Source organism: Somniosus microcephalus, unplaced genomic scaffold (assembly GCF_052327205.1).
Source record: "Somniosus microcephalus isolate GS21.2 unplaced genomic scaffold, FLI_Smic_1.0 unresolved_chr8, whole genome shotgun sequence".
In the NCBI taxonomy this organism is placed as follows: domain Eukaryota; kingdom Metazoa; phylum Chordata; class Chondrichthyes; order Squaliformes; family Somniosidae; genus Somniosus; species Somniosus microcephalus.
In genome coordinates, this window is record NW_028225186.1 from 28,168,242 (window position 1) to 28,312,420 (window position 144,179).

A 144,179-nucleotide genomic window follows, 5' to 3' on the forward strand; every position below is an offset into this window, starting at 1 on the left:
CGGTAAGGCGGCCGAATACATTCCCATCCCGAATTCCGTCCCCAATGTGAATGACAAGTATGCAGTTACTCAGTTGCCTGCCTGGTTAATCATTTGTCGCTTTGACCTCGAAAACTCTTTAACCAGTGTTTCAGAAACTGCAGAAAGGCCATTTGACCACACCAACTCGGTTCCCCAAGCGGGAATGGAGCAACCCAAGCCCCGGTAAGGCGGCCGAATACACTCCCATCCAGAATTACGCCCCAATGTGTATGACAAGTATTCAGTTAATCAGCTGCCTGCTTGCTTAATCATTTGTCGCTCTGACCTCGACAACTCAATAACCAATGTTTCAGAAACTGCACAAAGTCCATTTGACGACCCCAACTCGGTTCCCCAAGCGGGAATGGATCACCCCATGCCCCGGTAAGGCAGCCGAATACATTCCCATCCAGAATTCCGTCCCCAATGTGAATGACAAGTATTCAGTTGATCACTTGCCTGCTTGGTAAATCATTTGTCGCTCTGACCTCGACAACCCATGAACCAGTGCTTCAGAAACTGCACAAAGGCCATTTGACCACCCCAACTCGGTTCCCCAAGCGGGAAAGAAGCACCCCAAGCCCCGGTAAGGCGGCCGAATACATTCCCATCCAGAATTCCGTCCCCAATGTGAATGACAATTATTCAGTTGATCAGTTGCCTCCTTGGTTAATCATTTGTCGCTCTGACCTCGACAACTCATTAACCAGTGTTTCAGAAACTGCACATTGGCCATTTGACCACCCCAACTCGGTTCCTCAAGCGGGAATGGAGCACCCCAAGCCCCGGTAAGGTGGCCGAACACATTCCCATCCAGAATTCCGTCCCCAATGTGAATGACAAGTATTCAGTTAATCGCTTGCCTCCTTGGTTAATCATTGTCGCTCTGACCTCGACAACTCATTAACCATTGTTTCAGAAACTGCACAAAGGCCATTTGACCACCCCAACTCGGTTCCCCATGCGGGAATGGAGCACCCCAAGCCCCGGTAAGGCGGCCGAATACATTCCCATCCAGAATTCCGTCCCGAATGTGAATGACAAGTATTCAGTTAATCAGTTGCCTGCTTGGTTAATCATTTGTCGCTATGACCTCGACAACTCAATAACCAGTGTTTCAGAAACTGCACAAAGGCCATTTGACGACCCCAACTCGGTTCCCCAAGCGGGAATGGAGCACCCCAACCCCCGGTAAGGCGGCCGAATACTTTCCCATCCAGAACTCCGTCCCCAATGTGAATGACAAGTATTCAGTTATTCAGTTGCCTGCTTGGTTAAACATTTGTCGCTCTGACCTCGACAACTGATTAACCAGTGTTTCAGAAACTGCACAGAGGCCATTTGACGACCCCAACTCGGTTCCCCAAGCAGGAATGGAGCACCCCAAGCCCCGGTAAGGCGGCCGAATACATTCCCATCCAGAATTCCGTCCCCAATGTGAATGATAAGTATTCAGTTAATCAGTTGCCTGCTTGGTTGATCATTTGTCGCTCTGACCTCGACAACTCATTAACCAATGTTTCAGAAAATGCACAAAGGCCATTTGACGACCACAACTCGGTTCTCCAAGCAGGAATGGAGCACCCCAAGCCCCGGTAATGCGGCCGAATACATTCCCATCCAGAATTCCGTCCCCAATGTGAATGTCAAGTATTCAGTTAATCAGTTGCCTGCTTGGTTATTCATTTGTCGCTCTGACCTCGACAACCCATTAACCAGTGTTTCAGAAACTGCACAAAGGCCATTTGACCACGCCAACTCGGTTCCCCAAGCGGGAATCGAGCACCCCAAGCCCCGGTAAGGCGGCCGAATACATTCCCATCCAGAATTCCGTCCCCAAAGTGAATGACAAGTTTTCAGTAAATCAGTTGCCTGCTTGGTTAATCATTTGTCGCTCTGACCTCGAGAACTCAATAACCAGTATGTCAGAAACTGTACAAAGGCCATTTGGCGACCCCAACTCGGTTCCCCAAGCGTGAATGGAGCACCACAAGCCCCGGTAAGGCGGCCGAATACTTTCCCATCCAGAATTCCGTCCCCAATGTGAATGACAAGTATTCAGTTATTCAGTTGCCTGCTTGGTTAACCATTTGTCGCTCTGACCTCGACAACTCATTTACCAGTGTTTCAGAAACTGCCCAAAGGCCATTTGACGACCCCAACTCGGTTCCCCAAGCGGGAATGGAGCACCCCAAGCCCCGGTAAGGCGGCCGTAAACATTCCAATCCAGAATTCTGTCCCCAATGTGAATGACAAGTATTCAGTTAATCAGATGCCTCCTTGGTTAATCATTTGTCGCTCTGACCTCGACGACTCATGAACCAGTGTTTCAGAAATTGCACACAGGCCATTTGACCACCCCAACTCGGTTCCGCACGCGGGAATGGAGCACCCCAAGCCCCGGTAAGGCGGCCGAATACATTCCCATCCAGAATTCCGTCCCCAATGTGAATGACAAGTATTCAGTTTATCAGTTGCCTCCTTGGTTAATCATTTGTCGCTCTGACCTCGACAACTCAGTAACCAGTGTTTCAGAAACTGCACAAAGGCCATTTGACCACCCCAACTCGGTTCCCCAAGCGGGAATGGAGCACCCCAAGCCCCGGTAAGGCGGCCGAATACATTCCCATCCAGAATTCCGTCCCCAATGTGAATGAAAAGTTTTCAGTTCATCAGTTGCCTGCTTGGTTAATCATTTGTCGCTCTGACCTCGACACCTCATTAACCAGTGTTTCAGAAACTGCACAAAGGCCATTTGACGACCCCAACTCGGTTCCCCAAGCGGGAATGGATCACCCCAAGCCCCGGTAAGGCGGCCGAATACATCCCCATCCAGAATTCCGTCCCCAATGTGAATGACAAATATTCAGTTAATCAGTTGCCTGCTTGGTTACTCATTTGTCGCTCTGACCTCGACAACTCATTAACCAGTGTTTCAGAAACTGCACAAAGGCCATTTGATCACCCCAACACGGTTCCCCAAGCGGGAATGGAGGACCCCAAGCCCCGGTAAGGCGGCCGAATACATTCCCATCCAGAATTCCGTCCCCAATGTGAATGACAAATTTTCAGTTAATCAGTTGCCTGCTTGGTTAATCATTTGTCGCTCTGACCTCGACAACTCATGAACCAGTTTTTCATAAACTGCACAAAGGCCATTTGACGACCACAACTCGGTTCCCCAAGCGGGAATGGAGCACCCCAAACACCCGGTAAGTCGTCCGAATGCATTCCCATCCAGAATTCCGTCCCCAATGTGAATGACAAGTATTCAGTTCATCAGTTGCCTCCTTGGTGAATCATTTGTCGCTCTGAACTCGACAACTCATTAACCAGTGTTTCAGAAACTGCACAAAGGCCATTTGACGACCACAACTCGGTTCCCCAAGCGGGAATGGAGCACCCCAAGCCCCGGTAAGGTGGCCGAATACATTCCCATCCAGAATTCCGTCCCCAATGTGAATGACAAGTATTAAGTAAATCAGTTTCTTCCTTGGTTATTCATTTGTCGCTCTGACCTCGACAACTCATTCACCAGTGTTTCAGAAACTGCACAAAGGCCATTTGACGACCCCAACTCGGTTCCCCAAGCGGGAATGGAGCACCCCAAGCCCCGGTAAGGCGGCCGAATACATTCCCATCCAGAATTCCGTCCCCAATGTGAATGACAAATATTCAGTTGATCAGTTGCCTGCTTGGTTATTCATTTGTCGCTCTGGCCTCGACAACTCATTAACCAGTGTTTCAGAAACTGCACAAAGGCCATTTGACGACCCGAACTCGGTTCCCCAAGCGGGAATGAAGCACCCCAAGCCCCGGTAAGGCGGCCGTAAACATTCCAATCCAGAATTCTGTCCCCAATGTGAATGACAAGTATTCAGTTAATCAGGTGCCTCCTTGGTTAATCATTTGTCGCTCTGACCTCGACAACTCATGAACCAGTGTTTCAGAAATTGCACACAGGCCATTTGACCACCCCAACTCGGTTCCGCACGCGGGAATGGAGCACCCCAAGCCCCGGTAAGGCGGCCGAATACATTCCCATCCAGAATTCCGTCCCCAATGTGAATGACAAGTATTCAGTTTATCAGTTGCCTTCTTGGTTAATCATTTGTCGCTCTGACCTCGACAACTCAGTAACCAGTGTTTCAGAAACTGCACAAAGGCCATTTGACCACCCCAACTCGGTTCCCCAAGCGGGAATGGAGCACCCCAAGCCGCGGTAAGGCGGCCGAATACATTCCCATCCAGAATTCCGTCCCCAAAGTGTATGACAAGTATTCAGTTAATCAGTTGCCTGCTTGATTAATCATTTGTCGCTGTGATCTCGACAACTCATTAACCAGTGTTTCAGAAACTGCACAAAGGCCATTTGACCACCCCAACTCGGTTCCCCAAGCGGGAATGGAGCACCCCAAGCCCCGGTAAGGCGGCCGAATACATTCCCATCCAGAATTCCGTCCCCAATGTGAATGACAAGTATTCAGTTGATCAGTTGCCTCCTTGGTTAATCATTTGTCGCTCTAACCTCGACAACTCATTAACTAGTGTTGCAGAAACTGCACAAAGGCCATTTGACCACCACAACTCGGTTCCCCAAGCGTGAATGGAGCACCCCAAGCCCCGGTTAGGCGGCCGAATACATTCCCATCCAGAAATCCGTCCCCAATGTGTATGACAAGTATTCAGTTAATCAGTTGCCTCCTTGGTTGATCATTTGTCGCTCTGACCTCGACAACTCATTAACCAGTGTTTCAGAAACTGCCCAAAGGCCATTTGACCACCCCAACTCGGTTCCCCAAGCGGGAATGGGGCACCCCAAGCACCGGTATGGCGGCCGAATACGTTCCCATCCAGAATTCCATCCCCAATGTGAATGACAAGTATTCAGTGAATCAGTTGCCTGCTTGGTTTATTATTTGACGCTCTGACCTCGACAACTCATTAACCAGTGTTTCAGAAACTGCGCAAAGGCCATTTGACAACCACAACTCGGTTCCCCAAGCGGGAACGGAGCTCCCCAAGCCCCGGCAAGGTGGCCGAATACATTCCCATCCAGAATTCCGTCCCCAATGTGAATGACAAGTATTAAGTAAATCAGTTTCTTCCTTGGTTATTCATTTGTCGCTCTGACCTCGACAACTCATTCACCAGTGTTTCAGAAACTGCACAAAGGCCATTTGACGACCCCAACTCGGTTCAGCAAGCGGGAATGGAGCACCCCAAGCCCCGGTAAGGCGGCCGGAAACATTCCCATCCAGAATTCCGTCCCCAATGTGAATGACAAATATTCAGTTATTCAGTTGCCTGCTTGGTTATTCATTTGTCGCTCTGGCCTCGACAGCTCATTAACCAGTGTTTCAGAAACTGCACAAAGGCCATTTGACGACCCCAACTCGGTTCCCCAGGCGGGAATGAAGCACCCCAAGCCCCGGTAAGGCGGCCGTAAACATTCCAATCCAGAATTCTGTCCCCAATGTGAATGACAAGTATTCAGTTAATCAGGTGCCTCCTTGGTTAATCATTTGTCGCTCTGACCTCGACAACTCATGAACCAGTGTTTCAGAAATTGCACACAGGCCATTTGAACACCCCAACTCGGTTCCGCACGCGGGAATGGAGAACCCCAAGCCCCGGTAAGGCGGCCGAATACATTCCCATCCAGAATTCCGTCTCCAATGTGAATGACAAGTATTCAGTTTATCAGTTGCCTCCTTGGTTCATCATTTGTCGCTCTGACCTCGACAACTCAGTAACCAGTGTTTCAGAAACTGCACAAAGGCCATTTGACCACCCCAACTCGGTTCCCCAAGCGGGAATGGAGCACCCCAAGCCCCGGTAAGGCGGCCGAATACATTCCCATCCAGAATTCCGTCCCCAATGTGAATGAAAAGTTTTCAGTTCATCAGTTGCCTGCTTGGTTAATCATTTGTCGCTCTGACCTCGACAACTCATTAACCAGTGTTTCAGAAACTGCACAAAGGCCATTTGACGACCACAACTCGGTTCCCCAAGCGGGAATGGATCACCCCAAGCCCCGGTAAGGCGGCCGAATACATCCCCATCCAGAATTCCGTCCCCAATGTGAATGACAAATATTCAGTTAATCAGTTGCCTGCTAGGTTACTCATTTGTCGCTCTGACCTCGACAACTCATTAACCAGTGTTTCAGAAACTGCACAAAGGCCATTTGATCACCCCAACTCGGTTCCCCAAGCGGGAATGGAGCACCCCAAGCCCTGGTAAGGCGGCCGAATACATTCCCATCCAGAATTCCGTCCCCAATGTGAATGACAAATTTTCAGTGAATCAGTTGCCTGCTTGGTTTATCATTTGTAGCTCTGACCTCGACAACTCATGAACCAGTTTTTCATAAACTGCACAAAGGCCATTTGACGACCACAACTCGGTTCCCCAAGCGGGAATGGAGCACCCCAAACACCCGGTAAGTCGTCCGAATGCATTCCCATCCAGAATTCCGTCCCCAATGTGAATGACAAGTATTCAGTTAATCAGTTGCCTCCTTGGTGAATCATTTGTCGCTCTGAACTCGACAACTCATTAACCAGTGTTTCAGAAACTGCACAAAGGCCATTTGACCACCCCAACTCGGTTCCCCAAGCGGGAATGGAGCACCCCAAGCCCCGGTAAGGCGGCCGAATACAGTCCCATCCAGAATTCCGTCCACAATGTGAATGGCAAGATTTCAGTTACTCAGTTGCATGCTTGGTTCATCATTTGTCGCTCTGACCTCGACAACTCATTAACTCGTGTTTCAGAAACTGCACAAAGGCCATTTGACGACCACAACTCGGTTCCCCAAGCGGGAATGGAGCACCCCAAGCCCCGGTAAGGTGGCCGAATACATTCCCATCCAGAATTCCGTCCCCAATGTGAATGACAAGTATTAAGTAAATCAGTTTCTTCCTTGGTTATTCATTTGTCGCTCTGACCTCGACAACTCATTCACCAGTGTTTCAGAAACTGCACAAAGGCCATTTGACGACCCGAACTCGGTTCCCCAAGCGGGAATGAAGCACCCCAAGCCCCGGTAAGGCGGCCGTAAACATTCCAATCCAGAATTCTGTCCCCAATGTGAATGACAAGTATTCAGTTAATCAGGTGCCTCCTTGGTTAATCATTTGTCGCTCTGACCTCGACAGCTCATGAACCAGTGTTTCAGAAATTGCACACAGGCCATTTGACCACCCCAACTCGGTTCCGCACGCGGGAATGGAGCACCCCAAGCCCCGGTAAGGCGGCCGAATACATTCCCATCCAGAATTCCGTCCCCAATGTGAATGACAAGTATTCAGTTTATCTGTTGCCTCCTTGGTTAATCATTTGTCGCTCTGACCTCGACAACTCAGTAACCAGTGTTTCAGAAACTGCACAAAGGCCATTTGACCACCCCAACTCGGTTCCCCAAGCGGGAATGGAGCACCCCAAGCCCCGGTAAGGCGGCCGAATACATTCCCATCCAGAATTCCGTCCCCAAAGTGTATGACAAGTATTCAGTTAATCAGTTGCCTGCTTGATTAATCATTTGTCGCTCTGACCTCGACAACTCATTAACCAGTGTTTCAGAAACTGCACAAAGGCCATTTGACCACCCCAACTCGGTTCCCCAAGCGTGAATGGAGCACCCCAAGCCCCGGTTAGGCGGCCGAATACATTCCCATCCAGAAATCCGTCCCCAATGTGTATGACAAGTATTCAGTTAATCAGTTGCCTCCTTGGTTAATCATTTGTCGCTCTGACCTCGACAACTCATTAACCAGTGTTTCAGAAACTGCCCAAAGGCCATTTGACCACCCCAACTCGGTTCCCCCAGCGGGAATGGGGCACCCCAAGCACCGGTATGGCGGCCGAATACGTTCCCATCCAGAATTCCATCCCCAATGTGAATGACAAGTATTCAGTGAATCAGTTGCCTGCTTGGTTTATTATTTGACGCTCTGATCTCGACAACTCATTAACCAGTGTTTCAGAAACTGCGCAAAGGCCATTTGACAACCACAACTCGGTTCCCCAAGCAGGAACGGAGCTCCCCAAGCCCCGGCAAGGTGGCCGAATACATTCCCATCCAGAATTCCGTCCCCAATGTGAATGACAAGTATTAAGTAAATCAGTTTCTTCCTTGGTTATTCATTTGTCGCTCTGACCTCGACAACTCATTCACCAGTGTTTCAGAAACTGCACAAAGGCCATTTGACGACCCCAACTCGGTTCAGCAAGCGGGAATGTAGCACCCCAAGCCCCGGTAAGGCGGCCGAATACATTCCCATCCAGAATTCCGTCCCCAATGTGAATGACAAATATTCAGTTATTCAGTTGCCTGCTTGGTTATTCATTTGTCGCTCTGGACTCGACAGCTCATTAACCAGTGTTTCAGAAACTGCACAAAGGCCATTTGACGACCCCAACTCGGTTCCCCAGGCGGGAATGAAGCACCCCAAGCCCCGGTAAGGCGGCCGTAAACATTCCAATCCAGAATTCTGTCCCCAATGTGAATGACAAGTATTCAGTTAATCAGGTGCCTCCTTGGTTAATCATTTGTCGCTCTGACCTCGACAACTCATGAACCAGTGTTTCAGAAATTGCACACAGGCCATTTGAACACCCCAACTCGGTTCCGCACGCGGGAATGGAGCACCCCAAGCCCCGGTAAGGCGGCCGAATACATTCCCATCCAGAATTCCGTCCCCAATGTGAATGACAAGTATTCAGTTTATCAGTTGCCTCCTTGGTTAATCATTTGTCGCTCTGACCTCGACAACTCATTAACCAGTGTTTCAGAAACTGCACAAAGGCCATTTGACGACCACAACTCGGTTCCCCAAGCGGGAATGGATCACCCCAAGCCCCGGTAAGGCGGCCGAATACATCCCCATCCAGAATTCCGTCCCCAATGTGAATGACAAATATTCAGTTAATCAGTTGCCTGCTTGGTTACTCATTTGTCGCTCTGACCTCGACAACTCATTAACCAGTGTTTCAGAAACTGCCCAAAGGCCATTTGATCACCCCAACTCGGTTCCCCAAGCGGGAATGGAGCACCCCAAGCCCTGGTAAGGCGGCCGAATACATTCCCATCCAGAATTCCGTCCCCAATGTGAATGACAAATTTTCAGTTAATCAGTTGCCTGCTTGGTTAATCATTTGTCGCTCTGACCTCGACAACTCATGAACCAGTTTTTCATAAACTGCACAAAGGCCATTTGACGACCACAACTCGGTTCCCCAAGCGGGAATGGAGCACCCCAAACACCCGGTAAGTTGTCCGAATGCATTCCCATCCAGAATTCCGTCCCCAATGTGAATGACAAGTATTCAGTTAATCAGTTGCCTCCTTGGTGAATCATTTGTCGCTCTGAACTCGACAACTCATTAACCAGTGTTTCAGAAACTGCACAAAGGCCATTTGACCACCCCAACTCGGTTCCCCAAGCGGGAATGGAGCACCCCAAGCCCCGGTAAGGCGGCCGAATACAGTCCCATCCAGAATTCCGTCCACAATGTGAATGGCAAGATTTCAGTTACTCAGTTGCATGCTTGGTTCATCATTTGTCGCTCTGACCTCGACAACTCATTAACTCGTGTTTCAGAAACTGCACAAAGGCCATTTGACGAACACAACTCGGTTCCCCAAGCGGGAATGGAGCACCCCAAGCCCCGGTAAGGCGGCCGAATACATTCCCATCCAGAATTCCGTCCCCAATGTGAATGACAAGTATTCAGTTAATCAGTTGCCTCCTTGGTTAGTCATTTGTCGCTCTGACCTCGACAACTCATTAACCAGTGTTTCAGAAACTGCACAAAGGCCATTTGACCAACCCAACTCGGTTCCCCAAGCGGGAATGGAGCACCCCAAGCCCCGGTAAGGCGGCCGAATACATTCCCATCCAGAATTCCGTCCCCAATGTGAATGACAAGTATTCAGTTACTCAGTTGCCTGCTTGGTTAATCATTTGTCGCTCTGACCTCGACAACTCATTAACCAGTGTTTCAGAAACTGCACAAAGGCCATTTGACCAACCCAACTCGGTTCCCCAAGCGGGAATGGAGCACCCCAAGCCCCGGTAAGGCGGCCGAATACATTCCCATCCAGAATTCCGTCCCCAATGTGAATGACAAGTATTCAGTTACTCAGTTGCCTGCTTGGTTAATCATTTGTCGCTCTGACCTCGACAACCCATTAACCAATGTTTCAGAAACTGCACAAAGGCCATTTGACCACCCTAACTCGGTTCCCCAAGCGGGAATGGAGCACCCCAAGCCCCGGTAAGGCGGCCGAATACATTCCCATCCAGAATTCCGTTCCCAATGTGAATGACAAATATTCAGTTCATCAGTTGCCTGCTTGGTTAATCATTAGTCGCTATGACCTCGACAACTCATTAACCAGTGTTTCAGAAACTGCACAAAGGCCATTTGACGAACCCAACTCGGTTCCCCAAGCGGGAATGGAGCACCCCAAGCCCCGGTAAGGCGGTCGAATACATTCCCATCCAGAATTCTGTCCCCAATGTGAATGACAAGTATTCAGTTGATCAGTTGCCTCCTTGGTTATTCATTTGTCGCTCTGACCTCGACAACTCAACAACCAGTGTTTCAGAAACTGCACAAAGGCCATTTGACCACCACAACTCGGTTCCCCAAGCGGGAATAGAGCACCCCAAGCCCCGGTAAGGCGGCCGAATACATCCCCATCCAGAATTCCATCCCCAATGTGAATGACAAGTATTCAGTGAATCAGTTGCCTGCTTGGTTAATCATTTGTCGCTCTGACCTCGACAACTCATTAACCAATGTTTCGAAACTGCACAAAGGCCATTTGACGACCCCAACTCGGTTCCCCAAGCGGGAATGAAGCACCCCAAGCCCCGGTAAGGCGGCCGTAAACATTCCCATCCAGAATTCTGTCCCCAATGTGAATGACAACTATTCAGTTAATCAGGTGCCTCCTTGGTTAATCATTTGTCGCTCTGACCTCGACAACTCATGAACCAGTGTTTCAGAAATTGCACACAGGCCATTTGACCACCCCAACTCGGTTCCGCACGCGGGAATGGAGCACCCCAAGCCCCGGTAAGACGGCCGAATACATTCCGCTCCAGAATTCCGTCCCCAATGTGAATGACAAGTATTCAGTTAATCAGTTGCCTGCTTGGTTAATCATTTGTCGCTCTGAACTCGACAACTCATTAACCAGTGTTTCAGAAACTGCACAAAGGCCATTTGACCACCCCAACTCGGTTCCCCAAGCGGGAATGGAGCACCCCAAGCCCCGGTAAGGCGGCCGAATACAGTCCCATCCAGAATTCCGTCCACAATGTGAATGGCAAGATTTCAGTTACTCAGTTGCATGCTTGGTTCATCATTTGTCGCTCTGACCTCGACAACTCATTAACTCGTGTTTCAGAAACTGCACAAAGGCCATTTGACGAACACAACTCGGTTCCCCAAGCGGGAATGGAGCACCCCAAGCCCCGGTAAGGCGGCCGAATACATTCCCATCCAGAATTCCGTCCCCAATGTGAATGACAAGTATTCAGTTAATCAGTTGCCTCCTTGGTTAGTCATTTGTCGCTCTGACCTCGACAACTCATTAACCAGTGTTTCAGAAACTGCACAAAGGCCATTTGACCAACCCAACTCGGTTCCCCAAGCGGGAATGGAGCACCCCAAGCCCCGGTAAGGCGGCCGAATACATTCCCATCCAGAATTCCGTCCCCAATGTGAATGACAAGTATTCAGTTACTCAGTTGCCTGCTTGGTTAATCATTTGTCGCTCTGACCTCGACAACTCATTAACCAGTGTTTCAGAAACTGCACAAAGGCCATTTGACCAACCCAACTCGGTTCCCCAAGCGGGAATGGAGCACCCCAAGCCCCGGTAAGGCGGCCGAATACATTCCCATCCAGAATTCCGTCCCCAATGTGAATGACAAGTATTCAGTTACTCAGTTGCCTGCTTGGTTAATCATTTGTCGCTCTGACCTCGACAACCCATTAACCAATGTTTCAGAAACTGCACAAAGGCCATTTGACCACCCTAACTCGGTTCCCCAAGCGGGAATGGAGCACCCCAAGCCCCGGTAAGGCGGCCGAATACATTCCCATCCAGAATTCCGTCCCCAATGTGAATGACAAATATTCAGTTCATCAGTTGCCTGCTTGGTTAATCATTAGTCGCTATGACCTCGACAACTCATTAACCACTGTTTCAGAAACTGCACAAAGGCCATTTCACGAACCCAACTCGGTTCCCCAAGCGGGAATGGAGCACCCCAAGCCCCGGTAAGGCGGTCGAATACATTCCCATCCAGAATTCTGTCCCCAATGTGAATGACAAGTATTCAGTTGATCAGTTGCCTCCTTGGTTATTCATTTGTCGCTCTGACCTCGACAACTCAACAACCAGTGTTTCAGAAACTGCACAAAGGCCATTTGACCACCACAACTCGGTTCCCCAAGCGGGAATAGAGCACCCCAAGCCCCGGTAAGGCGGCCGAATACATCCCCATCCAGAATTCCATCCCCAATGTGAATGACAAGTATTCAGTGAATCAGTTGCCTGCTTGGTTAATCATTTGTCGCTCTGACCTCGACAACTCATTAACCAATGTTTCGAAACTGCACAAAGGCCATTTGACGACCCCAACTCGGTTCCCCAAGCGGGAATGAAGCACCCCAAGCCCCGGTAAGGCGGCCGTAAACATTCCCATCCAGAATTCTGTCCCCAATGTGAATGACAACTATTCAGTTAATCAGGTGCCTCCTTGGTTAATCATTTGTCGCTCTGACCTCGACAACTCATGAACCAGTGTTTCAGAAATTGCACACAGGCCATTTGACCACCCCAACTCGGTTCCGCACGCGGGAATGGAGCACCCCAAGCCCCGGTAAGACGGCCGAATACATTCCGCTCCAGAATTCCGTCCCCAATGTGAATGACAAGTATTCAGTTAATCAGTTGCCTGCTTGGTTAATCATTTGTCGCTCTGACCTCGACAACTCATTAACCAGTGTTTCAGAAACTGCACAAAGGCCATTTGACCACCCCACCTCGGTTCCCCAAGCGGGAATGGAGTACCCCAAGCCCCGGAAAGGCGGCCGAATACATTCCCATCCAGAATTCCGTCCCCAATGTGAACGACAAATTTTCAGTTCATCAGTTGCCTGCTTGGTTCGTCATTTGTCGCTCTGACCTCGACAGCTCATTAACCAGTGTTTCAGAAACTGCACAAAGGCCATTTGACGACCCCAACTCGGTTCCCCAAGCGGGAATGGATCACCCCAAGCCCGGTAAGGCGGCCGAATACATCCCCATCCAGAATTCCGTCCCCAATGTGAATGACAAATATTCAGTTAATCAGTTGCCTGCTTGGTTACTCATTTGTCGCTCTGACCTCGACAACTCATGAACCAGTTTTTTAGAAACTGCACAAAGGCCATTTGACGACCGCAACTCGGTTCCCCAAGCGGGAATGGAGCACCCCAAGCCCCGGAAAGGCGGCCGAATACATTCCCATCCAGAATTCCGTCCCCAAAGTGAATCACAAGTATTCAGTTAATCAGTTGCCTGCTTGGTTACTCATTTGTCGCTATGACCTCGACAACTCAGTAACCAGTGTTTCAGAAACTGCACAAAGGCCATTTGACGATCCCAACTCGGTTCCCCAAGCGGGAATGGAGCACCCCAAGCCCCGGTAAGGCAGCCGAATACATTCCCATCCAGGATTCTGTCCCCAATGTGAATGACAAGTATTCAGTTAATCAGTTGCCTCCTTGGTTAATCATTTGTCGCTCTGACCTCGACAACTCATTAACCAGTGTTTCAGAAACTGCACAAAGGCCATTTGACCACCCCAACTCGGTTCCCCAAGCGCGAATGGAGCACCCCAAGCACCGGTAAGGCGGCCGAATACAGTCCCATCCAAAATTCCGTCCCCAATGTGAATGACAAGTTTTCAGTTACTCAGTTGCCTGCTTGGTTAAACATTTGTCGCTCTGACCTCGACAACTCATTAACCAGTGTTTCAGAAACTGCACAAAGGCCATTTGACCACCACAACTCGGTTCCCCAAGCGGGAATGGAGCACCCCAAGCCCCGGTAAGGCGGCCGTATACATTCCCATCCAGAATTCCGTCCCCAATGTGTATGACAAGTATTCAGTTAATCAGTTGCCTGCTTGATTCATCATTTGTCGCTCTGACCTCGACAACTCATTAACCAGTGTTTCAGAAACTGCACAAAGGCCATTTGACCACCCCAACTCGGTTCCCCAAGCGGGAATGGAGCACCCCAAGCCCCGGTAAGGCGGCCGAATACATTCCCATCCAGAATTCCGTCCCCAATGTGAATGACAAATATTCAGTTCATCAGTTGCCTGCTTGGTTAATCATTAGTCGCTATGACCTCGACAACTCATTAACCAGTGTTTCAGAAACTGCACAAAGGCCATTTGACGAACCCAACTCGGTTCCCCAAGCGGGAATGGAGCACCCCAAGCCCCGGTAAGGCGGTCGAATACATTCCCATCCAGAATTCTGTCCCCAATGTGAATGACAAGTATTCAGTTGATCAGTTGCCTCCTTGGTTATTCATTTGTCGCTCTGACCTCGACAACTCAACAACCAGTGTTTCAGAAACTGCACAAAGGCCATTTGACCACCACAACTCGGTTCCCCAAGCGGGAATAGAGCACCCCAAGCCCCGGTAAGGCGGCCGAATACATCTTCATCCAGAATTCCATCCCCAATGTGAATGACAAGTATTCAGTGAATCAGTTGCCTGCTTGGTTAATCATTTGTCGCTCTGACCTCGACAACTCATTAACCAATGTTTCGAAACTGCACAAAGGCCATTTGACGACCCCAACTCGGTTCCCCAAGCGGGAATGAAGCACCCCAAGCCCCGGTAAGGCGGCCGTAAACATTCCCATCCAGAATTCTGTCCCCAATGTGAATGACAACTATTCAGTTAATCAGGTGCCTCCTTGGTTAATCATTTGTCGCTCTGACCTCGACAACTCATGAACCAGTGTTTCAGAAATTGCACACAGGCCATTTGACCACCCCAACTCGGTTCCGCACGCGGGAATGGAGCACCCCAAGCCCCGGTAAGACGGCCGAATACATTCCGCTCCAGAATTCCGTCCCCAATGTGAATGACAAGTATTCAGTTAATCAGTTGCCTGCTTGGTTAATCATTTGTCGCTCTGACCTCGACAACTCATTAACCAGTGTTTCAGAAACTGCACAAAGGCCATTTGACCACCCCACCTCGGTTCCCCAAGCGGGAATGGAGTACCCCAAGCCCCGGAAAGGAGGCCGAATACATTCCCATCCAGAATTCCGTCCCCAATGTGAACGACAAATTTTCAGTTCATCAGTTGCCTGCTTGGTTAGTCATTTGTCGCTCTGACCTCGACAGCTCATTAACCAGTGTTTCAGAAACTGCACAAAGGCCATTTGACGACCCCAACTCGGTTCCCCAAGCGGGAATGGATCACCCCAAGCCCGGTAAGGCGGCCGAATACATTCCCATCCAGAATTCCGTCCCCAATGTGAATGACAAATATTCAGTTGATCAGTTGCCTGCTTGGTTACTCATTTGTCGCTCTGACCTCGACAACTCATGAACCAGTTTTTTAGAAACTGCACAAAGGCCATTTGACGACCGCAACTCGGTTCCCCAAGCGGGAATGGAGCACCCCAAGCCCCGGAAAGGCGGCCGAATACATTCCCATCCAGAATTCCGTCCCCGAAGTGAATCACAAGTATTCAGTTAATCAGTTGCCTGCTTGGTTACTCATTTGTCGCTATGACCTCGACAACTCATTAACCAGTGTTTCAGAAACTGCACAAAGGCCATTTGACGATCCCAACTCGGTTCCCCAAGCGGGAATGGAGCACCCCAAGCCCCGGTAAGGCAGCCGAATACATTCCCATCCAGGATTCTGTCCCCAATGTGAATGACAAGTATTCAGTTAATCAGTTGCCTCCTTGGTTAATCATTTGTCGCTCTGACCTCGACAACTCATTAACCAGTGTTTCAGAAACTGCACAAAGGCCATTTGACCACCCCAACTCGGTTCCCCAAGCGGGAATGGAGCACCCCAAGCCCCGGTAAGGCGGCCGAATACAGTCCCATCCAAAATTCCGTCCCCAATGTGAATGACAAGTTTTCAGTTACTCAGTTGCCTGCTTGGTTAAACATTTGTCGCTCTGACCTCGACAACTCATTAACCAGTTTTTCAAAAACTGCACAAAGGCCATTTTACCACCCCAACTCGGTTCCCCAAGCGGGAATGGAGCACCCCAAGCCCCGGTAAGGCGGCCGAATACATTCACATCCAGAATTCCGTCCCCAATGTGAATGACAAGTATTCAGTTGATTAGTTGCCTTTTTGGTTATTCATTTGTCACTCTGACCTCGACAACTCATTAACCAGTGTTTCAGAAACTGCACAAAGGCCATTTGACCACCACAACTCGGTTCCCCAAGCGGGAATGGAGCACCCCAAGCCCCGGTAAGGCGGCCGTATACATTCCCATCCAGAATTCCGTCCCCAATGTGTATGACAAGTATTCAGTTAATCAGTTGCCTGCTTGATTCATCATTTGTCGCTCTGACCTCGACAACTCATTAACCAGTGTTTCAGAAACTGCACAAAGGCCATTTGACCACCCCAACTCGGTTCCCCAAGCGCGAATAGAGCACCCCAAGCCCCGGTAAGGCGGCCGAATACATTCCCATCCAGAATTCCGTCCCGAATGTGAATGACAAGTATTCAGTTACTCAGTTGACTGCTTGGTTAATCATTTGTCGCTCTGACCTCGACAACTCATTAACCAATGTTTCAGAAACTGCACAAAGGCCATTTGACCACCCCAACTCGGTTCCCCAAGCGGGAATGGAGCACCCCAAGCCCCGGTAAGGCGGCCGAATACATTCCCATCCAGAATTCCGTCCCCAATGTGAATCACAAGTATTCAGTTAATCAGTTGCCTGCTTGGTTAATCATTTGTCGCTATGACCTCGACAACTCATCAACCAGTGTTTCAGAAACTGCACAAAGGCCATTTGACGATCCCAACTCGGTTCCCCAAGCGGGAATGGAGCACCCCAAGCCCCGGTAAGGCGGCCGAATACATTCCCATCCAGGATTCTGTCCCCAATGTGAATGACAAGTATTCAGTTGATCAGTTGCCTCCTTGGTTATTCATTTGTCGCAGTGACCTCGACAACTCATTAACCAGTGTTTCAGAAACTGCACAAAGGCCATTTGACCACCCCAACTCGGTTCCCCAAGCGGGAATGGAGCACCCCAAGCCCCGGTAAGGCGGCCGAATACATTCCCATCCAGAATTCCATCCCCAATGTGAATGACAAGTATTCAGTTAATCAGTTGCCTGCTTGGTCATTCATTAGTCGCTATGACCTCGCCAACTCATTAAACAGTGTTTCAGAAACTGCACAAAGGCCATTTGAAGATCCCAACTCGGTTCCCCAAGCGGGAATGGAGCACCAGAAGCCCCGGTAAGGCGGCCGAATACATTCCCATCCAGAATTCCGTCCCCAATGTGAATGACAAGTATTCAGTTGATCAGTTGCCTCCTTGGTTAATCATTTGTCGCTCTGACCTCGACAACTCATTAACCAGTGTTTCAGAAACAGCATAAAAGCCATTTGACCACCACAACTCGGTTCCCCAAGCGGGAATGGAGCACCCCAAGCCCCGGTAAGGCGGCCGAATACATTCCCATCCAGAATTCCGTCCCCAATGTGTATGACAAGTATTCAGTTCATCAGTTGCCTCCTTGGTTAATCATTTGTCGCTCTGACCTCGACAACTCATTAACCAGTGTTTCAGAAACTGCCCAAAGGCCATTTGACCACACCAACTCGGTTCCCCAAGCGGGAATGGAGCACCCCAAGCCCCGGTAAGGCGGCCGAATACATTCCCATCCAGAATTCCATCCCCAATGTGAATGACAAGTTTTCAGTTGCTCAGTTGCCTGCTTGGTTAATCATTTGTCGCTCTGACCTCGACAACTCATTAACCAGTGTTTCAGAAACTGCACAAAGGCCATTTTACCACCCCAACTCGGTTCCCCAAGCGGGAATGGAGCACCCCAAGCCCCGGTACGGCGGCCGAATACATTCCCATCCAGAATTCCGTCCCCAATGTGAATGACAAGTATTCAGTTGATGAGTTGCCTCCTTGGTTATTCATTTGTCGCTCTGACCTCGACAACTCATTAACCAGTGTTTCAGAAACTGCACAAAGGCCATTTGACCACCACAACTCGGTTCCCCAAGCGGAAATGGAGCACCCCAAGCCCCGGTAAGGCGGCCGAATACATTCCCATCCAGAATTCCGTCCCCAATGTGTATGACAAGTATTCAGTTAATCAGTTGCCTGCTTGATTAATCATTTGTCGCTCTGACCTCGACAACTCATTAACCAGTGTTTCAGAAACTGCACAAAGGCCATTTGACCACCCCAACTCGGTTCCCCAAGCGCGAATGGAGCACCCCAAGCCCCGGTAAGACGGCCGAATACATTCCGCTCCAGAATTCCGTCCCCAATGTGAATGACAAGTATTCAGTTAATCAGTTGCCTGCTTGGTTAATCATTTGTCGCTCTGACCTCGACAACTCATTAACCAGTGTTTCAGAAACTGCACAAAGGCCATTTGACCACCCCACCTCGGTTCCCCAAGCGGGAATGGAGTACCCCAAGCCCCGGAAAGGCGGCCGAATACATTCCCATCCAGAATTCCGTCCCCAATGTGAACGACAAATTTTCAGTTCATCAGTTGCCTGCTTGGTTAGTCATTTGTCGCTCTGACCTCGACAGCTCATTAACCAGTGTTTCAGAAACTGCACAAAGGCCATTTGACGACCCCAACTCGGTTCCCCAAGCGGGAATGGATCACCCCAAGCCCGGTAAGGCGGCCGAATACATTCCCATCCAGAATTCCGTCCCCAATGTGAATGACAAATATTCAGTTAATCAGTTGCCTGCTTGGTTACTCATTTGTCGCTCTGACCTCGACAACTCATGAACCAGTTTTTTAGAAACTGCACAAAGGCCATTTGACGACCGCAACTCGGTTCCCCAAGCGGGAATGGAGCACCCCAAGCCCCGGTAAGGCGGCCGAATACATTCCCATCCAGGATTCTGTCCCCAATGTGAATGACAAGTATTCAGTTAATCAGTTGCCTCCTTGGTTAATCATTTGTCGCTCTGACCTCGACAACTCATTAACCAGTGTTTCAGAAACTGCACAAAGGCCATTTGACCACCCCAACTCGGTTCCCCAAGCGGGAATGGAGCACCCCAAGCCCCGGTAAGGCGGCCGAATACAGTCCCATCCAAAATTCCGTCCCCAATGTGAATGACAAGTTTTCAGTTACTCAGTTGCCTGCTTGGTTAAACATTTGTCGCTCTGACCTCGACAACTCATTAACCAGTTTTTCAAAAACTGCACAAAGGCCATTTTACCACCCCAACTCGGTTCCCCAAGCGGGAATGGAGCACCCCAAGCCCCGGTAAGGCGGCCGAATACATTCACATCCAGAATTCCGTCCCCAATGTGAATGACAAGTATTCAGTTGATTAGTTGCCTCCTGGGTTATTCATTTGTCGCTCTGACCTCGACAACTCATTAACCAGTGTTTCAGAAACTGCACAAAGGCCATTTGACCACCACAACTCGGTTCCCCAAGCGGGAATGGAGCACCGCAAGCCCCGGTAAGGCGGCCGTATACATTCCCATCCAGAATTCCGTCCCCAATGTGTATGACAAGTATTCAGTTAATCAGTTGCCTGCTTGATTCATCATTTGTCGCTCTGACCTCGACAACTCATTAACCAGTGTTTCAGAAACTGCACAAAGGCCATTTGACCACCCCAACTCGGTTCCCCAAGCGCGAATAGAGCACCCCAAGCCCCGGTAAGGCGGCCGAATACATTCCCATCCAGAATTCCGTCCCGAATGTGTATGACAAGTATTCAGTTACTCAGTTGCCTGCTTGGTTAATCATTTGTCGCTCTGACCTCGACAACCCATTAACCAGTGTTTCAGAAACAGCACAAAGGCCATTTGACCACCCCAACTCGGTTCCCCAAGCGGGAATGGAGCACCCCAAGCCCCGGTAAGGCGGCCGAATACATTCCCATCCAGAATTACGTCCCCAATGTGAATCACAAGTATTCAGTTAATCAGTTGCCTGCTTGGTTAATCATTTGTCGCTATGACCTCGACAACTCATCAACCAGTGTTTCAGAAACTGCACAAAGGCCATTTGACGATCCCAACTCGGTTCCCCAAGCGGGAATGGAGCACCCCAAGCCCCGGTAAGGCGGCCGAATACATTCCCATCCAGGATTCTGTCCCAATGTGAATGACAAGTATTCAGTTGATCAGTTGCCTCCTTGGTTATTCATTTGTCGCAGTGACCTCGACAACTCATTAACCAGTGTTTCAGAAACTGCACAAAGGCCATTTGACCACCACAACTCGGTTCCCCAAGCGGGAATGGAGCACCCCAAGCCCCGGAAAGGCGGCCGAATACATTCCCATCCAGAATTCCGTCCCCAATGTGTATGACAAGTATTCAGTTAATCAGTTGCCTGCTTGATTCATCATTTGTCGCTCTGACCTCGACAACTCATTAACCAGTGTTTCAGAAACTGCACAAAGGCCATTTGACCACCCCAACTCGGTTCCCCAAGCGGGAATGGAGCACCCCAAGCCCCGGTAAGGCGGCCGAATACATTCCCATCCAGAATTCCATCCCCAATGTGAATGACAAGTATTCAGTTAATCAGTTGCCTGCTTGGTTATTCATTAGTCGCTATGACCTCGCCAACTCATTAAACAGTGTTTCAGAAACTGCACAAAGGCCATTTGAAGATCCCAACTCGGTTCCCCAAGCGGGAATGGAGCACCAGAAGCCCCGGTAAGGCGGCCGAAAACATTCCCATCCAGAATTCCGTCCCCAATGTGAATGACAAGTATTCAGTTGATCAGTTGCCTCCTTGGTTAATCATTTGTCGCTCTGACCTCGACAACTCATTAACCAGTGTTTCAGAAACAGCATTAAAACCATTTGACCACCACAACTCGGTTCCCCAAGCGGGAATGGAGCACCCCAAGCCCCGGTAAGGCGGCCGAATACATTCCCAACCAGAATTCCGTCCCCAATGTGTATGACAAGTATTCAGTTCATCAGTTGCCTCCTTGGTTAATCATTTGTCGCTCTGACCTCGACAACTCATTAACCAGTGTTTCAGAAACTGCCCAAAGGCCATTTGACCACACCAACTCGGTTCCCCAAGCGGGAATGGAGCACCCCAAGCCCCGGTAAGGCGGCCGAATACATTCCCATCCAGAATTCCATCCCCAATGTGAATGACAAGTTTTCAGTTACTCAGTTGCCTGCTTGGTTAATCATTTGTCGCTCTGACCTCGACAACTCATTAACCAGTGTTTCAGAAACTGCACAAAGGCCATTTTACCACCCCAACTCGGTTCCCCAAGCGGGAATGGAGCACCCCAAGCCCCGGTAAGGCGGCCGAAAACATTCCCATCCAGAATTCCGTCCCCAATGTGAATGACAAGTATTCAGTTGATGAGTTGCCTCCTTGGTTATTCATTTGTCGCTCTGTCCTCGACAACTCATTAACCAGTGTTTCAGAAACTGCACAAAGGCCATTTGACCACCACAACTCGGTTCCCCAAGCGGAAATGGAGCACCCCAAGCCCCGGTAAGGCGGCCGAATACATTCCCATCCAGAATTCCGTCCCCAATGTGTATGACAAGTATTCAGTTAATCAGTTGCCTGCTTGATTAATCATTTGTCGCTCTGACCTCGACAACTCATTAACCAGTGTTTCAGAAACTGCACAAAGGCCATTTGACCACCCCAACTCGGTTCCCCAAGCGCGAATGGAGCACCCCAAGCCCCGGTAAGGCGGCCGAATACATTCCCATCCAGAATTCCGTCCCGAATGTGAATGACAAGTATTCAGTTACTCAGTTGCCTGCTTGTTTAATCATTTGTCGCTGTGACCTCGACAACTCATTAACCAGTGTTTCAGAAACTGCACAAAGGCCATTTGACCACCCCAACTCGGTTCCCCAAGCGGGAATGGAGCACCCCAAGCCCCGGAAAGGCGGCCGAATACATTCCCATCCAGAATTCCGTCCCCAATGTGAACGACAAATTTTCAGTTCATCAGTTGCCTGCTTGGTTAGTCATTTGTCGCTCTGACCTCGACAGCTCATTAACCAGTGTTTCAGAAACTGCACAAAGGCCATTTGACGACCCCAACTCGGTTCCCCAAACGGGAATGGATCACCCCAAGCCCGGTAAGGCGGCCGAATACATTCCCATCCAGAATTCCGTCCCCAATGTGAATGACAAATATTCAGTTAATCAGTTGCCTTCTTGCTTACTCATTTGTCGCTCTGACCTCGACAACTCATTAACCAGTGTTTCAGAAACTGCACAAAGGCCATTTGACCACCACAACTCGGTTCCCCAAGCGGGAATGGAGCACCCCAAGCCCCGGTAAGGCGGCCGTATACATTCCCATCCAGAATTCCGTCCCCAATGTGTATGACAAGTATTCAGTTAATCAGTTGCCTGCTTGATTCATCATTTGTCGCTCTGACCTCGACAACTCATGAACCAGTGTTTCAGAAACTGCACAAAGGCCATTTGACCACCCCAACTCGGTTCCCCAAGCGCGAATAGAGCACCCCAAGCCCCGGTAAGGCGGCCGAATACATTCCCATCCAGAATTCCGTCCCGAATGTGAATGACAAGTATTCAGTTACTCAGTTGCCTGCTTGGTTAATCATTTGTCGCTCTGACCTCGACAACTCATTAACCAGTGTTTCAGAAACTGCACAAAGGCCATTTGACCACCCCAACTCGGTTCCCCAAGCGGGAATGGAGCACCCCAAGCCCCGGTAAGGCGGCCGAATACATTCCCATCCAGAATTCCGTCCCCAATGTGAATCACAAGTATTCAGTTAATCAGTTGCCTGCTTGGTTAATCATTTGTCGCTATGACCTCGACAACTCATGAACCAGTGTTTCAGAAACTGCACAAAGGCCATTTGACGATCCCAACTCGGTTCCCCAAGCGGGAATGGAGCACCCCAAGCCCCGGTAAGGCGGCCGAAAACATTCCCATCCAGGATTCTGTCCCCAATGTGAATGACAAGTATTCAGTTGATCAGTTGCCTCCTTGGTTATTCATTTGTCGCAGTGACCTCGACAACTCATTAACCAATGTTCAGAAACTGCACAAAGGCCATTTGACCACCACAACTCGGTTCCCCAAGCGGGAATGGAGCACCCCAAGCCCCGGTAAGGCGGCCTAATACATTCCCATCCAGAATTCCGTCCCCAATGTGTATGACAAGTATTCAGTTAATCAGTTGCCTGCTTGATTCATCATTTGTCGCTCTGACCTCGACAACTCATTAACCAGTGTTTCAGAAACTGCACAAAGGCCATTTGACCACCCCAACTCGGTTCCCCAAGCGGGAATGGAGCACCCCAAGCCCCGGTAAGGCGGCCGAATACATTCCCATCCAGAATTCCATCCCCAATGTGAATGACAAGTATTCAGTTAATCAGTTGCCTGCTTGGTTATTCATTAGTCGCTATGACCTCGCCAACTCATTAAACAGTGTTTCAGAAACTGCACAAAGGCCATTTGAAGATCCCAACTCGGTTCCCCAAGCGGGAATGGAGCACCAGAAGCCCCGGTAAGGCGGCCGAAAACATTCCCATCCAGAATTCCGTCCCCAATGTGAATGACAAGTATTCAGTTGATCAGTTGCCTCCTTGGTTAATCATTTGTCGCTCTGACCTCGACAACTCATTAACCAGTGTTTCAGAAACAGCATAAAAGCCATTTGACCACCACAACTCGGTTCCCCAAGCGGGAATGGAGCACCCCAAGCCCCAGTAAGGCGGCCGAATACATTCCCATCCAGAATTCCGTCCCCAATGTGTATGACAAGTATTCAGTTCATCAGTTGCCTCCTTGGTTAATCATTTGTCGCTCTGACCTCGACAACTCATTAACCAGTGTTTCAGAAACTGCCCAAAGGCCATTTGACCACACCAACTCGGTTCCCCAAGCGGGAATGGAGCACCCCAAGCCCCGGTAAGGCGGCCGAATACATTCCCATCCAGAATTCCATCCCCAATGTGAATGACAAGTTTTCAGTTACTCAGTTGCCTGCTTGGTTAATCATTTGTCGCTCTGACCTCGACAACTCATTAACCAGTGTTTCAGAAACTGCACAAAGGCCATTTTACCACCCCAACTCGGTTCCCCAAGCGGGAATGGAGCACCCCAAGCCCCGGTAAGGCGGCCGAATACATTCCCATCCAGAATTCCGTCCCCAATGTGAATGACAAGTATTCAGTTGATGAGTTGCCTCCTTGGTTATTCATTTGTCGCTCTGACCTCGACAACTCATTAACCAGTGTTTCAGAAACTGGACAAAGGCCATTTGACCACCACAACTCGGTTCCCCAAGCGGAAATGGAGCAGCCCAAGCCCCGGTAAGGCGGCCGAATACATTCCCATCCAGAATTCCGTCCCCAATGTGTATGACAAGTATTCAGTTAATCAGTTGCCTGCTTGATTAATCATTTGTCGCTCTGACCTCGACAACTCATTAACCAGTGTTTCAGAAACTGCACAAAGGCCATTTGACCACCCCAACTCGGTTCCCCAAGCGCGAATGGAGCACCCCAAGCCCCGGTAAGGCGGCCGAATACATTCCCATCCAGAATTCCATCCCGAATGTGAATGACAAGTATTCAGTTACTCAGTTGCCTGCTTGTTTAATCATTTGTCGCTGTGACCTCGACAACTCATTAACCAGTGTTTCAGAAACTGCACAAAGGCCATTTGACCACCCCAACTCGGTTCCCCAAGCGGGAATGGAGCACCCCAAGCCCCGGAAAGGCGGCCGAATACATTCCCATCCAGAATTCCGTCCCCAATGTGAATCACAAGTATTCAGTTAATCAGTTGCCTGCTTGGTTACTCATTTGTCGCTCTGACCTCGACAACTCATTAACCAGTGTTTCAGAAACTGCACAAAGGCCATTTGACGATCCCAACTCGGTTCCCCAAGCGGGAATGGAGCACCCCAAGCCCCGGTAAGGCGGCCGAATACATTCCCATCCAGAATTCTGTCCCCAATGTGAATGACAAGTATTCAGTTAATCAGTTGCCTCCTTGGTTAATCATTTGTCGCTCTGACCTCGACAACTCATTAACCAGTGTTTCAGAAACTGCACAAAGGCCATTTGACCACCCCAACTCGGTTCCCCAAGCGGGAATGGAGCACCCCAAGCCCCGGTAAGGCGGCCGAATACAGTCCCATCCAAAATTCCGTCCCCAATGTGAATGACAAGTTTTCAGTTACTCAGTTGCCTGCTTGGTTAAACATTTGTCGCTCTGACCTCGACAACTCACTAACCAGTTTTTCAAAAACTGCACAAAGGCCATTTTACCACCCCAACTCGGTTCCCCAAGCGGGAATGGAGCACCCCAAGCCCCGGTAAGGCGGCCGAATACATTACCATCCAGAATTCCGTCCCCAATGTGAATGACAAGTATTCAGTTGATTAGTTGCCTCCTTGGTTATTCATTTGTCGCTCTGACCTCGACAACTCATGAACCAGTGTTTCAGAAACTGCACAAAGGCCATTTGACCAACACAACTCGGTTCCCCAAGCGGGAATGGAGCACCCCAAGCCCCGGTAAGGCGGCCGAATACATTCCCATCCAGAATTCCGTCCCCAATGTGTATGACAAGTATTCAGTTAATCAGTTGCCTGCTTGATTAATCATTTGTCGCACTGACCTCGACAACTCATTAACCAGTGTTTCAGAAACTGCACAAAGGCCATTTGACCACCCCAACTCGGTTCCCCAAGCGCGAATAGAGCACCCCAAGCCCCGGTAAGGCGGCCGAATACATTCCCATCCAGAATTCCGTCCCGAATGTGAATGACAAGTATTCAGTTACTCAGTTGCCTGCTTGGTTAATCATTTGTCGCTCTGACCTCGACAACTCATTAACCAGTCTTTCAGAAACTGCACAAAGGCCATTTGACCACACCAACTCGGTTCCCCAAGCGGGAATGGAGCACCCCAAGCCCCGGTAAGGCGGCCGAATACATTCCCATCCAGAATTCCATCCCCAATGTGAATGACAAGTTTTCAGTTACTCAGTTGCCTGCTTGGTTAATCATTTGTCGCTCTGACCTCGACAACTCATTAACCAGTGTTTCAGAAACTGCACAAAGGCCATTTTACCACCCCAACTCGGTTCCCCAAGCGGGAATGGAGCACCCCAAGCCCCGGTAAGGCGGCCGAATACATTCCCATCCAGAATTCCGTCCCCAATGTGAATGACAAGTATTCAGTTGATGAGTTGCCTCCTTGGTTATTCATTTGTCGCTCTGACCTCGACAACTCATTAACCAGTGTTTCAGAAACTGCACAAAGGCCATTTGACCACCACAACTCGGTTCCCCAATCGGAAATGGAGCACCCCAAGCCCCGGTAAGGCGGCCGAATACATTCCCATCCAGAATTCCGTCCCCAATGTGTATGACAAGTATTCAGTTAATCAGTTGCCTGCTTGATTAATCATTTGTCGCTCTGACCTCGACAACTCATTAACCAGTGTTTCAGAAACTGCACAAAGGCCATTTGACCACCCCAACTCGGTTCCCCAAGCGCGAATGGAGCACCCCAAGCCCCGGTAAGGCGGCCGAATACATTCCCATCCAGAATTCCGTCCCGAATGTGAATGACAAGTATTCAGTTACTCAGTTGCCTGCTTGTTTAATCATTTGTCGCTGTGACCTCGACAACTCATTAACCAGTGTTTCAGAAACTGCACAAAGGCCATTTGACCACCCCAACTCGGTTCCCCAAGCGTGAATGGAGCACCCCAAGCCCCGGTAAGGCGGCCGAATACATCCCCATCCAGAATTCCATCCCCAATGTGAATGACAAGTATTCAGTGAATCAGTTGCCTGCTTGGTTAATCATTTGTCGCTCTGACCTCGACAAATCATTAACCAATGTTTCGAAACTGCACAAAGGCCATTTGACGACCCCAACTCGGTTCCCCAAGCGGGAATGAAGCACCCCAAGCCCCGGTAAGGCGGCCGTAAACATTCCCATCCAGAATTCTGTCCCCAATGTGAATGACAACTATTCAGTTAATCAGGTGCCTCCTTGGTTAATCATTTGTCGCTCTGACCTCGACAACTCATTAACCAGTGTTTCAGAAACTGCACAAAGGCCATTTGACCACCCCACCTCGGTTCCCCAAGCGGGAATGGAGTACCCCAAGCCCCGGAAAGGCGGCCGAATACATTCCCATCCAGAATTCCGTCCCCAATGTGAACGACAAATTTTCAGTTCATCAGTTGCCTGCTTGGTTAGTCATTTGTCGCTCTGACCTCGACAGCTCATTAACCAGTGTTTCAGAAACTGCACAAAGGCCATTTGACGACCCCAACTCGGTTCCCCAAACGGGAATGGATCACCCCAAGCCCGGTAAGGCGGCCGAATACATTCCCATCCAGAATTCCGTCCCCAATGTGAATGACAAATATTCAGTTAATCAGTTGCCTGCTTGGTTACTCATTTGTCGCTCTGACCTCGACAACTCATGAACCAGTTTTTTAGAAACTGCACAAAGGCCATTTGACGACCGCAACTCGGTTCCCCAAGCGGGAATGGAGCACCCCAAGCCCCGGAAAGGCGGCCGAATACATTCCCATCCAGAATTCCGTCCCCAAAGTGAATCACAAGTATTCAGTTAATCAGTTGCCTGCTTGGTTACTCATTTGTCGCTATGACCTCGACAACTCATTAACCAGTGTTTCAGAAACTGCACAAAGGCCATTTGACGATCCCAACTCGGTTCCCCAAGCGGGAATGGAGCACCCCAAGCCCCGGTAACGCGGCCGAATACAGTCCCATCCAGGATTCTATCCCCAATGTGAATGACAAGTATTCAGTTAATCAGTTGCCTCCTTGGTTAATCATTTGTCGCTCTGACCTCGACAACTCATTAACCAGTGTTTCAGAAACTGCACAAAGGCCATTTGACCACCCCAACTCGGTTCCCCAAGCGGGAATGGAGCACCCCAGCCCCGGTAAGGCGGCCGAATACAGTCCCATCCAAAATTCCGTCCCCAATGTGAATGACAAGTTTTCAGTTACTCAGTTGCCTGCTTGGTTAAACATTTGTCGCTCTGACCTCGACAACTCATTAACCAGTTTTTCAAAAACTGCACAAAGGCCATTTTACCACCCCAACTCGGTTCCCCAAGCGGGAATGGAGCACCCCAAGCCCCGGTAAGGCGGCCGAATACATTCACATCCAGAATTCCGTCCCCAATGTGAATGACAAGTATTCAGTTGATTAGTTGCCTCCCTGGTTATTCATTTGTCGCTCTGACCTCGACAACTCATTAACCAGTGTTTCAGAAACTGCACAAAGGCCATTTGACCACCACAACTCGGTTCCCCAAGCGGGAATGGAGCACCCCAAGCCCCGGTAAAGCGGCCGTATACATTCCCATCCAGAATTCCGTCCCCAATGTGTATGACAAGTATTCAGTTAATCAGTTGCCTGCTTGATTCATCATTTGTCGCTCTGACCTCGACAACTCATTAACCAGTGTTTCAGAAACTGCACAAAGGCCATTTGACCACCCCAACTCGGTTCCCCAAGCGCGAATAGAGCACCCCAAGCCCCGGTAAGGCGGCCGAATACATTCCCATCCAGAATTCCGTCCCGAATGTGAATGACAAGTATTCAGTTACTCAGTTGCCTGCTTGGTTAATCATTTGTCGCTCTGACCTCGACAACTCATTAACCAGTGTGTCAGAAACTGCACAAAGGCCATTTGACCACCCCAACTCGGTTCCCCAAGCGGGAATGGAGCACCCCAAGCCCCGGTAAGGCGGCCGAATACATTCCCATCCAGAATTCCGTCCCCAATGTGAATCACAAGTATTCAGTTAATCAGTTGCCTGCTTCGTTAATCATTTGTCGCTATGACCTCGACAACTCATCAACCAGTGTTTCAGAAACTGCACAAAGGCCATTTGACGATCCCAACTCGGTTCCCCAAGCGGGAATGGAGCACCCCAAGCCCCGGTAAGGCGGCCGAATACATTCCCATCCAGGATTCTGTCCCCAATGTGAATGACAAGTATTCAGTTGATCAGTTGCCTCCTTGGTTATTCATTTGTCGCAGTGACCTCGACAACTCATTAACCAGTGTTTCAGAAACTGCACAAAGGCCATTTGACCACCACAACTCGGTTCCCCAAGCGGGAATGGAGCACCCCAAGCCCCGGTAAGGCGGCCGAATACACTCCCATCCAGAATTCCATCCCCAATGTGTATGACAAGTATTCAGTTAATCAGTTGCCTGCTTGATTCATCATTTGTCGCTCTGACCTCGACAACTCATTAACCAGTGTTTCAGAAACGGCACAAAGGCCATTTGACCACCCCAACTCGGTTCCCCAAGCGGGAATGGAGCACCCCAAGCCCCGGTAAGGCGGCCGAATACATTCCCATCCAGAATTCCATCCCCAATGTGAATGACAAGTATTCAGTTAATCAGTTGCCTGCTTGGTTATTCATTAGTCGCTATGACCTCGCCAACTCATTAAACAGTGTTTCAGAAACTGCACAAAGGCCATTTGAAGATCCCAACTCGGTTCCCCAAGCGGGAATGGAGCACCAGAAGCCCCGGTAAGGCGGCCGAAAACTTTCCCATCCAGAATTCCGTCCCCAATGTGAATGACAAGTATTCAGTTGATCAGTTGCCTCCTTGGTTAATCATTTGTCGCTCTGACCTCGACAACTCATTAACCAGTGTTTCAGAAACTGCCCAAAGGCCATTTGACCACACCAACTCGGTTCCCCAAGCGGGAATGGAGCACCCCAAGCCCCGGTAAGGCGGCCGAATACATTCCCATCCAGAATTCCGTCCCCAATGTGTATGACAAGTATTCAGTTCATCAGTTGCCTCCTTGGTTAATCATTTGTCGCTCTGACCTCGACAACTCATTAACCAGTGTTTCAGAAACTGCCCAAAGGCCATTTGACCACACCAACTCGGTTCCCCAAGCGGGAATGGAGCACCCCAAGCCCCGGTAAGGCGGCCGAATACATTCCCATCCAGAATTCCATCCCCAATGTGAATGACAAGTTTTCAGTTACTCAGTTGCCTGCTTGGTTAATCATTTGTCGCTCTGACCTCGACAACTCATTAACCAGTGTTTCAGAAACTGCACAAAGGCCATTTTAACACCCCAACTCGTTTCCCCCAGCGGGAATGGAGCACCCCAAGCCCCGGTAAGGTGGCCGAATACATTCCCATCCAGAATTCCGTCCCCAATGTGAATGACAAGTATTCAGTTGATGAGTTGCCTCCTTGGTTATTCATTTGTCGCTCTGACCTCGACAACTCATTAACCAGTGTTTCAGAAACTGCACAAAGGCCATTTGACCACCACAACTCGGTTCCCCAAGCGGAAATGGAGCACACCAAGCCCCGGTAAGGTGGCCGAATACATTCCCATTCAGAATTCCGTCCTAATGTGAATGACAAGTATTAAGTTAATCAGTTTCCTCCTTGGTTTTTCATTTGTCGCTCTGACCTCGACAACTCATTCACCAGTGTTTCAGAAACTGCACAAAGGCCATTTGACGACCCCAACTCGGTTCCCCAAGCGGGAATGGAGCACCCCAAGCCCCGGTAAGGCGGCCGAATACATTCCCATCCAGAATTCCGTCCCCAATGTGAATGACAAATATTCAGTTAATCAGTTGCCTGCTTGGTTATTCATTTGTCGCTCTGACCTCGACAACTCATTAACCAGTGTTTCAGAAACTGCACAAAGGCCATTTGACGACCCCAACTCGGTTCCCCAAGCGGGAATGAAGCACCCCAAGCCCCGGTAAGGCGGCCGTAATCATTCCCATCCAGAATTCTGTCCCCAATGTGAATGACAAGTATTCAGTTAATCAGGTGCCTCCTTGGTTAGTCATTTTTCGATCTGACCTCGACAACTCATTAACCAGTGTTTCAGAAACTGCACACAGGCCATTTGACCACCCCAACTCGGTTCCGCACGCGGGAATGGAGCACCCCAAGCCCCGGTAAGGCGGCCAAAAACATTCCCATCCAGAATTCCGTCCCCAATGTGAATGACAAGTATTCATTTTATCAGTTGCCTCCTTGGTTAATCATTTGTCGCTCTGACCTCGACAACTCATAAACCAGTGTTTCAGAAATTGCACAAAGGCCATTTGACCACCCCAACTCGGTTCCCCAAGCGGGAATGAAGCACCCCAAGCCCCGGTAAGGCGGCCGAATACATTCCCATCCAGAATTCCGTCCCCAATGTGAATGACAAGTTTTCAGTTAATCAGTTGCCTGCTTGGTTATTCATTTGTCGCTCTGACCTCGACAACTCATTAACCAGTGTTTCAGAAACTGCACAAAGGCCATTTGACGACCCCAACTCGGTTCCCCAAGCGGGGATGGATCACCGCAAGCCCCGGTAAGGCGGCCGAATACATTGCCATCCAGAATTCCGTCCCCAATGTGAATGACAAATATTCAGTTATTCAGTTGCCTGCTTGGTTACTCATTTGTCGCTCTGACCTCGGCAACTCATTAACCAGTTTTTCAGAAACTGCACAAAGGCCATTTGACGACCACCACTCGGTTCCCCAAGCGGGAATGGAGCACCCCAAGCCCCGGTAAGGCGGCCGAATACATTCCCATCCAGAAATCCGTCCCGAATGTGAATGACAAGTATTCAGTTATTCAGTTGCCTCCTTGGTTATTCATTTGTCGCTCTGACCTCGACAACTCATTAACCAGTGTTTCAGAAACTGCACAAAGGCCATTTGACCACCCCAACTCGGTTCCCCAAGCGGGAATGGATCACCCCAAGCCCCGGTAAGGCGGCCGAATACATTCCCATCCAGAATTCCGTCCCCAATGTGAATGACAAGTATTCAGTTAATCAGTTGCCTGGTTGGTTTATCATTTGTCGCTCTGACCTTGACAACTCAATAACCAGTGGTTCAGAAACTGCACAAAGGCCATTTCACGACCACAGCTCGATTCCCCAAGCGGGAATGGAGCACCCCAAGCCCTGGTAAGTCGACCGAATACATTCCCATCCAGAATTCCTTCCCCAATGTTAATGGCACGTGTTCAGTTGCTCAGTTGCCTCCTTGGTTAATCATTTGTCGATCTGACCTCGACAACTCATTAACCAGTGTTTCAGAAACTGCACAAAGGCCATTTGACCACCCCAACTCGGTTCCCCAAGCGGGAATGGAGCACCCCAAGCCCCGGTAAGGCGGCCGAATACAGTCCCATCCAGAATTCCGTCCCCAATGTGAATGACATATTTTCAGTTAATCAGTTGCCTGCTTGGTTACTCATTTGTCGCTCTGACCTCGACAACTCATTAACCAGTGTTTCAGAACCGCACAAAGGCCTTTTGACGACCACAACTCGGTTCCCCATGCGGGAATGGAGCACCCCAAGCCCCGGTAAGGCGGCCGAATACATTCCCATCCCGAATTTCGTCCCCATTGTGAATGACAAGTATTCAGTTACTCAGTTGCCTGCTTGGTTAATCATTTGTCGCTCTGACCTCGACAACTCACTAACCAGTGTTTCAGAAACTGCACAAAGGCCATTTGACGACCCCAACTCGGTTCCCCAAGCGGGAATGGATCACCCCAAGCACCGGTAAGGCGGCCGAATACATTCCCATCCAGAATTCCGTCCCCAATGTGAATGACAAATATTCAGTTAATCAGTTGCCTGCTTGGTTACTCATTTGTCGCTCTGACCTCGACAACTCATTAACCAGTTTTTCAGAAACTGCACAAAGGCCATTTGCCGACCACAACTCGGTTCCCCAAGCGGGAATGGAGCACCCCAAGCCCCGGTAAGGCGGCTGAATACATTCCCATCCAGAAATCCGTCCCCAATGTGAATGACAAGTATTCAGTTAATCAGTTGCCACCTTGGTTAATCATTTGTCGCTCTGACCTCGACAACTCATTAACCAGTGTTTCAGAATCTGCACAAAGGCAATTTGACCATCCCAACTCGGTTCCCCTAGCGGGAATGGAGCACCCCAAGCCCCGGTAAGGCGGCCGAATACATTCCCATCCAGAATTCCATCCCCAATGTGAATGATAAGTATTCAGTTAATCAGTTGCCTGCTTGGTTTATCATTTGTCGCTCTGACCTCGACAACTCAGTAACCAGTGTTTCAGAAACTGCACAAAGGCCATTTCACGACCACAACTCGGTTCCCCAAGCGGGAATGGAGCACCCCAAGCCCCGGGAAGTCGACCGAATACATTGCCATCCAGAATTCCGTCCCCAATGTGAATGACAAGTATTCAGTTACTCAGTTGCCTCCTTGGTTAATCATTTGTCGCTCTGAGCTCGGCAACACATTAACCAGTGTTTCAGAAACTGCACAAAGTCCATTTGACCACCCCAACTCGGTTCCACAAGCGGAAATGGAGCACCCCAAGCCCCGGTAAGGCGGCCGAATACAGTCCCATCCAGAATTCCGTCCGCAATGTGAATGACAAATTTTCAGTTAATCAGTTGCCTGCTTGATTACTCATTTGTCGCTCTGACCTCGACAACTCATGAACCAGTGTTTCAGAAACTGCACAAAGGCCATTTGACCACCACAACTCGGTTCCCCAAGCGGGAATGGAGCACCCCAAGCCCCGGTAAGGCGGCCGAATACATTCCCATCCCGAATTCCGTCCCCAATGTGAATGACAAGTATGCAGTTACTCAGTTGCCTGCTTGGTTATTCATTTGTCGCTTTGACCTCGAAAACTCTTTAACCAGTGTTTCAGAAACTGCACAAAGGCCATTTGACCACACCAACTCGGTTCCCCAAGCGGGAATGGAGCAACCCAAGCCCCGGTAAGGCGGCCGAATACACTCCCATCCAGAATTCCGCCCCAATGTGAATGACAAGTATTCAGTTAATCAGCTGCCTGCTTGCTTAATCATTTGTCGCTCTGACCTCGACAACTCAATAACCAATGTTTCAGAAACTGCAAAAAGTCCATTTGACGACCCCAACTCGGTTCCCCAAGCGGGAATGGATCACCCCATGCCCCGGTAAGGCGGCCGAATACATTCCCATCCAGAATTCCGCCCCCTATGTGAATGACAAGTATTCAGTTGATCACTTGCCTGCTTGGTAAATCATTTGTCGCTCTGACCTCGAAAACCCATTAACCAGTGCTTCAGAAACTGCACAAAGGCCATTTGACCACCCCAACTCGGTTCCCCAAGCGGGAATGGAGCACCCCAAGCCCCGGTAAGGCGGCCGAATACATTCCCATCCAGAATTCCGTCCCCAATGTGAATGACAATTATTCAGTTAATCAGTTGCCTCCTTGGTTAATCATTTGTCGCTCTGACCTCGACAACTCATTAACCAGTGTTTCAGAAACTGCACAAAGGCCATTTGACCACCCCAACTCGGTTCCTCAAGCGGGAATGGAGCACCCCAAGCCCCGGTAAGGCGGCCGAACACATTCCCATCCAGAATTCCGTCCCCAATGTGAATGACAAGTATTCAGTTAATCGCTTGCCTCCTTGGTTAATCATTGTCGCTCTGACCTCGACAACTCATTAACCATTGTTTCAGAAACTGCACAAAGGCCATTTGACCACCCCAACTCGGTTCCCCATGCGGGAATGGAGCACCCCAAGCCCCGGTAAGGCGGCCGAATACATTCCCATCCAGAATTCCGTCCCGAATGTGAATGACAAGTATTCAGTTAGTCAGTTGCCTGCTTGGTTCATCATTTGTCGCTATGACCTCGACAACTCAATAACCAGTGTTTCAGAAACTGCACAAAGGCCATTTGACCACCCCAACTCGGTTCCCCAAGCGGGAATCGAGCACCCCAAGCCCCGGTAAGGCGGCCGAATACATTCCCATCCAGAATTCCGTCCCCAATGTGAATGACAAGTTTTCAGTAAATCAGTTGCCTGCTTGGTTAATCATTTGTCGCTCTGACCTCGAGAGCTCAATAACCAGTATTTCAGAAACTGCACAAAGGCCATTTGGCGACCCCAACTCGGTTCCCCAAGCGTGAATGGAGCACCCCAAGCCCCGGTAAGGCAGCCGAATACTTTCCCATCCAGATTTCCGTCCCCAATGTGAATGACAAGTATTCAGTTATTCAGTTGCCTGCTTGGTTAATCATTTGTCGCTCTGACCTCGACAACTCATTAACCAGTGTTTCAGAAACTGCACAAAGGCCATTTGACGACCCCAACTCGGTTCCCCAAGCGGGAATGGAGCACCCCAAGCCCCGGTAAGGCGGCCGAATACATTCCCATCCAGAATTCCGTCCCCAATGTGAAAGACAAGTTTTCAGTTAATCAGTTGCCTGCTTGGTTCATCATTTGTCGCTCTGACCTCGACAACTCATTAACCAATGTTTCAGAAACTGCACAAAGGCCATTTGACGACCCCAACTCGGTTCCCCAAGCGGGAATGGATCACCCCAAGCCCCGGTAAGGCGGCCGAATACATTCCCATCCAGAATTCCGTCCCCAATGTGAATGACAAGTATTCAATTAATCAGTTGCCTGCTTGGTTAATCATTTGTCGCTCTGACCATGACAACTCATTAACCAGTGTTTCAGAAACTGCACAAAGGCCATTTGACCACCCCAACTCGGTTCCCCAAGCGGTAATGGAGCACCCCAAGCCCCGGTAAGGCGGCCGAATACATTCCCATCCAGAATTCCGTCCGCAATGTGAATGACAAGTGCTCAATTAATCAGTTGCCTGCTTGGTTCATCATTTGTCGCTATGACCTCGACAACTCATTTACCAGTGTTTCAGAAACTGCACAAAGGCCATTTGACGATCCCAACTCGGTTCCCCAAGTGGGAATGGAGCACCCCAAGCCCCGGTAAGGCAGCCGAATACATACCCATCCAGAATTCCGTCCCCAATGTGAATGACAATTATTCAGTTGATCAGTTGCCTCCTTGGTTTATCATTTGTCGCTCTGACCTCGACAACCCATTAACCAGTGCTTCAGAAACTGCACAAAGGCCATTTGACCACCCCAACTCGGTTCCCCAAGCGGGAATGGATCACCCCAAGCCCCGGTAAGGCGGCCGAATACATTCCCATCCAGAATTCCGTCCCCAATGTGAATGACAAGTATTCAATTAATCAGTTGCCTGCTTGGTTATTCATTTGTCGCTCTGACCTCGACAACTCATTAACCAGTGTTTCAGAAACTGCACAAAGGCCATTTGACCACCCCAACTCGGTTCCCCAAGCGGTAATGGAGCACCCCAAGCCCCGGTAAGGCGGCCGAATACATTCCCATCCAGAATTCCGTCCCCAATGTGAATGACAAGTGCTCAATTAATCAGTTGCCTGCTTGGTAAATCATTTGTCGCTATGACCTCGACAACTCATTAACCAGTGTTTCAGAAACTGCACAAAGGCCATTTGACGATCCCAACTCGGTTCCCCAAGCAGGAATGGAGCACCCCAAGCCCCGGTAAGGCAGCCGAATACATACCCATCCAGAATTCCGTCCCCAATGTGAATGACAATTATTCAGTTGATCAGTTGCCTCCTTGGTTTATCATTTGTCGCTCTGACCTCGACAACCCATTAACCACTGCTTCAGAAACTGCACAAAGGCCATTTGACCACCCCAACTCGGTTCCCCAAGCGGGAATGGAGCACCCCAAGCCCCGGTAAGGCGGCCGAATACATTCCCATCCAGAATTCCATCCCCAATGTGAATGGCAATTATTCAGTTAATCAGTTGCCTCCTTGGTTAATCATTTGTCGCTCTGACCTCGACAACTCATTAACCAGTGTTTCAGAAACTGCACAAAGGCCATTTGACCACCCCAACTCGGTTCCCCAAGCGGGACTGCAGCACCCCAAGCTCCGGTAAGGCGGCCGAACACATTCCCATCCAGAATTCCGTCCCCAATGTGAATGACAAGTATTCAGTTAATCGCTTGCCTCCTTGGTTAATCATTGTCGCTCTGAACTCGACAACTCATTAACCATTGTTTCAGAAACTGCACAAAGGCCATTTGACCACCCCAACTCGGTTCCCCATGCGGGAATGGAGCACCCCAAGCCCCGGTAAGGCGGCCGAATACATTCCCATCCAGAATTACGTCCCCAATGTGAATGACAAGTATTCAGTTAATCAGTTGCCTGCGTGGTTAATCATTTGTCGCTCTGACCTCGACAACTCATTAACCAATGTTTCAGAAACTGAACAAAGGCCATTTGACGACCACAACTCGATTCCCCAAGCAGGAATGGAGCACCCCAAGCCCCGGTAAGGCGGCCGAATACATTCCCATCCAGAATTCCGTCCCCAATGTGAATGACAAATATTCAGTTTATCATTTGCCTGCTTGGTTAAACATTTGTCGCTCTGACCTCGACAACTCAATAACCACTGTTTCAGAAACTGCACAAAGGCCATTTGACGACCCCAACTCGGTTCCCCAAGCGGGAACGGATCACCCCAAGCCCCGGTAAGGCGGCCGAATACATTCCCATCCAGAATTCCGTCCCCAATGTGAATGACAAGTATTCAATTAATCAGTTGCCTGCTTGGTTAATCATTTGTCGCTCTGACCTCGACAACTCATTAACCAGTGTTTCAGAAACTGCACAAAGGCCATTTGACCACCCCAACTCGGTTCCCCAAGCGGTAATGGAGCACCCCAAGCCCCGGTAAGGCGGCCGAATACATTCCCATCCAGAATTCCATCCCCAATGTGAATGGCAATTATTCAGTTAATCAGTTGCCTCCTTGGTTAATCATTGTCGCTCTGAACTCGACAACTCATTAACCATTGTTTCAGAAACTGCACAAAGGCCATTTGACCACCCCAACTCGGTTCCCCATGCGGGAATGGAGCACCCCAAGCCCCGGTAAGGCGGCCGAATGCATTCCCATCCAGAATTACGTCCCCAATGTGAATGACAAGTATTCAGTTAATCAGTTGCCTGCGTGGTTAATCATTTGTCGCTCTGACCTCGACAACTCATTAACCAATGTTTCAGAAACTGAACAAAGGCCATTTGACGACCACAACTCGATTCCCCAAGCAGGAATGGAGCACCCCAAGCCCCGGTAAGGCGGCCGAATACATTCCCATCCAGAATTCCGTCCCCAATGTGAATGACAAATATTCAGTTTATCATTTGCCTGCTTGGTTAAACATTTGTCGCTCTGACCTCGACAACTCATTAACCAGTGTTTCAGAAACTGCACAAAGGCCATTTGACGACCCCAACTCGGTTCCCCAAGCGGGAACGGATCACCCCAAGCCCCGGTAAGGCGGCCGAATACATTCCCATCCAGAATTCCGTCCCCAATGTGAATGACAAGTATTCAATTAATCAGTTGCCTGCTTGGTTAATCATTTGTCGCTCTGACCTCGACAACTCATTAACCAGTGTTTCAGAAACTGCACAAAGGCCATTTGACCACCCCAACTCGGTTCCCCAAGCGGTAATGGAGCACCCCAAGCCCCGGTAAGGCGGCCGAATACATTCCCATCCAGAATTCCGTCCGCAATGTGAATGACAAGTGCTCAATTAATCAGTTGCCTGCTTGGTTAATCATTTGTCGCTGTGACCTTGACAACTCATTTACCAGTGTTTCAGAAACTGCACAAAGGCCATTTGACGATCCCAACTCGTTTCCCCAAGCGGGAATGGAGCACCCCAAGCCCCGGTAAGGCAGCCGAATACATACCCATCCAGAATTCCGCCCCAATGTGAATGACAATTATTCAGTTGATCAGTTGCCTCCTTGGTTTATCATTTGTCGCTCTGACCTCGACAACCCATTAACCAGTGCTTCAGAAACTGCAAAAAGGCCATTTGACCACCCCAACTCGGTTCCCCAAGCGGGAATGGATCACCCCAAGCCCCGGTAAGGCGGCCGAATACATTCCCATCCAGAATTCCGTCCCCAATGTCAATGACAAGTATTCAATTAATCAGTTGCCTGCTTGGTTAATCATTTGTCGCTCTGACCTCGACAACTCATTAACCAGTGTTTCAGAAACTGCACAAAGGCCATTTGACCACCCCAACTCGGTTCCCCAAGCGGTAATGGAGCACCCCAAGCCCCGGTAAGGAGGCCGAATACATTCCCATCCAGAATTCCGTCCCCAATGTGAATGACAAGTGCTCAATTAATCAGTTGCCTGCTTGGTTAATCATTTGTCGCTATGACCTCGACAACTCATTAACCAGTGTTTCAGAAACTGCACAAAGGCCATTTGACGATCCCAACTCGGTTCCCCAAGCGGGAATGGACCACCCCAAGCCCCGGTAAGGCAGCCGAATACATACCCATCCAGAATTCCGTCCCCAATGTGAATGACAATTATTCAGTTGATCAGTTGCCTCCTTGGTTTATCATTTGTCGCTCTGACCTCGACAACCCATTAACCAGTGCTTCAGAAACTGCACAAAGGCCATTTGACCACCCCAACTCGGTTCCCCAAGCGGGAATGGAGCACCCCAAGCCCCGGTAAGGCGGCCGAATACATTCCCATCCAGAATTCCATCCCCAATGTGAAAGGCAATTATTCAGTTAATCAGTTGCCTCCTTGGTTAATCATTTGTCGCTCTGACCTCGACAACTCATTAACCAGTGTTTCAGAAACTGCACTAAGGCCATTTGATCACCCCAACTCGGTTCCCCAAGCGGGACTGCAGCACCCCAAGCTCCGGTAAGGCGGCCGAACACATTCCCATCCAGAATTCCGTCCCCAATGTGAATGACAAGTATTCAGTTAATCGCTTGCCTCCTTGGTTAATCATTGTCGCTCTGACCTCGACAACTCATTAACCATTGTTTCAGAAACTGCTCAAAGGCCATTTGACCACCCCAACTCGGTTCCCCATGCGGGAATGGAGCACCCCAAGCCCCGGTAAGGCGGCCGATTACATTCCCATCCAGAATTCCGTCCCCAATGTGAATGACAAGTATTCAGTTAATCAGTTGCCTGCGTGGTTAATCATTTGTCGCTCTGACCTCGACAACTCATTAACCAATGTTTCAGAAACTGAACAAAGGCCATTTGACGACCACAACTCGATTCCCGAAGCAGGAATGGAGCACCCCAAGCCCCGGTAAGGCGGCCGAATACATTCCCATCCAGAATTCCGTCCCCAATGTGAATGACAAATATTCAGTTTATCATTTGCCTGCTTGTTTAAACATTTGTCGCTCTGACCTCGACAACTCATTAACCACTGTTTCAGAAACTGCACAAAGGCCATTTGACCACCCCAACTCAGTTCCCCAAGCGGGAATCGAGCACCCCAAGCCCCGGTAAGGCGGCCGAATACATTCCCATCCAGAATTCCGTCCCCAATGTGAATGACAAGTTTTCAGTTAATCAGTTGCCTGCTTGGTTAAACATTTGTCGCTCTGACCTCGACAACTCATTAACCAGTGATTCAGAAACTGCATAAAGGCCATTTGACGATGCCAACTTGGTTCCCCAAGCGGGAATGGATCACCCCAAGCCCCGGTAAGGCGGCCGAATACATTCCCATCCAGAATTCCGTCCCCAATGTGAATGACAAGTATTCAGTTACTCAGTTGCCTGCTTGGTTAATCATTTGTCGCTCTGACCTCGACAACTCATTAACCACTGTTTCAGAAACTGCACATAGGCCATTTGACCACCCCAACTCGGTTCCCCAAGCGGGAATGGAGCACCCCAAGCCCCGGTAAGGCGGCCGAATACATTCCCATCCAGAATTCCGTCTCCAATGTGAATGACAAGTATTCAATTAATCAGTTGCCTGCTTGGTTAATCATTTGTCGCTTTGACCTCGACAACTCATTAACCAGTGTTTCAGAAAATGCACAAAGGCCATTTGACGACCACAACTCGGGTCCCCAAGCAGGAATGGAGCACCACAAGCCCCGGTAAGGCAGCCGAATACATACACATCCAGAAATCCGTCCCCAATGTGAATGACAATTAATCAGTTGATCAGTTGCCTCCTTGGTTAATCATTTGTCGCTCTGACCTCGACAACTCCTTAACCAGTGCTTCAGAAACTGCACAAAGGCCATTTGACCACCCCAACACGGTTCCCCAAGCGGGAATGGAGCACCCCAAGCCCCGGTAAGGCGGCCGAATACATTCCCATCCAGAATTCCGTCCCCAATGTGAATGACAGGTATTCAGTTAATCAGTTGCCTCCTTGGTGAATCATTTGTCGCTCTGACCTCGACAACTCATTAAACAATGTTTCAGAAACTGAACAAAGTCCTTTTGACCACCCCAACTCGGTTCCCCAAGCGGGAATGGAGCACCCCAAGACCCGGTGAGGCGGCCGAACACATTCCCATCCAGAATTCCGTCCCCAATGTGAATGACAAGTATTCAGTTAATCGGTTGCCTCCTTGGTTAATCATTGTCGCTCTGACCTCGACAACTCATTAACCCGTGTTTCAGAAAGTGCACAAAGGCCATTTGACCAACCCAACTCGGTTCCCCAAGCGGGAATGGAGCACCCCAAGCCCCAGTAAGGCGGCCGAATGCATTCCCATCCAGAATTCCGTCCCCAATGTGAATGACAAGTATTCAGTTACTCAGTTGCCTGCTTGGTTAATCATTTGTCGCTCTGACCTCGACAACTCATCAACCAGTGTTTCAGAAACTGCACAAAGGCCATTTGACCATCCAACTCGGTTCCCCAAGCGGGAATGGAGCACCCCAAGCCCCGGTAAGGCGGCCGAATACATTCCCATCCTGAATTCCGTCCCCAATGTGAATGACAAGTATTCAGTTACTCAGTTGCATGCTTGATTAATCATTTGTCGCTATGACCTCGACAACTCATTAACCAATGTTTCAGAAACTGCACAAAGGCCATTTGACGATCCCAACTCGATTCCCCAAGCGGGAATGGAGCACCCCAACCCCGGTAAGGCGGCCGAATACATTCCCATCCAGAATTCCATCCCCAATGTGAATGACAAGTATTCAGTTGATCAGTTGCCTCCTTGGTTAATCATTTGTCGCTCTGACCTCGACAACTCATTAACCAGTGTTTCAGAAACTGCACAAAGGCCATTTGACTACCCCAACACGGTTCCTCAAGCGGGAATGGAGCACCCCAAGCCCCGGTAAGGCGGCCGAATGCATTCCCATCCAGAATTCCGTCCCCAATGTGAATGACAAGTATTCAGTTAATCGGTTGCCTCCTTGGTGAATCATTGTCGCTCTGACCTCGACAACTCATTAACCACTGTTTCAGAAACTGCACAAAGGCCATTTGACCACCCCAACTCGGTTCCCCAAGCGGGAATGGAGCACCCCAAGCCCCGGTAAGGCGGCCGAATACATTCCCATCCAGAATTCCGTCCCCAATGTGAATGACAGGTATTCAGTTAATCAGTTGCCTCCTTGGTGAATCATTTGTCGCTCTGACCTCGACAACTCATTAAACAATGTTTCAGAAACTGAACAAAGTCCTTTTGACCACCCCAACTCGGTTCCCCAAGCGGGAATGGAGCACCCCAAGACCCGGTGAGGCGGCCGAACACATTCCCATCCAGAATTCCGTCCCCAATGTGAATGACAAGTATTCAGTTAATCGGTTGCCTCCTTGGTTAATCATTGTCGCTCTGACCTCGACAACTCATTAACCCGTGTTTCAGAAAGTGCACAAAGGCCATTTGACCAACCCAACTCGGTTCCCCAAGCGGGAATGGAGCACCCCAAGCCCCAGTAAGGCGGCCGAATGCATTCCCATCCAGAATTCCGTCCCCAATGTGAATGACAAGTATTCAGTTACTCAGTTGCCTGCTTGGTTAATCATTTGTCGCTCTGACCTCGACAACTCATCAACCAGTGTTTCAGAAACTGCACAAAGGCCATTTGACCATCCAACTCGGTTCCCCAAGCGGGAATGGAGCACCCCAACCCCGGTAAGGCGGCCGAATACATTCCCATCCAGAATTCCATCCCCAATTTGAATGACAAGTATTCAGTTGATCAGTTGCCTCCTTGGTTAATCATTTGTCGCTCTGACCTCGACAACTCATTAACCAGTGTTTCAGAAACTGCACAAAGGCCATTTGACTACCCCAACACGGTTCCTCAAGCGGGAATGGAGCACCCCAAGCCCCGGTAAGGCGGCCGAATGCATTCCCATCCAGAATTCCGTCCCCAATGTGAATGACAAGTATTCAGTTAATCGGTTGCCTCCTTGGTGAATCATTGTCGCTCTGACCTCGACAACTCATTAACCACTGTTTCAGAAACTGCACAAAGGCCATTTGACCACCCCAACTCGGTTCCCCAAGCGGGAATGGAGCACCCCAAGCCCCGGTAAGGCGGCCGAATACATTCCCATCCAGAATTCCGTCCCCAATGTTAGTGACAAGTATTCAGTTTATCAGTTGCCTCCTTGGTTAATCATTTGTCGCTCTGACCTCGACAACTCATTAACCAATGTTTCAGAAACTGCACAAAGGCCATTTGACTACCCCAACTCGGTTCCTCAAGCGGGAATGGAGCACCCCAAGCCCCGGTAAGGCGGCCGAATACATTCCCATCCAGAATTCCGTCCCCAATATGAATGACAAGTATTCAGTTAATCGGTTGCCTCCTTGGTTAATCATTGTCGCTCTGACTTCGACAACTCATTAACCAGTGTTTCAAAAACAGCACAAAGGCCATTTGACCACCCCAACTCGGTTCCCCAAGCGGGAATGGAGCACCCCAAGCCACGGTAAGGCGGCCGAATACATTCCCATCCAGAATTCCGTCCCCAATGTGAATGACAAGTTTTCAGTTCGCCAGTTGCCTGCTTGGTTTTTCATTTGTCGCTCTGACCTCGACAACTCAGGAACCAGTGTTTCAGAAACTGCACAAAGGCCATTTGACGACCCCAACTCGGTTCCCCAAGCGGGAATGAATCACCCCAAGCCCCGGTAAGGCGGCCGAATACATTCCCATCCAGAATTCCGTCCCCAATGTGAATGACAACTTTTCAGTTAGCCAGTTGCCTGCTTGGTTAATCATTTGTCGCTCTGACCTCGACAAATCAGGAACCAATGTTTCAGAAACTGCACAAAGGCCATTTGACGACCACAACTCGGTTCCCCAAGCGGGAATGGAGCACCCCAAGCCCCGGTAAGGCGGCCGAATACATTCCCATCCAGAATTCCGTCCCCAATGTTAATGACAAGTATTCAGTTAATCAGTTGCCTCCTTGGTGAATCATTTGTCGCTCTGACCTCGACAACTCATTAAACAATGTTTCAGAAACTGAACAAAGTCCTTTTGACCACCCCAACTCGGTTCCCCAAGCGGGAATGGAGCACCCCAAGACCCGGTGAGGCGGCCGAACACATTCCCATCCAGAATTCCGTCCCCAATGTGAATGACAAGTATTCAGTTAATCGGTTGCCTCCTTGGTTAATCATTGTCGCTCTGACCTCGACAACTCATTAACCCGTGTTTCAGAAAGTGCACAAAGGCCATTTGACCAACCCAACTCGGTTCCCCAAGCGGGAATGGAGCACCCCAAGCCCCAGTAAGGCGGCCGAATGCATTCCCATCCAGAATTCCGTCCCCAATGTGAATGACAAGTATTCAGTTACTCAGTTGCCTGCTTGGTTAATCATTTGTCGCTCTGACCTCGACAACTCATCAACCAGTGTTTCAGAAACTGCACAAAGGCCATTTGACCATCCAACTCGGTTCCCCAAGCGGGAATGGAGCACCCCAAGCCCCGGTAAGGCGGCCGAATACATTCCCATCCTGAATTCCGTCCCCAATGTGAATGACAAGTATTCAGTTACTCAGTTGCATGCTTGATTAATCATTTGTCGCTATGACCTCGACAACTCATTAACCAATGTTTCAGAAACTGCACAAAGGCCATTTGACGATCCCAACTCGATTCCCCAAGCGGGAATGGAGCACCCCAACCCCGGTAAGGCGGCCGAATACATTCCCATCCAGAATTCCATCCCCAATTTGAATGACAAGTATTCAGTTGATCAGTTGCCTCCTTGGTTAATCATTTGTCGCTCTGACCTCGACAACTCATTAACCAGTGTTTCAGAAACTGCACAAAGGCCATTTGACTACCCCAACACGGTTCCTCAAGCGGGAATGGAGCACCCCAAGCCCCGGTAAGGCGGCCGAATGCATTCCCATCCAGAATTCCGTCCCCAATGTGAATGACAAGTATTCAGTTAATCGGTTGCCTCCTTGGTGAATCATTGTCGCTCTGACCTCGACAACTCATTAACCACTGTTTCAGAAACTGCACAAAGGCCATTTGACCACCCCAACTCGGTTCCCCAAGCGGGAATGGAGCACCCCAAGCCCCGGTAAGGCGGCCGAATACATTCCCATCCAGAATTCCGTCCCCAATGTTAATGACAAGTATTCAGTTTATCAGTTGCCTCCTTGGTTAATCATTTGTCGCTCTGACCTCGACAACTCATTAACCAATGTTTCAGAAACTGCACAAAGGCCATTTGACTACCCCAACTCGGTTCCTCAAGCGGGAATGGAGCACCCCAAGCCCCGGTAAGGCGGCCGAATACATTCCCATCCAGAATTCCGTCCCCAATATGAATGACAAGTATTCAGTTAATCGGTTGCCTCCTTGGTTAATCATTGTCGCTCTGACTTCGACAACTCATTAACCAGTGTTTCAAAAACAGCACAAAGGCCATTTGACCACCCCAACTCGGTTCCCCAAGCGGGAATGGAGCACCCCAAGCCACGGTAAGGCGGCCGAATACATTCCCATCCAGAATTCCGTCCCCAATGTGAATGACAAGTTTTCAGTTCGCCAGTTGCCTGCTTGGTTTTTCATTTGTCGCTCTGACCTCGACAACTCAGGAACCAGTGTTTCAGAAACTGCACAAAGGCCATTTGACGACCCCAACTCGGTTCCCCAAGCGGGAATGAATCACCCCAAGCCCCGGTAAGGCGGCCGAATACATTCCCATCCAGAATTCCGTCCCCAATGTGAATGACAACTTTTCAGTTAGCCAGTTGCCTGCTTGGTTAATCATTTGTCGCTCTGACCTCGACAACTCAGGAACCAATGTTTCAGAAACTGCACAAAGGCCATTTGACGACCACAACTCGGTTCCCCAAGCGGGAATGGAGCACCCCAAGCCCCGGTAAGGCGGCCGAATACATTCCCATCCAGAATTCCGTCCCCAATGTTAATGACAAGTATTCAGTTAATCAGTTGCCTCCTTGGTTAATCATTTGTCGCTCTGACTTCGACAACACATTAACCAGTGTTTCAGAAACAGCACAAAGGCCATTTGACCACCCCAACTCGGTTCCCCAAGCGGGAATGGAGCACCCCAAGCCACGGTAAGGCGGCCGAATACATTCCCATCCAGAATTCCGTCCCCAATGTGAATGACAAGTTTTCAGTTCGCCAGTTGCCTGCTTGGTTTTTCATTTGTCGCTCTGACCTCGACAACTCAGGAACCAGTGTTTCAGAAACTGCACAAAGGCCATTTGACGACCCCAACTCGGTTCCCCAAGCGGGAATGGATCACCCCAAGCCCCGGTAAGGCGGCCGAATACATTCCCATCCAGAATTCCGTCCCCAATGTCAATGACAAGTATTCAATTAATCAGTTGCCTGCTTGGTTAATCATTTGTCGCTCTGACCTCGACAACTCATTAACCAGTGTTTCAGAAACTGCACAAAGGCCATTTGACCACCCCAACTCGGTTCCCCAAGCGGTAATGGAGCACCCCAAGCCCCTATAAGGCGGCCGAATACATTCCCATCCAGAATTCCGTCCCCAATGTGAATGACAAGTGCTCAATTAATCAGTTGCCTGCTTGGTTAATCATTTGTCGCTATGACCTCGACAACTCATTAACCAGTGTTTCAGAAACTGCACAAAGGCCATTTGACGATCCCAACTCGTTTCCCCAAGCGGGAATGGAGCACCCCAAGCCCCGGTAAGGCAGCCGAATACATACCCATCCAGAATTCCGTTCCCAATGTGAAAGACAATTATTCAGTTGATCAGTTGCCTCCTTGGTTTATCATTTGTCGCTCTGACCTCGACAACCCATTAACCAGTGCTTCAGAAACTGCACAAAGGCCATTTGACCACCCCAACTCGGTTCCCCAAGCGGGAATGGAGCACCCCAAGCCCCGGTAAGGCGGCCGAATACATTCCCATCCAGAATTCCATCCCCAATGTGAATGACAAGTGTTCAGTTGATCAGTTGCCTCCTTGGTTAATCATTTGTCGCTCTGACCTCGACAACTCATTAACCAGTGTTTCAGAAACTGCACAAAGGCCATTTGACTACCCCAACTCGGTTCCTCAAGCGGGAATGGAGCACCCCAAGCCCCGGTAAGGCGGCCGAATACATTCCCATCCAGAATTCCGTCCCCAATGTGAATGACAACTATTCAGTAAATCGGTTGCCTCCTTGGTTAATCATTGTCGCTCTGACCTCGACAACTCATTAACCACTGTTTCAGAAACTGCACAAAGGCCATTTGACCACCCCAACTCGGTTCCCCAAGCGGGAATGGAGCACCCCAAGCCACGGTAAGGCGGCCGAATGCATTCCCATCCAGAATTCCGTCCCCAATGTGAATGACAAGTTTTCAGTTAGCCAGTTGCCTGCTTGGTTAATCATTTGTCGCTCTGACCTCGACAACCCATTAACCAGTGCTTCAGCAACTGCACAAAGGCCATTTGACCACCCCAACTCGGTTCCCCAAGCGGGAATGGAGCACCCCAAGACCCGGTAAGGCGGCCGAATACATTCCCATCCAGAATTCCATCCCCAATATGAATGACAAGTATTCAGTTGATCAGTTGCCTCCTTGGTTAATCATTTGTCGCTCTGACCTCGACAACTCAGTAACCAATGTTTCAGAAACTGCACAAAGGCCATTTGACTACCCCAACTCGGTTCCTCAAGCGGGAATGGAGCACCCCAAGCCCCGGTAAGGCGGTCGAATACATTCCCATCCAGAATTCCGTCCCCAATGTGAATGACAAGTATTCAGTTAATCGGTTGCCTCCTTGGTTAATCATTGTCGCTCTGACTTCGACAACTCATTAACCAGTGTTTCAGAAACTGCACAAAGGCCATTTGACCACCCCAACACGATTCCCCAAGCGGGAATGGAGCACCCCAAGCCACGGTAAGGCGGCCGAATACATTCCCATCCAGAATTCCGTCCCCAATGTGAATGACAAGTTTTCAGTTCGCCAGTTGCCTGCTTGGTTTTTCATTTGTCGCTCTGACCTCGACAACTCAGGAACCAGTGTTTCAGAAACTGCACAAAGGCCATTTGACGACCCCAACTCGGTTCCCCAAGCGGGAATGGAGCACCCCAAGCCCCGGGAAGTCGACCGAATACATTCCCATCCAGAATTCCGTCCCCAATGTGAATGACAAGTATTCAGTTACTCAGTTGCCTCCTTGGTTAATCATTTGTCGCTCTGTCCTCGACAACTCATTAACCAGTGTTTCAGAAACTGCACAAAGGCCATTTGACCACCCCAACTCGGTTCCCCAAGCGGAAATGGAGAACCCCAAGCCCCGGTAAGGCGGCCGAATACAGTCCCATCCAGAATTCCGTCCGCAATGTGAATGACAAATTTTCAGTTAATCAGTTGCCTGCTTGATAACTCATTTGTCGCTCTGACCTCGACAACTCATGAACCAGTGTTTCAGAAACTGCACAAAGGCCATTTGACGACCACAACTCGGTTCCCCAAGCGGGAATGGAGCACCCCAAGCCCCGGTAAGGCGGCCGAATACATTCCCATCCCGAATTCCGTCCCCAATGTGAATGACAAGTATGCAGTTACTCAGTTGCCTGCTTGGTTAATCATTTGTCGCTTTGACCTCGAAAACTCTTTAACCAGTGTTTCAGAAACTGCAGAAAGGCCATTTGACCACACCAACTCGGTTCCCCAAGCGGGAATGGAGCAACCCAAGCCCCGGTAAGGCGGCCGAATACACTTCCATCCAGAATTACGCCCCAATGTGTATGACAAGTATTCAGTTAATCAGCTGCCTGCTTGCTTAATCATTTGTCGCTCTGACCTCGACAACTCAATAACCAATGTTTCAGAAACTGCACAAAGTCCATTTGACGACCCCAACTCGGTTCCCCAAGCGGGAATGGATCACCCCATGCCCCGGTAAGGCGGCCGAATACATTCCCATCCAGAATTCCGTCCCCAATGTGAATGACAAGTATTCAGTTGATCACTTGCCTGCTTGGTAAATCATTTGTCGCTCTGACCTCGACAACCCATGAACCAGTGCTTCAGAAACTGCACAAAGGCCATTTGACCACCCCAACTCGGTTCCCCAAGCGGGAATGGAGCACCCCAAGCCCCGGTAAGGCGGCCGAATACATTCCCATCCAGAATTCCGTCCCCAATGTGAATGACAAGTATTCATTTATTCAGTTGCCTGCTTGGTCAATCAATTGTCGCTCAGACCTCGACAACTCATTAACCAGTGTTTCAGAAACTGCACAAAGGCCATTTGACGACCCCAACTCGGTTCCCCAAGCGGGAATGGAGCACCCCAAGCCCCGGTAAGGCGGCCGAATACATTCCCATCCATAATTCCGTCCCCAATGTGAATGACAAGTATTCAGTTCATCAGTTGCCTGCTTGGTTTATCATTTGTCGCTCTGACCTCGCCAACTCATTAACCACTGTTTCAGAAAATGCACAAAGGCCATTTGACGACCACAACTCGGTTCCCCAAGCAGGAATGGAGCACCCAAGCCCCGGTAAGGCGGCCGAATACATTCCCATCCAGAATTCCGTCCCCAATGTGAATGACAATTATTCAGTTGCTCAGTTGCCTCCTTGGTTAATCATTTGTCGCTCTGACCACGACAACTCATTAAGCACTGTTTCAGAAACTGCACAAAGGCCATTTGACCACCCCAACTCGGTTCCCCAAGCGGGAATCGAGCACCCCAAGCCCCGGTAAGGCGGCCGAATACATTCCCATCCAGAATTCCGTCCCCAATGTGAATGACAAGTATTCAATTAATCAGTTGCCTGCTTGGTTAATCATTTGTCGCTCTGACATCGACAACTCATGAACCAGTGTTTCAGAAACTGCACAAAGGCCATTTGACGATCCCAACTCGGTTCCCCAAGCGGGAATGGACCACCCCAAGCCCCGGTAAGGCAGCCGAATACATACCCATCCAGAATTCCGTCCCCAATGTGAATGACAATTATTCAGTTGATCAGTTGCCTCCTTGGTTTATCATTTGTCGCTCTGACCTCGACAACCCATTAACCAGTGCTTCAGAAACTGCACAAAGGCCATTTGACCACCCCAACTCGGTTCTCCAAGCGGGAATGGAGCACCCCAAGCCCTGGTAAGGCGGCCGAATACATTCCCATCCAGAATTCCATCCCCAATGTGAAAGGCAATTATTCAGTTAATCAGTTGCCTCCTTGGTTAATCATTTGTCGCTCTGACCTCGACAACTCATTAACCAGTGTTTCAGAAACTGCACAAAGGCCATTTGACCACCCCAACTCGGTTCCCCAAGCGGGACTGCAGCACCCCAAGCTCCGGTAAGGCGGCCGAACACATTCCCATCCAGAATTCCGTCCCCAATGTGAATGACAAGTATTCAGTTAATCGCTTGCCTCCTTGGTTAATCATTGTCGCTCTGACCTCGACAACTCATTAACCATTGTTTCAGAAACTGCTCAAAGGCCATTTGACCACCCCAACTCGGTTCCCCATGCGGGAATGGAGCACCCCAAGCCCCGGTAAGGCGGCCGATTACATTCCCATCCAGAATTCCGTCCCCAATGTGAATGACAAGTATTCAGTTAATCAGTTGCCTGCGTGGTTAATCATTTGTCGCTCTGACCTCGACAACTCATTAACCAATGTTTCAGAAACTGAACAAAGGCCATTTGACGACCACAACTCGATTCCCCAAGCAGGAATGGAGCACCCCAAGCCCCGGTAAGGCGGCCGAATACTTTCCCATCCAGAATTCCGTCCCCAATGTGAATGACAAATATTCAGTTTATCATTTGCCTGCTTGTTTAAACATTTGTCGCTCTGACCTCGACAACTCATTAACCACTGTTTCAGAAACTGCACAAAGGCCATTTGACCACCCCAACTCAGTTCCCCAAGCGGGAATCGAGCACCCCAAGCCCCGGTAAGGCGGCCGAATACATTCCCATCCAGAATTCCGACCCCAATGTGAATGACAAGTTTTCAGTTAATCAGTTGCCTGCTTGGTTAATCATTTGTCGCTCTGACCTCGACAACTCATTAACCAGTGATTCAGAAACTGCATAAAGGCCATTTGACGATGCCAACTCGGTTCCCCAAGCGGGAATGGATCACCCCAAGCCCCGGTAAGGCGGCCGAATACATTCCCATCCAGAATTCCGTCCCCAATGTGAATGACAAGTATTCAGTTACTCAGTTGCCTGCTTGGTTAATCATTTGTCGCTCTGACCTCGACAACTCATTAACCACTGTTTCAGAAACTGCACATAGGCCATTTGACCACCCCAACTCGGTTCCCCAAGCGGGAATGGAGCACCCCAAGCCCCGGTAAGGCGGCCGAATACATTCCCATCCAGAATTCCGTCTCCAATGTGAATGACAAGTATTCAATTAATCAGTTGCCTGCTTGGTTAATCATTTGTCGCTTTGACCTCGACAACTCATTAACCAGTGTTTCAGAAAATGCACAAAGGCCATTTGACGACCACAACTCGGGTCCCCAAGCAGGAATGGAGCACCCCAAGCCCCGGTAAGGCAGCCGAATACATACACATCCAGAAATCCGTCCCCAATGTGAATGACAATTAATCAGTTGATCAGTTGCCTCCTTGGTTAATCATTGTCGCTCTGACCTCGACAACTCATTAACCAGTGTTTCAGAAAATGCACAAAGGCCATTTGACGACCACAACTCGGGTCCCCAAGCAGGAATGGAGCACCCCAAGCCCCGGTAAGGCGGCCGAATACATTCCCATCCAGAATTCCGTCCCCAATATGAATGACAAGTATTCAGTTAATCGGTTGCCTCCTTGGTTAATCATTGTCGCTCTGACTTCGACAACTCATTAACCAGTGTTTCAGAAACAGCACAAAGGCCATTTGACCACCCCAACTCGGTTCCCCAAGCGGGAATGGAGCACCCCAAGCCACGGTAAGGCGGCCGAATACATTCCCATCCAGAATTCCGTCCCCAATGTGAATGACAAGTTTTCAGTTCGCCAGTTGCCTGCTTGGTTTTTCATTTGTCGCTCTGACCTCGACAACTCAGGAACCAGTGTTTCAGAAACTGCACAAAGGCCATTTGACGACCCCAACTCGGTTCCCCAAGCGGGAATGAATCACCCCAAGCCCCGGTAAGGCGGCCGAATACATTCCCATCCAGAATTCCGTCCCCAATGTGAATGACAACTTTTCAGTTAGCCAGTTGCCTGCTTGGTTAATCATTTGTCGCTCTGACCTCGACAACTCAGGAACCAATTTTTCAGAAACTGCACAAAGGCCATTTGACGGCCACAACTCGGTTCCCCAAGCGGGAATGGAGCACCCCAAGCCCCGGTAAGGCGGCCGAATACATTCCCATCCAGAATTCCGTCCCCAATGTTAATGACAAGTATTCAGTTAATCAGTTGCCTCCTTGGTTAATCATTTGTCGCTCTGACCTCGACAACTCATTAACCAATGTTTCAGAAACTGCACAAAGGCCATTTGACTACCCCAACTCGGTTCCTCAAGCGGGAATGGAGCACCCCAAGCCCCGGTAAGGCGGCCGAATACATTCCCATCCAGAATTCCGTCCCCAATGTGAATGACAAGTATTCAGTTAATCGGTTGCCTCCTTGGTTAATCATTGTCGCTCTGACTTCGACAACTCATTAACCAGTGTTTCAGAAACAGCACAAAGGCCATTTGACCACCCCAACTCGGTTCCCCAAGCGGGAATGGAGCACCCCAAGCCACGGTAAGGCGGCCGAATACATTCCCATCCAGAATTCCGTCCCCAATGTGAATGACAAGTTTTCAGTTCGCCAGTTGCCTGCTTGGTTTTTCATTTGTCGCTCTGACCTCGACAACTCAGGAACCAGTGTTTCAGAAACTGCACAAAGGCCATTTGACGACCCCAACTCGGTTCCCCAAGCGGGAATGGATCACCCCAAGCCCCGGTAAGGCGGCCGAATACATTCCCATCCAGAATTCCGTCCCCAATGTCAATGACAAGTATTCAATTAATCAGTTGCCTGCTTGGTTAATCATTTGTCGCTCTGACCTCGACAACTCATTAACCAGTGTTTCAGAAACTGCACAAAGGCCATTTGACCACCCCAACTCGGTTCCCCAAGCGGTAATGGAGCACCCCAAGCCCCTATAAGGCGGCCGAATACATTCCCATCCAGAATTCCGTCCCCAATGTGAATGACAAGTGCTCAATTAATCAGTTGCCTGCTTGGTTAATCATTTGTCGCTATGACCTCGACAACTCATTAACCAGTGTTTCAGAAACTGCACAAAGGCCATTTGACGATCCCAACTCGTTTCCCCAAGCGGGAATGGAGCACCCCAAGCCCCGGTAAGGCAGCCGAATACATACCCATCCAGAATTCCGTTCCCAATGTGAAAGACAATTATTCAGTTGATCAGTTGCCTCCTTGGTTTATCATTTGTCGCTCTGACCTCGACAACCCATTAACCAGTGCTTCAGAAACTGCACAAAGGCCATTTGACCACCACAACTCGGTTCTCCAAGCGGGAATGGAGCACCCCAAGCCCCGGTAAGGCGGCCGAATACATTCCCATCCAGAATTCCATCCCCAATGTGAATGACAAGTGTTCAGTTGATCAGTTGCCTCCTTGGTTAATCATTTGTCGCTCTGACCTCGACAACTCATTAACCAGTGTTTCAGAAACTGCACAAAGGCCATTTGACTACTCCAACTCGGTTCCTCAAGCGGGAATGGAGCACCCCAAGCCCCGGTAAGGCGGCCGAATACATTCCCATCCAGAATTCCGTCCCCAATGTGAATGACAACTATTCAGTAAATCGGTTGCCTCCTTGGTTAATCATTGTCGCTCTGACCTCGACAACTCATTAACCACTGTTTCAGAAACTGCACAAAGGCCATTTGACCACCCCAACTCGGTTCCCCAAGCGGGAATGGAGCACCCCAAGCCACGGTAAGGCGGCCGAATGCATTCCCATCCAGAATTCCGTCCCCAATGTGAATGACAAGTTTTCAGTTTGCCAGTTGCCTGCTTGGTTAATCATTTGTCGCTCTGACCTCGACAACCCATTAACCAGTGCTTCAGCAACTGCACAAAGGCCATTTGACCACCCCAACTCGGTTCCCCAAGCGGGAATGGAGCACCCCAAGACCCGGTAAGGCGGCCGAATACATTCCCATCCAGAATTCCATCCCCAATGTGAATGACAAGTATTCAGTTGATCAGTTGCCTCCTTGGTTAATCATTTGTCGCTCTGACCTCGACAACTCAGTAACCAATGTTTCAGAAACTGCACAAAGGCCATTTGACTACCCCAACTCGGTTCCTCAAGCGGGAATGGAGCACCCCAATCCCCGGTAAGGCGGTCGAATACATTCCCATCCAGAATTCCGTCCGCAATGTGAATGACAAATTTTCAGTTAATCAGTTGCCTGCTTGATAACTCATTTGTCGCTCTGACCTCGACAACTCATGAACCAGTGTTTCAGAAACTGCACAAAGGCCATTTGACGACCACAACTCGGTTCCCCAAGCGGGAATGGAGCACCCCAAGCCCCGGTAAGGCGGCCGAATACATTCCCATCCCGAATTCCGTCCCCAATGTGAATGACAAGTATGCAGTTACTCAGTTGCCTGCTTGGTTAATCATTTGTCGCTTTGACCTCGAAAACTCTTTAACCAGTGTTTCAGAAACTGCAGAAAGGCCATTTGACCACACCAACTCGGTTCCCCAAGCGGGAATGGAGCAACCCAAGCCCCGGTAAGGCGGCCGAATACACTTCCATCCAGAATTACGCCCCAATGTGTATGACAAGTATTCAGTTAATCAGCTGCCTGCTTGCTTAATCATTTGTCGCTCTGACCTCGACAACTCAATAACCAATGTTTCAGAAACTGCACAAAGTCCATTTGACGACCCCAACTCGGTTCCCCAAGCGGGAATGGATCACCCCATGCCCCGGTAAGGCGGCCGAATACATTCCCATCCAGAATTCCGTCCCCAATGTGAATGACAAGTATTCAGTTGATCACTTGCCTGCTTGGTAAATCATTTGTCGCTCTGACCTCGACAACCCATGAACCAGTGCTTCAGAAACTGCACAAAGGCCATTTGACCACCCCAACTCGGTTCCCCAAGCGGGAATGGAGCACCCCAAGCCCCGGTAAGGCGGCCGAATACATTCCCATCCAGAATTCCGTCCCCAATGTGAATGACAATTATTCAGTTGATCAGTTGCCTCCTTGGTTAATCATTTGTCGCTCTGACCTCGACAACTCAGTAACCAATGTTTCAGAAACTGCGCAAAGGCCATTTGACTACCCCAACTCGGTTCCTCAAGCGGGAATGGAGCACCCCAAGCCCCGGTAAGGCGGTCGAATACATTCCCATCCAGAATTCCGTCCCCAATGTGAAGGACAAGTATTCAGTTAATCGGTTGCCTCCTTGGTTAATCATTGTCGCTCTGACTTCGACAACTCATTAACCAGTGTTTCAGAAACTGCACAAAGGCCATTTGACCACCCCAACTCGATTCCCCAAGCGGGAATGGAGCACCCCAAGCCACGGTAAGGCGGCCGAATACATTCCCATCCAGAATTCCGTCCCCAATGTGAATGACAAGTTTTCAGTTCGCCAGTTGCCTGCTTGGTTTTTCATTTGTCGCTCTGACCTCGACAACTCAGGAACCAGTGTTTCAGAAACTGCACAAAGGCCATTTGACGACCCCAACTCGGTTCCCCAAGCGGGAATGGAGCACCCCAAGCCCCGGGAAGTCGACCGAATACATTCCCATCCAGAATTCCGTCCCCAATGTGAATGACAGGTATTCAGTTACTCAGTTGCCTCCTTGGTTAATCATTTGTCGCTCTGTCCTCGACAACTCATTAACCAGTGTTTCAGAAACTGCACAAAGGCCATTTGACCACCCCAACTCGGTTCCCCAAGCGGAAATGGAGCACCCCAAGCCCCGGTAAGGCGGCCGAATACAGTCCCATCCAGAATTCCGTCCGCAATGTGAATGACAAATTTTCAGTTAATCAGTTGCCTGCTTGATAACTCATTTGTCGCTCTGACCTCGACAACTCATGAACCAGTGTTTCAGAAACTGCACAAAGGCCATTTGACGACCACAACTCGGTTCCCCAAGCGGGAATGGAGCACCCCAAGCCCCGGTAAGGCGGCCGAATACATTCCCATCCCGAATTCCGTCCCCAATGTGAATGACAAGTATGCAGTTACTCAGTTGCCTGCTTGGTTAATCATTTGTCGCTTTGACCTCGAAAACTCTTTAACCAGTGTTTCAGAAACTGCAGAAAGGCCATTTGACCACACCAACTCGGTTCCCCAAGCGGGAATGGAGCAACCCAAGCCCCGGTAAGGCGGCCGAATACACTCCCATCCAGAATTACGCCCCAATGTGTATGACAAGTATTCAGTTAATCAGCTGCCTGCTTGCTTAATCATTTGTCGCTCTGACCTCGACAATTCAATAACCAATGTTTCAGAAACTGCACAAAGTCCATTTGACGACCCCAACTCGGTTCCCCAAGCGGGAATGGATCACCCCATGCCCCGGTAAGGCGGCCGAATACATTCCCATCCAGAATTCCGTCCCCAATGTGAATGACAAGTATTCAGTTGATCACTTGCCTGCTTGGTAAATCATTTGTCGCTCTGACCTCGACAACCCATGAACCAGTGCTTCAGAAACTGCACAAAGGCCATTTGACCACCCCAACTCGGTTCCCCAAGCGGGAATGGAGCACCCCAAGCCCCGGTAAGGCGGCCGAATACATTCCCATCCAGAATTCCGTCCCCAATGTGAATGACAATTATTCAGTTGATCAGTTGCCTCCTTGGTTAATCATTTGTCGCTCTGACCTCGACAACTCATTAACCAGTGTTTCAGAAACTGCACATTGGCCATTTGACCACCCCAACTCGGTTCCTCAAGCGGGAATGGAGCACCCCAAGCCCCGGTAAGGTGGCCGAACACATTCCCATCCAGAATTCCGTCCCCAATGTGAATGACAAGTATTCAGTTAATCGCTTGCCTCCTTGGTTAATCATTGTCGCTCTGACCTCGACAACTCATTAACCATTGTTTCAGAAACTGCACAAAGGCCATTTGACCACCCCAACTCGGTTCCCCATGCGGGAATGGAGCACCCCAAGCCCCGGTAAGGCGGCCGAATACATTCCCATCCAGAATTCCGTCCCGAATGTGAATGACAAGTATTCAGTTAATCAGTTGCCTGCTTGGTTAATCATTTGTCGCTATGACCTCGACAACTCAATAACCAGTGTTTCAGAAACTGCACAAAGGCCATTTGACGACCCCAACTCGGTTCCCCAAGCGGGAATGGAGCACCCCAACCCCCGGTAAGGCGGCCGAATACTTTCCCATCCAGAACTCCGTCCCCAATGTGAATGACAAGTATTCAGTTATTCAGTTGCCTGCTTGGTTAAACATTTGTCGCTCTGACCTCGACAACTGATTAACCAGTGTTTCAGAAACTGCACAGAGGCCATTTGACGACCCCAACTCGGTTCCCCAAGCAGGAATGGAGCACCCCAAGCCCCGGTAAGGCGGCCGAATACATTCCCATCCAGAATTCCGTCCCCAATGTGAATGATAAGTATTCAGTTAATCAGTTGCCTGCTTGGTTGATCATTTGTCGCTCTGACCTCGACAACTCATTAACCAATGTTTCAGAAAATGCACAAAGGCCATTTGACGACCACAACTCGGTTCCCCAAGCGTGAATGGAGCACCACAAGCCCCGGTAAGGCGGCCGAATACTTTCCCATCCAGAATTCCGTCCCCAATGTGAATGACAAGTATTCAGTTATTCAGTTGCCTGCTTGGTTAACCATTTGTCGCTCTGACCTCGACAACTCATTTACCAGTGTTTCAGAAACTGCACAAAGGCCATTTGACGACCCCAACTCGGTTCCCCAAGCGGGAATGGAGCACCCCAAGCCCCGGTAAGGCGGCCGAATACATTCCCATCCAGAATTCCGTCCCCAATGTGAATGACAAGTTTTCAGTTAATCAGTTGCCTGTTTGGTTAATCATTTGTCGCTCTGACCTCGACAACTCAGTAACCAATGATTCAGAAACTGCACAAAGGCCATTTGACGACCCCAACTCGGTTCCCCAAGCGGGAATGGATCACCCCAAGCCCCGGTCAGGCGGCCGAATACATTCCCATCCAGAATTCCGTCCCCAATGTGAATGACAAGTATTCAATTAATCAGTTGCCTGCTTGGTTAATCATTTGTCGCTCTGACCTCGACAACTCATTAATCAGTGTTTCAGAAACTGCACAAAGGCCATTTGACCACACCAACTCGGTTCCCCAAGCGGTAATGGAGCACCACAAGCCCCGGTAAGGCGGCCGAATACATTCCCATCCAGAATTCCGTCCCCAATGAGAATGACAAGTGCTCAATTAATCAGTTGCCTGCTTGGTTACTCATTTGTCGCTATGACCTCGACAACTCATTAACCAGTGTTTCAGAAACTGCACAAAGGCCATTTGACGATCACAACTCGGTTCCCCAAGCGGGAATGGAGCACCCCAAGCCCCGGTAAGGCAGCCGAATACATACCCATCCAGAATTCCGTCCCCAATGTGAATGACAATTATTCAGTTGATCAGTTGCCTCCTTGGTTTATCATTTGTCGCTCTGACCTCGACAACCCATTAACCAGTGCTTCAGAAACTGCACAAAGGCCATTTGACCACCCCAACTCGGTTCCCCAAGCGGGAATCGAGCACCCCAAGCCCCGGTAAGGCGGCCGAATACATTCCCATCCAGAATTCCATCCCCAATGTGAATGGCAAATATTCAGTTGATCAGTTGCCTCCTTGGTTTATCATTTGTCGCTCTGAACTCGACAACCCATTAACCAGTGCTTCAGAAACTGCACAAAGGCCATTTTATCACCCCAACTCGGTTCCCCAAGCGGGAATGGAGCACCCCAAGCCCCGGTAAGGCGGCCGAATACATTCCCATCCAGAATTCCGTCCCCAATGTGAATGACAAGTATTCAGTTCATCAGTTGCCTGCGTGGTTAATCATTTGTCGCTCTGACCTCGACAACTCATTAACCAATGTTTCAGAAACTGAACAAAGGCCATTTGACGACCACAACTCGATTCCCCAAGCAGGAATGGAGCACCCCAAGCCCCGGTAAGGCGGCCGAATACATTCCCATCCAGAATTCCGTCCCCAATGTGAATGACAAGTTTTCAGTTAATCAGTTGCCTCCTTGGTTTATCATTTGTCGCTCTGACCTCGACAACCCATTAACCAGTGCTTCAGAAACTGCACAAAGGCCATTTGAACACCCCAACTCGGTTCCCCAAGCGGGAATGGAGCACCCCAAGCCCCGGTAAGGCGGCCGAATACATTCCCATCCAGAATTCCATCCCCAATGTGAATGGCAAATATTCAGTTAATCAGTTGCCTCCTTGGTTAATCATTTGTCGCTCTGACCTCGACAACTCATTAACCAGTGTTTCAGAAACTGCAGAAAGGCCATTTGACCACCCCAACTCGGTTCCCCAAGCGGGACTGCAACACCCCAAGCTCCGGTAAGGCGGCCGAATACATTCCCATCCAGAATTCCGTCCCAATGTGAATGACAAGTATTCAGTTCATCAGTTGCCTGCGTGGTTAATCATTTGTCGCTCTGACCACGACAACTCATTAACCAGTGTTTCAGAAACTGCACAAAGGCCATTTGACCACCCCAACTCGGTTCCCCATGCGGGAATGGAGCACCCCAAGCCCCGGTAAGGCGGCCGAATACATTCCCATCCAGAATTCCGTCCCCAATGTGAATGACAAATATTCAGTTAATCAGTTGCCTGCGTGGTTATTCATTTGTCGCTCTGACCTCGACAACTCATTAACCAGTGTTTCAGAAAATGAACAAAGGCCATTTGACGACCACAACTCGATTCCCCAAGCAGGAATGGAGCACCCTAAGCCCCGGTAAGGCGGCCGAATACATTCCCATCCAGAATTCCGTCCCCAATGTGAATGACAATTATTCAGTTGCCTCCTTGCTTAATCATTTGTCGCTCTGACCTCGACAACTCATTAACCAGTGTTTCAGAAACTGCACAAAGGCCATTTGACAACCCCAACTCGGTTCCCCAAGCGGGAATGGAGCACCCCAAGCCCCGGTAAGGCGGCCGAATACATTCACATCCAGAATTCCGTCCCCAATGTGAATGACAAATATTCAGATTATGATTTGCTTGCTTGGTTAAACATTTGTCGCTCTGACCTCGACAACTCATTAACCAGTGTTTCAGAAACTGCACAAAGGCCATTTGACCACCCCAACTCGGTTCTCCAAGCGGGAATGGAGCACCCCAAGCCCCGGTAAGGCGGCCGAATACATTCCCATTCAGAATTCCGTCCCCAATGTGAATGACAGGTATTCAGTTAATCAGTTGCCTCCTTGGTGAATCATTTGTCGCTCTGACCTCGACAACTCATTAACCAATGTTTCAGAAACTGAAAAAAGGCCTTTTGACCACCCCAACACGGTTCCCCAAGCGGGAATGGAGCACCCCAAGCCCCGGTAAGGCGGCCGAACACATTCCCATCCAGAATTCCGTCCCCAATGTGAATGACAAGTATTCAGTTAATCGGTTGCCTCCTTGGTTAATCATTGTCGCTCTGACCTCGACAACTCATTAACCAGTGTTTCAGAAACTGCACAAAGGCCATTTGACCAACCCAACTCGGTTCCCCAAGCGGGAATGGAGCACCCCAAGCCCCAGTAAGGCGGCCGAATGCATTCCCATCCAGAATTCCGTCCCCAATGTGAATGACATGTATTCAGTTACTCAGTTGCCTGCTTGGTTAATCATTTGTCGCTCTGACCTCGACAACTCATTAACCAGTGTTTCAGAAACTGCACAAAGGCCATTTGACCATCCAACTCGGTTCCCCAAGCGGGAATGGAGCACCCCAAGCCCCGGTAAGGCGGCCGAATACATTCCCATCCTGAATTCCGTCCCCAATGTGAATGACAAGTATTCAGTTACTCAGTTGCATGCTTGATTAATCATTTGTCGCTATGACCTCGACAACTCATTAACCAATGTTTCAGAAACTGCACAAAGGCCATTTGACTATCCCAACTCGTTTCCCCAAGCGGGAATGGAGCACCCCAAGCCCCGGTAAGGCGGCCGAATACATTCCCATCCAGAATTCCGTCCCCAATGTTAATGACAAGTATTCAGTTCATCAGTTGCCTCCTTGGTTCATCATTTGTCGCTCTGACCTCGACAACTCATTAACCAATGTTTCAGAAACTGCACAAAGGCCATTTGACTACCCCAACTCGGTTCCTCAAGCGGGAATGGAGCACCCCAAGCCCCGGTAAGGCGGCCGAATACATTCCCATCCAGAATTCCGTGCCCAATGTGAATGACAAGTATTCAGTTAATCGGTTGCCTCCTTGGTTAATCATTGTCGCTCTGACCTCGACAACTCATTTACCAGTGTTTCAGAAACTGCACAAAGGCCATTTGACCACCCCAACTCGGTTCCCCAAGCGGGAATGGAGCACCCCAAGCCACGGTAAGGCGGCCGAATACATTCCCATCCAGAATTCCGTCCCCAATGTGAATGACAAGTTTTCAGTTCGCCTGTTGCCTGCTTGGTTTTTCATTTGTCGCTCGGACCTCGACAACTCAGGAACCAGTGTTTCAGAAACTGCACAAAGGCCATTTGACGACCACAACTCGGTTCCCCAAGCGGGAATGGAGCACCCCAATCCCCGGTAAGGCGGCCGAATACATTCCCATCCAGAATTCCGTCCCCAATTTGAATGACAAGTCTTCAGTTAATCAGTTGCCTCCTTGATTAATCATTTGTCGCTCTGACCTCGACAACTCATTAACCAGTGTTTCAGAAACTGCACAAAGGCCATTAGACCACCCCAACTCGGTTCCCCAAGCGGGAATGGAGCAGCCCAAGCCCCGGCAAGGCGGCCGAATACATTCCCATCCAGAATTCCGTCCCCAATGTGAATGACAAATATTCAGTTTATCAGTTGCCTGCCTGGTTACTCATTTGTCGCTCTGACCTCGACAACTCAGTAACCAGTGTTTCAGAAACTGCACAAAGGCCATTTGACGACCCCAACTCGGTTCCCCAAGCGGAAATGGAGAACCCCAAGCCCCGGTAAGGCGGCCGAATACATTCCCATCCAGAATTCCGTCCCCAATGTGAATGACAAGTATTCAGTGAATCAGTTGCCTCCTTGCTTAATCATTTGTCGCTCTGACCTCGACAACTCAATAACCAATGTTTCAGAAACTGCACAAAGTCCATTTGACGACCCCAACTCGGTTCCCCAAGCGGGAATGGATCACCCCATGCCCCGGTAAGGCGGCCGAATACATTCCCATCCAGAATTCCGTCCCCAATGTGAATGACAAGTATTCAGTTGATCACTTGCCTGCTTGGTAAATCATTTGTCGCTCTGACCTCGACAACTCATTAACCAGTGTTTCAGAAACTGCACAAAGGCCATTTGACAACCACAACTCGGTTCCCCAAGCGGTAACTGAGCACCGCAAGCCCCGGTAAGGCGGCCGAATACATTCCCATCCAGAATTCTGTCCCCAATGTGAATGACAAGTATTCAGTTAATCAGTTGCCTGCTTGGTTAACCATTTGTCGCTCTGACCTCGACAACTCATTAACCAGTGTTTCAGAAACTGCACAAAGGCCATTTGACGACCCCAACTCGGTTCCCCAAGCGGGAATGGAGCACCCCAAGCCCCGGTAAGGCGGCCGAATACATTCCCATCCAGAATTCCGTCCCCAATGTGAATGACAAGTTTTCAGTTAATCAGTTGCCTGCTTGGTTAATCATTTGTCGCTCTGACCTCGACAACTCATTAACCAATGTTTCAGAAACTGCACAAAGGCCATTTGACCAAGCCCCAGTAAGGCGGCCGAATGCATTCCCATCCAGAATTCCGTCCCCAATGTGAATGACAAGTATTCAGTGACTCAGTTGCCTGCTTGGTTAATCATTTGTCGCTCTGACCTCGACAACTCATTAACCAGTGTTTCAGAAACTGCACAAAGGCCATTTGACCATCCAACTCGGTTCCCCAAGCGGGAATGGAGCACCCCAAGCCCCGGTAAGGCGGCCGAATACATTCCCATCCTGAATTCCGTCCCCAATGTGAATGACAAGTATTCAGTTACTCAGTTGCATGCTTGATTAATCATTTGTCGCTATGACCTCGACAACTCATTAACCAATGTTTCAGAAACTGCACAAAGGCCATTTGACGACCCCAACTCGGTTCCCCAAGCGGGAATGGAGCACCCCAAGCCCCGGTAAGGCGGCCGAATACATTCCCATCCAGAATTCCGTCCCCAATGTGAATGACAAGTATTCATTTATTCAGTTGCCTGCTTGGTCAATCAATTGTCGCTCAGACCTCGACAACTCATTAACCAGTGTTTCAGAAACTGCACAAAGGCCATTTGACGACCCCAACTCGGTTCCCCAAGCGGGAATGGAGCACCCCAAGCCCCGGTAAGGCGGCCGAATACATTCCCATCCATAATTCCGTCCCCAATGTGAATGACAAGTATTCAGTTCATCAGTTGCCTGCTTGGTTTATCATTTGTCGCTCTGACCTCGACAACTCATTAACCACTGTTTCAGAAAATGCACAAAGGCCATTTGACCACCCCAACTCAGTTCCCCAAGCGGGAATCGAGCACCCCAAGCCCCGGTAAGGCGGCCGAATACATTCCCATCCAGAATTCCGTCCCCAATGTGAATGACAAGTTTTCAGTTAATCAGTTGCCTCCTTGGTTAATCATTTGTCGCTCTGACCTCGACAACTCATTAACCAGTGATTCAGAAACTGCATAAAGGCCATTTGACGATGCCAACTCGGATCCCCAAGCGGGAATGGATCACCCCAAGCTCCGGTAAGGCGGCCGAATACATTCCCATCCAGAATTCCGTCCCCAATGTGAATGACAAGTATTCAGTTACTCAGTTGCCTGCTTGGTTAATCATTTGTCGCTCTGACCTCGACAACTCATTAACCACTGTTTCAGAAACTGCACATAGGCCATTTGACCACACCAACTCGGTTCCCCAAGCGGGAATGGAGCACCCCAAGCCCCGGTAAGGTGGCCGAATACATTCCCATCCAGAATTCCGTCTCCAATGTGAATGACAAGTATTCAATTAATCAGTTGCCTGCTTGGTTAATCATTTGTCGCTTTGACCTCGACAACTCATTAACCAGTGTTTCAGAAAATGCACAAAGGCCATTTGACGACCACAACTCGGGTCCCCAAGCAGGAATGGAGCACCACAAGCCCCGGTAAGGCAGCCGAATACATACACATCCAGAAATCCGTCCCCAATGTGAATGACAATTAATCAGTTGATCAGTTGCCTCCTTGGTTAATCATTTGTCGCTCTGACCTCGACAACTCCTTAACCAGTGCTTCAGAAACTGCACAAAGGCCATTTGACCACCCCAACTCGGTTCCCCAAGCGGGAATGGAGCACCCCAAGCCCCGGTAAGGCGGCCGAATACATTCCCATCCAGAATTCCGTCCCCAATGTGAATGACAGGTATTCAGTTAATCAGTTGCCTCCTTGGTGAATCATTTGTCGCTCTGACCTCGACAACTCATGAAACAATGTTTCAGAAACTGAACAAAGTCCTTTTGACCACCCCAACTCGGTTCCCCAAGCGGGAATGGAGCACCCCAAGACCCGGTGAGGCGGCCGAACACATTACCATCCAGAATTCCGTCCCCAATGTGAATGACAAGTATTCAGTTAATCGGTTGCCTCCTTGGTTAATCATTGTCGCTCTGACCTCGACAACTCATTAACCCGTGTTTCAGAAACTGCACAAAGGCCATTTGACCAACCCAACTCGGTTCCCCAAGCGGGAATGGAGCACCCCAAGCCCCAGTAAGGCGGCCGAATGCATTCCCATCCAGAATTCCGTCCCCAATGTGAATGACAAGTATTCAGTTACTCAGTTGCCTGCTTGGTTAATCATTTGTCGCTCTGACCTCGACAACTCATCAACCAGTGTTTCAGAAACTGCACAAAGGCCATTTGACCATCCAACTCGGTTCCCCAAGCGGGAATGGAGCACCCCAAGCCCCGGTAAGGCGGCCGAATACATTCCCATCCTGAATTCCGTCCCCAATGTGAATGACAAGTATTCAGTTACTCAGTTGCATGCTTGATTAATCATTTGTCGCTATGACCTCGACAACTCATTAACCAATGTTTCAGAAACTGCACAAAGGCCATTTGACGATCCCAACTCGATTCCCCAAGCGGGAATGGAGCACCCCAACCCCGGTAAGGCGGCCGAATACATTCCCATCCAGAATTCCATCCCCAATGTGAATGACAAGTATTCAGTTGATCAGTTGCCTCCTTGGTTAATCATTTGTCGCTCTGACCTCGACAACTCATTAACCAGTGTTTCAGAAACTGCACAAAGGCCATTTGACTACCCCAACACGGTTCCTCAAGCGGGAATGGAGCACCCCAAGCCCCGGTAAGGCGGCCGAATGCATTCCCATCCAGAATTCCGTCCCCAATGTGAATGACAAGTATTCAGTTAATCGGTTGCCTCCTTGGTGAATCATTGTCGCTCTGACCTCGACAACTCATTAACCACTGTTTCAGAAACTGCACAAAGGCCATTTGACCACCCCAACTCGGTTCCCCAAGCGGGAATGGAGCACCCCAAGCCACGGTAAGGCGGCCGAATGCATTCCCATCCAGAATTCCGTCCCCAATGTGAATGACAAGTTTTCAGTTAGCCAGTTGCCTGCTTGGTTAATCATTTGTCGCTCTGACCTCGACAACTCAGGAACCAATGTTTCAGAAACTGCACAAAGGCCATTTGACGACCACAACTCGGTTCCCCAAGCGGGAATGGAGCACCCCAAGCCCCGGTAAGGCGGCCGAATACATTCCCATCCAGAATTCCGTCCCCAATGTTAATGACAAGTATTCAGTTTATCAGTTGCCTCCTTGGTTAATCATTTGTCGCTCTGACCTCGACAACTCATTAACCAATGTTTCAGAAACTGCACAAAGGCCATTTGACTACCCCAACTCGGTTCCTCAAGCGGGAATGGAGCACCCCAAGCCCCGGTAAGGCGGCCGAATACATTCCCATCCAGAATTCCGTCCCCAATATGAATGACAAGTATTCAGTTAATCGGTTGCCTCCTTGGTTAATCATTGTCGCTCTGACTTCGACAACTCAGTAACCAGTGTTTCAGAAACAGCACAAAGGCCATTTGACCACCCCAACTCGGTTCCCCAAGCGGGAATGGAGCACCCCAAGCCACGGTAAGGCGGCCGAATACATTCCCATCCAGAATTCCGTCCCCAATGTGAATGACAAGTTTTCAGTTCGCCAGTTGCCTGCTTGGTTTTTCATTTGTCGCTCTGACCTCGACAACTCAGGAACCAGTGTTTCAGAAACTGCACAAAGGCCATTTGACGACCCCAACTCGGTTCCCCAAGCGGGAATGAATCACCCCAAGCCCCGGTAAGGCGGCCGAATACATTCCCATCCAGAATTCCGTCCCCAATGTGAATGACAACTTTTCAGTTAGCCAGTTGCCTGCTTGGTTAATCATTTGTCGCTCTGACCTCGACAACTCAGGAACCAATGTTTCAGAAACTGCACAAAGGCCATTTGACGACCACAACTCGGTTCCCCAAGCGGGAATGGAGCACCCCAAGCCCCGGTAAGGCGGCCGAATACATTCCCATCCAGAATTCCGTCCCCAATGTTAATGACAAGTATTCAGTTAATCAGTTGCCTCCTTGGTTAATCATTTGTCGCTCTGACCTCGACAACTCATTAACCAATGTTTCAGAAACTGCACAAAGGCCATTTGACTACCCCAACTCGATTCCTCAAGCGGGAATGGAGCACCCCAAGCCCCGGTAAGGCGGCCGAATACATTCCCATCCAGAATTCCGTCCCCAATGTGAATGACAAGTATTCAGTTAATCGGTTGCCTCCTTGGTTAATCATTGTCGCTCTGACTTCGACAACTCATTAACCAGTGTTTCAGAAACAGCACAAAGGCCATTTGACCACCCCAACTCGGTTCCCCAAGCGGGAATGGAGCACCCCAAGCCACGGTAAGGCGGCCGAATACATTCCCATCCAGAATTCCGTCCCCAATGTGAATGACAAGTTTTCAGTTCGCCAGTTGCCTGCTTGGTTTTTCATTTGTCGCTCTGACCTCGACAACTCAGGAACCAGTGTTTCAGAAACTGCACAAAGGCCATTTGACGACCCCAACTCGGTTCCCCAAGCGGGAATGGATCACCCCAAGCCCCGGTAAGGCGGCCGAATACATTCCCATCCAGAATTCCGTCCCCAATGTCAATGACAAGTATTCAATTAATCAGTTGCCTGCTTGGTTAATCATTTGTCGCTCTGACCTCGACAACTCATTAACCAGTGTTTCAGAAACCGCACAAAGGCCATTTGACGACCCCAACTCGGTTCCCCAAGCGGGAATGGATCACCCCAAGCCCCGGTAAGGCGGCCGAATACATTCCCATCCAGAATTCCGTCCCCAATGTGAATGACAAGTGCTCAATTAATCAGTTGCCTGCTTGGTTAATCATTTGTCGCTATGACCTCGACAACTCATTAACCAGTGTTTCAGAAACTGCACAAAGGCCATTTGACGATCCCAACTCGTTTCCCCAAGCGGGAATGGAGCACCCCAAGCCCCGGTAAGGCAGCCGAATACATACCCATCCAGAATTCCGTTCCCAATGTGAAAGACAATTATTCAGTTGATCAGTTGCCTCCTTGGTTTATCATTTGTCGCTCTGACCTCGACAACCCATTAACCAGTGCTTCAGAAACTGCACAAAGGCCATTTGACCACCCCAACTCGGTTCCCCAAGCGGGAATGGAGCGCCCCAAGCCCCGGTAAGGCGGCCGAATACATTCCCATCCAGAATTCCATCCCCAATGTGAATGACAAGTGTTCAGTTGATCAGTTGCCTCCTTGGTTAATCATTTGTCGCTCTGACCTCGACAACTCATTAACCAGTGTTTCAGAAACTGCACAAAGGCCATTTGACTACCCCAACTCGGTTCCTCAAGCGGGAATGGAGCACCCCAAGCCCCGGTAAGGCGGCCGAATACATTCCCATCCAGAATTCCGTCCCCAATGTGAATGACAACTATTCAGTAAATCGGTTGCCTCCTTGGTTAATCATTGTCGCTCTGACCTCGACAACTCATTAACCACTGTTTCAGAAAATGCACAAAGGCCATTTGACCACCCCAACTCGGTTCCCCAAGCGGGAATGGAGCACCCCAAGCCCCGGTAAGGCGGCCGAATGCATTCCCATCCAGAATTCCGTCCCCAATGTGAATGACAAGTTTTCAGTTAGCCAGTTGCCTGCTTGGTTAATCATTTGTCGCTCTGACCTCGACAACCCATTAACCAGTGCTTCAGCAACTGCACAAAAGCCATTTGACCACCCCAACTCGGTTCCCCAAGCGGGAATGGAGCACCCCAAGACCCGGTAAGGCGGCCGAATACATTCCCATCCAGAATTCCATCCCCAATGTGAATGACAAGTATTCAGTTGATCAGTTGCCTCCTTGGTTAATCATTTGTCGCTCTGACCTCGACAACTCAGTAACCAATGTTTCAGAAACTGCACAAAGGCCATTTGACTACCCCAACTCGGTTCCTCAAGCGGGAATGGAGCACCCCAAGCCCCGGTAAGGCGGTCGAATACATTCCCATCCAGAATTCCGTCCCCAATGTGAATGACAAGTATTCAGTTAATCGGTTGCCTCCTTGGTTAATCATTGTCGCTCTGACTTCGACAACTCATTAACCAGTGTTTCAGAAACTGCACAAAGGCCATTTGACCACCCCAACTCGATTCCCCAAGCGGGAATGGAGCACCCCAAGCCACGGTAAGGCGGCCGAATACATTCCCATCCAGAATTCCGTCCCCAATGTGAATGACAAGTTTTCAGTTCGCCAGTTGCCTGCTTGGTTTTTCATTTGTCGCTCTGACCTCGACAACTCAGGAACCAGTGTTTCAGAAACTGCACAAAGGCCATTTGACGACCCCAACTCGGTTCCCCAAGCGGGAATGGAGCACCCCAAGCCCCGGGAAGTCGACCGAATACAGTCCCATCCAGAATTCCGTCCGCAATGTGAATGACAAATTTTCAGTTAATCAGTTGCCTGCTTGATAACTCATTTGTCGCTCTGACCTCGACAACTCATGAACCAGTGTTTCAGAAACTGCACAAAGGCCATTTGACGACCACAACTCGGTTCCCCAAGCGGGAATGGAGCACCCCAAGCCCCGGTAAGGCGGCCGAATACATTCCCATCCCGAATTCCGTCCCCAATGTGAATGACAAGTATGCAGTTACTCAGTTGCCTGCTTGGTTAATCATTTGTCGCTTTGACCTCGAATACTCTTTAACCAGTGTTTCAGAAACTGCAGAAAGGCCATTTGACCACACCAACTCTGTTCCCCAAGCGGGAATGGAGCAACCCAAGCCCCGGTAAGGCGGCCGAATACACTCCCATCCAGAATTACGCCCCAATGTGTATGACAAGTATTCAGTTAATCAGCTGCCTGCTTGCTTAATCATTTGTCGCTCTGACCTCGACAACTCAATAACCAATGTTTCAGAAACTGCACAAAGTCCATTTGACGACCCCAACTCGGTTCCCCAAGCGGGAATGGATCACCCCATGCCCCGGTAAGGCGGCCGAATACATTCCCATCCAGAATTCCGTCCCCAATGTGAATGACAAGTATTCAGTTGATCACTTGCCTGCTTGGTAAATCATTTGTCGCTCTGACCTCGACAACCCATGAACCAGTGCTTCAGAAACTGCACAAAGGCCATTTGACCACCCCAACTCGGTTCCCCAAGCGGGAATGGAGCACCCCAAGCCCCGGTAAGGCGGCCGAATACATTCCCATCCAGAATTCCGTCCCCAATGTGAATGACAAGTATTCAGTTAATCGCTTGCCTCCTTGGTTAATCATTGTCGCTCTGACCTCGACAACTCATTAACCATTGTTTCAGAAACTGCACAAAGGCCATTTGACCACCCCAACTCGGTTCCCCATGCGGGAATGGAGCACCCCAAGCCCCGGTAAGGCGGCCGAATACATTCCCATCCAGAATTCCGTCCCGAATGTGAATGACAAGTATTCAGTTAATCAGTTGCCTGCTTGGTTAATCATTTGTCGCTATGACCTCGACAACTCAATAACCAGTGTTTCAGAAACTGCACAAAGGCCATTTGACGACCCCAACTCGGTTCCCCAAGCGGGAATGGAGCACCCCAACCCCCGGTAAGGCGGCCGAATACTTTCCCATCCAGAACTCCGTCCCCAATGTGAATGACAAGTATTCAGTTATTCAGTTGCCTGCTTGGTTAAACATTTGTCGCTCTGACCTCGACAACTGATTAACCAGTGTTTCAGAAACTGCACAGAGGCCATTTGACGACCCCAACTCGGTTCCCCAAGCAGGAATGGAGCACCCCAAGCCCCGGTAAGGCGGCCGAATACATTCCCATCCAGAATTCCGTCCCCAATGTGAATGATAAGTATTCAGTTAATCAGTTGCCTGCTTGGTTGATCATTTGTCGCTCTGACCTCGACAACTCATTAACCAATGTTTCAGAAAATGCACAAAGGCCATTTGACGACCACAACTCGGTTCCCCAAGCAGGAATGGAGCACCCCAAGCCCCGGTAATGCGGCCGAATACATTCCCATCCAGAATTCCGTCCCCAATGTGAATGTCAAGTATTCAGTTAATCAGTTGCCTGCTTGGTTATTCATTTGTCGCTCTGACCTCGACAACCCATTAACCAGTGTTTCAGAAACTGCACAAAGGCCATTTGACCACCCCAACTCGATTCCCCAAGCGGGAATCGAGCACCCCAAGCCCCGGTAAGGCGGCCGAATACATTCCCATCCTGAATTCCGTCCCCAAAGTGAATGACAAGTTTTCAGTAAATCAGTTGCCTGCTTGGTTAATCATTTGTCGCTCTGACCTCGAGAACTCAATAACCAGTATTTCAGAAACTGCACAAAGGCCATTTGGCGACCCCAACTCGGTTCCCCAAGCGTGAATGGAGCACCACAAGCCCCGGTAAGGCGGCCGAATACTTTCCCATCCAGAATTCCGTCCCCAATGTGAATGACAAGTATTCAGTTATTCAGTTGCCTGCTTGGTTAACCATTTGTCGCTCTGACCTCGACAACTCATTTACCAGTGTTTCAGAAACTGCACAAAGGCCATTTGACGACCCCAACTCGGTTCCCCAAGCGGGAATGGAGCACCCCAAGCCCCGGTAAGGCGGCCGAATACATTCCCATCCAGAATTCCGTCCCCAATGTGAATGACAAGTTTTCAGTTAATCAGTTGCCTGTTTGGTTAATCATTTGTCGCTCTGACCTCGACAACTCATTAACCAATGTTTCAGAAACTGCACAAAGGCCATTTGACGACCCCAACTCGGTTCCCCAAGCGGGAATGGATCACCCCAAGCCCCGGTAAGGCGGCCGAATACATTCCCATCCAGAATTCCGTCCCCAATGTGAATGACAAGTATTCAATTAATCATTTGCCTGCTTGGTTAATCATTTGTCGCTCTGACCTCGACAACTCATTAACCAGTGTTTCAGAAACTGCACAAAGGCCATTTGACCACCCCAACTCGGTTCCCCAAGCGGTAATGGAGCACCCCAAGCCCCGGTAAGGCGGCCGAATACATTCCCATCCAGAATTCCGTCCCCAATGTGAATGACAAGTGCTCAATTAATCAGTTGCCTGCTTGGTTACTCATTTGTCGCTATGACCTCGACAACTCATTAACCAGTGTTTCAGAAACTGCACAAAGGCCATTTGACGATCCCAACTCGGTTCCCCAAGCGGGAATGGAGCACCCCAAGCCCCGGTAAGGCAGCCGAATACATACCCATCCAGAATTCCGTCCCCAATGTGAATGACAATTATTCAGTTGATCAGTTGCCTCCTTGGTTTATCATTTGTCGCTCTGACCTCGACAACCCATTAACCAGTGCTTCAGAAACTGCACAAAGGCCATTTGACCACCCCAACTCGGTTCCCCAAGCGGGAATGGATCACCCCAAGCCCCGGTAAGGCGGCCGAATACATTCCCATCCAGAATTCCGTCCCCAATGTGAATGACAAGTCTTCAATTAATCAGTTGCCTGCTTGGTTAATCATTTGTCGCTCTGACCTCGACAACTCATTAACCAGTGTTTCAGAAACTGCACAAAGGCCATTTGACCACCCCAACTCGGTTCCCCAAGCGGTAATGGAGCACCCCAAGCCCCGGTAAGGCGGCCGAATACATTCCCATCCAGAATGCCGTCCCCAATGTGAATGACAAGTGCTCAATTAATCAGTTGCCTGCTTGGTTAATCATTTGTCGCTATGACCTCGACAACTCATTAACCAGTGTTTCAGAAACTGCACAAAGGCCATTTGACGATCCCAACTCGGTTCCCCAAGTGGGAATGGAGCACCCCAAGCCCCGGTAAGGCAGCCGAATACATACCCATCCAGAATTCAGTCCCCAATGTGAATGACAATTATTCAGTTGATCAGTTGCCTCCTTGGTTTATCATTTGTCGCTCTGAACTCGACAACCCATTAACCAGTGCTTCAGAAACTGCACAAAGGCCATTTGACCACCCCAACTCGGTTCCCCAAGCGGGAATGGAGCACCCCAAGCCCCGGTAAGGCGGCCGAATACATTCCCATCCAGAATTCCGTCCCCAATGTGAATGACAAGTATTCAGTTCATCAGTTGCCTGCGTGGTTAATCATTTGTCGCTCTGACCTCGACAACTCATTAACCAATGTTTCAGAAACTGAACAAAGGCCATTTGACGACCACAACTCGATTCCCCAAGCAGGAATGGAGCACCCCAAGCCCCGGTAAGGCGGCCGAATACATTCCCATCCAGAATTCCGTCCCCAATGGGAATGACAAATATTCAGTTTATCATTTGCCTGCTTGGTTAAACATTTGTCGCTCTGACCTCGACAACTCATTCACCACTTTTTCAGAAACTGCACAAAGGCCATTTGACCACCCCAACTCGGTTCCCCAAGCGGGAATCGAGCACCCCAAGCTCCGGTAAGGCGGCCGAATACATTGCCATCCAGAATTCCGTCCCCAATGTGAATGACAAGTTTTCAGTTAATCAGTTGCCTCCTTGGTTTATCATTTGTCGCTCTGACCTCGACAACCCATTAACCAGTGCTTCAGAAACTGCACAAAGGCCATTTGAACACCCCAACTCGGTTCCCCAAGCGGGAATGGAGCACCCCAAGCCCCGGTAAGGCGGCCGAATACATTCCCATCCAGAATTCCATCCCCAATGTGAATGGCAAATATTCAGTTAATCAGTTGCCTCCTTGGTTAATCATTTGTCGCTCTGACCTCGACAACTCATTAACCAGTGTTTCAGAAACTGCACAAAGGCCATTTTATCACCCCAACTCGGTTCCCCAAGCGGGACTGCAGCACCCCAAGCTCCGGTAAGGCGGCCGAACACATTCCCATCCAGAATTCCGTCCCCAATGTGAATGACAAGTATTCAGTTCATCAGTTGCCTGCGTGGTTAATCATTTGTCGCTCTGACCTCGACAACTCATTAACCAGTGTTTCAGAAACTGCACAAAGGCCATTTGACCACCCGAACTCGGTTCCCCATGCGGGAATGGAGCACCCCAAGCCCCGGTAAGGCGGCCGAATACATTCCCATCCAGAATTCCGTCCCCAATGTGAATGACAAATATTCAGTTAATCAGTTGCCTGCGTGGTTAATCATTTGTCGCTCTGACCTCGACAACTCATTAACCAGTGTTTCAGAAAATGAACAAAGGCCATTTGACGACCACAACTCGATTCCCCAAGCAGGAATGGAGCACCCTAAGCCCCGGTAAGGCGGCCGAATACATTCCCATCCAGAATTCCGTCCCCAATGTGAATGACAATTATTCAGTTGCCTCCTTGGTTAATCATTTGTCGCTCTGACCTCGACAACTCATTAACCAGTGTTTCAGAAACTGCACAAAGGCCATTTGACAACCCCAACTCGGTTCCCCAAGCGGGAATGGAGCACCCCAAGCCCCGGTAAGGCGGCCGAATACATTCACATCCAGAATTCCGTCCCCAATGTGAATGGCAAATATTCAGATTATGATTTGCTTGCTTGGTTAAACATTTGTCGCTCTGACCTCGACAACTCATTAACCAGTGTTTCAGAAACTGCACAAAGGCCATTTGACCACCCCAACTCGGTTCTCCAAGCGGGAATGGAGCACCCCAAGCCCCGGTAAGGCGGCCGAATACATTCCCATTCAGAATTCCGTCCCCAATGTGAATGACAGGTATTCAGTTAATCAGTTGCCTCCTTGGTGAATCATTTGTCGCTCTGACCTCGACAACTCATTAACCAATGTTTCAGAAACTGAAAAAAGGCCTTTTGACCACCCCAACACGGTTCCCCAAGCGGGAATGGAGCACCCCAAGCCCCGGTAAGGCGGCCGAACACATTCCCATCCAGAATTCCGTCCCCAATGTGAATGACAAGTATTCAGTTAATCGGTTGCCTCCTTGGTTAATCATTGTCGCTCTGACCTCGACAACTCATTAACCAGTGTTTCAGAAACTGCACAAAGGCCATTTGACCAACCCAACTCGGTTCCCCAAGCGGGAATGGAGCACCCCAAGCCCCAGTAAGGCGGCCGAATGCATTCCCATCCAGAATTCCGTCCCCAATGTGAATGACATGTATTCAGTTACTCAGTTGCCTGCTTGGTTAATCATTTGTCGCTCTGACCTCGACAACTCATTAACCAGTGTTTCAGAAACTGCACAAAGGCCATTTGACCATCCAACTCGGTTCCCCAAGCGGGAATGGAGCACCCCAAGCCCCGGTAAGGCGGCCGAATACATTCCCATCCTGAATTCCGTCCCCAATGTGAATGACAAGTATTCAGTTACTCAGTTGCATGCTTGATTAATCATTTGTCGCTATGACCTCGACAACTCATTAACCAATGTTTCAGAAACTGCACAAAGGCCATTTGACTATCCCAACTCGTTTCCCCAAGCGGGAATGGAGCACCCCAAGCCCCGGTAAGGCGGCCGAATACATTCCCATCCAGAATTCCGTCCCCAATGTTAATGACAAGTATTCAGTTCATCAGTTGCCTCCTTGGTTCATCATTTGTCGCTCTGACCTCGACAACTCATTAACCAATGTTTCAGAAACTGCACAAAGGCCATTTGACTACCCCAACTCGGTTCCCCAAGCGGGAATGGAGCACCCCAAGCCCCGGTAAGGCAGCCGAATACATACCCATCCAGAATTCCGTCCCCAATGTGAATGACAATTATCAGTTGATCAGTTGCCTCCTTGGTTTATCATTTGTCGCTCTGACCTCGACAACCCATTAACCAGTGCTTCAGAAACTGCACAAAGGCCATTTGACCACCCCAACTCGGTTCCCCAAGCGGGAATGGATCACCCCAAGCCCCGGTAAGGCGGCCGAATACATTCCCATCCAGAATTCCGTCCCCAATGTGAATGACAAGTCTTCAATTAATCAGTTGCCTGCTTGGTTAATCATTTGTCGCTCTGACCTCGACAACTCATTAACCAGTGTTTCAGAAACTGCACAAAGGCCATTTGACCACCCCAACTCGGTTCCCCAAGCGGTAATGGAGCACCCCAAGCCCCGGTAAGGCGGCCGAATACATTCCCATCCAGAATGCCGTCCCCAATGTGAATGACAAGTGCTCAATTAATCAGTTGCCTGCTTGGTTAATCATTTGTCGCTATGACCTCGACAACTCATTAACCAGTGTTTCAGAAACTGCACAAAGGCCATTTGACGATCCCAACTCGGTTCCCCAAGTGGGAATGGAGCACCCCAAGCCCCGGTAAGGCAGCCGAATACATACCCATCCAGAATTCAGTCCCCAATGTGAATGACAATTATTCAGTTGATCAGTTGCCTCCTTGGTTTATCATTTGTCGCTCTGAACTCGACAACCCATTAACCAGTGCTTCAGAAACTGCACAAAGGCCATTTGACCACCCCAACTCGGTTCCCCAAGCGGGAATGGAGCACCCCAAGCCCCGGTAAGGCGGCCGAATACATTCCCATCCAGAATTCCGTCCCCAATGTGAATGACAAGTATTCAGTTCATCAGTTGCCTGCGTGGTTAATCATTTGTCGCTCTGACCTCGACAACTCATTAACCAATGTTTCAGAAACTGAACAAAGGCCATTTGACGACCACAACTCGATTCCCCAAGCAGGAATGGAGCACCCCAAGCCCCGGTAAGGCGGCCGAATACATTCCCATCCAGAATTCCGTCCCCAATGGGAATGACAAATATTCAGTTTATCATTTGCCTGCTTGGTTAAACATTTGTCGCTCTGACCTCGACAACTCATTCACCACTGTTTCAGAAACTGCACAAAGGCCATTTGACCACCCCAACTCGGTTCCCCAAGCGGGAATCGAGCACCCCAAGCTCCGGTAAGGCGGCCGAATACATTGCCATCCAGAATTCCGTCCCCAATGTGAATGACAAGTTTTCAGTTAATCAGTTGCCTCCTTGGTTTATCATTTGTCGCTCTGACCTCGACAACCCATTAACCAGTGCTTCAGAAACTGCACAAAGGCCATTTGAACACCCCAACTCGGTTCCCCAAGCGGGAATGGAGCACCCCAAGCTCCGGTAAGGCGGCCGAATACATTCCCATCCAGAATTCCATCCCCAATGTGAATGGCAAATATTCAGTTAATCAGTTGCCTCCTTGGTTAATCATTTGTCGCTCTGACCTCGACAACTCATTAACCAGTGTTTCAGAAACTGCACAAAGGCCATTTTATCACCCCAACTCGGTTCCCCAAGCGGGACTGCAGCACCCCAAGCCCCGGCAAGGCGGCCGAATACATTCCCATCCAGAATTCCGTCCCCAATGTGAATGACAAATATTCAGTTTATCAGTTGCCTGCTTGGTTAATCATTTGTCGCTCTGACCTCGACAACTCAGTAACCAGTGTTTCAGAAACTGCACAAAGGCCATTTGACGACCCCAACTCGGTTCCCCAAGCGGAAATGGAGAACCCCAAGCCCCGGTAAGGCGGCCGAATACATTCCCATCCAGAATTCCGTCCCCAATGTGAATGACAAGTATTCAGTGAATCAGTTGCCTCCTTGCTTAATCATTTGTCGCTCTGACCTCGACAACTCAATAACCAATGTTTCAGAAACTGCACAAAGTCCATTTGACGACACCAACTCGGTTCCCCAAGCGGGAATGGATCACCCCATGCCCCGGTAAGGCGGCCGAATACATTCCCATCCAGAATTCCGTCCCCAATGTGAATGACAAGTATTCAGTTGATCACTTGCCTGCTTGGTAAATCATTTGTCGCTCTGACCTCGACAACTCATTAACCAGTGTTTCAGAAACTGCACAAAGGCCATTTGACAACCACAACTCGGTTCCCCAAGCGGTAATGGAGCACCGCAAGCCCCGGTAAGGCGGCCGAATATATTCCCATCCAGAATTCCGTCCCCAATGTGAATGACAAGTTTTCCGTTAATCAGTTGCCTGCTTGGTTAATCATTTGTCGCTCTGACCTCGACAACTCATTAACCAATGTTTCAGAAACTGCACAAAGGCCATTTGACCAAGCCCCAGTAAGGCGGCCGAATGCATTCCCATCCAGAATTCCGTCCCCAATGTGAATGACAAGTATTCAGTGACTCAGTTGCCTGCTTGGTTAATCATTTGTCGCTCTGACCTCGACAACTCATTAACCAGTGTTTCAGAAACTGCACAAAGGCCATTTGACCATCCAACTCGGTTCCCCAAGCGGGAATGGAGCACCCCAAGCCCCGGTAAGGCGGCCGAATACATTCCCATCCTGAATTCCGTCCCCAATGTGAATGACAAGTATTCAGTTACTCAGTTGCATGCTTGATTAATCATTTGTCGCTATGACCTCGACAACTCATTAACCAATGTTTCAGAAACTGCACAAAGGCCATTTGACGACCCCAACTCGGTTCCCCAAGCGGGAATGGAGCACCCCAAGCCCCGGTAAGGCGGCCGAATACATTCCCATCCAGAATTCCGTCCCCAATGTGAATGACAAGTATTCATTTATTCAGTTGCCTGCTTGGTCAATCAATTGTCGCTCAGACCTCGACAACTCATTAACCAGTGTTTCAGAAACTGCACAAAGGCCATTTGACGACCCCAACTCGGTTCCCCAAGCGGGAATGGAGCACCCCAAGCCCCGGTAAGGCGGCCGAATACATTCCCATCCATAATTCCGTCCCCAATGTGAATGACAAGTATTCAGTTCATCAGTTGCCTGCTTGGTTTATCATTTGTCGCTCTGACCTCGACAACTCATTAACCACTGTTTCAGAAAATGCACAAAGGCCATTTGACGACCACAACTCGGTTCCCCAAGCAGGAATGGAGCACCCAAGCCCCGGTAAGGCGGCCGAATACATTCCCATCCAGAATTCCGTCCCCAATGTGAATGACAATTATTCAGTTGCTCAGTTGCCTCCTTGGTTAATCATTTGTCGCTCTGACCACGACAACTCATTAAGCACTGTTTCAGAAACTGCACAAAGGCCATTTGACCACCCCAACTCGGTTCCCCAAGCGGGAATCGAGCACCCCAAGCCCCGGTAAGGCGGCCGAATACATTCCCATCCAGAATTCCGTCCCCAATGTGAATGACAAGTATTCAATTAATCAGTTGCCTGCTTGGTTAATCATTTGTCGCTCTGACATCGACAACTCATGAACCAGTGTTTCAGAAACTGCACAAAGGCCATTTGACCACCCCAACTCGGTTCCCCAAGCGGGAATGGAGCACCCCAAGCCCCGGTAAGGCGGCCGAATACATTCCCATCCAGAATTCCGTCCCCAATGTGAATGACAGGTATTCAGTTAATCAGTTGCCTCCTTGGTGAATCATTTGTCGCTCTGACCTCGACAACTCATTAATCAGTGTTTCAGAAACTGAACAAAGGCCTTTTGACCACCCCAACTCGGTTCCCCAAGCGGGAATGGAGCACCCCAAGCCACGGTAAGGCGGCCGAATACATTCCCATCCAGAATTCCGTCCCCAATGTGAATGACAAGTTTTCAGTTCGCCAGTTGCCTGCTTGGTTTTTCATTTGTCGCTCGGACCTCGACAACTCAGGAACCAGTGTTTCAGAAACTGCACAAAGGCCATTTGACGACCACAACTCGGTTCCCCAAGCGGGAATGGAGCACCCCAAGCCCCGGTAAGGCGGCCGAATACATTCCCATCCTGAATTCCGTCCCCAATGTGAATGACAAGTATTCAGTTGCTCAGTTGCATGCTTGATTAATCATTTGTCGCTATGACCTCGACAACTCATTAACCAATGTTTCAGAAACTGCACAAAGGCCATTTGACTATCCCAACTCGTTTCCCCAAGCGGGAATGGAGCACCCCAAGCCCCGGTAAGGCGGTCGAATACATTCCCATCCAGAATTCCGTCCCCAATGTTAATGACAAGTATTCAGTTCATCAGTTGCCTCCTTGGTTCATCATTTGTCGCTCTGACCTCGACAACTCATTAACCAATGTTTCAGAAACTGCACAAAGGCCATTTGACTACCCCAACTCGGTTCCTCAAGCGGGAATGGAGCACCCCAAGCCCCGGTAAGGCGGCCGAATACATTCCCATCCAGAATTCCGTGCCCAATGTGAATGACAAGTATTCAGTTAATCGGTTGCCTCCTTGGTTAATCATTGTCGCTCTGACCTCGACAACTCATTTACCAGTGTTTCAGAAACTGCACAAAGGCCATTTGACCACCCCAACTCGGTTCCCCAAGCGGGAATGGAGCACCCCAAGCCACGGTAAGGCGGCCGAATACATTCCCATCCAGAATTCCGTCCCCAATGTGAATGACAAGTTTTCAGTTCGCCAGTTGCCTGCTTGGTTTTTCATTTGTCGCTCGGACCTCGACAACTCAGGAACCAGTGTTTAAAAACTGCACAAAGGCCATTTGACGACCACAACTCGGTTCCCCAAGCGGGAATGGAGCACCCCAAGCCCCGGTAAGGCTAACGAATACATTCCCATCCAGAATTCCGTCCCCAATTTGAATGACAAGTCTTCAGTTAATCAGTTGCCTCCTTGATTAATCATTTGTCGCTCTGACCTCGACAACTCATTAACCAGTGTTTCAGAAACTGCACAAAGGCCATTAGACCACCCCAACTCGGTTCCCCAAGCGGGAATGGAGCACCCCAAGCCCCGGCAAGGCGGCCGAATACATTCCCATCCAGAATTCCGTCCCCAATGTGAATGACAAATATTCAGTTTATCAGTTGCCTGCTTGGTTAATCATTTGTCGCTCTGACCTCGACAACTCAGTAACCAATGTTTCAGAAACTGCACAAAGGCCATTTGACGACCCCAACTCGGTTCCCCAAGCGGAAATGAAGAACCCCAAGCCCCGGTAAGGCGGCCGAATACATTCCCATCCAGAATTCCGTCCCCAATGTGAATGACAAGTATTCAGTGAATCAGTTGCCTCCTTGCTTAATCATTTGTCGCTCTGACCTCGACAACTCAATAACCAATGTTTCAGAAACTGCACAAAGTCCATTTGACGACCCCAACTCGGTTCCCCAAGCGGGAATGGATCACCCCATGCCCCGGTAAGGCGGCCGAATACATTCCCATCCAGAATTCCGTCCCCAATGTGAATGACAAGTATTCAGTTGATCACTTGCCTGCTTGGTAAATCATTTGTCGCTCTGACCTCGACAACTCATTAACCAGTGTTTCAGAAACTGCACAAAGGCCATTTGACAACCACAACTCGGTTCCCCAAGCGGTAATGGAGCACCGCAAGCCCCGGTAAGGCGGCCGAATACATTCCCATCCAGAATTCCGTCCCCAATGTGAATGACAAGTTTTCAGTTAATCAGTTGCCTGCTTGGTTAATCATTTGTCGCTCTGACCTCGACAACTCATTAAACAATGTTTCAGAAACTGCACAAAGGCCATTTGACCAAGCCCCAGTAAGGCGGCCGAATGCATTCCCATCCAGAATTCCGTCCCCAATGTGAATGACAAGTATTCAGTGACTCAGTTGCCTGCTTGGTTAATCATTTGTCGCTCTGACATCGACAACTCATTAACCAGTGTTTCAGAAACTGCACAAAGGCCATTTGACCATCCAACTCGGTTCCCCAAGCGGGAATGGAGCACCCCAAGCCCCGGTAAGGCGGCCGAATACATTCCCATCCTGAATTCCGTCCCCAATGTGAATGACAAGTATTCAGTTACTCAGTTGCATGCTTGATTAATCATTTGTCGCTATGACCTCGACAACTCATTAACCAATGTTTCAGAAACTGCACAAAGGCCATTTGACGACCCCAACTCGGTTCCCCAAGCGGGAATGGAGCACCCCAAGCCCCGGTAAGGCGGCCGAATACATTCCCATCCAGAATTCCGTCCCCAATGTGAATGACAAGTATTCATTTATTCAGTTGCCTGCTTGGTCAATCAATTGTCGCTCAGACCTCGACAACTCATTAACCAGTGTTTCAGAAACTGCACAAAGGCCATTTGACGACCCCAACTCGGTTCCCCAAGCGGGAATGGAGCACCCCAAGCCCCGGTAAGGCGGCCGAATACATTCCCATCCATAATTCCGTCCCCAATGTGAATGACAAGTATTCAGTTCATCAGTTGCCTGCTTGGTTTATCATTTGTCGCTCTGATCTCGACAACTCATTAACCACTGTTTCAGAAAATGCACAAAGGCCATTTGACGACCACAACTCGGTTCCCCAAGCAGGAATGGAGCACCCAAGCCCCGGTAAGGCGGCCGAATACATTCCCATCCAGAATTCCGTCCCCAATGTGAATGACAATTATTCAGTTGCTCAGTTGCCTCCTTGGTTAATCATTTGTCGCTCTGACCACGACAACTCATTAAGCACTGTTTCAGAAACTGCACAAAGGCCATTTGACCACCCCAACTCGGTTCCCCAAGCGGGAATCGAGCACCCCAAGCCCCGGTAAGGCGGCCGAATACATTCCCATCCAGAATTCCGTCCCCAATGTGAATGACAAGTATTCAATTAATCAGTTGCCTGCTTGGTTAATCATTTGTCGCTCTGACATCGACAACTCATGAACCAGTGTTTCAGAAACTGCACAAAGGCCATTTGACCACCCCAACTCGGTTCCCCAAGCGGGAATGGAGCACCCCAAGCCCCGGTAAGGCGGCCGAATACATTCCCATCCAGAATTCCGTCCCCAATGTGAATGACAGGTATTCAGTTAATCAGTTGCCTCCTTGGTGAATCATTTGTCGCTCTGACCTCGACAACTCATTAATCAGTGTTTCAGAAACTGAACAAAGGCCTTTTGACCACCCCAACTCGGTTCCCCAAGCGGGAATGGAGCACCCCAAGCCACGGTAAGGCGGCCGAATACATTCCCATCCAGAATTCCGTCCCCAATGTGAATGACAAGTTTTCAGTTCGCCAGTTGCCTGCTTGGTTTTTCATTTGTCGCTCGGACCTCGACAACTCAGGAACCAGTGTTTCAGAAACTGCACAAAGGCCATTTGACGACCACAACTCGGTTCCCCAAGCGGGAATGGAGCACCCCAAGCCAAGGTAAGGCGGCCGAATACATTCCCATCCTGAATTCCGTCCCCAATGTGAATGACAAGTATTCAGTTACTCAGTTGCATGCTTGATTAATCATTTGTCGCTATGACCTCGACAACTCATTAACCAATGTTTCAGAAACTGCACAAAGGCCATTTGACTATCCCAACTCGTTTCCCCAAGCGGGAATGGAGCACCCCAAGCCCCGGTAAGGCGGCCGAATACATTCCCATCCAGAATTCCGTCCCCAATGTTAATGACAAGTATTCAGTTCATCAGTTGCCTCCTTGGTTCATCATTTGTCGCTCTGACCTCGACAACTCATTAACCAATGTTTCAGAAACTGCACAAAGGCCATTTGACTACCCCAACTCGGTTCCTCAAGCGGGAATGGAGCACCCCAAGCCCCGGTAAGGCGGCCGAATACATTCCCATCCAGAATTCCGTGCCCAATGTGAATGACAAGTATTCAGTTAATCGGTTGCCTCCTTGGTTAATCATTGTCGCTCTGACCTCGACAACTCATTTACCAGTGTTTCAGAAACTGCACAAAGGCCATTTGACCACCCCAACTCGGTTCCCCAAGCGGGAATGGAGCACCCCAAGCCACGGTAAGGCGGCCGAATACATTCCCATCCAGAATTCCGTCCCCAATGTGAATGACAAGTTTTCAGTTCGCCAGTTGCCTGCTTGGTTTTTCATTTGTCGCTCGGACCTCGACAACTCAGGAACCAGTGTTTCAGAAACTGCACAAAGGCCATTTGACGACCACAACTCGGTACCCCAAGCGGGAATGGAGCACCCCAAGCCCCGGTAAGGCGGCCGAATACATTCCCATCCAGAATTCCGTCCCCAATTTGAATGACAAGTCTTCAGTTAATCAGTTGCCTCCTTGATTAATCATTTGTCGCTCTGACCTCGACAACTCATTAACCAGTGTTTCAGAAACTGCACAAAGGCCATTAGACCACCCCAACTCGGTTCCCCAAGCGGGAATGGAGCACCCCAAGCCCCGGCAAGGCGGCCGAATACATTCCCATCCAGAATTCCGTCCCCAATGTGAATGACAAATATTCAGTTTATCAGTTGCCTGCTTGGTTAATCATTTGTCGCTCTGACCTCGACAACTCAGTAACCAGTGTTTCAGAAACTGCACAAAGGCCATTTGACGACCCCAACTCGGTTCCCCAAGCGGAAATGGAGAACCCCAAGCCCCGGTAAGGCGGCCGAATACATTCTCATCCAGAATTCCGTCCCCAATGTGAATGACAAGTATTCAGTGAATCAGTTGCCTCCTTGCTTAATCATTTGTCGCTCTGACCTCGACAACTCAATAACCAATGTTTCAGAAACTGCACAAAGTCCATTTGACGACCCCAACTCGGTTCCCCAAGCGGTAATGGAGCACCGCAAGCCCCGGTAAGGCGGCCGAATACATTCCCATCCAGAATTCCGTCCCCAATGTGAATGACAAGTTTTCAGTTAATCAGTTGCCTGCTTGGTTAATCATTTGTCGCTCTGACCTCGACAACTCATTAACCAATGTTTCAGAAACTGCACAAAGGCCATTTGACCAAGCCCCAGTAAGGCGGCCGAATGCATTCCCATCCAGAATTCCGTCCCCAATGAGAATGACAAGTATTCAGTTGATCACTTGCCTGCTTGGTAAATCATTTGTCGCTCTGACCTCGACAACTCATTAACCAGTGTTTCAGAAACTGCACAAAGGCCATTTGACAACCACAACTCGGTTCCCCAAGCGGTAATGGAGCACCCCAAGCCCCGGTAAGGCGGCCGAATACATTCCCATCCAGAATTCTGTCCCCAATGTGAATGACAAGTATTCAGTTAATCAGTTGCCTGCTTGGTTAACCATTTGTCGCTCTGACCTCGACAACTCATTAACCAGTGTTTCAGAAACTGCACAAAGGCCATTTGACGACGCCAACTCGGTTCCCCAAGCGGGAATGGAGCACCCCAAGCCCCGGTAAGGCGGCCGAATACATTCCCATCCAGAATTCCGTCCCCAATGTGAATGACAAGTTTTCAGTTAATCAGTTGCCTGCTTGGTTAATCATTTGTCGCTCTGACCTCGACAACTCATTAACCAATGTTTCAGAAACTGCACAAAGGCCATTTGACCAAGCCCCAGTAAGGCGGCCGAATGCATTCCCATCCAGAATTCCGTCCCCAATGTGAATGACAAGTATTCAGTGACTCAGTTGCCTGCTTGGTTAATCATTTGTCGCTCTGACCTCGACAACTCATTAACCAGTGTTTCAGAAACTGCACAAAGGCCATTTGACGACCCCAACTCGGTTCCCCAAGCGGGAATGGAGCACCCCAAGCCCCGGTAAGGCGGCCGAATACATTCCCATCCAGAATTCCGTCCCCAATGTGAATGACAAGTATTCATTTATTCAGTTGCCTGCTTGGTCAATCAATTGTCGCTCAGACCTCGACAACTCATTAACCAGTGTTTCAGAAACTGCACAAAGGCCATTTGACGACCGCAACTCGGTTCCCCAAGCGGTAATGGAGCACCCCAAGCCCCGATAAGGCGGCCGAATACATTCCCATCCATAATTCCGTCCCCAATGTGAATGACAAGTATTCAGTTCATCAGTTGCCTGCTTGGTTTATCATTTGTCGCTCTGACCTCGACAACTCATTAACCACTGTTTCAGAAAATGCACAAAGGCCATTTGACGACCACAACTCGGTTCCCCAAGCAGGAATGGAGCACCCAAGCCCCGGTAAGGCGGCCGAATACATTCCCATCCAGAATTCCGTCCCCAATGTGAATGACAATTATTCAGTTGCTCAGTTGCCTCCTTGGTTAATCATTTGTCGCTCTGACCACGACAACTCATTAAGCACTGTTTCAGAAACTGCACAAAGGCCATTTGACCACCCCAACCCGGTTCCCCAAGCGGGAATCGAGCACCCCAAGCCCCGGTAAGGCGGCCGAATACATTCCCATCCAGAATTCCGTCCCCAATGTGAATGACAAGTATTCAATTAATCAGTTGCCTGCTTGGTTAATCATTTGTCGCTCTGACATCGACAACTCATGAACCAGTGTTTCAGAAACAGCACAAAGGCCATTTGACCACCCCAACTCGGTTCCCCAAGCGGGAATGGAGCACCCCAAGCCCCGGTAAGGCGGCCGAATACATTACCATCCAGAATTCCGTCCCCAATGTGAATGACAGGTATTCAGTTAATCAGTTGCCTCCTTGGTGAATCATTTGTCGCTCTGACCTCGACAACTCATTAATCAGTGTTTCAGAAACTGAACAAAGGCCTTTTGACCACCCCAACTCGGTTCCCCAAGCGGGAATGGAGCACCCCAAGCCCCGGTAAGGCGGCCGAACACATTCCCATCCAGAATTCCGTCCCCAATGTGAATGACAAGTATTCAGTTAATCGGTTGCCTCCTTGGTTTATCATTGTCGCTCTGACCTCGACAACTCATTAACCAGTGTTTCAGAAACTGCACAAAGGCCATTTGACCATCCAACTCGGTTCCCCAAGCGGGAATGGAGCACCCCAAGCCCCGGTAAGGCGGCCGAATACATTCCCATCCTGAATTCCGTCCCCAATGTGAATGACAAGTATTCAGTTACTCAGTTGCATGCTTGATTAATCATTTGTCGCTATGACCTCGACAACTCATTAACCAATGTTTCAGAAACTGCACAAAGGCCATTTGACGATCCCAACTCGTTTCCCCAAGCGGGAATGGAGCACCCCAAGCCCCGGTAAGGCGGCCGAATACATTCCCATCCAGAATTCCATCCCCAATGTGAATGACAAGTATTCAGTTGATCAGTTGCCTCCTTGGTTAATCATTTGTCGCTCTGACCTCGACAACTCAGTAACCAGTGTTTCAGAAACTGCACAAAGGCCATTTGACTACCCCAACTCGGTTCCTCAAGCGGGAATGGAGCACCCCAAGCCCCGGTAAGGCGGCCGAATACATTCCCATCCAGAATTCCGTCCCCAATGTGAATGACAAGTATTCAGTTAATCGGTTGCCTCCTTGGTTAATCATTGTCGCTCTGACCTCGACAACTCATTAACCACTGTTTCAGAAACTGCACAAAGGCCATTTGACCACCCCAACTCGGTTCCCCAAGCAGGAATGGAGCACCCCAAGCCACGGAAAGGAGGCCGAATACATTCCCATCCAGAATTCCGTCCCCAATGTGAATGACAAGTTTTCAGTTAGCCAGTTGCCTGCTTGGTTAATCATTTGTCGCTCTGACCTCGACAACTCAGGAACCAATGTTTCAGAAACTGCACAAATGCCATTTGACGACCACAACTCGGTTCCCCAAGCGGGAATGGAGCACCCCAAGCCCCGGTAAGGCGGCCGAATACATTCCCATCCAGAATTCCGTCCCCAATGTTAATGACAAGTATTCATTTAATCAGTTGCCTCCTTGGTTAATCATTTGTCGCTCTGACCTCGACAACTCATTCACCAATGTTTCAGAAACTGCACAAAGGCCATTTGACTACTCCAACTCGGTTCCTCAAGCGGGAATGGAGCACCCCAAGCCCCGGTAAGGCGGCCGAATACATTCCCATTCAGAATTCCGTCCCCAATGTGAATGACAAGTATTCAGTTAATCGGTTGCCTCCTTGGTTAATCATTGTCGCTCTGACCTCGACAACTCATTAACCAGTGTTTCAGAAACTGCACAAAGGCCATTTGACCACCCCAACTCGGTTCCCCAAGCGGTAATGGAGCACCCCAAGCCCCGGTAAGGCGGCCGAATACATTCCCATCCAGAATTCCGTCCCCAATGTGAATGACAAGTGCTCAATTAATCAGTTGCCTGCTTGGTTAATCATTTGTCGCTATGACCTCGACAACTCATTAACCAGTGTTTCAGAAACTGCACAAAGGCCATTTGACGATCCCAACTCGGTTCCCCAAGCGGGAATGGAGCACCCCAAGCCCCGGTAAGGCAGCCGAATACATACCCATCCAGAATTCAGTCCCCAATGTGAATGACAATTATTCAGTTGATCAGTTGCCTCCTTGGTTTATCATTTGTCGCTCTGAACTCGACAACCCATTAACCAGTGCTTCAGAAACTGCACAAAGGCCATTTGACCACCCCAACTCGGTTCCCCAAGCGGGAATGGAGCACCCCAAGCCCCGGTAAGGCGGCCGAATACATTCCCATCCAGAATTCCGTCCCCAATGTGAATGACAAGTATTCAGTTCATCAGTTGCCTGCGTGGTTAATCATTTGTCGCTCTGACCTCGACAACTCATTAACCAATGTTTCAGAAACTGAACAAAGGCCATTTGACGACCACAACTCGATTCCCCAAGCAGGAATGGAGCACCCCAAGCCCCGGTAAGGCGGCCGAATACATTCCCATCCAGAATTCCGTCCCCAATGGGAATGACAAATATTCAGTTTATCATTTGCCTGCTTGGTTAAACATTTGTCGCTCTGACCTCGACAACTCATTCACCACTGTTTCAGAAACTGCACAAAGGCCATTTGACCACCCCAACTCGGTTCCCCAAGCGGGAATCGAGCACCCCAAGCCCCGGTAAGGCGGCCGAATACATTGCCATCCAGAATTCCGTCCCCAATGTGAATGACAAGTTTTCAGTTAATCAGTTGCCTCCTTGGTTTATCATTTGTCGCTCTGACCTCGACAACCCATTAACCAGTGCTTCAGAAACTGCACAAAGGCCATTTGAACACCCCAACTCGGTTCCCCAAGCGGGAATGGAGCACCCCAAGCCCCGGTAAGGCGGCCGAATACATTCCCATCCAGAATTCCATCCCCAATGTGAATGGCAAATATTCAGTTAATCAGTTGCCTCCTTGGTTAATCATTTGTCGCTCTGACCTCGACAACTCATTAACCAGTGTTTCAGAAACTGCACAAAGGCCATTTGACCACCCCAACTCGGTTCCCCATGCGGGAATGGAGCACCCCAAGCCCCGGTAAGGCGGCCGAATACATTCCCATCCAGAATTCCGTCCCCAATGTGAATGACAAATATTCAGTTAATCAGTTGCCTGCGTGGTTAATCATTTGTCGCTCTGACCTCGACAACTCATTAACCAGTGTTTCAGAAAATGAACAAAGGCCATTTGACGACCACAACTCAATTCCCCAAGCAGGAATGGAGCACCCTAAGCCCCGGTAAGGCGGCCGAATACATTCCCATCCAGAATTCCGTCCCCAATGTGAATGACAATTATTCAGTTGCCTCCTTGGTTAATCATTTGTCGCTCTGACCTCGACAACTCATTAACCAGTGTTTCAGAAACTGCACAAAGGCCATTTGACAACCCCAACTCGGTTCCCCAAGCGGGAATGGAGCACCCCAAGCCCCGGTAAGGCGGCCGAATACATTCACATCCAGAATTCCGTCCCCAATGTGAATGACAAATATTCAGATTATGATTTGCTTGCTTGGTTAAACATTTGTCGCTCTGACCTCGACAACTCATTAACCAGTGTTTCAGAAACTGCACAAAGGCCATTTGACCACCCCAACTCGGTTCTCCAAGCGGGAATGGAGCACCCCAAGCCCCGGTAAGGCGGCCGAATACATTCCCATTCAGAATTCCGTCCCCAATGTGAATGACAAGTATTCAGTTAATCAGTTGCCTCCTTGGTGAATCATTTGTCGCTCTGACCTCGACAACTCATTAACCAATGTTTCAGAAACTGAAAAAAGGCCTTTTGACCACCCCAACACGGTTCCCCAAGCGGGAATGGAGCACCCCAAGCCCCGGTAAGGCGGCCGAACACATTCCCATCCAGAATTCCGTCCCCAATGTGAATGACAAGTATTCAGTTAATCGGTTGCCTCCTTGGTTAATCATTGTCGCTCTGACCTCGACAACTCATGAACCAGTGTTTCAGAAACTGCACAAAGGCCATTTGACCAACCCAACTCGGTTCCCCAAGCGGGAATGGAGCACCCCAAGCCCTAGTATGGCGGCCGAATGCATTCCCATCCAGAATTCCGTCCCCAATGTGAATGACATGTATTCAGTTACTCAGTTGCCTGCTTGGTTAATCATTTGTCGCTCTGACCTCGACAACTCATTAACCAGTGTTTCAGAAACTGCACAAAGGCCATTTGACCATCCAACTCGGTTCTCCAAGCGGGAATGGAGCACCCCAAGCCCCGGTAAGGCGGCCGAATACATTCCCATCCTGAATTCCGTCCCCAATGTGAATGACAAGTATTCAGTTACTCAGTTGCATGCTTGATTAATCATTTGTCGCTATGACCTCGACAACTCATTAACCAATGTTTCAGAAACTGCACAAAGGCCATTTGACTATCCCAACTCGTTTCCCCAAGCGGGAATGGAGCACCCCAAGCCCCGGTAAGGCGGCCGAATACATTCCCATCCAGAATTCCGTCCCCAATGTTAATGACAAGTATTCAGTTCATCAGTTGCCTCCTTGGTTCATCATTTGTCGCTCTGACCTCGACAACTTATTAACCAATGTTTCAGAAACTGCACAAAGGCCATTTGACTACCCCAACTCGGTTCCTCAAGCGGGAATGGAGCACCCCAAGCCCCGGTAAGGCGGCCGAATACATTCCCATCCAGAATTCCGTGCCCAATGTGAATGACAAGTATTCAGTTAATCGGTTGCCTCCTTGGTTAATCATTGTCGCTCTGACCTCGACAACTCATTTACCAGTGTTTCAGAAACTGCACAAAGGCCATTTGACCACCCCAACTCGGTTCCCCAAGCGGGAATGGAGCACCCCAAGCCACGGTAAGGCGGCCGAATACATTCCCATCCAGAATTCCGTCCCCAATGTGAATGACAAGTTTTCAGTTCGCCAGTTGCCTGCTTGGTTTTTCATTTGTCGCTCGGACCTCGACAACTCAGGAACCAATGTTTCAGAAACTGCACAAAGGCCATTTGACGACCACAACTCGGTTCCCCAAGCGGGAATGGAGCACCCCAAGCCCCGGTAAGGCGGCCGAATACATTCCCATCCAGAATTCCGTCCCCAATTTGAATGACAAGTCTTCAGTTAATCAGTTGCCTCCTTGATTAATCATTTGTCGCTCTGACCTCGACAACTCATTAACCAGTGTTTCAGAAACTGCACAAAGGCCATTAGACCACCCCAACTCGGTTCCCCAAGCGGGAATGGAGCACCCCAAGCCCCGGCAAGGCGGCCGAATACATTCCCATCCAGAATTCCGTCCCCAATGTGAATGACAAATATTCAGTTAATCAGTTGCCTGCTTGGTTAATCATTTGTCGCTCTGACCTCGACAACTCAGTAACCAGTGTTTCAGAAACTGCACAAAGGCCATTTGACGACCCCAACTCGGTTCCCCAAGCGGAAATGGAGAACCCCAAGCCCCGGTAAGGCGGCCGAATACATTCCCATCCAGAATTCCGTCCCCAATGTGAATGACAAGTATTCAGTGAATCAGTTGCCTCCTTGCTTAATCATTTGTCGCTCTGACCTCGACAACTCAATAACCAATGTTTCAGAAACTGCACAAAGTCCATTTGACGACCCCAACTCGGTTCCCCAAGCGGGAATGGATCACCCCATGCCCCGGTAAGGCGGCCGAATACATTCCCATCCAGAATTCCGTCCCCAATGTGAATGACAAGTATTCAGTTGATCACTTGCCTGCTTGGTAAATCATTTGTCGCTCTGACCTCGACAACTCATTAACCAGTGTTTCAGAAACTGCACAAAGGCCATTTGACAACCACAACTCGGTTCCCCAAGCGGTAATGGAGCACCGCAAGCCCCGTTAAGGCGGCCGAATACATTCCCATCCAGAATTCTGTCCCCAATGTGAATGACAAGTATTCAGTTAATCAGTTGCCTGCTTGGTTAACCATTTGTCGCTCTGACCTCGACAACTCATTAACCAGTGTTTCAGAAACTGCACAAAGGCCATTTGACGACCCCAACTCGGTTCCCCAAGCGGGAATGGAGCACCCCAAGCCCCGGTAAGGCGGCCGAATACATTCCCATCCAGAATTCCGTCCCCAATGTGAATGACAAGTTTTCAGTTAATCAGTTGCCTCCTTGGTTAATCATTTGTCGCTCTGACCTCGACAACTCATTAACCAGTGTTTCAGAAACTGCACAAAGGCCATTTGACCACCCCAACTCGGTTCCCCATGCGGGAATGGAGCACCCCAAGCCCCGGTAAGGCGGCCGAATACATTCCCATCCAGAATTCCGTCCCCAATGTGAATGACAAATATTCAGTTAATCAGTTGCCTGCGTGGTTAATCATTTGTCGCTCTGACCTCGACAACTCATTAACCAGTGTTTCAGAAAATGAACAAAGGCCATTTGACGACCACAACTCAATTCCCCAAGCAGGAATGGAGCACCCTAAGCCCCGGTAAGGCGGCCGAATACATTGCCATCCAGAATTCCGTCCCCAATGTGAATGACAAGTTTTCAGTTAATCAGTTGCCTCCTTGGTTTATCATTTGTCGCTCTGACCTCGACAACCCATTAACCAGTGCTTCAGAAACTGCACAAAGGCCATTTGAACACCCCAACTCGGTTCCCCAAGCGGGAATGGAGCACCCCAAGCCCCGGTAAGGCGGCCGAATACATTCCCATCCAGAATTCCATCCCCAATGTGAATGGCAAATATTCAGTTAATCAGTTGCCTCCTTGGTTAATCATTTGTCGCTCTGACCTCGACAACTCATTAACCAGTGTTTCAGAAACTGCACAAAGGCCATTTGACCACCCCAACTCGGTTCCCCATGCGGGAATGGAGCACCCCAAGCCCCGGTAAGGCGGCCGAATACATTCCCATCCAGAATTCCGTCCCCAATGTGAATGACAAATATTCAGTTAATCAGTTGCCTGCGTGGTTAATCATTTGTCGCTCTGACCTCGACAACTCATTAACCAGTGTTTCAGAAAATGAACAAAGGCCATTTGACGACCACAACTCAATTCCCCAAGCAGGAATGGAGCACCCTAAGCCCCGGTAAGGCGGCCGAATACATTCCCATCCAGAATTCCGTCCCCAATGTGAATGACAATTATTCAGTTGCCTCCTTGGTTAATCATTTGTCGCTCTGACCTCGACAACTCATTAACCAGTGTTTCAGAAACTGCACAAAGGCCATTTGACAACCCCAACTCGGTTCCCCAAGCGGGAATGGAGCACCCCAAGCCCCGGTAAGGCGGCCGAATACATTCACATCCAGAATTCCGTCCCCAATGTGAATGACAAATATTCAGATTATGATTTGCTTGCTTGGTTAAACATTTGTCGCTCTGACCTCGACAACTCATTAACCAGTGTTTCAGAAACTGCACAAAGGCCATTTGACCACCCCAACTCGGTTCTCCAAGCGGGAATGGAGCACCCCAAGCCCCGGTAAGGCGGCCGAATACATTCCCATTCAGAATTCCGTCCCCAATGTGAATGACAAGTATTCAGTTAATCAGTTGCCTCCTTGGTGAATCATTTGTCGCTCTGACCTCGACAACTCATTAACCAATGTTTCAGAAACTGAAAAAAGGCCTTTTGACCACCCCAACACGGTTCCCCAAGCGGGAATGGAGCACCCCAAGCCCCGGTAAGGCGGCCGAACACATTCCCATCCAGAATTCCGTCCCCAATGTGAATGACAAGTATTCAGTTAATCGGTTGCCTCCTTGGTTAATCATTGTCGCTCTGACCTCGACAACTCATGAACCAGTGTTTCAGAAACTGCACAAAGGCCATTTGACCAACCCAACTCGGTTCCCCAAGCGGGAATGGAGCACCCCAAGCCCTAGTATGGCGGCCGAATGCATTCCCATCCAGAATTCCGTCCCCAATGTGAATGACATGTATTCAGTTACTCAGTTGCCTGCTTGGTTAATCATTTGTCGCTCTGACCTCGACAACTCATTAACCAGTGTTTCAGAAACTGCACAAAGGCCATTTGACCATCCAACTCGGTTCTCCAAGCGGGAATGGAGCACCCCAAGCCCCGGTAAGGCGGCCGAATACATTCCCATCCTGAATTCCGTCCCCAATGTGAATGACAAGTATTCAGTTACTCAGTTGCATGCTTGATTAATCATTTGTCGCTATGACCTCGACAACTCATTAACCAATGTTTCAGAAACTGCACAAAGGCCATTTGACTATCCCAACTCGTTTCCCCAAGCGGGAATGGAGCACCCCAAGCCCCGGTAAGGCGGCCGAATACATTCCCATCCAGAATTCCGTCCCCAATGTTAATGACAAGTATTCAGTTCATCAGTTGCCTCCTTGGTTCATCATTTGTCGCTCTGACCTCGACAACTTATTAACCAATGTTTCAGAAACTGCACAAAGGCCATTTGACTACCCCAACTCGGTTCCTCAAGCGGGAATGGAGCACCCCAAGCCCCGGTAAGGCGGCCGAATACATTCCCATCCAGAATTCCGTGCCCAATGTGAATGACAAGTATTCAGTTAATCGGTTGCCTCCTTGGTTAATCATTGTCGCTCTGACCTCGACAACTCATTTACCAGTGTTTCAGAAACTGCACAAAGGCCATTTGACCACCCCAACTCGGTTCCCCAAGCGGGAATGGAGCACCCCAAGCCACGGTAAGGCGGCCGAATACATTCCCATCCAGAATTCCGTCCCCAATGTGAATGACAAGTTTTCAGTTCGCCAGTTGCCTGCTTGGTTTTTCATTTGTCGCTCGGACCTCGACAACTCAGGAACCAATGTTTCAGAAACTGCACAAAGGCCATTTGACGACCACAACTCGGTTCCCCAAGCGGGAATGGAGCACCCCAAGCCCCGGTAAGGCGGCCGAATACATTCCCATCCAGAATTCCGTCCCCAATTTGAATGACAAGTCTTCAGTTAATCAGTTGCCTCCTTGATTAATCATTTGTCGCTCTGACCTCGACAACTCATTAACCAGTGTTTCAGAAACTGCACAAAGGCCATTAGACCACCCCAACTCGGTTCCCCAAGCGGGAATGGAGCACCCCAAGCCCCGGCAAGGCGGCCGAATACATTCCCATCCAGAATTCCGTCCCCAATGTGAATGACAAATATTCAGTTAATCAGTTGCCTGCTTGGTTAATCATTTGTCGCTCTGACCTCGACAACTCAGTAACCAGTGTTTCAGAAACTGCACAAAGGCCATTTGACGACCCCAACTCGGTTCCCCAAGCGGAAATGGAGAACCCCAAGCCCCGGTAAGGCGGCCGAATACATTCCCATCCAGAATTCCGTCCCCAATGTGAATGACAAGTATTCAGTGAATCAGTTGCCTCCTTGCTTAATCATTTGTCGCTCTGACCTCGACAACTCAATAACCAATGTTTCAGAAACTGCACAAAGTCCATTTGACGACCCCAACTCGGTTCCCCAAGCGGGAATGGATCACCCCATGCCCCGGTAAGGCGGCCGAATACATTCCCATCCAGAATTCCGTCCCCAATGTGAATGACAAGTATTCAGTTGATCACTTGCCTGCTTGGTAAATCATTTGTCGCTCTGACCTCGACAACTCATTAACCAGTGTTTCAGAAACTGCACAAAGGCCATTTGACAACCACAACTCGGTTCCCCAAGCGGTAATGGAGCACCGCAAGCCCCGTTAAGGCGGCCGAATACATTCCCATCCAGAATTCTGTCCCCAATGTGAATGACAAGTATTCAGTTAATCAGTTGCCTGCTTGGTTAACCATTTGTCGCTCTGACCTCGACAACTCATTAACCAGTGTTTCAGAAACTGCACAAAGGCCATTTGACGACCCCAACTCGGTTCCCCAAGCGGGAATGGAGCACCCCAAGCCCCGGTAAGGCGGCCGAATACATTCCCATCCAGAATTCCGTCCCCAATGTGAATGACAAGTTTTCAGTTAATCAGTTGCCTCCTTGGTTAATCATTTGTCGCTCTGACCTCGACAACTCATTAACCAGTGTTTCAGAAACTGCACAAAGGCCATTTGACCACCCCAACTCGGTTCCCCATGCGGGAATGGAGCACCCCAAGCCCCGGTAAGGCGGCCGAATACATTCCCATCCAGAATTCCGTCCCCAATGTGAATGACAAATATTCAGTTAATCAGTTGCCTGCGTGGTTAATCATTTGTCGCTCTGACCTCGACAACTCATTAACCAGTGTTTCAGAAAATGAACAAAGGCCATTTGACGACCACAACTCAATTCCCCAAGCAGGAATGGAGCACCCTAAGCCCCGGTAAGGCGGCCGAATACATTCCCATCCAGAATTCCGTCCCCAATGTGAATGACAATTATTCAGTTGCCTCCTTGGTTAATCATTTGTCGCTCTGACCTCGACAACTCATTAACCAGTGTTTCAGAAACTGCACAAAGGCCATTTGACAACCCCAACTCGGTTCCCCAAGCGGGAATGGAGCACCCCAAGCCCCGGTAAGGCGGCCGAATACATTCACATCCAGAATTCCGTCCCCAATGTGAATGACAAATATTCAGATTATGATTTGCTTGCTTGGTTAAACATTTGTCGCTCTGACCTCGACAACTCATTAACCAGTGTTTCAGAAACTGCACAAAGGCCTTTTGACCACCCCAACTCGGTTCTCCAAGCGGGAATGGAGCACCCCAAGCCCCGGTAAGGCGGCCGAATACATACCCATTCAGAATTCCGTCCCCAATGTGAATGACAAGTATTCAGTTAATCAGTTGCCTCCTTGGTGAATCATTTGTCGCTCTGACCTCGACAACTCATTAACCAATGTTTCAGAAACTGAAAAAAGGCCTTTTGACCACCCCAACACGGTTCCCCAAGCGGGAATGGAGCACCCCAAGCCCCGGTAAGGCGGCCGAACACATTCCCATCCAGAATTCCGTCCCCAATGTGAATGACAAGTATTCAGTTAATCGGTTGCCTCCTTGGTTAATCATTGTCGCTCTGACCTCGACAACTCATGAACCAGTGTTTCAGAAACTGCACAAAGGCCATTTGACCAACCCAACTCGGTTCCCCAAGCGGGAATGGAGCACCCCAAGCCCCAGTAAGGCGGCCGAATGCATTCCCATCCAGAATTCCGTCCCCAATGTGAATGACATGTATTCAGTTACTCAGTTGCCTGCTTGGTTAATCATTTGTCGCTCTGACCTCGACAACTCATTAACCAGTGTTTCAGAAACTGCACAAAGGCCATTTGACCATCCAACTCGGTTCCCCAAGCGGAAATGGAGCACCCCAAGCCCCGGTAAGGCGGCCGAATACATTCCCATCCTGAATTCCGTCCCCAATGTGAATGACAAGTATTCAGTTACTCAGTTGCATGCTTGATTAATCATTTGTCGCTATGACCTCGACAACTCATTAACCAATGTTTCAGAAACTGCACAAAGGCCATTTGACTATCCCAACTCGTTTCCCCAAGCGGGAATGGAGCACCCCAAGCCCCGGTAAGGCGGCCGAATACATTCCCATCCAGAATTCCGTCCCCAATGTTAATGACAAGTATTCAGTTCATCAGTTGCCTCCTTGGTTCATCAGTTGTCGCTCTGACCTCGACAACTTATTAACCAATGTTTCAGAAACTGCACAAAGGCCATTTGACTACCCCAACTCGGTTCCTCAAGCGGGAATGGAGCACCCCAAGCCCCGGTAAGGCGGCCGAATACATTCCCATCCAGAATTCCGTGCCCAATGTGAATGACAAGTATTCAGTTAATCGGTTGCCTCATTGGTTAATCATTGTCGCTCTGACCTCGACAACTCATTTACCAGTGTTTCAGAAACTGCACAAAGGCCATTTGACCACCCCAACTCGGTTCCCCAAGCGGGAATGGAGCACCCCAAGCCACGGTAAGGCGGCCGAATACATTCCCATCCAGAATTCCGTCCCCAATGTGAATGACAAGTTTTCAGTTCGCCAGTTGCCTGCTTGGTTTTTCATTTGTCGCTCGGACCTCGACAACTCAGGAACCAATGTTTCAGAAACTGCACAAAGGCCATTTGACGACCACAACACGGTTCCCCAAGCGGGAATGGAGCACCCCAAGCCCCGGTAAGGCGGCCGAATACATTCCCATCCAGAATTCCGTCCCCAATTTGAATGACAAGTCTTCAGTTAATCAGTTGCCTCCTTGATTAATCATTTGTCGCTCTGACCTCGACAACTCATTAACCAGTGTTTCAGAAACTGCACAAAGGCCATTAGACCACCCCAACTCGGTTCCCCAAGCGGGAATGGAGCACCCCAAGCCCCGGCAAGGCGGCCGAATACATTCCCATCCAGAATTCCGTCCCCAATGTGAATGACAAATATTCAGTTAATCAGTTGCCTGCTTGGTTAATCATTTGTCGCTCTGACCTCGACAACTCAGTAACCAGTGTTTCAGAAACTGCACAAAGGCCATTTGACGACCCCAACTCGGTTCCCCAAGCGGAAATGGAGAACCCCAAGCCCCGGTAAGGCGGCCGAATACATTCCCATCCAGAATTCCGTCCCCAATGTGAATGACAAGTATTCAGTGAATCAGTTGCCTCCTTGCTTAATCATTTGTCGCTCTGACCTCGACAACTCAATAACCAATGTTTCAGAAACTGCACAAAGTCCATTTGACGACCCCAACTCGGTTCCCCAAGCGGGAATGGATCACCCCATGCCCCGGTAAGGCGGCCGAATACATTCCCATCCAGAATTCCGTCCCCAATGTGAATGACAAGTATTCAGTTGATCACTTGCCTGCTTGGTAAATCATTTGTCGCTCTGACCTCGACAACTCAATAACCAGTGTTTCAGAAACTGCACAAAGGCCATTTGACAACCACAACTCGGTTCCCCAAGCGGTAATGGAGCACCGCAAGCCCCGGTAAGGCGGCCGAATACATTCCCATCCAGAATTCTGTCCCCAATGTGAATGACAAGTATTCAGTTAATCAGTTGCCTGCTTGGTTAACCATTTGTCGCTCTGACCTCGACAACTCATTAACCAGTGTTTCAGAAACTGCACAAAGGCCATTTGACGACCCCAACTCGGTTCCCCAAGCGGGAATGGAGCACCCCAAGCCCCGGTAAGGCGGCCGAATACATTCCCATCCAGAATTCCGTCCCCAATGTGAATGACAAGTTTTCAGTTGATCAGTTGCCTCCTTGGTTAATCATTTGTCGCTCTGACCTCGACAACTCATTAACCAGTGTTTCAGAAACTGCACAAAGGCCATTTGACCACCCCAACTCGGTTCCCCATGCGGGAATGGAGCACCCCAAGCCCCGGTAAGGCGGCCGAATACATTCCCATCCAGAATTCCGTCCCCAATGTGAATGACAAATATTCAGTTAATCAGTTGCCTGCGTGGTTAATCATTTGTCGCTCTGACCTCGACAACTCATTAACCAGTGTTTCAGAAAATGAACAAAGGCCATTTGACGACCACAACTCAATTCCCCAAGCAGGAATGGAGCACCCTAAGCCCCGGTAAGGCGGCCGAATACATTCCCATCCAGAATTCCGTCCCCAATGTGAATGACAATTATTCAGTTGCCTCCTTGGTTAATCATTTGTCGCTCTGACCTCGACAACTCATTAACCAGTGTTTCAGAAACTGCACAAAGGCCATTTGACAACCCCAACTCGGTTCCCCAAGCGGGAATGGAGCACCCCAAGCCCCGGTAAGGCGGCCGAATACATTCACATCCAGAATTCCGTCCCCAATGTGAATGACAAATATTCAGATTATGATTTGCTTGCTTGGTTAAACATTTGTCGCTCTGACCTCGACAACTCATTAACCAGTGTTTCAGAAACTGCACAAAGGCCATTTGACCACCCCAACACGGTTCTCCAAGCGGGAATGGAGCACCCCAAGCCCCGGTAAGGCGGCCGAATACATTCCCATTCAGAATTCCGTCCCCAATGTGAATGACAAGTATTCAGTTAATCAGTTGCCTCCTTGGTGAATCATTTGTCGCTCTGACCTCGACAACTCATTAACCAATGTTTCAGAAACTGAAAAAAGGCCTTTTGACCACCCCAACACGGTTCCCCAAGCGGGAATGGAGCACCCCAAGCCCCGGTAAGGCGGCCGAACACATTCCCATCCAGAATTCCGTCCCCAATGTGAATGACAAGTATTCAGTTAATCGGTTGCCTCCTTGGTTAATCATTGTCGCTCTGACCTCGACAACTCATGAACCAGTGTTTCAGAAACTGCACAAAGGCCATTTGACCACCCCAACTCGGTTCCCCAAGCGGTAATGGAGCACCCCAAGCCCCGGTAAGGCGGCCGAATACATTCCCATCCAGAATTCCGTCCCCAATGTGAATAACAAGTGCTCAATTAATCAGTTGCCTGCTTGGTTAATCATTTGTCGCTATGACCTCGACAACTCATTAACCAGTGTTTCAGAAACTGCACAAAGGCCATTTGACGATCCCAACTCGGTTCCCCAAGCGGGAATGGAGCACCCCAAGCCCCGGTAAGGCAGCCGAATACATACCCATCCAGAATTCAGTCCCCAATGTGAATGACAATTATTCAGTTGATCAGTTGCCTCCTTGGTTTATCATTTGTCGCTCTGAACTCGACAACCCATTAACCAGTGCTTCAGAAACTGCACAAAGGCCATTTGACCACCCCAACTCGGTTCCCCAAGCGGGAATGGAGCACCCCAAGCCACGGTAAGGCGGCCGAATACATTCCCATCCAGAATTCCGTCCCCAATGTGAATGACAAGTATTCAGTTCATCAGTTGCCTGCGTGGTTAATCATTTGTCGCTCTGACCTCGACAACTCATTAACCAATGTTTCAGAAACTGAACAAAGGCCATTTGACGACCACAACTCGATTCCCCAAGCAGGAATGGAGCACCCCAAGCCCCGGTAAGGCGGCCGAATACATTCCCATCCAGAATTCCGTCCCCAATGGGAATGACAAATATTCAGTTTATCATTTGCCTGCTTGGTTAAACATTTGTCGCTCTGACCTCGACAACTCATTCACCACTGTTTCAGAAACTGCACAAAGGCCGTTTGACCACCCCAACTCGGTTCCCCAAGCGGGAATCGAGCACCCCAAGCCCCGGTAAGGTGGCCGAATACATTGCCATCCAGAATTCCGTCCCCAATGTGAATGACAAGTTTTCAGTTAATCAGTTGCCTCCTTGGTTTATCATTTGTCGCTCTGACCTCGACAACCCATTAACCAGTGCTTCAGAAACTGCACAAAGGCCATTTGAACACCCCAACTCGGTTCCCCAAGCGGGAATGGAGCACCCCAAGCCCCGGTAAGGCGGCCGAATACATTCCCATCCAGAATTCCATCCCCAATGTGAATGGCAAATATTCAGTTAATCAGTTGCCTCCTTGGTTAATCATTTGTCGCTCTGACCTCGACAACTCATTAACCAGTGTTTCAGAAACTGCACAAAGGCCATTTGACCACCCCAACTCGGTTCCCCATGCGGGAATGGAGCACCCCAAGCCCCGGTAAGGCGGCCGAATACATTCCCATCCAGAATTCCGTCCCCAATGTGAATGACAAATATTCAGTTAATCAGTTGCCTGCGTGGTTAATCATTTGTCGCTCTGACCTCGACAACTCATTAACCAGTGTTTCAGAAAATGAACAAAGGCCATTTGACGACCACAACTCAATTCCCCAAGCAGGAATGGAGCACCCTAAGCCCCGGTAAGGCGGCCGAATACATTCCCATCCAGAATTCCGTCCCCAATGTGAATGACAATTATTCAGTTGCCTCCTTGGTTAATCATTTGTCGCTCTGACCTCGACAACTCATTAACCAGTGTTTCAGAAACTGCACAAAGGCCATTTGACAACCCCAACTCGGTTCCCCAAGCGGGAATGGAGCACCCCAAGCCCCGGTAAGGCGGCCGAATACATTCACATCCAGAATTCCGTCCCCAATGTGAATGACAAATATTCAGATTATGATTTGCTTGCTTGGTTAAACATTTGTCGCTCTGACCTCGACAACTCATTAACCAGTGTTTCAGAAACTGCACAAAGGCCATTTGACCACCCCAACTCGGTTCTCCAAGCGGGAATGGAGCACCCCAAGCCCCGGTAAGGCGGCCGAATACATTCCCATTCAGAATTCCGTCCCCAATGTGAATGACAAGTATTCAGTTAATCAGTTGCCTCCTTGGTGAATCATTTGTCGCTCTGACCTCGACAACTCATTAACCAATGTTTCAGAAACTGAAAAAAGGCCTTTTGACCACCCCAACACGGTTCCCCAAGCGGGAATGGAGCACCCCAAGCCCCGGTAAGGCGGCCGAACACATTCCCATCCAGAATTCCGTCCCCAATGTGAATGACAAGTATTCAGTTAATCGGTTGCCTCCTTGGTTAATCATTGTCGCTCTGACCTCGACAACTCATGAACCAGTGTTTCAGAAACTGCACAAAGGCCATTTGACCAACCCAACTCGGTTCCCCAAGCGGGAATGGAGCACCCCAAGCCCCAGTAAGACGGCCGAATGCATTCCCATCCAGAATTCCGCCCCAATGTGAATGACATGTATTCAGTTACTCAGTTGCCTGCTTGGTTAATCATTTGTCGCTCTGACCTCGACAACTCATTAACCAGTGTTTCAGAAACTGCACAAAGGCCATTTGACCATCCAACTCGGTTCCCCAAGCGGGAATGGAGCACCCCAAGCCCCGGTAAGGCGGCCGAATACATTCCCATCCTGAATTCCGTCCCCAATGTGAATGACAAGTATTCAGTTACTCAGTTGCATGCTTGATTAATCATTTGTCGCTATGACCTCGACAACTCATTAACCAATGTTTCAGAAACTGCACAAAGGCCATTTGACTATCCCAACTCGTTTCCCCAAGCGGGAATGGAGCACCCCAAGCCCCGGTAAGGCGGCCGAATACATTCCCATCCAGAATTCCGTCCCCAATGTTAATGACAAGTATTCAGTTCATCAGTTGCCTCCTTGGTTCATCATTTGTCGCTCTGACCTCGACAACTTATTAACCAATGTTTCAGAAACTGCACAAAGGCCATTTGACTACCCCAACTCGGTTCCTCAAGCGGGAATGGAGCACCCCAAGCCCCGGTAAGGCGGCCGAATACATTCCCATCCAGAATTCCGTCCCCAATTTGAATGACAAGTCTTCAGTTAATCAGTTGCCTCCTTGATTAATCATTTGTCGCTCTGACCTCGACAACTCATTAACCAGTGTTTCAGAAACTGCACAAAGGCCATTAGACCACCCCAACTCGGTTCCCCAAGCGGGAATGGAGCACCCCAAGCCCCGGCAAGGCGGCCGAATACATTCCCATCCAGAATTCCGTCCCCAATGTGAATGACAAATATTCAGTTAATCAGTTGCCTGCTTGGTTAATCATTTGTCGCTCTGACCTCGACAACTCAGTAACCAGTGTTTCAGAAACTGCACAAAGGCCATTTGACGACCCCAACTCGGTTCCCCAAGCGGAAATGGAGAACCCTAAGCCCCGGTAAGGCGGCCGAATACATTCCCATCCAGAATTCCGTCCCCAATGTGAATGACAAGTATTCAGTGAATCAGTTGCCTCCTTGCTTAATCATTTGTCGCTCTGACCTCGACAACTCAATAAGCAATGTTTCAGAAACTGCACAAAGTCCATTTGACGACCCCAACTCGGTTCCCCAAGCGGGAATGGATCACCCCATGCCCCGGTAAGGCGGCCGAATACATTCCCATCCAGAATTCCGTCCCCAATGTGAATGACAAGTATTCAGTTGATCACTTGCCTGCTTGGTAAATCATTTGTCGCTCTGACCTCGACAACTCATTAACCAGTGTTTCAGAAACTGCACAAAGGCCATTTGACAACCACAACTCGGTTCCCCAAGCGGTAATGGAGCACCGCAAGCCCCGGTAAGGCGGCCGAATACATTCCCATCCAGAATTCTGTCCCCAATGTGAATGACAAGTATTCAGTTAATCAGTTGCCTGCTTGGTTAACCATTTGTCGCTCTGACCTCGACAACTCATTAACCAGTGTTTCAGAAACTGCACAAAGGCCATTTGACGACCCCAACTCGGTTCCCCAAGCGGGAATGGAGCACCCCAAGCCCCGGTAAGGCGGCCGAATACATTCCCATCCAGAATTCCGTCCCCAATGTGAATGACAAGTTTTCAGTTAATCAGTTGCCTCCTTGGTTACTCATTTGTCGCTCTGACCTCGACAACTCATTAACCAGTGTTTCAGAAACTGCACAAAGGCCATTTGACCACCCCAACTCGGTTCCCCATGCGGGAATGGAGCACCCCAAGCCCCGGTAAGGCGGCCGAATACATTCCCATCCAGAATTCCGTCCCCAATGTGAATGACAAATATTCAGTTAATCAGTTGCCTGCGTGGTTAATCATTTGTCGCTCTGACCTCGACAACTCATTAACCAGTGTTTCAGAAAATGAACAAAGGCCATTTGACGACCACAACTCAATTCCCCAAGCAGGAATGGAGCACCCTAAGCCCCGGTAAGGCGGCCGAATACATTCCCATCCAGAATTCCGTCCCCAATGTGAATGACAATTATTCAGTTGCCTCCTTGGTTAATCATTTGTCGCTCTGACCTCGACAACTCATTAACCAGTGTTTCAGAAACTGCACAAAGGCCATTTGACAACCCCAACTCGGTTCCCCAAGTGGGAATGGAGCACCCCAAGCCCCGGTAAGGCGGCCGAATACATTCACATCCAGAATTCCGTCCCCAATGTGAATGACAAATATTCAGATTATGATTTGCTTGCTTGGTTAAACATTTGTCGCTCTGACCTCGACAACTCATTAACCAGTGTTTCAGAAACTGCACAAAGGCCATTTGACCACCCCAACTCGGTTCTCCAAGCGGGAATGGAGCACCCCAAGCCCCGGTAAGGCGGCCGAATACATTCCCATTCAGAATTCCGTCCCCAATGTGAATGACAAGTATTCAGTTAATCAGTTGCCTCCTTGGTGAATCATTTGTCGCTCTGACCTCGACAACTCATTAACCAATGTTTCAGAAACTGAAAAAAGGCCTTTTGACCACCCCAACACGGTTCCCCAAGCGGGAATGGAGCACCCCAAGCCCCGGTAAGGCGGCCGAACACATTCCCATCCAGAATTCCGTCCCCAATGTGAATGACAAGTATTCAGTTAATCGGTTGCCTCCTTGGTTAATCATTGTCGCTCTGACCTCGACAACTCATGAACCAGTGTTTCAGAAACTGCACAAAGGCCATTTGACCAACCCAACTCGGTTCCCCAAGCGGGAATGGAACACCCCAAGCCCCAGTAAGGCGGCCGAATGCATTCCCATCCAGAATTCCGTCCCCAATGTGAATGACATGTATTCAGTTACTCAGTTGCCTGCTTGGTTAATCATTTGTCGCTCTGACCTCGACAACTCATTAACCAGTGTTTCAGAAACTGCACAAAGGCCATTTGACCATCCAACTCGGTTCCCCAAGCGGGAATGGAGCACCCCAAGCCCCGGTAAGGCGGCCGAATACATTCCCATCCTGAATTCCGTCCCCAATGTGAATGACAAGTATTCAGTTACTCAGTTGCATGCTTGATTAATCATTTGTCGCTATGACCTCGACAACTCATTAACCAATGTTTCAGAAACTGCACAAAGGCCATTTGACTATCCCAACTCGTTTCCCCAAGCGGGAATGGAGCACCCCAAGCCCCGGTAAGGCGGACGAATACATTCCCATCCAGAATTCCGTCCCCAATGTTAATGACAAGTATTCAGTTCATCAGTTGCCTCCTTGGTTCATCATTTGTCGCTCTGACCTCGACAACTTATTAACCAATGTTTCAGAAACTGCACAAAGGCCATTTGACTACCCCAACTCGGTTCCTCAAGCGGGAATGGAGCACCCCAAGCCCCGGTAAGGCGGCCGAATACATTCCCATCCAGAATTCCGTGCCCAATGTGAATGACAAGTATTCAGTTAATCGGTTGCCTCCTTGGTTAATCATTGTCGCTCTGACCTCGACAACTCATTTACCAGTGTTTCAGAAACTGCACAAAGGCCATTTGACCACCCCAACTCGGTTCCCCAAGCGGGAATGGAGCACCCCAAGCCACGGTAAGGCGGCCGAATACATTCCCATCCAGAATTCCGTCCCCAATGTGAATGACAAGTTTTCAGTTCGCCAGTTGCCTGCTTGGTTTTTCATTTGTCGCTCGGACCTCGACAACTCAGGAACCAATGTTTCAGAAACTGCACAAAGGCCATTTGACGACCACAACTCGGTTCCCCAAGCGGGAATGGAGCACCCCAAGCCCCGGTAAGGCGGCCGAATACATTCCCATCCAGAATTCCGTCCCCAATTTGAATGACAAGTCTTCAGTTAATCAGTTGCCTCCTTGATTAATCATTTGTCGCTCTGACCTCGACAACTCATTAACCAGTGTTTCAGAAACTGCACAAAGGCCATTAGACCACCCCAACTCGGTTCCCCAAGCGGGAATGGAGCACCCCAAGCCCCGGCAAGGCGGCCGAATACATTCCCATCCAGAATTCCGTCCCCAATGTGAATGACAAATATTCAGTTAATCAGTTGCCTGCTTGGTTAATCATTTGTCGCTCTGACCTCGACAACTCAGTAACCATTGTTTCAGAAACTGCACAAAGGCCATTTGACGACCCCAACTCGGTTCCCCAAGCGGAAATGGAGAACCCCAAGCCCCGGTAAGGCGGCCGAATACATTCCCATCCAGAATTCCGTCCCCAATGTGAATGACAAGTATTCAGTGAATCAGTTGCCTCCTTGCTTAATCATTTGTCGCTCTGACCTCGACAACTCAATAACCAATGTTTCAGAAACTGCACAAAGTCCATTTGACGACCCCAACTCGGTTCCCCAAGCGGGAATGGATCACCCCATGCCCCGGTAAGTCGGCCGAATACATTCCCATCCAGAATTCCGTCCCCAATGTGAATGACAAGTATTCAGTTGATCACTTGCCTGCTTGGTAAATCATTTGTCGCTCTGACCTCGACAACTCATTAACCAGTGTTTCAGAAACTGCACAAAGGCCATTTGACAACCACAACTCGGTTCCCCAAGCGGTAATGGAGCACCGCAAGCCCCGGTAAGGCGGCCGAATACATTCCCATCCAGAATTCTGTCCCCAATGTGAATGACAAGTATTCAGTTAATCAGTTGCCTGCTTGGTTAACCATTTGTCGCTCTGACCTCGACAACTCATTAACCAGTGTTTCAGAAACTGCACAAAGGCCATTTGACGACCCCAACTCGGTTCCCCAAGCGGGAATGGAGCACCCCAAGCCCCGGTAAGGCGGCCGAATACATTCCCATCCAGAATTCCGTCCCCAATGTGAATGACAAGTTTTCAGTTAATCAGTTGCCTGCTTGGTTAATCATTTGTCGCTCTGACCTCGACAACTCATTAACAAATGTTTCAGAAACTGCACAAAGGCCATTTGACCAAGCCCCAGTAAGGCGGCCGAATGCATTCCCATCCAGAATTCCGTCCCCAATGTGAATGACAAGTATTCAGTGACTCAGTTGCCTGCTTGGTTAATCATTTGTCGCTCTGACCTCGACAACTCATTAACCAGTGTTTCAGAAACTGCACAAAGGCCATTTGACCATCCAACTCGGTTCCCCAAGCGGGAATGGAGCACCCCAAGCCCCGGTAAGGCGGCCGAATACATTCCCATCCTGAATTCCGTCCCCAATGTGAATGACAAGTATTCAGTTACTCAGTTGCATGCTTGATTAATCATTTGTCGCTCTGACCTCGACAACTCATTAACCAGTGTTTTAGAAACTGCACAAAGGCCATTTGACGACCCCAACTCGGTTCCCCAAGCGGGAATGGAGCACCCCAAGCCCCGGTAAGGCGGCCGAATACATTCCCATCCAGAATTCCGTCCCCAATGTGAATGACAAGTATTCATTTATTCAGTTGCCTGCTTGGTCAATCAATTGTCGCTCAGACCTCGACAACTCATTAACCAGTGTTTCAGAAACTGCACAAAGGCCATTTGACGACCCCAACTCGGTTCCCCAAGCGGGAATGGAGCACCCCAAGCCCCGGTAAGGCGGCCGAATACATTCCCATTCAGAATTCCGTCCCCAATGTGAATGACAAGTATTCAGTTCATCAGTTGCCTGCTTGGTTTATCATTTGTCGCTCTGACCTCGACAACTCATTAACCACTGTTTCAGAAAATGCACAAAGGCCATTTGAGGACCACAACTCGGTTCCCCAAGCAGGAATGGAGCACCCAAGCCCCGGTAAGGCGGCCGAATACATTCCCATCCAGAATTCCGTCCCCAATGTGAATGACAATTATTCAGTTGCTCAGTTGCCTCCTTGGTTAATCATTTGTCGCTCTGACCACGACAACTCATTAAGCACTGTTTCAGAAACTGCACAAAGGCCATTTGACCACCCCAACTCGGTTCCCCAAGCGGGAATCGAGCACCCCAAGCCCCGGTAAGGCGGCCGAATACATTCCCATCCAGAATTCCGTCCCCAATGTGAATGACAAGTATTCAATTAATCAGTTGCCTGCTTGGTTAATCATTTGTCGCTCTGACATCGACAACTCATGAACCAGTGTTTCAGAAACTGCACAAAGGCCATTTGACCACCCCAACTCGGTTCCCCAAGCGGGAATGGAGCACCCCAAGCCCCGGTAAGGCGGCCGAATACATTCCCATCCAGAATTCCGTCCCCAATGTGAATGACAGGTATTCAGTTAATCAGTTGCCTCCTTGGTGAATCATTTGTCGCTCTGACCTCGACAACTCATTAATCAGTGTTTCAGAAACTGAACAAAGGCCTTTTGACCACCCCAACTCGGTTCCCCAAGCGGGAATGGAGCACCCCAAGCCACGGTAAGGCGGCCGAATACATTCCCATCCAGAATTCCGTCCCCAATGTGAATGACAAGTTTTCAGTTCGCCAGTTGCCTGCTTGGTTTTTCATTTGTCGCTCGGACCTCGACAACTCAGGAACCAGTGTTTCAGAAACTGCACAAAGGCCATTTGACGACCACAACTCGGTTCCCCAAGCGGGAATGGAGCACCCCAAGCCCCGGTAAGGCGGCCGAATACATTCCCATCCAGAATTCCGTCCCCAATTTGAATGACAAGTCTTCAGTTAATCAGTTGCCTCCTTGATTAATCATTTGTCGCTCTGACCTCGACAACTCATTAACCAGTATTTCAGAAACTGCACAAAGGCCATTAGACCACCCCAACTCGGTTCCCCAAGCGGGAATGGAGCACCCCAAGCCCCGGCAAGGCGGCCGAATACATTCCCATCCAGAATTCCGTCCCCAATGTGAATGACAAATATTCAGTTATTCAGTTGCCTGCTTGGTTAATCATTTGTCGCTCTGACCTCGACAACTCAGTAACCAGTGTTTCAGAAACTGCACAAAGGCCATTTGACGACCCCAACTCGGTTCCCCAAGCGGAAATGGAGAACCCCAAGCCCCGGTAAGGCGGCCGAATACATTCCCATCCAGAATTCCGTCCCCAATGTGAATGACAAGTATTCAGTGAATCAGTTGCCTCCTTGCTTAATCATTTGTCGCTCTGACCTCGACAACTCAATAACCAATGTTTCAGAAACTGCACAAAGTCCATTTGACGACCCCAACTCGGTTCCACAAGCGGGAATGGATCACCCCATGCCCCGGTAAGGCGGCCGAATACATTCCCATCCAGAATTCCGTCCCCAATGTGAATGACATGTATTCAGTTGATCACTTGCCTGCTTGGTAAATCATTTGTCGCTCTGACCTCGACAACTCATTAACCAGTGTTTCAGAAACTGCACAAAGGCCATTTGACAACCACAACTCGGTTCCCCAAGCGGTAATGGAGCACCCCAAGCCCCGGTAAGGCGGCCGAATACATTCCCATCCAGAATTCTGTCCCCAATGTGAATGACAAGTATTCAGTTAATCAGTTGCCTGCTTGGTTAACCATTTGTCGCTCTGACCTCGACAACTCATTAACCAGTGTTTCAGAAACTGCACAAAGGCCATTTGACGACCCCAACTCGGTTCCCCAAGCGGGAATGGAGCACCCCAAGCCCCGGTAAGGCGGCCGAATACATTCCCATCCAGAATTCCGTCCCCAATGTGAATGACAAGTTTTCAGTTAATCAGTTGCCTGCTTGGTTAATCATTTGTCGCTCTGACCTCGACAGCTCATTAACCAATGTTTCAGAAACTGCACAAAGGCCATTTGACCAAGCCCCAGTAAGGCGGCCGAATGCATTCCCATCCAGAATTCCGTCCCCAATGTGAATGACAAGTATTCAGTGACTCAGTTGCCTGCTTGGTTGATCATTTGTCGCTCTGACCTCGACAACTCATTAACCAGTGTTTCAGAAACTGCACAAAGGCCATTTGACCATCCAACTCGGTTCCCCAAGCGGGAATGGAGCACCCCAAGCCCCGGTAAGGCGGCCGAATACATTCCCATCCTGAATTCCGTCCCCAATGTGAATGACAAGTATTCAGTTACTCAGTTGCATGCTTGATTAATCATTTGTCGCTATGACCTCGACAACTCATTAACCAATGTTTCAGAAACTGCACAAAGGCCATTTGACGACCCCAACTCGGTTCCCCAAGCGGGAATGGAGCACCCCAAGCCCCGGTAAGGCGGCCGAATACATTCCCATCCAGAATTCCGTCCCCAATGTGAATGACAAGTATTCATTTATTCAGTTGCCTGCTTGGTCAATCAATTGTCGCTCAGACCTCGACAACTCATTAACCAGTGTTTCAGAAACTGCACAAAGGCCATTTGACGACCCCAACTCGGTTCCCCAAGCGGGAATGGAGCACCCCAAGCCCCGGTAAGGCGGCCGAATACATTCCCATCCATAATTCCGTCCCCAATGTGAATGACAAGTATGCAGTTCATCAGTTGCCTGCTTGGTTTATCATTTGTCGCTCTGACCTCGACAACTCATTAACCACTGTTTCAGAAAATGCACAAAGGCCATTTGACGACGACAACTCGGTTCCCCAAGCAGGAATGGAGCACCCAAGCCCCGGTAAGGCGGCCGAATACATTCCCATCCAGAATTCCGTCCCCAATGTGAATGACAATTATTCAGTTGCTCAGTTGCCTCCTTGGTTAATCATTTGTCGCTCTGACCACGACAACTCATTAAGCACTGTTTCAGAAACTGCACAAAGGCCATTTGACCACCCCAACCCGGTTCCCCAAGCGGGAATCGAGCACCCCAAGCCCCGGTAAGGCGGCCGAATACATTCCCATCCAGAATTCCGTCCCCAATGTGAATGACAAGTATTCAATTAATCAGTTGCCTGCTTGGTTAATCATTTGTCGCTCTGACATCGACAACTCATGAACCAGTGTTTCAGAAACTGCACAAAGGCCATTTGACCACCCCAACTCGGTTCCCCAAGCGGGAATGGAGCACCCCAAGCCCCGGTAAGGCGGCCGAATACATTCCCATCCAGAATTCCGTCCCCAATGTGAATGACAGGTATTCAGTTAATCAGTTGCCTCCTTGGTGAATCATTTGTCGCTCTGACCTCGACAACTCATTAATCAGTGTTTCAGAAACTGAACAAAGGCCTTTTGACCACCCCAACTCGGTTCCCCAAGCGGGAATGGAGCACCCCAAGCCCCGGTAAGGCGGCCGAACACATTCCCATCCAGAATTCCGTCCCCAATGTGAATGACAAGTATTCAGTTAATCGGTTGCCTCCTTGGTTAATCATTGTCGCTCTGACCTCGACAACTCATTAACCAGTGTTTCAGAAACTGCACAAAGGCCATTTGACCATCCAACTCGGTTCCCCAAGCGGGAATGGAGCACCCCAAGCCCCGGTAAGGCGGCCGAATACATTCCCATCCTGAATTCCGTCCCCAATGTGAATGACAAGTATTCAGTTACTCAGTTGCATGCTTGATTAATCATTTGTCGCTATGACCTCGACAACTCATTAACCAATGTTTCAGAAACTGCACAAAGGCCATTTGACGATCCCAACTCGTTTCCCCAAGCGGGAATGGAGCACCCCAAGCCCCGGTAAGGCGGCCGAATACATTCCCATCCAGAATTCCATCCCCAATGTGAATGACAAGTATTCAGTTGATCAGTTGCCTCCTTGGTTAATCATTTGTCGCTCTGACCTCGACAACTCAGTAACCAGTGTTTCAGAAACTGCACAAAGGCCATTTGACTACCCCAACTCGGTTCCTCAAGCGGGAATGGAGCACCCCAAGCCCCGGTAAGGCGGCCGAATACATTCCCATCCAGAATTCCGTCCCCAATGTGAATGACAAGTATTCAGTTAATCGGTTGCCTCCTTGGTTAATCATTGTCGCTCTGACCTCGACAACTCATTAACCACTGTTTCAGAAACTGCACAAAGGCCATTTGACCACCCCAACTCGGTTCCCCAAGCAGGAATGGAGCACCCCAAGCCACGGAAAGGAGGCCGAATACATTCCCATCCAGAATTCCGTCCCCAATGTGAATGACAAGTTTTCAGTTAGCCAGTTGCCTGCTTGGTTAATCATTTGTCGCTCTGACCTCGACAACTCAGGAACCAATGTTTCAGAAACTGCACAAATGCCATTTGACGACCACAACTCGGTTCCCCAAGCGGGAATGGAGCACCCCAAGCCCCGGTAAGGCGGCCGAATACATTCCCATCCAGAATTCCGTCCCCAATGTTAATGACAAGTATTCATTTAATCAGTTGCCTCCTTGGTTAATCATTTGTCGCTCTGACCTCGACAACTCATTCACCAATGTTTCAGAAACTGCACAAAGGCCATTTGACCACTCCAACTCGGTTCCTCAAGCGGGAATGGAGCACCCCAAGCCCCGGTAAGGCGGCCGAATACATTCCCATTCAGAATTCCGTCCCCAATGTGAATGACAAGTATTCAGTTAATCGGTTGCCTCCTTGGTTAATCATTGTCGCTCTGACCTCGACAACTCATTAACCAGTGTTTCAGAAACTGCACAAAGGCCATTTGACCACCCCAACTCGGTTCCCCAAGCGGGAATGGAGCACCCCAAGCCACGGTAAGGCGGCCGAATACATTCCCATCCAGAATTCCGTCCCCAATGTGAATGACAAGTTTTCAGTTCGCCAGTTGCCTGCTTGGTTTTTCATTTGTCGCTCTGACCTCGACAACTCAGGAACCAGTGTTTCAGAAACTGCACAAAGGCCATTTGACGACCACAACTCGGTTCCCCAAGCGGGAATGGAGCACCCCAAGCCCCGGTAAGGCGGCCGAATACATTCCCATCCAGAATTCTGTCCCCAATTTGAATGACAAGTATTCAGTTAATCAGTTGCCTCCTTGGTTAATCATTTGTCGCTCTGACCTCGACAACTCATTAACCAGTGTTTCAGAAACTGCACAAAGGCCATTAGACCACCCCAACTCGGTTCCCCAAGCGGGAATGGAGCACCCCAAGCCCCGGCAAGGCGGCCGAATACATTCCCATCCAGAATTCCGTCCCCAATGTGAATGACAAATATTCAGTTAATCAGTTGCCTGCTTGGTTAATCATTTGTCGCTCTGACCTCGACAACTCAGTAACCAATGTTTCAGAAACTGCACAAAGGCCATTTGACGACCCCAACTCGGTTCCCCAAGCGGAAATGGAGCACCCCAAGCCCCGGTAAGGCGGCCGAATACATTCCCATCCAGAATTCCGTCCCCAATGTGAATGACAAGTATTCACTGAATCAGTTGCCTCCTTGCTTAATCATTTGTCGCTCTGACCTCGACAACTCAATAACCAATGTTTCAGAAACTGCACAAAGGCCATTTGACTACTCCAACTCGGTTCCTCAAGCGGGAATGGAGCACCCCAAGCCCCGGTAAGGCGGCCGAATACTTTCCCATCCAGAATTCCGTCCCCAATGTGAATGACAAGTATTCATTTATTCAGTTGCCTGCTTGGTCAATCAATTGTCGCTTAGACCTCGACAACTCATTAACCAGTGTTTTAGAAACTGCACAAAGGCCATTTGACGACTCCAACTCGGTTCCCCAAGCGGGAATGGATCACCCCAAGCTCCGGTAAGGCGGCCGAATACATTCCCATCCAGAATTCCGTCCCCAATGTGAATGACAAGTATTCAGTTCATCAGTTGCCTGCTTGGTTAATCATTTATCGCTCTGACCTCGACAACTCATTAAGCACTGTTTCAGAAACTGCACAAAGGCCATTTGACCACCCCAACTCGGTTCCCCAAGCGGGAATGGAGCACCCCAAGCCCCGGTAAGGCGGCCGAATACATTCCCATCCAGAATTCCGTCCCCAATGTGAATGACAAATATTCAGTTAATCATTTGCCTGCTTGGTTGAACATTTGTCGCTCTGACCTCGACAACTCATTAAGCACTGTTTCAGAAACTGCACAAAGGCCATTTGACCACCCCAACTCGGTTCCCCAAGCGGGAATCGAGCACCCCAAGCCCCGGTAAGGCGGCCGAATATATTCCCATCCAGAATTCCGTCCCCAATGTGAATGACAAGTTTTCAGTTCATCAGTTGCCTGCTTGGTTAATCATTTGTCGCTCTGACCTCGACAACTCATTAACCAATGTTTCAGAAACTGCACAAAGGCCATTTGACGACCCCAACTCGGTTCCCCAAGCGGGAATGGATCAACCCAAGCCCCGGTAAGGCGGCCGAATACATTCCCATCCAGAATTCCGTCCCCAATGTGAATGACAAGTATTCAATTAATCAGTTGCCTGCTTGGTTAATCATTTGTCGCTCTGACCTCGACAACTCATTAACCAGTGTTTCAGAAACTGCACAAAGGCCATTTGACCACCCCAACTCGGTTCCCCAAGCGGTAATGGAGCACCCCAAGCCCCGGTAAGGTGGCCGAATACATTCCCATCCAGAATTCCGTCCCCAATGTGAATGACAAGTGCTCAATTAATCAGTTGCCTGCTTGGTTAATCATTTGTCGCTATGACCTCGACAACTCATTAACCAGTGTTTCAGAAACTGCACAAAGGCCATTTGACGATCCCAACTCGGTTCCCCAAGCGGGAATGGAGCACCCCAAGCCCCGGTAAGGCAGCCGAATACATAACCATCCAGAATTCCGTCCCCAATGTGAATGACAATTATTCAGTTGATCAGTTGTCTCCTTGGTTTATCATTTGTCGCTCTGACCTCGACAACCCATTAACCAGTGCTTCAGAAACTGCACAAAGGCCATTTGACCACCCCAACTCGGTTCCCCAAGCGGGAATGGAGCACCCCAAGCCCCGGTAAGGCGGCCGAATACATTCCCATCCAGAATTCCATCCCCAATGTGTATGGCAATTATTCAGTTACTCAGTTGTCTCATTGGTTAATCATTTGTCGCTCTGACCTCGACAACTCATTAACCAGTGTTTCAGAAACTGCACAAAGGCCATTTGACCACCCCAACTCGGTTCCCCAAGCGGGACTGCAGCACCCCAAGCTCCGGTAAGGCGGCCGAACACATTCCCATTCAGAATTCCGTCCCCAATGTGAATGACAAGTATTCAGTTAATCGCTTGCCTCCTTGGTTAATCATTGTCGCTCTGACCTCGACAACTCATTAACCATTGTTTCAGAAACTGCACAAAGGCCATTTGACCACCCCAAGTCCCGGTATGGCGGCCGAATACAATCCCATCCAGAATTCCGTCCCCAATGTGAATGACAAGTATTCAGTTAATCAGTTGCCTGCGTGGTTAATCATTTGTCGCTCTGACCTCGACAACTCATTAACCAGTGTTTCAGAAAATGAACAAAGGCCATTTGACGACCACAACTCGAATCCCCAAGCAGGAATGGAGCACCCCAAGCCCCGGTAAGGCGGCCGAATACATTCCCATCCAGAATTCCGTCCCCAATGTGAATGACAATTATTCAGTTGCTCAGTTGCCTCATTGGTTAATCATTTGTCGCTCTGACCTCGACAACTCATTAACCAGTGTTTCAGAAACTGCACAAAGGACATTTGACCACCCCAACTCGGTTCCCCAAGCGGGAATGGAGCACCCCAAGCCCCGGTAAGGCGGCCGAATACATTCCCATCCAGAATTCCGTCCCCAATGTGAATGACAAATATTCAGTTTATCATTTGCCTGCTTGGTTGAACATTTGTCGCTCTGACCTCGACAACTCATTAACCACTGTTTCAGAAACTGCACAAAGGCCATTTGACCACCCCAACTCAGTTCCCCAAGCGGGAATCGAGCACCCCAAGCCCCGGTAAGGCGGCCGAATACATTCCCATCCAGAATTCCGTCCCCAATGTGAATGACAAGTTTTCAGTTAATCAGTTGCCTGCTTGGTTAATCATTTGTCGCTCTGACCTCGACAACTCATTAACCAGTGTTTCAGAAACTGCATAAAGGCCATTTGACGACGCCAACTCGGTTCCCCAAGCGGGAATGGATCACCCCAAGCCCCGGTAAGGCGGCCGAATACATTTCCATCCAGAATTCCGTCCCCAATGTGAATGACAAGTATTCAGTGACTCAGTTGCCTGCTTGGTTTATCATTTGTCGCGCTGACCTCGACAACTCATTAACCACTGTTTCAGAAACTGCACATAGGCCATTTGATCACCCCAACTCGGTTCCCCAAGCGGGAATGGAGCACCCCAAGCCCCGGTAAGGCGGCCGAATACATTCCCATCCAGAATTCCGTCTCCAATGTGAATGACAAGTATTCAATTAATCAGTTGCCTGCTTGGTTAATCATTTGTCGCTTTGACCTCGACAACTCATTTACCAGTGTTTCAGAAAATGCACAAAGGCCATTTGACGACCACAACTCGGGTCCCCAAGCAGGAATGGAGCACCCCAAGCCCCGGTAAGGCAGCCGAATACATACCCATCCAGAAATCCGTCCCCAATGTGAATGACAATTAATCAGTTGATCAGTTGCCTCCTTGGTTAATCATTTGTCGCTCTGACCTCGACAACTCCTTAACCAGTGCTTCAGAAACTGCACAAAGGCCATTTGACCACCCCAACTCGTTTCCCCAAGCGGGAATGAAGCACCCCAAGCCCCGGTAAGGCGGCCGAATACATTCCCATCCAGAATTCCGTCCCCAATGTGAATGACAGGTATTCAGTTAATCAGTTGCCTCCTTGTTGAATCATTTGTCGCTCTGACCTCGACAACTCATTAACCAGTGTTTCAGAAACTGAACAAAGGCCTTTTGACCACCTCAACTCGGTTCCCCAAGCGGGAATGGAGCACCCCCAGCCCCGGTAAGGCGGCCGAACACATTCCCATCCAGAATTCCGTCCCCAATGTGAATGACAAGTATTCAGTTAATCGGTTGCCTCCTTGGTTAAACATTGTCGCTCTGACCTCGACAACTCATTAACCAGTGTTTCAGAAACTGCACAAAGGCCATTTGACCAACCCAACTCGGTTCCCCAAGCGGGAATGGAGCACCCCAAGCCCCAGTAAGGCGGCCGAATGCATTCCCATCCAGAATTCCGTCCCCAATGTGAATGACAAGTATTCAGTTACTCAGTTGCCTGCTTGGTTAATCATTTGTCGCTCTGACCTCGACAACTCATTAACCAGTGTTTCAGAAACTGCACAAAGGCCATTTGACCATCCAACTCGGTTCCCCAAGCAGGAATGGAGCACCCCAAGCCCCGGTAAGGCGGCCGAATACATTCCCATCCAGAATTCCATCCCCAATGTGAATGACAAGTATTCAGTTGATCAGTTGCCTCCTTGATTAATCATTTGTCGCTCTGACCTCGACAACTCATTAACCAGTGTTTCAGAAACTGCACAAAGGCCATTTGACTACCCCAACTCGATTCCTCAAGCGGGAATGGAGCACCCCAAGCCCCGGTAAGGCGGCCGAATACATTCCCATCCAGAATTCCGTCCCCAATGTGAATGACAAGTATTCAGTTAATCGGTTGCCTCCTTGGTTAATCATTGTCGCTCTGACCTCGACAACTCCTTAACCAGTGCTTCAGAAACTGCACAAAGGCCATTTGACCACCCCAACTCGTTTCCCCAAGCGGGAATGGAGCACCCCAAGCCCCGGTAAGGCGGCCGAATACATTCCCATCCAGAATTCCGTCCCCAATGTGAATGACAGGTATTCAGTTAATCAGTTGCCTCCTTGTTGAATCATTTGTCGCTCTGACCTCGACAACTCATTAACCAGTGTTTCAGAAACTGAACAAAGGCCTTTTGACCACCCCAACTCGGTTCCCCAAGCGGGAATGGAGCACCCCCAGCCCCGGTAAGGCGGCCGAACACATTCCCATCCAGAATTCCGTCCCCAATGTGAATGACAAGTATTCAGTTAATCGGTTGCCTCCTTGGTTAATCATTGTCGCTCTGACCTCGACAACTCATTAACCAGTGTTTCAGAAACTGCACAAAGGCCATTTGACCAACCCAACTCGGTTCCCCAAGCGGGAATGGAGCACCCCAAGCCCCAGTAAGGCGGCCGAATGCATTCCCATCCAGAATTCCGTCCCCAATGTGAATGACAAGTATTCAGTTACTCAGTTGCCTGCTTGGTTAATCATTTGTCGCTCTGACCTCGACAACTCATTAACCAGTGTTTCAGAAACTGCACAAAGGCCATTTGACTACCCCAACTCGGTTCCTCAAGCGGGAATGGAGCACCCCAAGCCCCGGTAAGGCGGCCGAATACATTCCCATCCAGAATTCCGTCCCCAATGTGAATGACAAGTATTCAGTTAATCGGTTGCCTCCTTGGTTAATCATTGTCGCTCTGACCTCGACAACTCATTAACCAGTGTTGCAGAAACTGCACAAAGGCCATTTGACGACCCCAACTCGGTTCCCCAAGCGGGAATGGAGCACCCCAAGCCCCGGTAAGGCGGCCGAATACATTCCCATCCAGAATTCCGTCCCCAATGTGAATGACAAGTATTCAGTTCATCAGTTGCCTGCTTGGTTAATCATTTGTCGCTCTGACCTCGACAACTCATTAACCACTGTTTCAGAAAATGCACAAAGGCCTTTTGACGACCACAACTCGGTTCCCCAAGCGGGAATGGAGCACCCCAAGCCCCGGTAAGGAGGCCGAATACATTCCCATCCAGAATTCCGTCCCCAAAGTTAATGACAAGTATTCAGTTAATCAGTTGCCTCCTTGGTTAATCATTTGTCGCTCTGACCTCGACAACTCATTAACCAATGTTTCAGAAACTGCACAAAGGCCATTTGACTACCCCAACTCGGTTCCTCAAGCGGGAATGGAGCACCCCAAGCCCCGGTAAGGCGGCCGAATACATTCCCATCCGGAATTCCGTCCCCAATGTGAATGACAAGTATTCAGTTAATCGGTTGCCTCCTTGTTTAATCATTGTCGCTCTGACCTCGACAACTCATTAACCAGTGTTTCAGAAACTGCATAAAGGCCATTTGACCACCCCAACTCGGTTCCCCAAGCGGGAATGGAGCACCCCAAGCCACGGTAAGGCGGCCGAATACATTCCCATCCAGAATTCCGTCCCCAATGTGAATGACAAGTTTTCAGTTCGCCAGTTGCCTGCTTGGTTAATCATTTGTCGCTCTGACCTCGACAACTCAGGAACCACTGTTTCAGAAACTGCACAAAGGCCATTTGACGACCACAGCTCGGTTCCCCAAGCGGGAATGGAGCACCGCAAGCCCCGGTAAGGCGGCCGAATACATTCCCATCCAGAATTTCCGTCCCCAATTTGAATGACAAGTATTCAGTGAATCAGTTGCCTCCTTGCTTAATCATTTGTCGCTCTGACTTCGACAACTCAATAACCAATGTTTCAGAAACTGCACAAAGGCCATTTGACGACCCCAACTCGGTTCCCCAAGCGGGAATGGAGCACCCCAAGCCCCGGTAAGGCGGCCGAATATATTCCCATCCAGAATTCCGTCCCCAATGTGAATGACAAGTATTCAATTAATCAGTTGCCTCCTTGGTTAATCATTTGTCGCTCGGACCTCGACAACTCATTAACCACTGTTTCAGAAACTGCACAAAGGCCATTTGACCACCCCAACTCGGTTCCCCAACGGGAATGGAGCACCCCAAGCCCCGTTAAGGCGGCAGAATACATTCCCATCCAAAATTCCGTCCCCAGTGTGATTGACAAGTTTTCAGTTGATCAGTTGCCTGCTTGGTTAATTATTTGTCGCTCTGACCTCGACAACTCATTAACCAGTGTTTCAGAAACTGCACAAAATACATTTGACGACCCCAACTCGGTTCCCCAAGCGGGAATGGATCGCCCCATGCCCCGGTAAGGCGGCCGAATACATTCCCATCCAGAATTCCGTCCCCAATGTGAATGACAAGTATTCAGTTAATCAGTTGCCTCCTTGGTTAATCATTTGTCGCTCTGACGTCAACAACTCATTAACCAGTGTTTCAGAAACTGCACAAAGGCCAATTGACAACCACAACTCGGATCCCCAAGCGGGAATTGAGCACCCCAAGCCCCGGTAAGGTGGCCGAATACATTCCCATCCAGAATTCCGTCCCCAATGTGAATGACAAGTATTCAGTTGATCAGTTGCCTGCTTGGTTATTCATTTGTCGCTATGACCTCGACAACTCATTAACCAGTGTTTCAGAACCTGCAGAAAGGCCATTTGACGACCCCAACTCGGTTCCCCAAGCGGGAATGGAGCACCCCAAGCCCCGGTAAGGCGGCCGAATACTTTCCCATCCAGAATTCCGTCCCCAATGTGAATGACAAGTATTCATTTATTCAGTTGCCTGCTTGGTCAATCAATTGTCGCTCTGACCTCGACAACTCATTAACCAGTGTTTCAGAAACTGCACAAAGGCCATTTGACGACCCCAACTCGGTTCCCCAAGCGGGAATGGAGCACCCCAAGCCCCGGTAAGGCGGCCGAATACATTCCCATCCAGAATTCCGTCCCCAATGTGAATGACAAGTATTCAGTTCATCAGTTGCCTGCTTGGTTAATCATTTGTCGCTCTGACCTCGACAACTCATTAACCACTGTTTCAGAAAATGCACAAAGGCCATTTGACGACCACAACTCGGTTCCCCAAGCAGGAATGGAGCACCCCAAGCCCCGCTAAGGCGGCCGAATACATTCCCATCCAGAATTCCGTCCCCAATGTGAATGACAATTATTCAGTTGCTCAGTTGCCTCCTTGGTTAATCATTTGTCGCTCTGACCTCGACAACTCATTAACCAGTGTTTCAGAAACTGCACAAAGGCCATTTGACGACCCCAACTCGGTTCCCCAAGCGGGAATGGATCACCCCAAGCCCCGGTAAGGCGGCCGAATACATTCCCATCCAGAATTCCGTCCCCAATGTGAATGACAAGTTTTCAATTAATCAGTTGCCTGCTTGGTTAATCATTTGTCGCTCTGACCTCGACAACTCATTAACCAGTGTTTCAGAAACTGCACAAAGGCCATTTGACCACCCCAACTCGGTTCCCCAAGCGGGAATGGAGCACCCCAAGCCCCGGTAAGGCGGCCGAATACATTCCCATCCAGAATTCCGTCCCCAATGTGAATGACAAGTGTTCAATTAATCAGTTGCCTGCTTGGTTAATCATTTGTCGCTATGACCTCGACAACTCATTAACCAGTGTTTCAGAAACTGCACAAAGGCCATTTGACGATCCCAACTCGGTTCCCCAAGCGGGAAGTAAGCACCCCAAGCCCCGGTAAGGCGGCCGAATACATTCCCATCCTGAATTCCGTCCCCAATGTGAATGACAAGTATTCAGTTATTCAGTTGCCTGCTTGGTTAATCATTTGTCGCTCTGACCTCGACAACCCATTAACCAGTGCTTCAGAAAATGCACAAAGGCCATTTGACCACCCCAACTCGGTTCCCCAAGCGGGAATGGAGCACCCCAAGCACCGGTAAGGCGGCCGAATACATTCCCATCCAGAATTCCGTCCCCAATGTGAATGACAATTATTCAGTTAATCGCTTGCCTCCTTGGTTAATCATTGTCGCTCTGACCTCGACAACTCATTAACCATTGTTTCAGAAACTGCACAAAGGCCATTTGACCACCCCAACTCGGTTCCCCATGCGGGAATGGAGCACCCCAAGCCACGGTAAGGCGGCCGAATACTTTCCCATCCAGAATTCCGTCCCCAATGTGAATGACAAGTATTCAGTTAATCAGTTGCCTGCTTGGTTAATCATTTGTCGCTCTGACCTCGACAACTCATTAACCAATGTTTCAGAAACTGCACAAAGGCCATTTGACGACCCCAACTCGGTTCCCCAAGCGGGAATGGAGCACCCCAAGCCCCGGTAAGGCACCGAATACTTTCCCATCCAGAATTCCGTCCCCAATGTGAATGACAAGTATTCAGTTATACAGTTGCCTGCTTGTTTAAACATTTGTCGCTCTGACCTCGACAACTGATGAACCACTGTTTCAGAAACTGCACAGAGGCCATTTGACGACCCCAACTCGGCTCCCCAAGCGGGAATGGAGCACCCCAAGCCCCGGTAAGGCGGCCGAATACATTCCCATCCAGAATTCCGTCCCCAATGTGAATGACAAGTATTCAGTTAATCAGTTGCCTGCTTGGTTGATCATTTGTCGCTCTGACCTCGACAACTCATTAACCAATGTTTCAGAAAATGCACAAAGGCCATTTGACGACCACAACACGGTTCCCCAAGCAGGAATGGAGCACCCCAAGCCCCGGTAATGCGGCCGAATACATTCCCATCCAGAATTCCGTCCCCAATGTGAATGACAAGTATTCAGTTAATCAGTTGCCTGGTTGGTTATTCAATTGTCGCTCTGACCTCGACAACTCATTTACCAGTGTTTCAGAAACTGCACAAAGGCCATTTGACCACCCCAACTCGGTTCCCCAAGCGGGAATCGAGCACCCCAAGCCCCAGTAAAGCGGCCCAATACATTCCCATCCAGAATTCCGTCCCCAATGTGAATGACAAGTTTTCAGTAAATCAGTTGCCTGCTTGGTTAATCATTTGTCGCTCTGACCTCGACAACCCAATCACCAGTGTTTCAGAAACTGCACAAAGGCCATTTGACGACCCCAACTCGGTTCCCCAAGCGTGAATGGAGCACCCCAAGCCACGGTAAGGCGGCCGAATACATTCCCATCCAGAATTCCGTCCCCAATGTGAATGACAAGTATTCAGTGAATCAGTTGCCTGCTTGGTTAATCATTTGTCGCTCTGACCTCGACAACTCATTAACCAGTGTTTCAGAAAATGAACAAAGGCCATTTGACGACCACAACTCGATTCCCTAGCAGGAATGGAGCACCCCAAGTCCCGGTAAGGCGGCCGAATACATTCCCATCCAGAATTCCGTCCCCAATGTGAATGACAATTATTTAGTTGCTCAGTTGCCTCCTTGGTTAATCATTTGTCGCTCTGACCTCGACAACTCAGTAACCAGTGTTTCAGAAACTGCACAAAGGCCATTTGACTACCCCAACTCGGTTCCCCAAGCGGGAATGGAGCACCCCAAGCCCCGGTAAGGCGGCCGAATACATTCCCATCCAGAATTCCGTCCCCAATGTGAATGACAAATATTCAGTTTATCATTTGCCTGCTTGTTTAAACATTTGTCGCTCTGACCTCGACAACTCATGAACCACTGTTTCAGAAACCGCACAAAGGACATTTGACCACCCCAACTCAGTTCCCCAAGCGGGAATCGAGCACCCCAAGCCCCGGTAAGGTGGCCGAATACATTCCCATCCAGAATTCCGTCCCCAATGTGAATGACAAGTTTTCAGTTAATCAGTTGCCTGCTTGGTTAATCATTTGTCGCTCTGACCTCGACAACTCATTAACCAGTGTTTCAGAAACTGCATAAAGGCCATTTGACGACGCCAACTCGGTTCCCCAAGCGGGAATGGATCACCCCAAGCCCCGGTAAGGCGGCCGAATACATTCCCATCCAGAATTCCGTCTCCAATGTGCATGACAAGTATTCAATTAATCAGTTGCCTGCTTGGTTAATCATTTGTCGCTTTGACCTCGACAACTCATTAACCAGTGTTTCAGAAAATGCACAAAGGCCATTTGACGACCACAACTCGGGTCCCCAAGCGGGAATGGAGCACCCTAAGCCCCGGTAAGGCGGCCGAATACATTCCCATCCAGAATTCTGTCCCCAATGTGAATGGCAAGTATTCAGTTAATCAGTTGCCTCCTTGGTGAATCATTTGTCGCTCTGACCTCGACAACTCATTAACCAATGTTTCAGAAACTGAACAAAGGCCATTTGACCACCCCAACTCGGTTCCCCAAGCGGGAATGGAGCACCCCAAGCCCCGGTAAGGCGGCCGAACCCATTCCCATCCAGAATTCCGTCCCCAATGTGAATGACAAGTATTCAGTTAATCGGTTGCCTCCTTGGTTAATCATTGTCGCTCTGACCTCGACAACTCATTAACCAGTGTTTCAGAAACTGCACAAAGGCCATTTGACGACCCCAACTCGGTTCCCCAAGCGGGAATGGAGCACCCCAAGCCCCGGTAAGGCGGCCGAATACATTCCCATCCAGAATACCGTCCCCAATGTGAATGACAAGTATTCAGTTAATCAGTTGCCTGCTTGGTTCATCATTTGTCGCTCTGACCTCGACAACTCATTAACCAGTGTTTCAGAAAATGCACAAAGGCCATTTGACGACCACAACTCGGTTCCCCAAGCAGGAATGGAGGACCCCAAGCCCCGGTAAGGTGGCCGAATACATTCCCATCCAGAATTCCGTCCCCAATGTGAATGACAATTATTCAGTTGCTCAGTTGCATACTTGGTTAATCATTTGTCGCTCTGACCTCGACAACTCATTAACCAGTGTTTCAGAAACTGCACAAAGGCCATTTGACCACCCCAACTCGGTTCCCCAATTGGAATCGAGCACCCCAAGCCCCGGTAAGGAGGCCGAATACATTCCCATCCAGAATTCCGTCCCCAATGTGAATGACAACTTTTCAGTTAATCAGTTGCCTGCTTGGTTAATCATTTGTCGCTCTGACCTCGACAACTCATTAACCAGTGTTTCAGAAACTGCACAAAGGCCATTTGACGACCCCAACTCGGTTCCCCAAGCGGGAATGGATCACCCCAAGCCCCGGTAAGGCGGCCGAATACATTCCCATCCAGAATTCCGTCCCCAATGTTAATGACAAGTATTCAGTTAATCAGTTGCCTGCTTGTTTAATCATTTGTCGCTCTGACCTCGACAACTCATTAACCAGTGTTTCAGAAAATGAACAAAGGCCATTTGACGACCACAACTCGATTCCCCAAGCAGGAATGGAGCACCCCAAGCCCCGGTAAGGCGGCCGAATACATTCCCATCCAGAATTCCGTCCCCAATGTGAATGACAATTATTCAGTTGCTCAGTTGCCTCCTTGGTTAATCATTTGTCGCTCTGACCTCGACAACTCAGTAACCAGTGTTTCAGAAACTGCACAAAGGCCATTTGACCACCCCAACTCGGTTCCCCAAGCGGGAATGGAGCACCCCAAGTCCCGGTAAGGCGGCCGAATACATTCCCATCCAGAATTCCGTCCCCAATGTGAATGACAAATATTCAGTTTATCATTTGCCTGCTTGGTTAAACATTTGTCGCTCTGACCTCGACAACTCATGAACCACTGTTTCAGAAACCGCACAAAGGCCATTTGACCACCCCAACTCAGTTCCCCAAGCGGGAATCGAGCACCCCAATCCCCGGTAAGGTGGCCGAATACATTCCCAGCCAGAATTCCGTCCCCAATGTGAATGACAAGTTTTCAGTTAATCAGTTGCCTGCTTGGTTAATCATTTGTCGCTCTGACCTCGACAACTCATTAACCAGTGTTTCAGAAACTGCATAAAGGCCATTTGACGACGCCAACTCGGTTCCCCAAGCGGGAATGGAGCACCCCAAGCCCCGGTAAGGCGGCCGAATACATTCCCATCCAGAATTCCGTCTCCAATGTGCATGACAAGCATTCAATTAATCAGTTGCCTGCTTGGTTAATCATTTGTCGCTTTGACCTCGACAACTCATTAACCAGTGTTTCAGAAAATGCACAAAGGCCATTTGACGACCACAACTCGGGTCCCCAAGCGGGAATGGAGCACCCTAAGCCCCGGTAAGGTGGCCGAATACATTCCCATCCAGAATTCTGTCCCCAATGTGAATGGCAAGTATTCAGTTAATCAGTTGCCTCCTTGGTGAATCATTTGTCGCTCTGACCTCGACAACTCATTAACCAATGTTTCAGAAACTGAACAAAGGCCATTTGGCCACCCCAACTCGGTTCCCCAAGCGGGAATGGAGCACCCCAAGCCCCGGTAAGGCGGCCGAACACATTCCCATCCGGAATTCCGTCCCCAATGTGAATGACAAGTATTCAGTTGATCAGTTGCCTGCTTGGTTATTCATTTGTCGCTATGACCTCGACAACTCATTAACCAGTGTTTCAGAACCTGCAGAAAGGCCATTTGACGACCCCAACTCGGTTCCCCAAACGGGAATGGAGCACCCCAAGCCCCGGTAAGGCGGCCGAATACTTTCCCATCCAGAATTCCGTCCCCAATGTGAATGACAAGTATTCATTTATTCAGTTGCCTGCTTGGTCAATCAATTGTCGCTCTGACCTCGACAACTCATTAACCAGTGTTTCAGAAACTGCACAAAGGCCATTTGACGACCCCAACTCGGTTCCCCAAGCGGGAATGGAGCACCCCAAGCCCCGGTAAGGCGGCCGAATACATTCCCATCCAGAATTCCGTCCCCAATGTGAATGACAAGTATTCAGTTCATCAGTTGCCTGCTTGGTTAATCATTTGTCGCTCTGACCTCGACAACTCATTAACCATTGTTTCAGAAAATGCACAAAGGCCATTTGACGACCACAACTCGGTTCCCCAAGCAGGAATGGAGCACCCCAAGCCCCGCTAAGGCGGCCGAATACATTCCCATCCAGAATTCCGTCCCCAATGTGAATGACAATTATTCAGTTGCTCAGTTGCCTCCTTGGTTAATCATTTGTCGCTCTGACCTCGACAACTCATTAACCAGTGTTTCAGAAACTGCACAAAGGCCATTTGACGACCCCAACTCGGTTCCCCAAGCGGGAATGGATCACCCCAAGCCCCGGTAAGGCGGCCGAATACATTCCCATCCAGAATTCCGTCCCCAATGTGAATGACAAGTTTTCAATTAATCAGTTGCCTGCTTGGTTAATCATTTGTCGCTCTGACCTCGACAACTCATTAACCAGTGTTTCAGAAACTGCACAAAGGCCATTTGACCACCCCAACTCGGTTCCCCAAGCGGGAATGGAGCACCCCAAGCCCCGGTAAGGCGGCCGAATACATTCCCATCCAGAATTCCGTCCCCAATGTGAATGACAAGTGTTCAATTAATCAGTTGCCTGCTTGGTTAATCATTTGTCGCTATGACCTCGACAACTCATTAACCAGTGTTTCAGAAACTGCACAAAGGCCATTTGACGATCCCAACTCGGTTCCCCAAGCGGGAAGTAAGCACCCCAAGCCCCGGTAAGGCGGCCGAATACATTCCCATCCTGAATTCCGTCCCCAATGTGAATGACAAGTATTCAGTTATTCAGTTGCCTGCTTGGTTAATCATTTGTCGCTCTGACCTCGACAACCCATTAACCAGTGCTTCAGAAAATGCACAAAGGCCATTTGACCACCCCAACTCGGTTCCCCAAGCGGGAATGGAGCACCCCAAGCCCCGGTAAGGCGGCCGAATACATTCCCATCCAGAATTCCGTCCCCAATGTGAATGACAATTATTCAGTTAATCGCTTGCCTCCTTGGTTAATCATTGTCGCTCTGACCTCGACAACTCATTAACCATTGTTTCAGAAACTGCACAAAGGCCATTTGACCACCCCAACACGGTTCCCCATGCGGGAATGGAGCACCCCAAGCCCCGGTAAGGCGGCCGAATACTTTCCCATCCAGAATTCCGTCCCCAATGTGAATGACAAGTATTCAGTTAATCAGTTGCCTGCTTGGTTAATCATTTGTCGCTCTGACCTCGACAACTCATTAACCAATGTTTCAGAAACTGCACAAAGGCCATTTGACGACCCCAACTCGGTTCCCCAAGCGGGAATGGAGCACCCCAAGCCCCGGTAAGGCACCGAATACTTTCCCATCCAGAATTCCGTCCCCAATGTGAATGACAAGTATTCAGTTATACAGTTGCCTGCTTGTTTAAACATTTGTCGCTCTGACCTCGACAACTGATGAACCACTGTTTCAGAAACTGCACAGAGGCCATTTGACGACCCCAACTCGGCTCCCCAAGCGGGAATGGAGCACCCCAAGCCCCGGTAAGGCGGCCGAATACATTCCCATCCAGAATTCCGTCCCCAATGTGAATGACAAGTATTCAGTTAATCAGTTGCCTGCTTGGTTGATCATTTGTCGCTCTGACCTCGACAACTCATTAACCAATGTTTCAGAAAATGCACAAAGGCCATTTGACGACCACAACACGGTTCCCCAAGCAGGAATGGAGCACCCCAAGCCCCGGTAATGCGGCCGAATACATTCCCATCCAGAATTCCGTCCCCAATGTGAATGACAAGTATTCAGTTAATCAGTTGCCTGGTTGGTTATTCAATTGTCGCTCTGACCTCGACAACTCATTTACCAGTGTTTCAGAAACTGCACAAAGGCCATTTGACCACCCCAACTCGGTTCCCCAAGCGGGAATCGAGCACCCCAAGCCCCAGTAAAGCGGCCCAATACATTCCCATCCAGAATTCCGTCCCCAATGTGAATGACAAGTTTTCAGTAAATCAGTTGCCTGCTTGGTTAATCATTTGTCGCTCTGACCTCGACAACCCAATCACCAGTGTTTCAGAAACTGCACAAAGGCCATTTGACGACCCCAACTCGGTTCCCCAAGCGTGAATGGAGCACCCCAAGCCACGGTAAGGCGGCCGAATACATTCCCATCCAGAATTCCGTCCCCAATGTGAATGACAAGTATTCAGTGAATCAGTTGCCTGCTTGGTTAATCATTTGTCGCTCTGACCTCGACAACTCATTAACCAGTGTTTCAGAAAATGAACAAAGGCCATTTGACGACCACAACTCGATTCCCCAAGCAGGAATGGAGCACCCCAAGTCCCGGTAAGGCGGCCGAATACATTCCCATCCAGAATTCCGTCCCCAATGTGAATGACAATTATTTAGTTGCTCAGTTGCCTCCTTGGTTAATCATTTGTCGCTCTGACCTCGACAACTCAGTAACCAGTGTTTCAGAAACTGCACAAAGGCCATTTGACTACCCCAACTCGGTTCCCCAAGCGGGAATGGAGCACCCCAAGCCCCGGTAAGGCGGCCGAATACATTCCCATCCAGAATTCCGTCCCCAATGTGAATGACAAATATTCAGTTTATCATTTGCCTGCTTGGTTAAACATTTGTCGCTCTGACCTCGACAACTCATGAACCACTGTTTCAGAAACCGCACAAAGGACATTTGACCACCCCAACTCAGTTCCCCAAGCGGGAATCGAGCACCCCAAGCCCCGGTAAGGTGGCCGAATACATTCCCATCCAGAATTCCGTCCCCAATGTGAATGACAAGTTTTCAGTTAATCAGTTGCCTGCTTGGTTAATCATTTGTCGCTCTGACCTCGACAACTCATTAACCAGTGTTTCAGAAACTGCATAAAGGCCATTTGACGACGCCAACTCGGTTCCCCAAGCGGGAATGGATCACCCCAAGCCCCGGTAAGGCGGCCGAATACATTCCCATCCAGAATTCCGTCTCCAATGTGCATGACAAGTATTCAATTAATCAGTTGCCTGCTTGGTTAATCATTTGTCGCTTTGACCTCGACAACTCATTAACCAGTGTTTCAGAAAATGCACAAAGGCCATTTGACGACCACAACTCGGGTCCCCAAGCGGGAATGGAGCACCCTAAGCCCCGGTAAGGCGGCCGAATACATTCCCATCCAGAATTCTGTCCCCAATGTGAATGGCAAGTATTCAGTTAATCAGTTGCCTCCTTGGTGAATCATTTGTCGCTCTGACCTCGACAACTCATTAACCAATGTTTCAGAAACTGAACAAAGGCCATTTGACCACCCCAACTCGGTTCCCCAAGCGGGAATGGAGCACCCCAAGCCCCGGTAAGGCGGCCGAACCCATTCCCATCCAGAATTCCGTCCCCAATGTGAATGACAAGTATTCAGTTAATCGGTTGCCTCCTTGGTTAATCATTGTCGCTCTGACCTCGACAACTCATTAACCAGTGTTTCAGAAACTGCACAAAGGCCATTTGACGACCCCAACTCGGTTCCCCAAGCGGGAATGGAGCACCCCAAGCCCCGGTAAGGCGGCCGAATACATTCCCATCCAGAATACCGTCCCCAATGTGAATGTCAAGTATTCAGTTAATCAGTTGCCTGCTTGGTTCATCATTTGTCGCTCTGACCTCGACAACTCATTAACCAGTGTTTCAGAAAATGCACAAAGGCCATTTGACGACCACAACTCGGTTCCCCAAGCAGGAATGGAGGACCCCAAGCCCCGGTAAGGTGGCCGAATACATTCCCATCCAGAATTCCGTCCCCAATGTGAATGACAATTATTCAGTTGCTCAGTTGCATACTTGGTTAATCATTTGTCGCTCTGACCTCGACAACTCATAAACCAGTGTTTCAGAAACTGCACAAAGGCCATTTGACCACCCCAACTCGGTTCCCCAATTGGAATCGAGCACCCCAAGCCCCGGTAAGGAGGCCGAATACATTCCCATCCAGAATTCCGTCCCCAATGTGAATGACAACTTTTCAGTTAATCAGTTGCCTGCTTGGTTAATCATTTGTCGCTCTGACCTCGACAACTCATTAACCAGTGTTTCAGAAACTGCACAAAGGCCATTTGACGACCCCAACTCGGTTCCCCAAGCGGGAATGGATCACCCCAAGCCCCGGTAAGGCGGCCGAATACATTCCCATCCAGAATTCCATCCCCAATGTTAATGACAAGTATTCAGTTAATCAGTTGCCTGCTTGTTTAATCATTTGTCGCTCTGACCTCGACAACTCATTAACCAGTGTTTCAGAAAATGAACAAAGGCCATTTGACGACCACAACTCGATTCCCCAAGCAGGAATGGAGCACCCCAAGCCCCGGTAAGGCGGCCGAATACATTCCCATCCAGAATTCCGTCCCCAATGTGAATGACAATTATTCAGTTGCTCAGTTGCCTCCTTGGTTAATCATTTGTCGCTCTGACCTCGACAACTCAGTAACCAGTGTTTCAGAAACTGCACAAAGGCCATTTGACCACCCCAACTCGGTTCCCCAAGCGGGAATGGAGCACCCCAAGCCCCGGTAAGGCGGCCGAATACATTCCCATCCAGAATTCCGTCCCCAATGTGAATGACAATTATTCAGTTGATCAGTTGCCTCCTTGGATTATCATTTGTCGCTCTGACCTCGACAACCCATTAACCAGTGCTTCAGAAACTGCACAAAGGCCATTTGACCACCCCAACTCGGTTCCCCAAGCGGGAATGGAGCACCCCAAGCCCCGGTAAGGCGGCCGAATACATTCCCATCCAGAATTCCGTCCCCAATGTGAATGACAAGTTTTCAGTAAATCAGTTGCCTGCTTGGTTAATCATTTGTCGCTCTGACCTCGAGAACTCAATAACCAGTATTTCAGAAACTGCACAAAGGCCATTTGGCGACCCCAACTCGATTCCCCAAGCGTGAATGGAGCACCCCAAGCCCCGGTAAAGCGGCCGAATACTTTCCCATCCAGAATTCCGTCCCCAAGTTGAATGACAAGTATTCAGTTATTCAGTTGCCTGCTTGGTTAATCATTTGTCGCTCTGACCTCGACAACTCATTAACCAGTGTTTCAGAAACTGCACAAAGGCCATTTGACGACATCAACTCGGTTCCCCAAGCGGGAATGGAGCACCCCAAGCCCCGGTAAGGCGGCCGAATACATTCCCATCCAGAATTCCGTCCCCAATGTAAATGACAAGTATTCAGTTAATCAATTGCCTGCTTGGTTAATCATTTGTCGCTCTGACCTCGACAACTCATTAACCAGTGTTTCAAAAAATGAACAAAGGCCATTTGACGACCACAACTCGATTCCCCAAGCAGGAATGGAGCACCCCAAGCCCCGGTAAGGCGGCCGAATACATTCCCATCCAGAATCCCGTCACAATTTGAATGACAATTATTAAGTTGCTCAGTTGCCTCCTTGGTTAATCATTTGTCGCTCTGACCTCGACAACTCATTAACCAGTGTTTCAGAAACTGCACAAAGGCCATTTGACCACCCCAACTCGGTTCCCCAAGCGGGAATGGAGCACCCCAAGACCCGGTAAGGCGGCCGAATACATTCCCATCCAGAATTCCGTCCCCAATGTGAATGACAAATATTCAGTTTATCATTTGCCTGCTTGGTTAAACATTTGTCGCTCTGACCTCGACAACTCAATAACCACTGTTTCAGAAACTGCACAAAGGCCATTTGACCACCCCAACTCAGTTCCCCAAGCGGGAATCGAGCACCCCAAGCCCCGGTAAGGCGGCCGAATACATTCCCATCCAGAATTCCGTCCCCAATGTGAATGACAAATTTTCAGTTAATCAGTTGCCTGCTTGGTTAATCATTTGTCGCTATGACCTCGACAACTCATTAACCACTGTTTCAGAAACTGCACAAAGGCCATTTGACGACGCCAACTCGGTTCCCCAAGCGGGAATGGATCACCCCAAGCCCCGGTAAGGCGGCCGAATACATTCCCATCCAGAATTCCGTCCCCAATGTGAATGACAAGTATTCAATTAATCAGTTGCCTGCTTGGTTGATCATTTGTCGCTATGACCTCGACAACTCATTAACCAGTGTTTCAGAAACTGCAGAAAGGCCATTTGACCACCCCAACTCGGTTCCCCAAGCGGGAATGGAGCACCCCAAGCCCCGGTAAGTCGGCCGAATACATTCCCATCCAGAATTCCGTCCCCAATGTGAATGACAAATATTCAGTTCATCATTTGCCTGCTTGGTTAAACATTTGTCGCTCTGACCTCGACAACTCATTAACCACTGTTTCAGAAACTGCACACAGGCCATTTGACCACCCCAACTCAGTTCCCCAAGCGGGAATCGAGCACCCCAAGCCCCGGTAAGGTGGCCGAATACATTCCCATCCATAATTCCGTCCCCAATGTAAATGACAATTATTCAGTTGATCAGTTGCCTCCTTGGTTAATCATTTGTCGCTCTGACCTCGACAACCCATTAACCAGTGCTTCAGAAACTGCACAAAGGCCATTTGACCACCCCAACCCGGTTCCCCAAGCGGGAATGGAGCACCGCAAGCACCGGTAAGGCGGCCGAATACATTCCCATCCAGAATTCCGTCCCCAATGTGAATGACAATTATTCAGTTAATCAGTTGCCTCCTTGGTTAATCATTTGTCGCTCTGACCTCGACAACTCATTAACCACTGTTTCAGAAACTGCACAATGGCCATTTGACCACCCCAACTCAGTTCCCCAAGCGGGAATCGAGCACCCCAAGCCCCGGTAAGGTGGCCGAATACATACCCATCCAGAATTCAGTCCCCAATGTAAATGACAATTATTCAGTTGATCAGTTGCTTCCTTGGTTAATCATTTGTCGCTCTGACCTCGACAACCCATTAACCAGTGCTTCAGAAACTGCACAAAGGCCATTTGACCACCCCAACTCGGTTCCCCAAGCGGGAATGGAGCACCCCAAGCCCCGGTAAGGTGGCCGAATACATTCCCATCCAGAATTCCGTCCCCAATGTGAATGACAATTATTCAGTTGATCAGTTGCCTCCTTGGTTAATCATTTGTCGCTCTGACCTCGACAACTCATTAACCAGTGTTTCAGAAACTGCACAAAGGCCATTTGACCACCCCAACTCGGTTCCCCAAGCGCGAATGGAGCACCCCAAGCCCTGGTAAGGCGGCCGAACACATTCCCATCCAGAATTCCGTCCCCAATGTGAATGACAAGTATTCAGTTAATCGCTTGCCTCCTTGGTTAATCATTGTCGCTCTGACCTCGACAACTCATTAACCATTGTTTCAGAAACTGCACAAAGGCCATTTGACGACCACAGCTCGGTTCCCCAAGCGGGAATGGAGCACCCCAAGCCCCGGTAAGGCGGCCGAATACTTTCCCATCCAGAATTCCCTCCCCAATGTGAATGACAAGTATTCAGTTATTCAGTTGCCTGCTTGTTTACTCATTTGTCGCTCTGACCTCGACAACTCATTAACCAGTGTTTCAGAAACTGCACAAAGGCCATTTGACGACCCCAACTCGGTTCCCCAAGCGGGAATGGAGCACCCCAAACCCCGGTAAGGCGGCCGAATACATTCCCATCCAGAATTCCGTCCCCAATGTGAATGACAAGTATTCAGTTAATCAGTTGCCTGCTTGGTTAATCGTTTGTCGCTCTGACCTCGACAACTCATTAACCACTGTTTCAGAAAATGAACAAAGGCCATTTGACGACCACAACTCGCTTCCCCAAGCAGGAATGGAGCACCCCAAGCCCAGGTAAGGCGGCCGAATACATTCCCATCCAGAATTCCGTCCCCAATGTGAATGACAATTATTCAGTTGCTCAGTTGCCTCCTTGGTTAATCATTTGTCGCTCTGACCTCGGCAACTCATTAACCAGTGTTTCAGAAACTGCACAAAGGCCATTTGACCACCCCAACTCGGTTCCCCAAGCGGGAATGGAGCACCCCAAGCCCCGGTAAGGCGGCCGAATACATTCCCATCCAGAATTCCGTCCCCAATGTGAATGACAAATATTCAGTTTATCATTTGCCTGCTTGGTTAAACATTTGTCTCTCTGACCTCGACAACTCATTAACCACTGTTTCAGAAACTGCACAATGGCCATTTGACCACCCCAACTCAGTTCCCCAAGCGGGAATCGAGCACCCCAAACCCCGGTAAGGTGGCCGAATACATACCCATCCAGAATTCCGTCCCCAATGTAAATGATAATTATTCAGTTGATCAGTTGCCTCCTTGGTTAATCATTTGTCGCTCTGACCTCGACAACCCATTAACCAGTGCTTCAGAAACTGCACAAAGGCCATTTGACCAACCCAACTCGGTTCCCCAAGCGGGAATGGAGCACCCCAAGCCCCGGTAAGGCGGCCGAATACATTCCCATTCAGAATTCCGTCCCCAATGTGAATGACAATTATTCAGTTAATCAGTTGCCTCCTTGTTTAATCATTTGTCGCTCTGACCTCGACAACTCCTTAACCAGAGTTTCAGAAGCTGCTCAAAGGCCATTTGACCACCCCAACTCGGTTCCCCAAGCGGGAATGGAGCACCCCAAGCCCCGGTAAGGCGGCCGAACACATTCCCATCCAGAATTCCGTCCCCAATGTGAATGACAAGTATTCAGTTAATCGCTTGCCTCCTTGGTTAATCATTGTCGCTCTGGCCTCGACAACTCATTAACCATTGTTTCAGAAACTGCACAAAGGCCATTTGACCACCCCAACTCGGTTCCCCATGCGGGAATGGAGCACCCCAAGCCCCGGTAAGGCGGCCGAATACATTCCCATCCAGAATTCCGCCCCAATGTGAATGACAAGTATTCAGTTAATCAGTTGCCTGCTTGGTTAATCATTTGTCGCTATGACCTCGACAACTCAGTAACCAGTGTTTCAGAAACTGCACAAAGGCCATTTGACGACCACAACTCGGTTCCCCAAGCGGGAATGGAGCACCCCAAGCCCCGGTAAGGCGGCCGAATACTTTCCCATCCAGAATTCCCTCCCCAATGTGAATGACAAGTATTCAGTTATTCAGTTGCCTGCTTGTTTAATCATTTGTCGCTCTGACCTCGACAACTCATTAACCAGTATTTCAGAAACCGCACAAAGGCCATTTGACGACCCCAACTCGGTACCCCAAGCGGGAATGGAGCACCCCAAGCCCCGGTAAGGCAACCGAATACATTCCCATCCAGAATTCCGTCCCCAATGTGAATGACAAGTATTCAGTTAATCAGTTGCCTCCTTGGTTAATCATTTGTCGCTCTGACCTCGACAACTCATTAACCAGTGTTTCAGAAACTGCACAAAGGCCATTTGACCACCCCAAGCCTCGGTAAGGCGGCCGAATACATTCCCATCCAGAATTCCGTCCCCAATGTGAATGACAAGTATTCAGTTAATCAGTTGCCTCCTTGGTTAATCATTTGTCGCTCTGACCTCGACAACTCATTAACCACTGTTTCAGAAACTGCACAAAGGCCATTTGACGACGCCAACTCGGTTCCCCAAGCGGGAATGGATCACCCCAAGCCCCGGTAAGGCGGCCGAATACATTCCCATCCAGAATTCCGTCCCCAATGTGAATGACAAGTATTCAATTAATCAGTTGCCTGCTTGGTTGATCATTTGTCGCTATGACCTCGACAACTCATTAACCAGTGTTTCAGAAACTGCAGAAAGGCCATTTGACCACCCCAACTCGGTTCCCCAAGCGGGAATGGAGCACCCCAAGCCCCGGTAAGTCGGCCGAATACATTCCCATCCAGAATTCCGTCCCCAATGTGAATGACAAATATTCAGTTCATCATTTGCCTGCTTGGTTAAACATTTGTCGCTCTGACCTCGACAACTCATTAACCACTGTTTCAGAAACTGCACACAGGCCATTTGACCACCCCAACTCAGTTCCCCAAGCGGGAATCGAGCACCCCAAGCCCCGGTAAGGTGGCCGAATACATTCCCATCCATAATTCCGTCCCCAATGTAAATGACAATTATTCAGTTGATCAGTTGCCTCCTTGGTTAATCATTTGTCGCTCTGACCTCGACAACCCATTAACCAGTGCTTCAGAAACTGCACAAAGGCCATTTGACCACCCCAACCCGGTTCCCCAAGCGGGAATGGAGCACCGCAAGCACCGGTAAGGCGGCCGAATACATTCCCATCCAGAATTCCGTCCCCAATGTGAATGACAATTATTCAGTTAATCAGTTGCCTCCTTGGTTAATCATTTGTCGCTCTGACCTCGACAACTCATTAACCACTGTTTCAGAAACTGCACAATGGCCATTTGACCACCCCAACTCAGTTCCCCAAGCGGGAATCGAGCACCCCAAGCCCCGGTAAGGTGGCCGAATACATACCCATCCAGAATTCAGTCCCCAATGTAAATGACAATTATTCAGTTGATCAGTTGCTTCCTTGGTTAATCATTTGTCGCTCTGACCTCGACAACCCATTAACCAGTGCTTCAGAAACTGCACAAAGGCCATTTGACCACCCCAACTCGGTTCCCCAAGCGGGAATGGAGCACCCCAAGCCCCGGTAAGGTGGCCGAATACATTCCCATCCAGAATTCCGTCCCCAATGTGAATGACAATTATTCAGTTGATCAGTTGCCTCCTTGGTTAATCATTTGTCGCTCTGACCTCGACAACTCATTAACCAGTGTTTCAGAAACTGCACAAAGGCCATTTGACCACCCCAACTCGGTTCCCCAAGCGCGAATGGAGCACCCCAAGCCCTGGTAAGGCGGCCGAACACATTCCCATCCAGAATTCCGTCCCCAATGTGAATGACAAGTATTCAGTTAATCGCTTGCCTCCTTGGTTAATCATTGTCGCTCTGACCTCGACAACTCATTAACCATTGTTTCAGAAACTGCACAAAGGCCATTTGACGACCACAGCTCGGTTCCCCAAGCGGGAATGGAGCACCCCAAGCCCCGGTAAGGCGGCCGAATACTTTCCCATCCAGAATTCCCTCCCCAATGTGAATGACAAGTATTCAGTTATTCAGTTGCCTGCTTGTTTACTCATTTGTCGCTCTGACCTCGACAACTCATTAACCAGTGTTTCAGAAACTGCACAAAGGCCATTTGACGACCCCAACTCGGTTCCCCAAGCGGGAATGGAGCACCCCAAACCCCGGTAAGGCGGCCGAATACATTCCCATCCAGAATTCCGTCCCCAATGTGAATGACAAGTATTCAGTTAATCAGTTGCCTGCTTGGTTAATCGTTTGTCGCTCTGACCTCGACAACTCATTAACCACTGTTTCAGAAAATGAACAAAGGCCATTTGACGACCACAACTCGCTTCCCCAAGCAGGAATGGAGCACCCCAAGCCCAGGTAAGGCGGCCGAATACATTCCCATCCAGAATTCCGTCCCCAATGTGAATGACAATTATTCAGTTGCTCAGTTGCCTCCTTGGTTAATCATTTGTCGCTCTGACCTCGGCAACTCATTAACCAGTGTTTCAGAAACTGCACAAAGGCCATTTGACCACCCCAACTCGGTTCCCCAAGCGGGAATGGAGCACCCCAAGCCCCGGTAAGGCGGCCGAATACATTCCCATCCAGAATTCCGTCCCCAATGTGAATGACAAATATTCAGTTTATCATTTGCCTGCTTGGTTAAACATTTGTCTCTCTGACCTCGACAACTCATTAACCACTGTTTCAGAAACTGCACAATGGCCATTTGACCACCCCAACTCAGTTCCCCAAGCGGGAATCGAGCACCCCAAACCCCGGTAAGGTGGCCGAATACATACCCATCCAGAATTCCGTCCCCAATGTAAATGATAATTATTCAGTTGATCAGTTGCCTCCTTGGTTAATCATTTGTCGCTCTGACCTCGACAACCCATTAACCAGTGCTTCAGAAACTGCACAAAGGCCATTTGACCAACCCAACTCGGTTCCCCAAGCGGGAATGGAGCACCCCAAGCCCCGGTAAGGCGGCCGAATACATTCCCATTCAGAATTCCGTCCCCAATGTGAATGACAATTATTCAGTTAATCAGTTGCCTCCTTGTTTAATCATTTGTCGCTCTGACCTCGACAACTCCTTAACCAGAGTTTCAGAAGCTGCTCAAAGGCCATTTGACCACCCCAACTCGGTTCCCCAAGCGGGAATGGAGCACCCCAAGCCCCGGTAAGGCGGCCGAACACATTCCCATCCAGAATTCCGTCCCCAATGTGAATGACAAGTATTCAGTTAATCGCTTGCCTCCTTGGTTAATCATTGTCGCTCTGGCCTCGACAACTCATTAACCATTGTTTCAGAAACTGCACAAAGGCCATTTGACCACCCCAACTCGGTTCCCCATGCGGGAATGGAGCACCCCAAGCCCCGGTAAGGCGGCCGAATACATTCCCATCCAGAATTCCGCCCCAATGTGAATGACAAGTATTCAGTTAATCAGTTGCCTGCTTGGTTAATCATTTGTCGCTATGACCTCGACAACTCAGTAACCAGTGTTTCAGAAACTGCACAAAGGCCATTTGACGACCACAACTCGGTTCCCCAAGCGGGAATGGAGCACCCCAAGCCCCGGTAAGGCGGCCGAATACTTTCCCATCCAGAATTCCCTCCCCAATGTGAATGACAAGTATTCAGTTATTCAGTTGCCTGCTTGTTTAATCATTTGTCGCTCTGACCTCGACAACTCATTAACCAGTATTTCAGAAACCGCACAAAGGCCATTTGACGACCCCAACTCGGTACCCCAAGCGGGAATGGAGCACCCCAAGCCCCGGTAAGGCAACCGAATACATTCCCATCCAGAATTCCGTCCCCAATGTGAATGACAAGTATTCAGTTAATCAGTTGCCTCCTTGGTTAATCATTTGTCGCTCTGACCTCGACAACTCATTAACCAGTGTTTCAGAAACTGCACAAAGGCCATTTGACCACCCCAAGCCTCGGTAAGGCGGCCGAATACATTCCCATCCAGAATTCCGTCCCCAATGTGAATGACAAGTATTCAGTTAATCAGTTGCCTCCTTGGTTAATCATTTGTCGCTCTGACCTCGACAACTCATTAACCAGTGTTTCAGAAACTGCACAAAGGCCATTTGACCACCCAAACTCGGTTCCCCAATTGGAATCGAGCACCCCAAGCCCCGGTAAGGCGGCCGAATACATTCCCATCCAGAATTCCGTCCCCAATGTGAATGACAAGTTTTCAGTGAATCAGTTGCCTGCTTGGTTACTCATTTGTCGCTAAGACCTCGACAGCTCATTAACCAGTGTTTCAGAAACTGCACAAAGGCCATTTGACGACCCCAACTCGGTTCCCCAAGCGGAAATGGAGCACACCAAGCCCCGGTAAGGCAGCCGAATACATTCCCATCCAGAATTCCGTCCCCAATGTGAATGACAAGTATTCAGTGAATCAGTTGCCTCCTTGGTTAATCATTTGTCGCTCTGACCTCGACAACTCATTAACCAATGTTTGAGAAACTGCACAAAGGCCATTTGACGACACCAACTCGGTTCCCCAAGCGGGAATGGAGCACCCCAAGCCCCGGTAAGGCGGCCGAATACATTCCCATCCAGAATTCCGTCCCCAATGTGAATGACAAGTATTCAATTCATCAGTTGCCTCCTTGGTTATTCATTTATCGCTCGGACCTCGACAACTCATTAACCACTGTTTCAGAAACTGCACAAAGGCCATTTGACCACACCAACTCGGTTCCCCAAGCGGGAATGGAGCACCCCAAGCCCCGGTAAGGCGGCAGAATACATTCCCATCCAAAATTCCGTCCCCAATGTGAATGACAAGTTTTCAGTTGATCAGTTGCCTGCTTGGTTAATTATTTGTCGCTCTGACCTCGACAACTCATTAACCAGTGTTTCAGAAACTGCACAAAGTCCATTTGACGACCCCAACTCGGTTCCCCAAGCGGGAATGGATCAGCCCATGCCCCGGTAAGGCGGCCGAATACATTCCCATCCAGAATTCCGTCCCCAATGTGAATGACAAGTATTCAGTTGATCAGTTGCCTGCTTGGTAAATCATTTGTCGCTCTGACCTCGACAACTCATTAACCAATGTTTCAGAAACTGCACAAAGGCCATTTGACAACCACAACTCGGTTCCCCAAGCGGTAATGGAGCACCCCAAGCCCCGGTAAGGCGGCCGAATACATTCCCATCCAAAACTCTGTCCCCAATGTGAATGACAAGTATTCAGTTCCTCAGTTGCCTCCTTGGTTTCTCATTTGTCGCTCTGACGTCAACAACTCATTAACCAGTGTTTCAGAAACTGCACAAAGGCCATTTTACCACCACAACTCGGATCCCCAAGCGGGAATTGAGCACCCCAAGCCCCGGTCAGGTGGCCGAATACATTCCCATCCAGAATTCCGTCCCCAATGTGAATGACAAGTATTCAGTTGATCAGTTGCCTGCTTGGTTATTCATTTGTCGCTATGACCTCGACAACTCATTAACCAGTGTTTCAGAAACTGCAGAAAGGCCATTTGACGACCCCAACTCGGTTCCGCAAGCGGGAATGGAGCACCCCAAGCCCCGGTAAGGCGGCCGAATACTTTCCCATCCAGAATTCCGTCCCCAATGTGAATGACAAGTATTCATTTATTCAGTTGCCTGCTTGGTTAATCATTTGTCGCTCTGACCTCGACAACTCATTAACCAGTGTTTCAGAAACTGCACAAAGGCCATTTGACGACCCCAAATCGGTTCCCCAAGCGTGAATGGAGCACCCCAAGCCCCGGTAAGGCGGCCGAATACATTCCCATTCAGAATTCCGTCCCCAATGTGAATGACAAGTATTCAGTTCATCAGTTGCCTGCTTGGTTAATCATTTGTCGCTCTGACCACGACAACTCATTAACCACTGTTTCAGAAAATGCACAAAGGCCATTTGACGACCACAACTCGGTTCCCCAAGCAGGAATGGAGCACCCCAAGCCCCGGTAAGGCGGCCGAATACATTCCCATCCAGAATTCCGTCCCCAATGTGAATGACAATTATTCAGTTGCTCAGTTGTCTCCTTGGTTAATCATTTGTCGCTCTGACATCGACAACTCAGTAACCATTGTTTCAGAAACTGCACAAAGGCCATTTGACCACCCCAACTCGGTTCCCCAAGCGGGAATGGAGCACCCCAAGCCCCGGTAAGGCGGCCGAATACATTCCCATCCAGAATTCCGTCCCCAATGTGAATGACAAATATTCAGTTAATCATTTGCCTGCTTGGTTAAACATTTGTCGCTCTGACCTTTACAACCCATTAAGCACTGTTTCAGAAACTGCACAAAGGCCATTTGACCACCCCAACTCGGTTCCCCAAGAGGGAATCGAGCACCCCAAGCCCCGGTAAGGCGGCCGAATACATTCCCATCCAGAATTCCGTCCCCAATGTGAATGGCAAGTTTTCAGTTCATCAGTTGCCTCCTTGGTTAATCATTTGTCGCTCTGACCTCGACAACTCATTATCCAGTGTTTCAGAAACTGCACAAAGGCCATTTGACCACCCCAACTCGGTTCCCCATGCGGGAATGGAGCACCCCAAGCCGCGGTAAGGCGGCCGAATACATTCCCATCCAGAATTCCGCCCCAATGTGAATGACAAGTATTCAGTTAATCAGTTGCCTGCTTGGTTAATCATTTGTCGCTCTGACCTCGACAGCTCATTAACCAATGTTTCAGAAACTGCACAAAGGCCATTTGACGACCCCAACTCGGTTCCCCAAGCGGGAATTGAGCACCCCAAGCCCCGGTAAGGCGGCCGAATACATTCCCATCCAGAATTCCGTCCCCAATGTGAATGACAAGTATTCAGTTAATCAGTTGCCTGCTTGGTTAATCGTTTGTCGCTCTGACCTCGACAACTCATTAAACACTGTTTCAGAAAATGAACAAAGGCCATTTGACGACCACAACTCGATTCCCCAAGCAGGAATGGAGCACCCCAAGCCCCGGTATGGCGGCCGAATACATTCCCATCCAGAATTCTGTCCCCAATGTGAATGACAAGTATTCAGTTATTCAGTTGCCTCCTTGGTTAATCATTTGTCGCTCTGACCTCGACAACTCATTAACCAGTGTTTCAGAAACTGCACAAAGGCCATTTGACCACCCCAACTCGGTTCCCCAAGCGGGAATGGAGCACCCCAAGCCTCGGTAAGGCGGCCGAATACATTCCCATCCAGAATTCCGTCCCCAATCTGAATGACAAGTATTCAGTTAATCAGTTGCCTGCTTGGTTAATCATTTGTCGCTCTGACCTCGACAACTCAATAACCACTGTTTCAGAAACTGCACAAAGGCCATTTGACGACGCCAACTCGGTTCCCCAAGCGGGAATGGATCACCCCAAGCCCCGGTAAGGCGGCCGAATACATTCCCATCCAGAATTCCGTCCCCAATGTGAATGACAAGTGTTCAGTTATTCAGTTGCCTGCTTGGTGAAACATTTGTCGCTCTGACCTCGACAACTCATTTTACCAATGTTTCAGAAAATGCACAAAGGCCATTTGACGACCACAACTCGGTTCCCCAAGCAGGAATGGAGCACCCCAAGCCCCGGTAAGGTGGCCGAATACATTCCCATCCAGAATTCCGGCCCCAATGTGAATGACAATTATTCAGTTGCTCAGTTGCCTCCTTGGTTAATCATTTGTCGCTCTGACCTCGACAACTCAATAACCAGTGTTTCAGAAGCTGCACAAAGGCCATTTGACCACCCCAACTCGGTTCCCCAATTGGAATCGAGCACCCCAAGCCCCGGTAAGGTGGCCGAATACATTCCCATCCAGAATTCCGTCCCCAATGTGAATGACAAGTTTTCAGTGAATCAGTTGCCTGCTTGGTTAATCATTTGTCGCT